Source organism: Nelumbo nucifera, chromosome 4 (genome assembly GCF_055504915.1).
Source record: "Nelumbo nucifera cultivar China Antique chromosome 4, China Antique-T2T, whole genome shotgun sequence".
NCBI lineage: Eukaryota > Viridiplantae > Streptophyta > Magnoliopsida > Proteales > Nelumbonaceae > Nelumbo > Nelumbo nucifera.
Window position 1 is genome coordinate 43,452,357 of NC_142652.1, and position 114,169 is coordinate 43,566,525.

At 37.0% G+C, this 114,169-nt stretch overlaps 3 protein-coding genes and 3 pseudogenes across 5 annotated transcripts; 4 read left to right on the forward strand and 2 right to left on the reverse strand.

The window, feature by feature from the left end:
* Positions 1-796: 796 nt before the first annotated feature.
* Positions 797-18,007, reverse strand: LOC104606955 (proline-rich receptor-like protein kinase PERK15). The gene is made up of 8 exons (XM_010272410.3): positions 17,264-18,007; positions 8,737-9,267; positions 8,564-8,650; positions 8,407-8,477; positions 4,264-4,340; positions 2,782-2,929; positions 1,927-2,088; positions 797-1,025 (listed from the first exon to the last, which is right to left on the reverse strand). The coding sequence occupies exons 1-8, from the start codon at positions 17,859-17,861 to the stop codon at positions 951-953; spliced, it is 1,749 nt and encodes a 582-aa protein (XP_010270712.2). The 5' UTR covers positions 17,862-18,007; the 3' UTR covers positions 797-950.
* Positions 18,008-30,137: 12,130 nt separating this feature from the next.
* On the reverse strand, positions 30,138-42,542 carry LOC104606956 (proline-rich receptor-like protein kinase PERK15). The gene is made up of 8 exons (XM_010272411.2): positions 41,949-42,542; positions 33,387-33,914; positions 33,221-33,307; positions 33,054-33,124; positions 32,755-32,831; positions 31,644-31,791; positions 31,283-31,441; positions 30,138-30,403 (listed from the first exon to the last, which is right to left on the reverse strand). Exons 1-8 carry the CDS (start codon positions 42,499-42,501, stop codon positions 30,341-30,343), a joined length of 1,686 nt encoding a protein of 561 aa, XP_010270713.1. The 5' UTR covers positions 42,502-42,542; the 3' UTR covers positions 30,138-30,340.
* A 24,883-nt stretch (positions 42,543-67,425) lies between these two features.
* LOC104606957 (cocosin 1-like) lies at positions 67,426-74,092 on the forward strand. Its single transcript, XM_010272415.3, has 3 exons — positions 67,426-67,879; positions 72,705-73,428; positions 73,758-74,092. Exons 1-3 carry the CDS (start codon positions 67,684-67,686, stop codon positions 73,909-73,911), a joined length of 1,074 nt encoding a protein of 357 aa, XP_010270717.1. The 5' UTR covers positions 67,426-67,683; the 3' UTR covers positions 73,912-74,092.
* Positions 74,093-75,461: 1,369 nt separating this feature from the next.
* Positions 75,462-77,842, forward strand: LOC148792235 (pentatricopeptide repeat-containing protein At4g02750 pseudogene; annotated as a pseudogene). The gene is made up of 2 exons (XR_016085925.1): positions 75,462-75,952; positions 76,540-77,842. The product of XR_016085925.1 is annotated as a pentatricopeptide repeat-containing protein At4g02750 pseudogene (transcript).
* On the forward strand, positions 76,434-77,203 carry LOC104607020 (pentatricopeptide repeat-containing protein At3g24000, mitochondrial pseudogene; annotated as a pseudogene).
* A 17,274-nt stretch (positions 77,843-95,116) lies between the features above and the next one.
* On the forward strand, positions 95,117-99,856 carry LOC104607021 (cocosin 1-like; annotated as a pseudogene). Its single transcript, XR_016068550.1, has 3 exons — positions 95,117-95,312; positions 97,418-98,141; positions 99,624-99,856. The product of XR_016068550.1 is annotated as a cocosin 1-like (transcript).
* The last annotated feature ends 14,313 nt before the right edge of the window (positions 99,857-114,169 follow it).

The following is a 114,169-nucleotide window of genomic DNA, read 5'->3' on the forward strand; positions in this document are numbered from 1 at the left end:
AGATTCTCTGCAACTTCTTCTTCTTCTTCTTCTTCTTCCACAGATCTGAGTTTGTGTGTTTCTCTACTACGTCTTTATACTATGAATCATTGTCCGAGTCAAACAAGTCGACGGTTTGACCACTCAGGTCAGCGATTTTCTGACAAAATCAACGATTTTTTACCCAAGATTGGATTAGGGGTAAAATGGAAACGATTGTTTGGATGGTTTTCGGGCCGAACGATCCGATCATCTGGGTCAATGATAGTTCAAAAACATTGACTCAGCGTTTCTCTATGAACCACCTCTTTGCTAATTCCAATGCTGATTAAGCTAGTTGTCCAGATGATAAATGCTCATAGGATGGTTATATATTGCATTTTTTGTGGCACTAATTTGGCTTCTCATGTGAATATATATTAAAGTCTTGCGAACTTCTTTGGGTTCAACCTCAACTAAAAGAGTTGCATTCCTCTTCTCAACCCCATCTAGTTTTTGATCTGACTACATTAGTGCAACTTTATTCCATATAGTCTCACCAAGTAATTAATGATCAATTGGCTAACATCACGACCAGACTCTCCATTTCTCATTTTGGTTTTTCTTGTGGCAACTTGAACGTGGTTGCCTCACTCTACTTATTGTTGGGGGTGTCAAGGGAGACTGTATTGTTAACATAATATTCTTCGTTTCTTAGAAGAGATATTCTGTCATATTTATATTTCAACTTTAATACCGCAGGAGTGTTTGAATAGAAATGAATGGTACTCCATCTTAACATTTTACTCCACAAAGATGTTATTAATACAAATAGGCATTATTATGAAATATTTATTATAAGTGATAAATATAATAATATTAAAGTAGTCAATGCCATTGATAAGGATAAATAGAGAAGTCTCTAGTTTCAAATCTCAATCAGATAATGCAGTATGAAGTGATAGTGTAAAGTTTAATTGCAAGTTCCATTATTAGTTGCTTTCAGCAATTTGATGAACGACGTGCAGTTCTGCAACACCCTTGAGTCCCTCCAAGACATGGACAATCTGCTAGGTCAATTTTAAGAGAATCAGTGCCAATAGGATGGACATAAAATCTCAACATAGGTCATCAGTACCCACAGATATATCCAATATTGATTTTCAAACCAATCAGAAAGGAACTGCCTTAACTAACATTCAGGTGGCACCTCAATGGCTCACTCATGCATAAAACGCATGAATCCATAAATGTCATAAATTAAATAATGTAAATATACAAACAGATAAATATATTAAATTATAAAAAATGCAAAGAAAATGAAATACATTTCAAATATTTTATATTTATTATATTAAATAAAAGTATTTATGATAAATGATGATCAACATTGTTAATGATTAAAATGACTCGAAACTTAAAATGACAGCAGAAAAAGAAAGAATAAATATCTAACTCATAACCCACTACCAGGTCAAAAATACAGTGGTTCCATGGCTGGGTGACAGGTCCGATGGTCGGCCAGTAAGGGTGTCAATGGACCGGTTTTGGATTTGGCCCCATGCAATCCAAAATCAATTTAGACGGATTGGACAGTTCAACAAGACATATTGGATGGACCATTTTGGATTGGACTTGGTCCATCCGTAATAAATTTATATTGGATTAGGTTGGATTAAGCCAATATCGAATACGTTAATATATGATAATAAGAATATAGATGTCAATGGACGGATTTAGATTACAATTAACCAATCTAAGTTAAAATGAATTTGAACATATTGGACCATCCAAACATTTAATTGGACTGATCCAAAATAATCTAAAATATTTATTGGATTGGATTGGACCTGATCCATTTATAATGAATTCACATTAAACTAGATCAAATTCAACCAAATCCAGTCCAATCGACCGCCCAGCCCACCAGTTTGACCATAATCAAAACATCGTTTACAAAATACTTACCATGCTCATGAGTGGTCGATCTTTGGGTTCAACACGGAGACAAGCATTTGCACAAGCAACCATGCGTTCCATCTCAGTGGCATTGTAATCCTTCTGCAACCGTGGATCAACAACGGCATCATAGTTGCCATTTTCTATAGCTTGTGTGAGCTTAGGTCTCACCTACAATTTCAAAATATTAAGATCCTGTAATGCAAATTGTACACAATAAAAGACAGCTTGTTCAAACAATTAATCTTACCATAATAGTAAAGACCCAAGTGTACTTAAATTCTATTAAATTGAGATAAATTGTTCTAGTTTTTCATGCATGCTACTATAATTAATGGAATGGCAGCATCTTTGAAAGATTTAGAGATTTAGCGTCTGCCGTTGCTTCAGAAAATGGTGATACATTAGTGTCACGTTGGAAAAAACGGTGCTCCAAAAATGTCTATTTGTTTGGAATCGTTTTTATAAAAAACTGTGCTCTAAATCACACATTGGAAATTGAGAAAGCATGGTTTGGAGCAACGTCGAATTTGACATTTCTTAGAGCTGCAATTTATTGCTGTCAACAGAAACATGAGGTGGCAGTGACAGAGACATGATGTGGCACTAGATAATAGGTACCACTGTATCGATGCTGAAAACGTTTCCTAAAGCATTGGTATCAAACAGAAAACACTATTGCTCCAAAAAATGTCCTACCTGACATCAATGTTTCCAAACAAAAAAAGACACCATTTTTTCAGAAAACGTACTTCTAACCCTCACATCAACAACACTGTCTTCTGAGAAAATGATGATATATCTGCATTATCAATGCCAAACATATACTTAGATGTAAGGAAAATAAAACGTTGACATACTCACCGAGTCTACAAAACCAACATTTATGTCGAACCGAGATTCATGAAGTGGGGAGTATCCGGTAATTAAGTCCAGCAATGTGACCCCAAATGAATAGACATCTGATTTTATTGTTACTTTCCCAGATGATGCATACTCTGGAGCAAGATACCTATGTAAAGTCAAAAGTTGTTAATTTTATGAAAAAATGAAAAGAATTAGAGCAGAATAATAATCATAGCAAACCTTAATAACTAAAATCATTTCATGACATTTTTTTTCATTGGTAGATTACCATGACGAAGTTGAAGTAAATAAAAGAATCATACACATAAGCTATTAAATAAGGCCACATTTATGCCCTTAAAAAAAGAAAAAGAAAAGGTAACCTAAGGCTACATGTTGTAGTTGAAATTCCATAAATGAGCGTGCAACTTTTATTTTTTCTATTTAGCCATTTTCATTTGTAAAAAAGTAAAATGATGTGGTACTTTTAGTGGTATAAATTGGGCCATATCGCTTTCGACCCAGCACACCTTGACACGAGCCATGTTAGGCATGGCACAATGGGATGGGTCATGTTGGACTTGGGTTTTTCGGCCCATGGGCCAGTATGGCAAGGCTTAACTAAGTGGACCAGTATGACCCATATATAATATATATAATAATTATATAATTATAAACATATATGTATATAGTTACATGGAGATGATTCTCCACGTAACTATTATTCTCTCCACGGAGCTGTTAAATCTCCCGTTTTTTCTCCATTATTGTAATCCATTAAATTTTCAGTTGAAAGTGAAATGAAACACTTTTACATTTCAATATATCTGAATTTGAAGGTCTGGGTTTCCTCGAACTAACCCGTTATGTATAACTTAGGCAAAATAGGGAAGAAGAAAGAGGTTTTTCCCCCACCGACGGTGGTAACCAGCCCAGCCCATCTTCAAATATCAAAAAACCAATCACGAGGTCTACAGTCGCACATGAAGAATGTTCCCGATGTCTTGATGGAAGGCTGATTGGAAGCATTTTTTAGTAGAAGAAGCAGAAGCAGATCTAGAGTTGTTTATATGGGAGTAGACAAACAGTGTATAAGGGACAATTATATTGGTTGGAAGGTGGTTCAAAATTTTGCATCACATTTATAGATGTAAAGTTTTGTATTACGAGTTACTGCAAATGAAACAACTAGTGAAAAATCTTTACCAAAGTATAAGTGCAAACCATAGTCCCAATGCAAAACTAAAACAGGTGCAAAATTTGTATTTGCTTCAGATCTGTACAGCAAAATATATAGCAAGGTACAACGATAATGGACAGAAGTCACAAAACCATTCCATTAGAATTAATTTCTTTTGTTCATCCCCTTCATTTTTCTTTTTGTAAATTACCATGGCAGTGTTGAAATCGATAAAAAAATCAACCTAAACCGTTCGATCTATTAATATGAATAAAAGCACAAAAAGAATGAACCAAATTAATTAAAGCAATGGCCCTTACCCTAAAGTTCCCATTATTCGGGTTAAAACGTGAGTTTCAGTATCAGGAAAGAATTTTGCTAACCCAAAATCTGCAACCTGAGAAAAAAATCCTAGTTAGGTACCAAATTATAGAAGTGGGATCCCAAATTCAGGTTAGATCACGTCCAAAAACACCTTGCTACATATGTTTCTAGTTGATTTTCTTATAGAGGTGCAACTTGGGCGGGCCCAACCTGAAATTTTACACGGGCTGGGCTTGGGCCCAAGAAGATAGGTTTTTTTATTTTTTGGGCTGGGCCTGGGCCTAGTCCTTAGGGTAGTCCAAAGCTGGCCTGAGCCCAGCACAAGTATACACATACATACATATGTATATATATGTAATTTTTGCTTATATATATATATATTTATAATTTTAGAGTGGGTTCATTGGCCAACCTGAGCACGGCCTGGGCCAAAGCCCAACTTGAGTGCATCAAATTACAATACAGGTTGAGAAGATCTTGCTTGACCATGAGGTCGATTCGGGCTCAGGCCTTAAACCCAAATTTTAGGGCCAGGCCTAGGTTGACCATATACTTGGCCCAACCCACCCAACTTGCACCCCTATCTATATACATATAATAGAAAGATGAAAGAGGGGAGGTGAGGAGTCATCTCACCACAAAAACTCACATGTGCCTCTTACTCTCCTTTCTCTTACATGTGTATATTTATTTTTTAAATTAAATCATTAAAAATATAACACAACAAAATTAAAGCCCTGATGGGTTTTCATTGTTTCTTGTAAATTCCATATTTACTCTCTAACAACACCATTATTCTCTCTTTCACCTTAATAATCAATGTTTGTAACATCTCTTCTCCCCATTAAATATCCATTTTCCTCTTAAATCTCTCTTAATCTCTTTTGACTCGTAAATATGAACTCTATCTTTGACCAAAACTAATATCAATACCCAAGTTTGATATTCTTGTATACAAGTCTAAAGAAACCATTTTCTCCTTTTCCATGGACTAGTAATTAAGCACAGTAATTATTTGAATTTTAAATATATCATAGTTAAGGTAGAAATTGAAAATTAACAAAAGTAATAATATGATTAAAAATAAACTTAAATATTTGTTATTTAATTATGACATCATGGGTTTATTGGTAAAGTTTTTTTTGAAGGCAATGACTAAATTCATTAATAATGCTCAAAAATTCAAATACAATCCATGAGAGTACAAGCACCAAACAAAAAAAGATAAACCCAAACAGATTGCAACAAATCCTGAGCACCAGGAGAAATTCTTGTAAACCCAAACTGAGCACTAGGATCATTGACCCACCATATAAGAAAATAACATTGCTTTTGGATTAGTTTTAAATTAGGGAAAAGTATAGTCAAAGCTAACTGTACATTTAAAATTAGGCTACAAGTTGGTCCACAAACCAACATAACTCTGGCAATCGGCTCTACATTTCAAATTATAAAAATGCTCGCCATGTCACCAGAGGCTTATGTGGCTATTGCCAATATGAGACTCTTAATCCATGTTGGACACAACAAAAAGCTTAAACTGAAATTGCCCTTTAATGTTGGGTGATTAGGAAATAAAAAAAGGGTTTTTAGTCTCTCTCTCTCTCTCACAATCTCCCTTACACCATCTCACTCACAGTCATCTTTATCTGCTCAATGACTATGTGATTTGAAAATAAATAAAAATGGTTTTTGGTTTCTGTATTTACGTTTTCTATATCAATTTCTCTCATTCTCTCTCTCTCTCTCTACCTATAGTTCTCCTTCAATCTCTCTCATTCTCTTTATTGGTTGATCTTTTCTTCTCCCTTAATTTTTATCGTTCTCCTTCAGTTTTCTCCCGCTCCCTCTCTCTTTTGTTTTTATTTTCTTACACACTTATATGGTATTAATTAGATCGTATAAAAGAGCATGAGACCAATTTGATATGGTTAAAAAATTATTACACCAATTTAATAAAATTCACAAGAAACTCTTGGCTATAAAATTTACAGCAACTGGAGAACGATAGAGATTGATGGAGAAGAAGATATTGACCAAGAGGGAAAGTGAGGGAGAAGAATGAAAAAGATTGAGGGAGAACAATAAAGAGAGAGATAGGTTTTGATTTAACTATAGACCGAAGCTGAGAGTGGGGGAAACAAAAAGATTGGGAGATTGAGAGATGATTGTGAGAGTTAGAGAGAAGGGAGGGAGATTGAGAGACAAAGGGAGTGGGAGAGAAACTGAAAACCTATTTTCGGTATAGGTTTTTTGTTGTGTCCAATATGGACTAAAAGTCCCATGTTGGCAACAACCACATAAGCCTCCGATAACATGGTAGAGGTTTTTATAATTTGAAATGTAGAGTTTTGTTGGTTTCTAAACCAACTTGCAACCTAATTTTAAATGTACAATCGACTTTGACTATAATTTTCCCTATAAATTATATATTTCATTTACATTATATAAAATGTTTTTTACTTTCCACACTTAATTTTTGTTTGTCTATGGTATCATTTGACTCAAACCACTAACCCACCATCTAAAAATAAAAATTGTTTGATTTCTAGGTTGACATTAAATTTTGTATTACATTTCTATTATTGATAAAATTTTTTCTTATGTATAAAACTTATTTTTGTTTAATATAATGAATGCACAATATTAGAGATGTATCCAATATCTTATTTTTTTATAACTATATAACATTAGATATGTGCCTAAAATTTTCTCTATCTTTTTTTGTGATTCTTTGTACTTTCTATTATTAAAAATTTTATTATTTTACTATGACATCATTTAATTTCTCGATATATTTTGGATTTGACATTCCATTTTTATCATTAATAAAAATACTTCTTACATTTCATAGTTATTTATTTTAAATTTTTATTATTTAATTATGACATTATTTATTAATCCATTTGACCCCAAATGGTCAAATTGCTTGCCTACCACCGGGAGTGAAGAAAATGTTTTTATTTTCAAATTACTTTTCAAAATATTTATTTTTATACTATTAAAATTAATATTGCAGATTTAATTACAAGAATTTAATGATGAGAAAAACATATCTTAAATATAGGACTTAATGAGAGAGAATAGGAAAATATTTTTATTTCCAATTGGTTTTAAATTTTACATTCCATTTTCATCATTAATAAAAATATTTCTTATTTATCATACTTATTATGTTTAATATGTATGTTAAAAATGTTTCCAATTTTTTTCATTTTATCTATTTTTAATTTTATTATTTAGTCATGGAAACATGGATTAACCCATTTCACCCAAAATGATTTAATTTCTTACCACCACTTCTAAATGAAAATACTATTTTTGCTTGGTAGATTTTAAAAGTATAAGCTTTTATGTTATTGAAATTATTAATTTATTAAGTATAGATTTAATTAATATAACTTAATAATGAGAATAAACAAAAATAGCTTAAATATATGATTCAATGAACATGAATGCAAGTTAGTAACTTAAATGTTGTGTTTAATGAGAGAGAATTGAATATCTTTAAATTACCTCTTTTCAACTCATTTAATATCAAGAACCAATTGCTCTATTTGCCCTCATTTTTTATCAATAAATTTAAATCTAGAGGGGTAAATTATGCCCTTAGAAAATTCCAGAAATATTCTTGAGGCCATTCGTGCCTCAAGACATGAGCCTTTGGTTATCTTATTAATTTAATGTAGATTTGTTTTTCTCTATTATTTAATTTAAAGTAGTATAGATTATTGGGTTTTTCTCTATTATTTTATTAATTTAATGTAGATTTGTTTCATGGGTTTTTCTGTTCCAACAATAAATAAAATCACTTGACATGAGCCATTGGTTATCTTTGTTAGTTCAATTTTGAAATTGTTTTTAAATTGGTTATTAATTTCATGTTAAGCACATTTTTTGGCTATATAAAAAGGGATAAATTTGAAGCTCAATAATTAAAATGGAAAAGAAAATTATTTTTCTACTATTTTATACGTAAAGAAATATAAATATATAAAAACTTTAGTGAATCAATATTACTTCAGTTTTTTTTTCTCTTAAAAATTTATCTTTGAAAAACAGCCCGTGCAGTGTTCACTATAAAATCTTAATGGGTTTTTGAATTCTGTGTAGCCAGGGAAGAGAGAGGGAGATCTTACCTTTGCCTCAAATTTAGAGTCAAGGAGAATGTTTGTAGACTTAATATCACGATGGACAATCTTAGGTTGGCCTGTAGATAAATGCTTAAAGTTAAGTAAGGTTAGAATGAAGAATATATACCTTATGATTCACTAAAAAGTGCTTAATTAAACTCACAGTCCTCGTGCAAATATGCAAGTCCTTTTGCAGTTCCAATAGCAATTTTTAGTCTTAAAGCCCAATCCAAAGTTGATTGATCTTTCTCTGCAAATATGAGAAAAATACTAGCTAGAATTAAGTTGAGAAAACAAATATATGGAAATCAAATTCAGAAATAAGTTAACGCATACCGTGTAAGTGAAAGTCCAAGGTCTTGTTTGGAACAAATTCGTACACAACCATTCTTTCACACATTTTAATGCAATACCCGACCAATGATACCAGATGCTTGTGATTTATACGGCTAATAATCTCAAGCTCAGCAAGAAATTCACGGTCGCCCTGTTTACTTCCTGCTTTTAGGCACTTGACTGCTACTTCTTTCCCATCAGGAAGGATCCCTTTGTAGACATACCCAAAACCACCCACTCCTAGAAGATTGGCTTCTGAGAAGCCATTGGTCGCTGCTGCTAATTCTTCAAATGTGAATGTTTTCGTTGAGAAGGATTGCTTAAATTGATTACCCAACACTGAACGCACAGACCCAGAACCTCCACTGCTGCTGGAAATCTGAGTTGGAGACACTGAATTGTAGGATGGTGAAAGCAGCTGTGGTGATTCAGCTTCCAATGGTGGTGACGACTTTTGTAGCATTGGTACCTCATAACCCTGCGATGATGCTTTGAGTTCCCATTGTTGTAGCTGAGAATTCTGACGATTATCTGATTATATTCGCCACCATCATGAATATGATCCAGTTAACAAATTTCAGGAGTAACATCGTCAATGAGTGTGCAGGAAATTTGTTCAATAGTTTAATAAGAAAACCCTAATTGTTGCAACTTGCAGGCAACCATTTGCTTCAATCATCATTTCTAACAGGTCACCAGTTGATGCTCAGCCTAGAACAAAAGTCGTTTGGTAATTATCATTAGCTAATAATAATTTATTAACTTTTAAAAATTATATTGGATTGGATTAGATTTGGATATTCAACATCCTTTATTGGATTCGGATCCAAATCAATATTTTTGAGATCTAATCAGACTTTTAGTTCATCATATCATATTCGGATATACTCTGATTCAAATCCGATCTAATTCTTTTGCATTTCTATATTAAATGACCAAAATGAATCAAACTCTATTCACACAATTAGACCTATTTACTGGGTGGGCTTTGTACTTAGCTTTACACTGTTTTGAATTCAGGTTCAAGATCGGGCTTATTCTAAATTAGCCAAAAGATAAGCCCGAGTCCCGCCCATATAAACAAGTAAACTCTGAATTAATGTAATTTGGATAAACTGAATGTGACGCTGTCTAATGGGCTATGGAATCAAAAATAAAGCTCCATACCAATTATAAATAATTCTAAGTCAAGATTAAGCTATTTGATCCATATGCATTTAATAACAAATAAAGATTAGCTGAACCCGATGGCTGTTTATCAAGCTCTTGTGGAACAAGTGACAGGGTCTATGCCAGAAATAAGATACATGGGATCCACACCTTTTACAATGAGGCCCATGAATATATTACCATAACCTTATCATTGATTCCACAATCCACTCCTTTTACAGTGAGGCCCATGAATTTATTACCACAATCCACTGAATAGCCATTTTACTCAGCTAAACTGAGTTCTATAATTAATCACTGGTGTGGGATTTTATCATTGGTTCTACCTCATTCACAGTGTTGCTCTCAACTAATCATACTTGAGATTAGTCTGATCTAGGGGTATTCATTGGATTGGATTTAGTCCAATCTGATCTAGTGTAATGTGAGTTCATTACAAATGGATAAGGTCCAATCCAATCCAATAAATAATTTGGATCATTTTGGGTTGGTTCAATTCGTTCAAATTTATTTTAATTTAGATTGGTTTCAACCCAAATCAGGTCCATTGACACTTATATTCTTATCGAATATGGGTATTGGCTTAATCCAACCAAATCCAATACAAATTTGTTACGGTTCGTCCATCCATCTAATCCAATAAATATTTTAGACTAAATTAATTCAATCCACTATATCTTTTTGGTCCATCCAATTCATCCGAATTGCTTTTGGAAGGGACGGCATCCAGTCCAAAACCAGTCCATTAAGACCCTTAGTCTGATCCACCTGAGGCTATATCCTAATTCCTAAGCAATCCTAACCCTGCTCAGAATCCAAACAGCCGGCCCATTCTGACAAAAAAATAAAAAAATCTAAATAAATTAAAAAACAGTCAAAATCATTCAAATGATTAACCGGCTGATTCAGCATTTACTGACCAAAATCAACAATTTTGAGGGAAAAAGCAATTATAGAGAAAAACAGAACCAATGACCTCATTCCCAGTTTTTCCAATCTGACCGTCTGATGAATCTGATTTTGAAAAGAGTGATCGCTACCTTAGAACAGTTTAAAAGACGGAGTTCTACAAATAATGACAGCATCGGATTGTTAAAATTCATCATATTGTCTTGAATGTTGGGATCAATGCTTTTGGTAGGACCCTGTCGAGTAGGGGTGCAATTGAACCTAGCGAAGTTGAGCTTCAACGACATGCCTTGCCTCGGTTCAATTTAAATACTCTGATATTAAGTTTGATTTGACTAAAAAAACTCAACAAACTAATATACTTTTATATTTTTATATATAACAAGCTGTGAAGCCAAAAAATTTATTATATTAGTTGAATTTGGGTTCAAATAGCCAATCGAGCTTATACTGAGATTCGAATTTGATTAATATCAACTTGAATTGGGATTAATCAAACTGAAGGCCAAATTATTCTAATAAAGCTCAATTTAATTGTACCCCTACTGTCAAGGGTGGGTTTTAATTGTTCAAATGTTAAATAGAGGTGGCAAGTTATAGGGGCCTACACTCATCTGTCCTATATCCTTAGACCCAAGACATTCCCTTTCGCTTGATTGTTGATCTAGACTCTTTTGTAGTCTGTGATCACAACAAGAGCTACCTATAGAGGTTACCTCTAATTGTCATGTTTATAACACATACACAGAATGGCCTCTAGGTTTCCATGGTTCAAATTATAGGTAAGGCTAAGAGTACAACTTATTCCATAAAATTCTGGAACATAAATCAGTCTTCTCAGTGGCAGACAAGGGAACCTACTCAACAACCATGTATAGTTATTTAATTAAGAACTAGACCAGAAATATAACCAAGTACCCTCAGCTCCAAAGCTCATATCAATTTTGTTGAGAGGCTGGATTCTAGATCACATAAAATTAAGAAAACAAATAATTTTCTTAACAAAATCATATTCAAAAGGAAAATAAGGGGAAGGGGATGGGATTGAGAAGCATTTGATTTTTGTCAGATATGATGATCATTTTCCTATGTATATAAATTTCAATAGTGTTATTGCTCATTTTTGTAAACCATTAATTTCCTTGGCTATTTTATGCATTACTAGAAACTATAATTTGTTCAACTTGATGGAATTAGGCAGGGGTCCTAAGTTAGGCAAGAAGGAAGGGGTGAGGGAGACATAGGCGAGGAAAAAGTCCAAATTAGATTATTTTTATCTTCTTTTTTTCCAATTTTTTATTAAAAATAATTTTCGATAGTTTCCAAAAATCTATATACTATTATAAAAGTATGAATGAGGTATTGGGTTTTTGGAATTGTTTTTACTAAAAGAACACTCTTGAGTCTGGTTCATCTTCACCGAGAGTTCAGTGAATGTAATTAAAAAGTGTTAATTACATTCAATCACCTCATGCATTTAAGGCTTTAAATAAATCTCATTCTCTCATTGAATCCAACATTTATACTTTTTTTTCATTATTAAATTCCACTAATAAATTCACACAATAATGAAATTTTATATTTTAAAAATAAAACCATTTTTTCCATCTAAGTGGTGGCTAAGTAGTTCAACCATTTTGGTCAAATGGATAATTCCATGATGTCAAGACAAAATAATATAAATTAAGAAATGGACAAATTAAAAAGTACATAAAATAAGGAAATTTTGAAAAAATGGACACAATTCTATTTTTGTATATTTGTCATATTAAAAAAAGATAAGTATGATAGAATGGACATAATTGTATTAATGATGGACTTATAAATAAGCTTTTACCTGTGTCAAAGAGTTAAGGTAAGCTTTGTATAAAGCATTTTAATACATTTCTAGTGTCATATATTCATCATATTAAACAAAAATAAATGTGAAGATAAAATTACTTTTATTAATGATGAAAATAGAATACAAGATTTAAAATCAATTGAAAAATCAAAATGGTGTTTTCATCCAAGTGGTGGATTAATGGTTCAAATGGATCAAAACATGATATTATAATTAAAAATAAAATACATAAAGTTCTAGAAAATATAGAAATTTGTAGATAAATTTGGGCACATTCTATAATATTAAATATTATTTATATAAAAAGGGTAAATTGATGAAACCTCCCATGAATTTTCTAACTATTACTAAAACCCCCCATAGTTTGGTACTTGCAATTACCTCTCTGAACTCTTTGACACAATTGCAAGCAGTCCCCCTCCATTATAATCCTCAACCATGAGGCACAAAAATGTTCAAAATACCTTTTAATTACTATTGAGATTTGTTTCTACAAAAAAAAAAGAAGAAATACAAACTTTATAAATAACAAAACAATAAAGAATTTAATGTTGTTGCTTTACCTTAGAGCAATTTATATCAAGGGAAGATTTGGAAAAAAATCAAATTTAGAAAAGAGATTGGAAGGGCTTGGGTTAAAAATTCATATGAAAAGAAAATTTGTAAAATAAACACTTCAATCAAAAGCAAATGCATGGACATTTTGGTCACTTTTATACCTCTTTTAAGAGGATTCTGATAAAGGGGGTCTAATTGCAACTATGTCAAAAGGTTTAAGGGAGGTGATTGCAATTACCAAACTTTAGGGGAAGTTTCATCAATTCACCCTATAAAAAGTGTTATAAATGAAAACCATTTTCATTAATGATGGAAATGGGATAAAAATTAAGAGAAGAAAAAATAAAGAATATTAATGTCTAACACATGACCCCATTAATCATGTCAAATGGATCAATGATTTAATTAGCTAGGTCCCCACTAACAAGTGGTTCAGTGGCAAATGGACCTAAAATCTTGAATTAGGTGGTGGATCAATCAATCTAATCAATTGATTTGACCACAATATTAAAAAACAATATATTAGAATTTCATTTTCTCCTAGTAAATAAGTAGCCTTTATTATATCATAAATTAAATAATAAAAAAGTATAGAATTAATTTTTTATAAAATTTATAGAACAAATTGAATATTCATTAATATTATATATTATTCATATTAAACAAAATTATATTTGAAAAAAATGAAAATTATTGTTAGTAAAAATAGAAATGGCTAAAAATACAAAAAAAAAAGAATTAATGTCTCCATTAGCCTATTGGCTTGGTTAAATAGGTTGATAGTTCAATTAGTAATGTCATTTGGTTGTTGACTAAGTCAATGATCCTTTTTTTTTCAATAAAGTGGTTTAGGTTAAAACAAACTCAAAAAGTATGTCCAAATAACAACCTTATAAATTGAATTCTATGGTTCAATCATATGTTGAAAATATCGATAGAAACTATAAAAACATTTGAAGTTAGGTGTTTGAATTGAAAGACAACACATCTGCCAATACACCATGCTTTGGTCAATTTTCTTTTTTTCTATAAATTTTAATAAAAATACGAAAATATTATTACTGCCATCATCATTTAAAACTGCTATGTGCAACACACATGCAAGTCTACTAATCAGTTATATGCAAATCAATGTATATTAACATTTTTGTACGTAAGACATAATTGTCATTACAAGTTGCACCAATTTTAGAATTGTCAATGGGTTGTTCTGATTTGGGACAGACTGTACAGTCTCATACCAATTATCAATCGGTTCCATAAGATAGGCCAACAACCTTCCTCTTTTACGGATTTGATCTGATTATTATACTTGAGATCAATGATTACTTTTATATAACAACTTAATTGCTTTTTTTATAGTATAACCTTATAAAAATTATTGTAACATCGTAACAGTTTATATCTTTAACATAAAATCGATACTTGCATTTAGGGATAGTAATTTTCTTCGTTTTCTTGATATTTGTGGGGATCCATCCTGAATGAGGCAAGGATGGGGATGATTTTCTCCTATGGGGATGGGGATAGAGAAATTTTCATTCCCGTTAGCGGGGACAGGGCAGGGACAGGGAGAGCACTCGCTGACCCACAGGGACCTCGATCCCCATTTCATGTGATCCCCACTAATATATATGTGTATATGTATGCATATATTATACATGTAAATATGTAAACATATACCTATATATTAATATTTTTTAAAAATATGGTTGAACATTTTCTAATAAGATTATAAATGTTAATTATTTTATTTTTATATTTTTAAATAAAATAAAAAAAAACAAAACGGTTAGCATTATAAAGAATTACGGAGAATAGGGATCCCCACAAGGATCCCCGTGGGGATGGGGATGGGGATAACATTGTCCCCATTAGCAGGATTGGGGATAGGGATGGGGAGAGGCTCCCTGTCCCTGCCTTGCGCCGTTGCCATTCCTACTTTTGCATTGGGTTTTCATCATATTATAAAATTCAAATTCTTTATCTTTTACATAGGGGTTGCAATGAGCCAGGCTTCTCACGAGCTGCTCGAGCTCGACTCATGAAAAGCTCAACTTAAACTGAGCTCAAGCCCAATTTAGTGGCTCGATTATTAAATGAGCCGAGCTTGAACCTACTAGAGATCAGCTTGTGAAAATTATAAAAAATAATATATATAATAAAAATATTATAATTCTTAAATTTTTAAATATAAAATAAAAATTTTTTTATATATAATTTTTTCTTTTATAAAATATAAAACGAGCTGAGCCGAGCCGAGCTCGAGCTCAAGGTTTTGGCTCAAACCGAGCTTGAGCCTTGTATTATTTGGCTCGGCTCGGCTCGAATCCACCCCTACTTTTACATAATGTAAGGAATATATTCTATGCCCTTACACTAATATTGATAAAATAAGTATTTTTAACTAAATTATTTTATACAATGTTTTAAAAAACGACCCAGAAATGGAACCGTTTTGGTCACCGGTTTCTAGGTCAATGATTCGACCGTCTGATTTGAACGGATAACTCATTCTAATAGGAAAGTTTAAAAATAAAAAATAATTAAAAAATAAAAAATGGTCAAGAATTGTTGAATGGGCCAACGATTCAACGGTTCAACCACCCGGATCAAAATTCTATTGACATTTTGAATGGTTTTTGACCAGATTCCAGGTTTATGCAAAAATAAAACCGATTGCCTAAACGGTTCCTAGCCCGAACGGTATGACTATGCGGGTCAATGATGGTTAAAAAACACTAATTTTATATAATCTACATGTAAAATTTACCTTTGTAGATATAAAACATAAAAATATAATCAGAAGGCCTTTATATTATTAATTATATGAAAAGGTTTGGGTTTAAATTGATTAACAATAAGAGGTCATTGACCGATCGGTTGAGTGGTCAGTATCAATTGAATATATAGACCCGACCCATTGACTGATCTTGCACTCTGCACCACCTATTTAAAGTTAAACGCACGCCAACTGGAAGGTTGCAATTCTTTATCTACCAAGTCAACAACTATTATTGAGTCTCATGGGCGTACATCAGATCTAATTGATTTCAACGGACCCAATCTTCAATGCACAATATTATGTTAGATGCATGTACCCAATTCCAGCTGGTTTGAAGGGTGAACTCGAACCAACTGCTCATTGACTCATCTATGTATGTCTTGCGATTACAAATTTTAGCATGTTAATTAAAGTAGTGCCCGTTTGGCGTGTTTTTTGGTTATTTATAAATAGGGTAGACCAATTCTATTCTCATTTGATTTGTGGGAAATTTAGTCAGTAAAAGTTTGAACGTAAAAAAAAAGGAAAAAATCTTGTTTTGAGCTGATTTTGGATGTATGTTTCATGTTTTATTATCGTGTCGGAAGATATGGAAAAATGCACTCGAACCAACTGCTCATTGCTCAAATCTTCATGTAAAAGGTCCATTAATACATCTTTTAATTATCAGAACTACCAAAAAATCTTTTCAAAAATACACGCCATATAGATCCATAGTTAACCACTTAACGTAACCCATGAATCTGTGTTAGAGAATGATAGATAAATTAAATATATATTCTACTTAATTGATTTTCAACATGGTTGATGTGGGTAATTCCATATATCTTGAGCGGTATGGGTGGATTGAAGTATAGATTGAGCTGGTTTAACCAAAGCAACTTTAATTTAATGAAGCTACATACACATATAAACAAGAACATGTTTAATTTTTATGTTTTATTTAAAAAATTATTTGTTTTGAAACCAATTCGTTTTATTTTGTTTTTGGAATCGCCAAACAAGAAAAACAATTACTTTACATCGAAGAACACCTCTTTGTTTAGTGAATAATATCAAGTCTGAGTTGCCTGCAGTATTTCTCTATGTATTTTATGGGTTCTGGTTGTCCTCTTGAATGGGAAACTATGGTCGATCATCCTCATGGGACTCTTAATAAAATAAGACTATTATCTTAGGCTGTAATAAATTTGCAATAGCAATGTATAAATTATAAATAAAAAGGTAAAAGACAAAAAAAAAAGGAATGGAGAAACTCTAACCTCTATTTGTATTTGGAGCCTCCGGGTCTGAGGTTTTTATGTTTGAATTTCCCGATGCGTTATCTCCTGATCCACGTTTCTTCTTATGCCAAACAAATAGTATGACGCCAACTACAGCAAGCATCGCCATGACTCCACCAACAGATAATCCGGCTACGACTCCAGTGGATTTGCCACTAGGAGAAGGCTCAGAACCATGTGGTGATGACCCAGGCAACGGAGGTGAAGGCAGAGTCGGCGGTGACTCTGAAGGTGATGGAGGTGAAGGCAGAGTCGGCGGTGACTCTGAAGGTGATGGAGGTGAAGGCAGAGTCGGCGGTGACTCTGAAGGTGATGGAGGTGAAGGTGGTGATGTTGGTGGTGGAGGATCTACAGTTGATGGTGACTCTGAAGGTGGTGATGGTGGTGGTGGAAGATCTACAGTTGGTGGATCACTGGGAGAAGTTGCCAGCCGCCCAAATGCATAAAAGAATGATGATGGTGGAAAAGCAATCAGAAGATTGGGATTCACAAGACGAAAACTTGAAGATTTGGCTTCTGGAGGGAATGGTGATAGAAGCCCAAGTGATGGAGATGATCTCGGAGAAATTGTAGGCATGGCTATTTCTCTTTCTGCTCTTAAGGCTTGGGAAGGAAGAAGAGTAGAGACATGGGAGGGGGATTTGGGGCATCTAGGTGGGGGTGGAAGGGAAATCTATCTATACAACTTATAAAAGTGTGAACATTTAAGTTATTAGATAAATCGCATTAATCCAACATTTACACTTTTCTTTATCATCACTAAAATCCATTAATAAATTCATACAAAATAAGTATTAATAAAATAAAATTTTATATTTTTAAAATAAAGATAAAAATGAAATCATATTTTTCATCTACATGGTGGGTAAATAGTTCAACCATTTGGATCAAATTGATAATTTTCATGATATTATAAATAAATAATCCAAATTTAAAAATATAAAACACTTTTGTTTATCATGATTAAATTCTGCTAATAAATACATATACAATAATTATTAATAGAATAAAATTTTATATATTTTAAAATAAACCTAGAAATGAAATCATATTTTCCGTCTAAGCCGTGGATAAGTACTTCAATCATTTGAGTCAAATCGATAATTTCATGATGTCATAAATATAAAAATACAAAAGAATATAAAAATTTTGAAAAAAAATTGGACATTTTCCATTGTTATATATTTGTCATATTAAAAGATAACATGATAAAATAGATATAATTCTATTAGGGATGGACATCAAATATACAACACAAAACCAACAAAAAATTAAGGCATTTTTTTATTTAAGGGGTGAGTTAGTAGTTCAACCGTTGAGGTCAAATAGGTTAACCCATTATAAATAATTAAAAGTAATTTTTTACAATAAAATAATATAAAAAACACAAAACAATTTTGGGCACATCTATAATATTATATACTAATAATATAAATAAAAATAAATATAATAAACAATAATTATTTTACCAAAGATATAAATGAAATCCAAAATGTAAAACCAATTTGAAAATGAAACCATTTCCATATCTTGATGGTAGGTAGGTCAATGATCTAACTTTTCAGGACAAGTCTATCCCAGCTCGCAAGCTGAGAGAACCAGCTCGCTCCAATACTTAGGCAAGAAGACTGCCCCAAAAAGGCAACCTCAGGCAGAATCACCTTGGGACACATCTAGGAGCACCCTACAAGGTAGCTCGCTATGGGATAGCTCGCTACAGGGCAACGAGCTATGGGATAGCTCGCTACAAAGCGCTCGCTATTAAGTGACGCGGAGTTTTCAGGAAGCTTCTTACTTGACAAGACCATACCTGTGACTGCATCACGTCTCCTCGCTGATGGCGTAGTCCCTACCAACCCAGCAGAGTGCACCCACATCCCTCGACAGGTGGTGGCGTGTCTATCCCTTCCGGGTATGTGTCTCCCAATCGATTGGGCAGTACCTTGCTACAGTTACCTGCGCAGCCCTGGCAAATAATGGCTACAACAGAGAGCCAGTGGCAGTTACGCCCGTTTTATCAAGAACACCTGCATTTATAGTGCCCAGGGGTCGAAGGGGCGAAGGGATCTGAGAACTGGCATCTTGTATCTTGAATTAATCTCGAACTTTGATTGATCTAGCGCTACCTGCACTCTTAGCTTTCTCTACATTCCTTACCGCTTTCTCAGGTGTTCTAACTTAAGCATCGAAGTATTCCCACCGGGCAAGTCCCCCGGGAATCCTTCACCGTCTTCTTCTCAGGTATCGTTCATCGCTAGTTAGGAGCCACTTGACTACCAGCTAGGAGTGCCCAGATTGCGCAGCATCATTTGGCGTCGTTTGTGGGAATGCTTCAAAAAGCCTTCCTCTAATCTCCACAACTCCCTCTAAAAAAGTTAGCATTCATGGTTTTCTCTAGTAATGCCGGACGTGGTGGCGACCAGAATGCTCCTGGGGAACAATCTCAGCTCCCCACTGTCTGCATCGGACAGTTCACCGTCCCCCTCTCCGCAGACGGAATTCCCAGCATGAACGTGCCTCACATAGTGGCACCTGTGAACGCTCCACTCCCTTCTGCGGTTGTAGCAACCTTTACTGAACCTTCTGTTGTTCCCCCAGCGAGCAACCAAAACCAGCTTGAAGATCTGGTGCAGTGCATGCGAGCCATGCAGGGTCAAATGCAACAATTCCAGCAATTTCAACTCTACCAACAGCAAGTGTTACATCAAGTTTCTCAGTACCAGTACCAACAGCAGTTCCCTTCACTGCCTCAAGCCCAATAGCCGCTTCCCCCTCGGCATCCGGCCTTGAAGCAGGCCAAGCCCTCCCATCGGAGCGAACGTCCTCACCGGGGAGAGGCCTCTCAAACCCAGAATCCTTCCAAAAGCCAAGCATTGTCCCACGGCAGGAAGGAGAGACCAGTCACCCCCGCCTCGCAGCCCGCGGGCAGGTCGGGGGCTTCCCAACCGATCAAGCCCGCTTCACCTTAGCACTCTCAGTTTGAGCTCTCGCTCGCAGAAAACCAGTTCGAGGTCCTAGCCATAGATTACAAGCAAGGCCCTTCGGTCCACAACTATCATCAGTAGTCCGAGCCCATCGAGCTCAGTAATACTGAAGCTAGCAGCACCAACGCCGAGCCGGCGAAGCAGCAGCGGAGGCGTCAACGAGCTCGCCGAATCACTACCCACGTCCTACCCGAGCTCAAGGGTAAGAAGGAGGTAAGCTCAAATGAAGTAAAAGCTACTCCTCTCTTGTCGGTCCCTTCCCCTCTGTCATTAGAACTTCTTGCAGTCCCTATGCCAAAGGATTTCAAGCTCCCTCCCCTAGATAAGTACGACGGATCCTTCGATCCGAACAACCATGTGGATGCCTTCCAGTCCCAGATGCACCTGGCAAGGGCTAGTGAATCCTGTATGTGTGTGGCCTTCTCCACCACCTTTAAAGGTGTGGCCCGCACATGGTACTGAAACCTTGCACCCGGACCGATAAGAAGCTGGGAGCAGTTCGTGCATGTCTTCACCTCCCACTTTGTCACCATCAAGATGTGCCCAAGAACTCAAGAGAGCCTCCTTGGCCTAGTCCAAAAGGAAGGGGAATCCATTCGGAGTTATATCAAACGGTTCAATGACGCTTGTTTACAAATACCCGATCTGGACCCCGTAGTTCGTCTCACCGCGGCCAAGTGAGGCATCACTCATAAAGAATTCAAGTGGCACATGGTAATTAACCAGCCCAAGACTGTGACCGAGTTCCTCAAGCTTGCGGATCAGTTTATAGGGACCGAGGAGGAAATCAACCAAAAGAACGCAAGTGCGCCCGGAAAGAGAAAAAGGGAAGGCGAGTCCTCGATTCAAGGGGACGGTAAGAAGAAAAAAGACCCAACTCGGGGGGTAAGGCCGAGTCAGCCTTTCCGAGCTCCAGTAGTCGAAAGAACGGACTATACGCCCCTGAATGTGAAGCGGGCTGAGATCCTTATGGCGATCAAGGGCGCCCCGTATGTGAAGTAGTCACCTCGGCTGAAGGCCGATCCTAGTGTAGGGAATAAAAATTTGTATTGTAGCTTCTATAAAGATCATGGTCATAGCACCGAAAATTGTAAAACCCTCCGCGATGAGATAGAGGAGCTCATTCGTCGCGGATACTTGAGAAATTTTGTACAAAATAATAATAATAATAATAATAATTAATAATAATAATAATAATAATAATAATAATAATAATAATAATAATAATAATAATAAAGCAGGTCGACAGGGGGAAATGAATAGAGAGGCTCCTGAATCCAGCAGGCAGGCAGAGCAACTGTAGGGGCAGCCCCCGAAGAGGGACTAGTTCAGGGGACTATCTACATCATCGTTGGAGGTTCGATTGTCGCAGGCTGTACCACAGCTACAGCTCGGACATCAGCTCGCGAGGCCACCAGAGAAGAACAGAACCCACCGAAGCAGCCAAGGATGGAAGATCCAATCTTCATCAGGGAGGACGATGCGCGCGGGGTCCACTACCCCCATGATGACGTGCTCGTCATAAAGATAAAGATCAACGACTTTGAAGTCAGGCGTGTCCTTGTCGATTTCGACAGCTTGACGGATATCCTCTTCAAAACAGCATTCGACCAGCTCCAGCTTCTAGAAAGCAACATGAAGCCTGCGAGTACTCCCCTGGTAGGCTTCAACGGAGAGGAAGTCAGGCCCCTGAGAAGGATTACAGTACCTGTGGAAGTCGGCACCTGGCCTAGCATTGTGAGGCTCAACCACGACTTCTTAGTGGTCGCAACCCCCTCCCCGTATGATGCCAAAGTAGGTCGGCCGATCACCCATGCCCTACGTGCAGTGGTCTCCACTTACTACATGGCGATGAAGTTCCCCACGGACTTTGGAATCGAGATAGCGCGAGGTGACCAACTTGAGTCTCGCAAGTGCTACGACGCCGCCCTCAAAGGGAAAGGCAAGGTGGCCGATGATCTCGAGCTGAAGCGACCTACGGAGCAGTGCGAGGAGCGAGCTGCGCCCACAGAAGAGATTATCTCCATCCCGACATCGGTAGAGGATCCAACCCGGACACTTCAGATCGGCGCATCCATAGAGGAGCCCCTGCGATCTCAATTGGTATGCTTCTTACTTAAAAATTTAGATGTTTTTGCATGGTCCGCGGCAGAGATGCCTGACATAGACCCCCGCATCATAACTCACAAGCTTAATATTGATCATGTAGTTAAGCCCGTTAGATAGAAGAAACGCAACTTAGCCCCAGAGCGATGGAGGGCAGTCGACGAGGAGATCGGGAAGCTCCTCGCAGCTGACTTTATCAGGGAAGTCCACTACCTGAGCTGGGTGGCCAACCCCGTTCTGGTAAAAAAGGCTAACGGTAAATGACGCATGTGCGTCGACTACACCGACCTGAATCGAGCTTGCCCAAAGGACTGCTTCCCACTCCCCAGGATCGATCGTCTAGTGGACGCGACCTCTGGGCACGAGTTGTTGAGCTTCCTAGACGCCTATCCAGGCTACAACCAGATCAGGATGGACCCAACTAATGAAGAAAAGACTACCTTTATAACTGAGCTCGGCCTGTATTGTTACAAGGTCATGCCCTTTGGGTTGAAAAATGTTGGGGCAACCTTTCAGCGACTTGTGAATAAATTGTTTGAGTCATTGATTGGTAGAAAAATAGAATGCTATGTAGACGACATGGTTGTCAGATTAGGATGGACCCAACTGATGAAGAAAATACTACCTTTATAACCGAGCTCGACCTGTACTGTTACAAGGTCATGCCCTTTGGGTTGAAAAATGCTGAGGCAACCTTTCAACGACTTGTGAATAAATTGTTTGTGTCATTGATTGGCAGAAAAATAGAATGCTATGTAGACGACATGGTTGTGTTGTCAAGACCCAATTTTCAAATGATTTAATACAAGATTTGCATCTAGTTTTTGAAATTCTGCATAGATTTAACATGAAATTGAACCTGAGTATATGTGTCTTTAGTGTCACCTCGGGTAAATTCCTGGGGTACATCGTTAACCGGCACGGCATTGAGGCTAACCCAGATAAAATAAAGGCCATCTTAGACCTGAGACCACCCCGGAAAATGAAGGAAGTTCAGAGGTTGAATGGCCGAATAGCTGCTCTTAGCCGCTTCATGTCCAAGTTGGCATACCGCTGCCTGCCTTTCTTCAAGGCAATTAAGAACAAAGGTTTTGAGTGGACCAAAGAATGCTAGCTCGCGTTTGACGAGCTCAAAAAGTACCTCGCCAGTATACCGGTCTTAACCCGACCCAAGGAGGGCGATGTTTTAGAGCTGTACCTCTCGGCAAGTGATGAGGTGGTCAGCTCAGTACTAATAAAAGAGGTAGATCGGGTCCAACGACCTATCTACTATGTTAGTAAAGTTGGCCTATGCACTAGTTATTGCAGCCCGGAAGCTCCGTCCGTACTTCTAAGCTCAGATTGTCATCATTCTCACCAACAAACCTTTGAGGCAAGTTCTACTCAAGCCCGAGGTCTCCGGTAGACTAACGAAGTGGGCCGTTGAGCTCAACAAGTACGACCTCCAATACAAGCCGCAAACTGCTATCAAAGCCCAAGCCTTAGCAGACTTCATCGCGGAATGCACTTTCAGCTCTGAAGTCCCCAGGCTGGTCGAGCACGAGGACCCTAGCTCGGGCGAGCCCGAAGCTCCCAGGCCGGTTGAGCTCGAGCACCATGAAGTAGCAACCAGTGCGGCATCTCTCCTAGTTAGGCCAAGCGCGAACTGGGATGAGGATCCCTGGATCCTTCACGTAGATGGCTCCTCAAACCAGTAGGGCAGCGGAGCCGGAATCGTTCTGTACGGCCCAAGCGGCACAAAACTAGAGTATGCACTACGCTTCAAGTTTGCGGCATCCAACAATGAAGCGGAGTATGAGGCGTTAATAGCCGACTAGCTCTAGCCAAAGAAGTGAAAGCCAAGCATATTGTCATCTGCAACGATTCCCAGCTCATGGTCAATCAAGTCACAGGCGAATACAAAGCTCGCGAACCGACTATAATTGCCTACTTAGCCAAAGTAAGAGAGACTCTGCTCAACTTCCAGTCACACTTCATCAAGCAAATCCTGAGATCAGAGAACGCTGAGGCCGACGTCCTGCTCCGGTAAGCCAGCACCAGTGATAATACCATGAGAACCATGTACATAGAGAACCTGCCTCGACGTAGCATTCTTGGGGGGGGCAGAGGAGGTCGCTCCTGTCCTTCAAGCAGAGCCGAGTTGGATCGATCCGCTCGCGAGCTTCCAGCTACACGAGACCCTCCTTGCAGACCGCAATGCCGCCAGAAGGGTAAAGCGTCAGGCGACCAAATACGTCATGATAGACGAGCGGCTGTACCGAAGATCTTACACGCTCTCTTACCTACGCTGCTTGTGAACATCCGAAGCCAAGCTCGTGCTCCGCGACACTCATGGGGGCTTATGTGGCGGACACTTAGGGGGCAGGGCCCTCGCCCAAAAAGCGCTACGACAGGGGTACCATTGGCCAACAATGAAAGTAGATGCGATCCAGCTCGTAAGAAAGTGTGACAAGTGCCAAAAGCATGCCAATATCAACCATCAGCCCATTGTCGACCTCAAGTATCTCACCAGTCAGTGGCCTTTCGCACAATGGGGATTGATATACTCGAGCCGTTTCCACCAGCAACAGGCCAGAGGAGGTTCTTAGTGGTAGCAGTTGATTACTTCACTAAGTGGGTAGAAGCCGAACCTCTCGTAACAATCACAGCTCAGAACGTACAGAACTTCATTTGGAAAAGTATAGTGTGTCATTTCGGGTTACCTCGGGTATTGATCTCTGACAACGGTAAACAATTCAAGGACATTAAATTCCAAAACTGGTGCCAAGACATGGGAATTCGACAGAACTTTACCTCAGTCGCACACCCTCAAGCAAACGGCCAAGAGAAAGTCACGAATAGAGCTATCCTTTGCGGATTGAAGGCATGCCTGAACCGAGCTAAAGGGCTATGGGCAGACGAGCTACCTAGTGTTCTATGGGCTTATCGAACCATAGTGAAGACCGCCACAGGTGAGACTCCCTTCAATCTCACCTATGGTACTAAAGCAGTCATCCCAACCGAGATCGAGGTTCCCTTGCTACGACTAGAAGTGTATGATGACAAGTCATATGAAGACGAGCTACACACCAACCTCGACCTCCTCGACGAAGTACGGGACCTCGCATATATTAGGACCGCAACCTACTAGCAGAGAGTAACTCGGTACTATAACGCCAAGGTCAAGAAGCGGAACTTCTGCGTCGACGACCTGGTCCTTCGCAAAGTTATGGTGCCTGAGCCCGGTGTTGGTAAGCTTAGGCCAAATTGGGAAGGACCCTACCAAGTAAAGCGAGTGCTCGGGGAAGGAACATACGAGCTTGAAAGCCTAGAAGGGAAACAAGTACCTCGGGCATGGAATATTGTCAACTTAAGGCAATATTACCTATAACTACTGAGTAGACCACGAGTCACTCTCAAAGCCTAAGGGCCAAAATGCCGAGCTAACGCAGACCTCGGCGCGATAAGACCCAGTCGCCTCTATGGCATGGGCGAACTACTGAGTAGACCACGAGTCACTCCCAAGACTAAGGGCCAATATCCCGAGCTAACGTAGATCTCGACGCAATAGGACTCGGTCACCTCCATGGCATGGGCGAACTCCAAGAGTGGACTATGAGTCACTCCCTCGGCCTAAGGGCCAAAACGTTGAGCTAACTAAGACCTCGGTCGGCATTGTGAAAGACCTAACTGTTTCATCGACAATGGCTAAGTATTAATACCAAAGGCATAGGAAACTCGGGCATGAGCCCTATGAAGTGCAGATCGCCTCAGTATACTAGTTGAGATAGATAAGGGACAACTCGAGCTCACTATGATAATCACCTCGGGGTATATCATAAAAACTACCTCAAGTATGGAGGAATAGCTCGGAGTAACAACTACCGAAAGATCCTACTCCGTACATGTAGCTCTAATAGCTCGAGTGATAAAATCGATTCGGCAGAAAGTAAAGAGCACACAATACTTAGTAGAAAAAGATAAGACATTTCATTACTAATTTTTATAAACAAAAAACCGGGCTTAACAGCCTGAGAAAAGTTCAACAGAAAACAAATAAAAAGTAGGGTCCAACTACCCAAGAGAGTTCATCAAAAAAAAGAAAAAGAAAAAAAAAAGAGAGATATTTAAAACCGGGTTCTAACACCTGGGAACCACCAGAATCCATTCAGAGAAAAAACTGAAAAGCAGCAACCGGCCTTAGGGATCCACTGCCTCCACATCCTCGTCATCCTCCGGAGAGTCAGGTTCCTCCTCCTCTGCTAGGTCTGCCGTCTCTGGATCCAGACCCTTCATTGTTATGCCATCGAGATTGAGCCCAAATAATTTCTTTCGGACCAGCCAGCGGCAGAGTTTGAATCCAGAACGGTAGGAGCTCGAGCCGTACTCCACCTGGAGGTCGTGGTACTCCTGGGAGTCCTTGAAGTCCCACACTGCCTTAGCTCGCTCAGCCTCCACCATAGTGTCAAAGTTCCGAGTCCGATCCTGAAGTGTGGACTCCATGTCCCGGACTTGCTGGCGAAGAAGCTCCCTCTCCGCTGCCACCCTCGATGACTCCTCAGATAGCCGGGCGATCTGTGCCTCCTGGTCCCGGATGAGCAGTTCATGGGCCTCGCTCCCCTTTTGATCCTGAAGGACTTCACCTCAGGCCCGATCGAGCTCGCCCTAGAGCTTCTGCACCTTTGACCTTTGAGCGAGAGCATCGCCGGAGTGAATGTTGGTCTGGAGGGCCATGGCATGGATGGCGGAGTTCACCTGTCAACAAAAGGCCGAGGTTAAAAAAGAAGAAAGAAGGAGAAGAAGAAAAAAGAAAAAAAAAGTAGTCACTTACCACCATGCAATGAGCGGAGGCTAGCCTGGCGAGCTGCTTGGTGTCCATCCCTCCCCAGCTAGCGACCTCCTCGTGGGAGGCTGCCTTTCGGCTCCTTTGTGAAGCCACGGTGAAGTCAGTGACGCTTTCCCACCCCCCGGTGGGAAACCGCGGGAAAGCGAAAGGGTGGGACTGCTCAGGCGGTGGGAACTGCCTTTGCGCCGGGAGCTCGGGCTTGGGCTCTTCTGTGCCACCTTCTGTGGCTACTCCCTCGAACGAGACCGGTGGGACCTCATGCCTTGGAGAAACGAAGGCTGGATCAGCAGCCTCGAACTCAACGCTCCCGGAAGTGGAAGCTCGGTCAGAGCGCGACCTCTTCACTCTGTGCGTCTGGTTGCTGGACAGAAGGCGGCGTGCGTCTACACCAGACATGATGACTGCCAAAAAATCACAAGGCATTAGTCCAATAAAAAAAAACACTTTTTTTACAAGGCATTGCACGACCTAAAAGGCAACCTACCAGGGTCAGGTCAGCCTGCGCGAGCTTGTCCTCGGTCAAGTAGTCCGACCAATGGAAGCCAACTGCTGCCTAGGATTGCAACGTTTCCCAAACTTTAGGATCCAAGTCAACGCCTGAATCCTAGATGGCGGCCCTCCAATGAGTTGGGAAGGGCCACCCTTCGAGGTTGCGAACTACAAAATAGTCCCGCTTCCAGGCCAGGATCCAGTTTGGCTGCTCGTGCAGGAGCTTGAAGCCGGGATGGGGAGAAAAATAATAGGAACGCCTTTCTGGAGGCGCTCCAGGGGAAGCATTCTTGATGGAGAGGATGGTGGAGAAGATGTCGAGGTCAAGGGGAAGACAATATTCGTAAAATAAAGAGATAGTCCCAACTACATTTTGGATTGAGTTGGGGTGAACTTGGTCGATAGTAACATTGAAGTGGTTCAAAACCTCCACTATCAGAGGATGTAGAGGAAGACGGAGGCCGGCGATGAGCTGTTCCTGGAAGATCACTATCTCGTCGGGACCGTGCTTCCAAGGATAGTCACAGGAAGAGAGACTGTAGACGAGGTCTCTGGGAAGGTCTAACTGAAGAACCAAGGTCCTAAGTCTCTCCATCGACATGGAGGAAGGACTGAAGCTATCTGGCTCCCTACCCCAGGAGGTGGAAGCTGTCTCACCGAAGGCCTCACAAGCCTCCAGGGCCTGGCCCCAAGCTCCCCTTGAGATCGAGTTGGCGTCATCTTGGTCACCACCCCGGGGAAAGTCATTGTACGGGTACCTAGACATACTGACAAAGTGTAAGACTCACTAGGGAAAGCTGAACCGAAAAGACGGAGTGAACGGAAGAAGAGCTCGAGCAGCTAGGTGAAGGCGTGACCTTAGAATCCGAAGGCAAGGCAAGTTGGCGTGAAGGAAATGAGGCCTGGGGTCCTCCTATTTATAGCCACTATGCCCACAAAACCAACAGCCCAGATTAAGGCAAATCTGACGATTCGCAATCAAGCTGACCGCACATCTCCTGAAACCAAAATGTGACTGGCTGCACGTCTTCCATCATTACGGTAATGTTGGCTGCACGACTTCCGAAGGTGAGAGCCGTTTCGGTGCGCTTTTTGGCATTCAAAAGGTCCTAACACCCGCGTATGTATTTAATGCGATTGATCAATCAAGTTTGAATTTCAGGTTAAATCCACTCGTCACACTCCATGAACTCCTCGCGTTAGAGTAGAATCCTTAGCTCGAGGAGTGTGGGGCAATTGATGGAGGATGATTTGACTCGACCTCCTGAGAAAGTGACACGTGGACATGACTCAGCATAAGCAACAGCTCAGCATATCAGCCTGTCTGCGGCTAAGTAACGAGCTCGCAAGACAGCTCGCTACATTACAGCTCACCACAGAATGAACTCGCTACAACGCAAGCTCGAGAACCCCAGTATGCTGAAAGGGAATAATCCAAGACAAGTCAATCCCAACTCGCTCCAATACTTAGGCAAGAAGACTGCCCCAAAAAGGCAACCTCAGGCGGAATCACATCGGGACACATCCAGGAACTCCCTACAAGGTAGTTCGCTATGGGATAGCTCGCTACAAAGCAGCTCGCTGTTAAGCGATGTGGAGTTTTTAGAAGCTTCTTACCTGACAAGACCGTACCCGTCAGACTACATCACGTCTCCTCGTTGACGGCACACTCCCTGCCAACCCAGCAGACTGCACCCACATCCCTCGACAGGTGGTGGCGTGTCTGTCCCTTCCGAGTACGTGTCTCACATCCGATTGGGCAATACCCTGCTATACTTACCTGTGCAGCCTTGGCAAATAACGGCTGCAACAGAGAGCCAGTGGCGGTTATGCCCGTTTTGACAAGAACACCTACATTTATAGGCCCCAGGGGTCGAAGGGGCGAAGGGATCTGAGAACTGGCATCTTGTATCTTGAGTAAATTTCGAACTTTGACTGATCTAGTGCTACCCACACTCTTAGCTTTCTCTACATTCCTTACCGCTTTCTTAGGTGTTCTAACTTAAGCATCAGAGTATTCCCACCGGGCAAGTCCCCCGGGAATCCTTCACCGTCTTCTTCTCAAGTACCGTTTGTCGCCAACTAGGAGCCAGTCGACTGCCAATTAGGAGTGCCCGGATTGCATCAGAATGTATTTGGAGAATCATTGATCGGATTATTAAGAAGCAAATTGACATTTTTGGGGGCATCTAGGAGGAAAGAAACTCTGCGAATGTTTAGGATTGTACCCATATCGTTAGGAATATGTATGAAGGGACCTTCTTCTGTTTTGGTTAGTTCATCCATAACAAATTAAAAAGATATAGACTACTGACAAAAAACTTAACCATCCATTGCTATAATCTCTTTTTAATGATGGAATGTATTTATAGTGACGAAATTTTAAATTCATCATTATAGAGTTATTTATAGTGATGGATATCACTGTACGTCCATCACTAAAATCCATTTTTCTTAGTTAGGGTTCTATCAACAAATAATTCACCAATACAAATAGGAATCATATATTATGAAATACAAAGTATAAATAATAAATATAATAAAATATAGTCAATGTCATCGATATGGATAAAAAAAGAAATCTACAGTTTTAAATCTAGTTCAGAGAGTGGAAGTGTAAAGGTTTTGTTGTATATTTCATTATTTGTTGCTTCAAATTTGATGAACTTCTTTCAGTTCTGCAATAGCTCTGAGTCCCTCCAAGACATGAACAATCTGCTAGGTTCAAATCATAATTAAATTTTTAGGAGAATCCATGCAAAACATAAAATCTAAACATAAATCAGTACAGACAGAATTTTAACCAATGTTTTTAAAACTAGAAAGGAATCACTTCTCATGTGGTGGATCAATGGTTCGACCATGGATCATATGAATGGATATCCATGATGTACATAGCATCAATGAAAAAAAAAAATAGAAAATTATAAAATTATAAAAAAATAAGCACATATGTTTCTAAAATTATATATTCCTCATAATAATAAAATCAATTGCAAAAAATGAGAGTCACCATTATTAGTGATGAAAATTACTAGAAATACAAAAAAAAAAAGAAAACATAACAGTAAGACTCAGTTTGGAAGGAGTACAGATACAAATATATACAGTGCACATGCATGCAAAATAATATAAAATATAAAATTTTGCACTTTACATATTTGTATTTGTACTCCTTCCAAACTGAACTTAAAGAGTAAACATCTAAACAATAACCCACTACCAGGTCCAAAAGTTAAGTAATTCAAAAAGTTGGGCTATTTCATTGATTGAGTCAAATGAGTTCTTGCAGGTGAAGGATGATTTGAGAGTGAAATACACCTGTAAATGAGTAGGGATCTCCTGCAAACAAAACATGTTCAATAACCTACACATTGCACATCTCACTATAAGATTATAAGATTAGGACCCACCATAAAAAAGGGACCCAGCATGTATGAGATGTATGCAATATTAGATCATGTTGGTAGGGTGTTGAAGCATATTTTGTTGGTAGAAGATCCGGACTCCCTATAAATATGACCAGATGACAGTTTGACGGATCGGATTGGCCAGTTTGACTATGGGTCCAAACATTGTATCCAAGATGCTTACCATGCTCATGCAGGGTCGATGCAATGCAAAAACACGCACACAAGCATTTGCACAAGCAACCATGCGTTCCATCTCAGTGGCGTTGTAGTCCTGTAACCGTGGATCAACAAATGCATCATAGTTGCCATTCTCTATAGCTTGTGTGAGCAAAGGCCTCACCTACGATTTCAAAATAGTGAGATCAATCGTGTAAATTTAGCCAGTCTTATGCAAATTGTACAGAATAAGAGAGAGCCCACATTTGTTGAGCAATGCTACCATGCTAGTAAATTGTTCTAGTTCTTCATGCCACAGTTAATGGAATGACAGCATCTTTGAAGGGTTTAGAACTAGGGGTGTTCTGATGCAAGGACATACTCACCGAGTCTACAAAGCTAACATTTAGGTCGAATCGAGATTCATGAAATGGGGAGCATCCGGTAATCAACTCTAACAATGTGACCCCAAACGAATAAACATCTGATTTTACTGTTAGTTTCCCGGTGGATGCATATTCTGGAGCAAGATACCTGTGGAAAGTCAAAAGTTGTTAATTTTAAGAGGAAAAATGAAAAGGATTAGAGTAGAACATAATCACAATAAATGCCGCCGGTGACCGGTAGAGAAGAAGAAAATCACATTTGAGATTCAAAACAGGGTTCCAAGTCCGTCGGAGAAGGAGAAGCCACTTACCGGAGGGTCTTACCGCTTGCCGCTGGTTGCTGCTGGATATGGATATGGTTGAATGATTCACCGCCGGAGGTCAGTGAATCAGTGAGGATGCCGCCGATTTCTGTGTTCTCAAAACTACGTACGGCTCGAGTGACTTGAAAATGGGAGGAGTGGGGGAGAGAGGGAGATGAAACGAAGGGATGGAGGGCTCTCGATTGATTTTGTTTTCGTCCCACCCGGTTTAACCGACGGTTATTTAAGCTAACGGCGATCGAGGTGTCGCGCATGACTCGAAGGGGCAACGTGCACGCCTCCTATTGGAGGGTTCACGGGGGTTCACTGAATCTCGCCTCAATGCCAATGGCCTGAGTGCTAAATTCATTTGACATTTGACTTGGCGTTGCTCATTTGTCAAAAACAGAAATGAGAGTAAAAATGATTTGCACCCCTCCCCCACACTGAAAAGTAGTGATGGGCGAGGGGGAGGAGGACTTTTCATCATTAGGAAGGAAATAAAGTGGGAGGTAGAAGTGCAAATTTTGCTCAAGTGCAAATGATAATTACAAAAAAAAAATTAAATTAACTAATAAAATAGTTGCAAATTTTATATCTGCTTTTTACACAGCAAACAAACATAAGAAGCACCACACTCCCTTTGTTTCTTGGGTAAATTAATTAGCATGCAAGGTTGAAGTAGATAAAATTCACTTATCAATTACCACGGAAAAATAAATTAAATTAATGATAGTCACAAACAAACTTTAGGTGTTTATAACGAGTTGTGAAACTTAAATAGTTTAATTTAAAGAAATGGCCCTTACCCAAAAGTTCCCATTATTCGGGTTGAAACATGGGTATCAGTACCAGTAAAGAATTTTGCCAACCCAAAATCTGCAACCTGAGAAAACAGTCCTAGTTAGTTAACTAAGTTATAGAAATGGGATTCCAAATTCAAGATAGCAAGTAGATAATCATATCACATAATCCAAACAGATGCTAATATATGCGTCTTTTTAAGTTTCCTTAATTATAAAATGTGCAGTTCCGTTCACTACAACAACTTGGTTTTGATTTCTGTGTACACCACTCTTATTGGGCTTTCCATACACACACACAAAACCTTTGCCTCAAATTTAGAGTCAAGGAGAATATTTGTAGCCATAATATCACGATGGACAATCTTAGGATGACCTATAGATATAATTGCTTAAAGTTAAGTAAGGTTAATTAGAATAAAACAATACCTCATGACTTGTCACTAGAAAGTAAGGTTAGAATAAAACTCACAGTCCTCATGCAGATATGCAAGTCCTTTTGCAGTTCCAATGGCGATTTTTAGTCTCGAAGCCCAATCCAAAGTTGGTTGATCTTTCCCTGCAATCATTTTTTCTTCTTTTATTTCTTTGAGAAAAGTTCTAGAAGGTTGATAGGAGAAATATATAGAAAGACATACCATGTAAGTGGAAGTCCAAGGTCTTGTTTGGAACAAATTCATAAACAAGCATTCTTTGATTACCATTAACACAATACCCAAGCAATGAAACCAGATGTTTGTGATGTACACGGCTAATAATTTCAATCTCAGTAAGAAATTCACGGTCGCCCTGTCTACTTTTTTCTTTAAGACACTTAACCGCTACTTCATTCCCATCAGAAAGGATTCCTTTGTAGACATATCCGAAACCACCTGCTCCTATGTCTTCTGAGAATCCATTGGTTGCTTCTGCTAATTCTTCAATTTCGAATGCCTTTGTTGAGAAGGACTGCTTAAGTTGATTCTCTAACACTGAATGCACGGGCCCCCAACCTCCGGTGCTGCTTGAGACCGGAGGTGGAAGCTCTGAATTGTATGATGCTGAAAGCAGCTGCTGTGGTGATTCAGCTGCTAATGGAGGTGAAGACTTTGGTAGCATTGGTACCTCACAACCTTGCGGTGATGCTTTGAGTTCCCATTGTTGGGGCTGAGAATTCTGACGATTATCTGATTGTATTGCCCACCATCATGAATAAGAATAAGAAAATTTCAGGAGTAACATCAATGAGTACAGGAAATTTGTGTAAGAGAATCCTACTAGTTGCAAGCAATCTGTTACGGTTCTAAATGTTAAAAATGCATATTTGTAGAGTGCAAAACTATGTATTTGTACTGTAGATATTTGTTTTTGCATTCCTTCTATATTGAGCCTAACTATATTATTTTGCACTCTTAATTAATGCAAAATTTGTATTTTTTGTCTCATTCACATCAATTGAGTCCTTGAGAGTGCAAAATTTGTATCTTAAAATGCTGATATAAAATTTATACCACTGTACCACTTTCCTTCTCCCCTAGTTCCCTCCCATCCCATAGAAAGTGAGAGTCTGTACTGTTTGATTCCACCATTCAACTCATTAAAGAAAAGTACAAAACAAATTAATTAGAAAAATATAATATCATTCCAGATCATTTTTATAGTATATATGCTTATCACATTGAGAAAAGCATAAAACAATAAATATTTAGTAAAACACGTATTTAAAGTGTGTTTAGAGAATTCGTGCCATACAGCAATTCTTGCAGAATAGAGGCAAAGATAAGAGGAGATTCAAAATTACTCATCAAGCCACCCTCCGAGATATCTACATCAACCACTTCTATCAAACTTCCAGCAGGAGCGGCCTTAATATTCAGTATTCTCATTTTCATAGGAAAGGATAGCCCATTTTCCTCTTTATCAAGAAAAGCCGGTAATGTGAATGGACATGTAGCCATCATTTAACAGGGAGCAATGCCAAAGTCTGCAAGGTTGTCTTTGGTATCAATGTTGTTACTTGTTTCTATATAGAACGTCTTGAGTAGATCAATATATATAAATTGTTTCTCTACCCGAAATGTTTCACCTAGTCTCTTTTTAACAGATTGCTTTGGTCTGAGAATTTCTTTTTTGGTTTGATCTAGTTTTCTAAAATTTAGAAAGATGACCAAAACGTAAAATAGATTAAACCGAATTATTAATAATGTATATAATTATATTGTTTGCATGGATGCTAGGAGTGCTCACGATTCGATTAATTGAACCGTGGGGTGATTTTCTAGACCAAATCGACCTATTCAATTTTTAAATCTAATCAAACTGAAACCGAACCGATATAACCGGTTAACCACGGTTTGATTTTTCGGTTTTTTATGTACTGAAATTTAAAGAAAAAAGGTAAAAAACCTCTTCCCTCTTGCAGATTGAGAGTGAACAGAATTAAGACTGAGATGACATGAGAGATTGAAAGAGATGAGTGACTAAGATTGAGAGAGAAGAGGAAGATGTTGGGGAAGAAGAAGAAGAGTGTGAGAGAGAGAGAACAGAGAGTGAGACAGTTGGTTGCTTGGTCGGACGTCGGTGATGGTGACTCGGTTGTCGGAGGCCATCTATGATTCGGTCAAAAGTCAGAGTGTCGGAGTCTGTCGATCCGTTAGGGAAGAAGAGAACTAAGACTGAGAGTGACAAAGAAAGCTAGAGTCGTAGAGAGAGACTTATTAGGGAAAATGGAAACTAGAAAGGCACGGCGGAGGTAAGGAGGCTTATTAGGGACGAAGAGAGAGACTGCTAGTCTGGCTATCAGTCTGCCGGCCTTTTGAAGAGAAAGACTGAAAGCCTAAAACCTAAGGTCTCAGTTCGGCAGTTTGGTACTCTCAGACTGCCGAACTTTTTTATTTGATTTTCAAAAAATATAAAAAATATAATATTACATAAATATATTATATATTGGTCGGTTTAATTAACCGTTGATTTTTTAAATGATTAACCGAAACTGAGATCTCTAAACCAAACCAAATTGGGTTATGAACACCCCTATCTCTCGTCCCTTTCCTCTTAACTTCCATCCTCAGTCTCTAGCTCAAGGAAATTAGGTACAGCAGTACCTATCCAATAATTAATATATGAGATCATCCTTTAGGAATTTGGCACGGTGGGGACGTAAGTGTTTCCAGGGCTTCTTAGAGAGCTCAAATGATTGTACAACAGATTGGCAATATCCAAGCATTGCCCCCCACCACGGACTCAATTGCAAAAGAAAGGTGTCTTGAAAGGGAATATGCCGATTGACTAGAGAAATTACTAGACCCAATAACTAGAATGTGGGATGAACAGAAACTCTCCAATTTTTTGATGCAGTTGTGGTGAGTGCAATCAAGAGAATACCGTTGTATTTCGACGGGAAGAGCAATAATGATAAACTGGTTTGGATTAAAGTAATCTCCATGTATAAGAAATAAGTAATGGTACAACTTTAACCGTCATCAACTGTGAACAAGATGTGGAGAAGACTGTGGGCTTCCAAAGGCCTACCACCAAGAGTAGTGCAACTCTTTTCATGGCGCTGCTTAGTCGAAGCGGTATGCTTCGTGCCAGCCTAGCTGCCTAGAGTAAGAAAGTAGATTCTGTTGGGAATTTGGATTATTGAAACTTGGAGGAGAAGTTTTGAGGCGCATCTTAAGATATTGTCTTTATTTGCCCCCACTCAGTTCCACTGAATTTGTTGTTGGGTTACAGGCAAATCTATTCTTAGGATATAATAGAGTCTTGAGAGAGAATCTACAACTAATAAAGTTGAAGAGTATCCAAAGAAACCTTTTGTAACACAATAACAGATTGGATTGAGAGAAACAACAATGATTTTTTAAATTGTGTGTAAAAGTTTGATTCGTGCTCCTTAAATAATTTCTAAAGTCATGGAACCGAGAAAAGTGATTGTTCAGAAAAGGCTCATTGAACAATTACAATTTCAAAAATAATGGCTGTTAAAAGTTAGTTAATAATTTATGACCGTTAACTTTGAATGGTGCCTCTTGATCACACTTGATTGAATCGTGACCATTGAAACATCAACAGTCAGCCTCGCAATAAAAGTTAAAGCCATCCTTCACGAGCCATGCAAAGTGCCAGCAAAATACACTTTTAATGCGCCTCATTGTGCCACACACCACGGACACACGTGCATGCGTGTTGCGTGGTAGCAAGCCTCTATACTCTCCTCTTTATATCTAAAGAGTGTAAATAATCTCCTATTTAAAAACCCAAAAAAAGTCTTATAATTTTCCAAGGAACAAGTTAAAAACTTGTTTTAGTAAGAGGAAAAGCTATTTTAAGATATGAGTGCAGGTGCGTTTTTCATGTAATTGATCAATCAAACCCCATTGGATTTAATCTCTAATGAGATTAAAATCCAATAGATCCTAACTGTCCGTTGTGTGGAATTTAGGAGGTCTAAGGCTCAATTTGGAAGGAGTATAAATACAAATATGTAGAGTGTAAAACCATCTAATTTGTATTATTTTGTATGTATTTGTACTCTTTCCAAATTAAGCCTAAGGCTCGATTTGGTAGGAGTATAAATACAAATATGTAGAATGAAAAATCCTGTATTTTGTATTGTTTTATATGTATTTATACCGTACATATTTGTATTTGTACTCCATCCAAACTAAGCCTAAAGTGCAATTTTACGTTAAGACTTTTGCTCAGATTTAATACATTATACCTTTGTAGAATGGATCCATTGGTAGTTTGATCGGGTGGGTCACAAATGGAACATCAAAGTGATGAATGAAATGTTGATCATCGCCTGGCGCATTTGGAATGCTAGATGTGCATTTCTTTTCAAGAATGTTACACCAGATCGAAGGAGAGTTTGGATGCAAGCCGCAAACTTAATTGAGGATTACAAGCATTCCCACAGTAGCTCTTCGATAGAAGAAAATACTGAGGAAGCAAGTATCCATACTCCCTCATCATCCACATGGATGTCAGCTCCACTGGAGTATTTTAGGGTAAATGTGGATAGAGCTTCTTGCATGAAAGAGAGGTGTCGAGAAATGGAGATGTAGTGGGTCATAAATTGGCTTCACAATTCCAGCTTCAAAGAATTATCTTAAAGGAGATTCATCACATATTACATAGTCCTTGTCCCAAGTTTTTTCTATACCTCCTTGGCGAATTAGCTCCATAATTGCCAATTGAAGGGCTCCACAAAGAGGTACACATCACTCACACCCAACGATTGAGAAATAAGGTGGCTCACTTTTTAGCTCAAGTGGCTTTATCTCTAGCAATAGTCCGGATCAGATAGGTAGAACATTGTAAGTATATTGATTTGAGAGGGGGAAAACTGGTCAATGGGATTTTAGTTCTCATTGACCGAGAATTCCATGTTTTTTTTTTCTTTTAGATTTATGTAGGAATCAGGGAAAGTTTATTTTTCTGGGTATCACCCATCTCCTAGGTGGGTAAATAACTTTCGCACCTAGGGAGAAATTTGCCAACACTTGAATGGGACGAAAATGCCATTTTTAATAATAGATTTTTATGGCTAAAATGGTCATTGCCTTATTTACATGAGAAATAAAAGAACATGGGTAAAAGTGCTTCCCCAGGTAAATGTTTTCCAGGAAAAACTTACCCAAGTATTTACCTGGATAAGAAACTTCCTGAAAAGTGAATGGGGCCTAAATATTAAAAACCATTTTTGACAGTGACAGTTGTCCCCTTCTCCTTGCATTCAAAATATTTTCTTAGAGGAGCTAGGGATGTCAATGGGTCGGGTTCGGCACAGGTTTGCCTCAATCCTAACCCGACCATCCGACACTTCAACCAAAACCCAAACAGACCTACATGATTTCTGAACCCGACCGGTCCTATAAGGTTTAACCCGATTCCGACCCGACTTGATCTATATAGTTTTAAATGTATTTCTTAACACATTTTAAAGACCTTAAATAAGGATATTGTTTTATAGATTCTAAGGTGTTATTTTTTCCATTTAAAAAAAAAAACAAAAGAAAATCAACATCAACATATAAATAAATTATAAACTTTAAGGTTTTAAAGTTAGAAGTAAAAAAATTGCAAGAATACAAGGCATATACGCAAGGTATCATGACCCGGCAGGGCGGGTCAGCCAAAACCCGAATCCGACTCGGGTAAAAATAATCAAAACCCTAGCCCGACCCTAAACCAAATAAACTTGACTCTAACCGGACCTTATAAGACAGGGTCAATCTGAATCAATTAACCCAACCCATTGACATCCCTAAGAGGAGTCCTCTTTCAGTGAATTTGGTGTGGGTAATGTCTGAGTTTGCCTACGGCCGGCTAAGGGTGTCAATGAACCAGTTTTGGTTTGGACCCCATCCAGTCCAAAATCATTTTGGATGGATTGGACGGACCAACAAGATATCTTGATTGGACCAATCCAGTCCAAAATATTTATTAATTTGGATTGGACCTAGTTCACTAATATCTGGTCCATTAATATAAGATAAGAATATGTGTGAATGGATTGGACCTGGTCGATTTAAAATGGACTCACATTCGATTGAATCGAATTGTACCAAATCCAGTCAAAAAAACAAAAAATCATTTCATATAGATAGCTAAATGACGGTTTGCTGACTAACAGACATTTAATTATGATCAATGAATATGGGGTCACCATAAATTATTGCCGTAGATTCTACATTTCAGATACCAATACCCGCCACCATTTGATTGGTCCTATCCTGGATCAAAAGCAGTTTGAAAGGAAAGTCTCATAGCCCTCCAATTTTATTGCAATTGATTGATGAATGCGTCAGTAAAGTATTTCAATTAATCTAATCTAAGAGGACACCTATAAATCGGTGGGACGTTCTCAGACCCAATACATCACAACACAGACACAGCTACCAGCACAAGGTAGGTTAGGCATCATCTGACATTGTAAGTATAGATACCTTTAATTATTGTCGTTTTATAAAACTTAATAGAATATACCCTCGGTAGCCAAGCCTAGAAAAAAAAAGAGTATGTATTGGAACAAAACTCAACCTTCTCAACGGTCGACAACAAAGCTCAACAAGCACATAATTGGAACATAATTCAACCTTCTAATAAGTAGCCATGAAACATAACTAAAGGCTGTGTTTGGTTTGAAGAAAAAAAATAAGAAAAGAAAGGAAAAGGTGGAAAAACTTTTATTAATCTTATATAATTTTCCTACTTTTCCCTTTCTTTCCTTTTTTTTTTTCTTCAAATCAAACATAGTTTAAGATGGCATTTCATAGCACTTTCCAACTGTCTAACCTGTAAAAACTTGTTTTTCAAGGTAAGGGGCATTAAAGATTAGCTTATTTTTAACATCTAATAAGAGAAAAATCTTAGAAATGGTAAGATTTGGTCTTATGTCTTATCAGAATCAGACGTGATGAAATGATGTTAATTCCTCATTATTATCACCCATTTAATAAATAATAATAATAATAATAAATGAGGAATATCTTTTTCCTAGGATTATTTCATCTTTTGATGACCTCTATTTTCCCTGGGTATTTTATGTACCACTAGAGAATGTAAAATAATATTTTTTCTATAGCCTATTATTCGAGTGAACCGAATTAGGATTTAGGAAGCAATCCTTAAATCAGAAAACTTAAGGTTGAGGATCATATTTCCCGATTTTGAAACAAATTCCTGTCCTTGACCCCTATTTTCATTGACAATAAAAATGACTCCATTCACGATCTCCAACAGAGACAGGCATTCTATTAAGAACTCAAATATCCAAAATTCTCAAAATTATAAATTATTATTATATATATAATTGGAGTCGGATGGGGCGGGCCGGGGAGGGAGAAAATTAAAATAGGCGAGAAAGACTAAGTCCAAATTAAATGATTTTTTGTCACTTTCTTTCAAATCTTTTGTTAAGAACAAGTAGAGATTAATTAATTCTATACGACCCCAATATTTAAACCAGAAAGCACCAGTTGATGTGATATTTTATACATTTTTCTTTGTAAAACTGGGTGCTCGCATTTTATTGAGGGTCTCCAGTCCAGGCGTAGGTTTCACATTCCATGCACAACAATATATTTGATGTATATGATGCATTTATAGATTGTAGGGTGTTGCTGTGGCTAAAGGTGAATACGCACCAACTGTTCATTGACTTTTTGTTCAAGTTGTAACCCGTCAATATATAATAAAAGAAAGCTATTGATTGGTTTACTAATGCAGATCATGACTCACCACATGATTGGACTGGCTTACTAATAACCTTATCTTAGCTTGTTTTTGCCATTGCTGCATCTACTTATAAATATTTTAGGTTGGTCAATATAAATTTTTTGAGAAATTATCTAATTACGCTACATCAAATAATCACTTGTACTAAAAAAATATAGGGATTTTTGGATGGCACTCTACCTCAGAACTCTGATTTGGACTGTAGACCTATAACAATTTAAATTTATAAATAGCTCCATCTATATGTGAATTGATATTAATTCCGAACTGATACCTACACGGTAAAACTAGGATTTACAGAAATCCCAAATTTGATATTTCCTCAACAAAACAGCAATGGTGTTAAATGTTGTATTGATAAATCAAAGCATTTGTAACTGAAAATTAAAAAAAAAAATATTCTCATAAAATTTGTATAAATGGAAATGGTATCAAATGCAACCTTAGTTTGATGAGAAAAACCGAAAAAACTTAGGTTTTCAGATCCACCGACCCCAAAACAACCTCAGGACAACCGGAGACTCCCCTTAGTCTGACTAGAGTTGCTTGCTTGATCATCATATATGTTCACAACTTCCTCTGTGCTCATAAATTCGATGTTTTTCGGAAATGTAGTCCCTCTAATTCCAACTTCTTAATTAAATAGAGAAGCTAGATCTCAGAGATGTGTCTGTAGTGGGTCAGATTTAGCCATAGTGGTCTTATTAATAAAATGTTAGTTTAGTGATTAATATCAAGATTGGTCATTTCATTTTGTCCTAGATTGCAGTTTTTTCTCTCTATGAATGGTAAGCTATGATCATCCACATGGATATCATTATAAAGAGGATTAATGCGGGACTAACTGTACATATAGGGATGGATATAAGGATATTTCGAGCAAAAAGCTTTTTATCAATGTAGGACAATTATTTTAGGCTGTTGAACCTATCATGCAATGCATAAATTAAAAAAGAAGAAGAAAGAGAAACTCTAACCTCTATTTGGAGCCTCAGGGGCTGAGGTTCGGATGTTTGAACTTCCAGTTCCAGCTGCGTTTTCTCCTCGCTTTTTCTTCTTATACCAAACAAATAATAATAATATAATGCAAACTACACCAATAACCGCCACGATTCCAGCTGCTAGCAATCCTGGTGAGAGTCCAGTGGATTTGCCAATAGAAGGTTGTAGCAACGTAGGCGACGATGGCGGCTCTGAACTTGTAGGCTCTGGCGACAGTGGAGCCGGTGAAATCAGCGGTAGTGACTCTAGAAGTCGTGAAGGTGGCAATGGTGGTGATGGTGGAGAAACTGATACCAGTGGTGGTGGTGGTGTTCCATAAATAGAGGCATATCTTGTAGATAGAAGAGATACTGGCAGCGATGCATGTATGAGGTCATTCAGGTTTGAAAACCATGGCGATGGTGGAGAGGCAAAGAGAAGATTGGGATCCACAGGAGGAGGAGGAGGCAAACTTGAAGATGTGGCTTCTGGAGGCAACGGTGAGAAAAGCCTACGTGATGGTGAAGATCTCCGAAAAATTATGGGCATGACTAATGCTTTTCTGAAAGAGGAATGGAAGCAAAGGAAGGACTGTGGCAAGGGTAGGGATGGATGTCAGTGGGTGGGCTTAAGTGATGAATCCTTATTAAGTAGACTCTATTGGGTTAGGGATCAACTTAATTGGGCTTCCGATTTGGTTTTCAATGGGAGCCAAACCGTTGACATTGTAGGTGACCGGGTTCGTTTACCTATTTTATTTAATCGGGTATGCGGGTTAGAGGCTTTAGAGCTAATTTGGGTTAGGTTCGGGTTGAATTGAAAACGTTTTGATCCCAAACCTCTCTTTTTTTGGGCACTTGTGCTCAAATGATACCAAATAAACTTATGGTTTTGGTCGTCACAGGCTCACAGCCTCTTGCAGCTGTGCATTGGAATATCTCCCTCTGAATGACCAAATGGGAGTTCTCATAAAAGTACTTAGTAATTAAGTGGGTTTTCATCAAAATTTTTGGGGTTTTGATTAGTCAGAGTCTTTTTAGGATTATAGATTTTTTCTTTTTGGATTTAGTCCCATCCAATATTTTCAAAACCGGATTAAACCGGATGATTGGACTGGAAAAACCGGGAACCGCTCACCTGATTGGTTCCGTTTCATCCCAGCCGCTTTTGGCCAAAAGTGGTTTTGGCCATTTTTAATTTTTAATTTATTTTTTTATTTTTTATGTTTTTGTTAGAACGGGCCATCCATTCAGTTTGAATGGTCAGACAGTTCAACTTGGGAATGGGACCCCAGAAAGTTCCCTATTCAATTTGGTTTTAAAAACTTTGGTCCCAACACAAGTCCCAACAGTCAATATTGCAGCCATGCATTCAGAACATCTCCCTTGTCTTTCTGGCAAGATGTTCCTAATGTACATCTTTAATGGATATTGGGACTAGGGCTGTCAATGAGTCAGGTCCTACTTGACGGACCCGATGACCCAAACCAATTGCATGGTTCTAGTTCTAGGAACTAAAACCGAAGGTCAGTTCTGGGTCCTGATATAGTGTTCGAATTAGTATCGGTTCAGAATTGGTTCCACCTAGTCACAAACTGGTTCACCCAACCCATCTAATATATATATATATATATATATATATTTATTTATTTATTACAATCAGGTCCATCAAGTCAGACTCGATTATTCCAAGAACCGATAGATTCGATTTTAGGTCTAAAAGCTGTAGACTCTATTGGATCCGATTTGGTTCTAGGTCCTCAATATTTTCTATGGAATCGACTCCGTTTCTAGTTGGTCCCATCCGAAACTTGAACTGTTGACAGCCCTAGTTGGGACCTTGTATTGGGATCATACCCCACCTAGTTGGGACCCTGTGTTGGGATCACATCCCAACTCTATACTTGGAGGTGTGAGATAAGTGATGGGATCTCTTGTCAAAAAATCTTTCTCAAATGCACATACAGCCTGGATATGCATGAGTATCGGGGAAAAAACTAAGATACTTATAGATACGCTTGGAAATACTATAAATACTTTAGTAAATCATAAAATACATTCACAACACTAAATATAAGACCTCAATGAGGTATATATACATTAAACTAATATATTTTAATGGTTTTATGAAGTAATATATTGTAGTTAATTATAATTTCATTAAAAATCCTATGCTTAAGTATATATACATTGCCACAACTTCTAAGTGAAAAAATAATTAATAATTATTTATTATTTAAATAATTAGTTTTATTATTTATTTTCAAAAAATATAAAAAATAAATAAACATTATATAATATTTTCAAAAAATAGTTATTAAAGAAGAAATTTCAATTGATTTGTGGATATGATAGATCATCCATTGAATTATAATATATTCAATCATTGTGATCAAATGACAAAATATAATTAATTAATTATTTTTTAATTCTATAAATATAAAAATAAAAATTAATAATTATTAAAGAAGAAATTTCAATTGGTGTATGGATATGATAGATCACCCATAGAATTATAATATATTGCTGTGATCAAATGATAAAATATAATTAATTATTATTTATTTTTTAATTCTCAAAATACAAAAAAAATATTAAAGAAGAAATTTCAATTGCTCTATGGATATGATAGAAAAATCCACAAATCTAAAACATATTTAGTCTTTATTGGTAGAGAAAAAAATACATTTTCAAATTTTTTGTTAATTTATATTTTCCACACATATCTTCACGATTTCCATAAATCTAGAGATAACACATAAATAAATGTGATTTTGAATGTAAGTAATGTATATTAACATAAATTTATACATTCAAGAAAAAAGAAATCATAAGATATTATAAAAATTGAAGAAATTTACCTAATTTTACCATATTTTTTCAAAATTTGAAAAATCTTCAAAAAAAATTAACAATTCACACTTGTTTCTTGCAAATTTTTGCAAATTTAACACTCTAGGAATGAGGTTTGGAGTTTTAGTGTCATTTGGGAGAGTGAAAGAAGCTTACTTTTTTCCTTTATTTTTTTTTTTTTAGTTTTTTGCTATATATTTTTTGTTGATACACCTCGATACAGCTCCAGTATGCCCCGATACACCCCCGATACATCTTCGGTACACCCCGATACGTCCCCAATATGCCTCAATTTTCCACATAAAATCGAGGCCCGCCCCAGGGCAGGTTTTCCCCGACCCTAAACAAGGACGGGGCGGGGTATGGGGCAAGGTATCTCGAATTTGGGGCGGGGACGGAGAGGGGGTGCCCCGCCCTATACCCGCCCGTGTGACGGATATAGGACGGATTCATGGAGCCCGTGTGACGGATTCATCGGTCCTGATATAAGTTACTTTTCAATTGTAGTTGTAGCGTGCAAAACATGTTGACTTGACGGATTCATCGAACCCGTGTGATTGTGCAATAGGATTTTCTGCAATCAAAATCTCTACTTTGAAAAAATATAAGCATCCAGCCAAATATTAGAAATATTTTTGACGAATTTAACATACATATACACGGAGATATTCTAAATATGTTGCCCGATGTGATGTATGCAAATTAAAATTTTTGCTTAAATCTAGGCTATTTAACTGCAGGTTTTCTTTGATACAACGTGAATATGTAATAACAAAATGTGTCCTGCTACACTTGTGTCAGGATCCTGACTCAGATTGGCCACATGATGTGTCTGAAATCCACCTATAATTCATGCTACATGTGTTATTTTTAATCCAAATATTAGTTGTACAGCGGTTTCAATTGTTTTTATATTTGATAAACAACCAAATTAGAAAAATATTTTAATATCTTGGCCGGGTATTTTGGTACTTAAACGATTATAATAATTAAGTAGCCAAAGCATAAAAGATTATAAGGTGGTATGGGAAGAGAAAAGTGATATATAATAGAAAATAGTAATAAGGACTGAAGAGAACATGTAGTGCACTTTTGGCCCTCTAAATATATTTCCACTTGAAGGACCTCTAAATATTTTAGATTATTGCTATATTAATAACTTAGTTGTATGCATTGACTTCGGAATCAATGTCTTCCCGTATGGTGTTTAGTCATGCCTCATATATATTGCATTATATTGAACAATGCTTTTAACCCGTTGTTTATCTGGCAGGTTGTTAAGATTTCAGGTCTGGTTTAATTAAGACCTGTTAGATGATTAAAAGCTGTTGATTTGGTCAATAATTATTTGATCTGATCAGTTTGACCGTTGATCCATTCGATTTGGTCATCAGGTTACAGGTTGTGCATTTAATGTATGCAAATTTTTGGAGGTCATAATTTTGTATTCTGATGTTTAATTGAAGTGATTTTTTTTGAGTAATTTTTCGAGACCTATGCATTCCAAGGATCTGTAGGTACCTTGCCCCACTATTTTGGCAAAAAAACTCTTTTTGGTCTCAAATTGCAATTTTTAATATTTTATTTATAAATAAAAGAATTAAAAACTGAATTAAAAAACATATATTAAATATAAAAATATATATAACATACCAAAAATATATTTATGCATTATTTGTTGATAAAATATATATTTATACACATATATGTGTGTGCACGCACAAACACACACACACACACACATATATATATATTATGACATGGCACAGTCTAAACCATTCGACCTAGCCAGTCAAACCAGTGACCCGTGACCTAGAGGCAAAATGGTTCAACCTACAAGTCGGTTTTTATAACATTGATATTGAATGCTTGTATAATTATCATTATTAGAAATATTTTTAATGACCAAAATATCTCTAATCCTTTATTGCAAGGTGGAAACTAGTGGGCTAGTAAGGTTTTTCCTTATTGCAAGGTAATTAACCCCCCCCCCCCCCCTCCTTTTGCATGTGTTTGGAAACATTACATTTATGCATTGACAGATGACAAACCAATGCATATTTATATTAATATTAAGATGCAAATAAAAAGAAGTAAGTTTGCATACAAGTGGGATTGTGATAAAAAAAAAGTATATGCTTTATTGGAATTCATGTTTGCATCTATTATAGCTAAAAGTCTGTTCGGTAAAAAGGTAAATTTGTCAATGCAAAACTAACCAAATTTTGTAATTTATGTGAATCATTTTACACTCTACATATTTACATTCACACTTATTTGCATCATTTCCAAACACAGCCTAAGACTTAGTTTTGGAAGAAGTGGTACAAATACAAATATGTAGAGTGCAAAACCTTGTATTTTGTATTTGTTTTGTACATATTTGTATTTATACTCCTTCCAAACAAAAAATCTTGTTTTAACACTTAATAACAAAAGTATAGCCCAACAAGAAATATGAAGACATAACATAAATGGGCCAAGGCCCATACTATTAAGTCCCACAAGCAAACGTGTGAAAGAAATAGTGGTGCCATCCCAAAAACAACAAGAATTAATTGACATTTTTTATTAGTGCTTGCATTGTCGATTGGTTTGTTGATGTTGAATAAACTCTTATTTGTTTTTGGTTTGAAAACATTTTAGAAAATTATTTCAAAATTTTGATAGAGGTCCAAATGATTGATATAGTGCCTACTATTGTCTTAGCACGTAACAAGAATCCATTAAATGAGAGCTTCTTGTCATCCAAACCTCAACCATGACATGGCGTTGAATTAAGACTAATGTCCCCAACCATAAATTACGCTAGATTTTCGACTGATTTAAGGGTTAGTATTATAATTAAAGAATTCTGGGGATTTCGGTCCCTGCAAGGAACCCATCTCCGTCATGAATTGGGGATGGAGGACAAATTTTATCTAAAATAGGAATCGGGGTTGGGGACAAGGATTTATCTTAAAATCGAGGCTGGGGACAAAGAATATGATCCCCACCACAAACCTACTCTATTGCCATTCATATGAATAAGGGTGCAAGCAGTGGCAGAGTTAGGAATTTTCTCTTTTGGGGGGAGGGGCAGGGGGTGGGAGTCATTAGAGATGGCAATTTTCCTTACCCCCACTAGGAATTCAGCCTCTCCAACCCAATCGGGTCGAATATGAAGATTGCTTTGGCAGGGACAAGGATGAGAAATGAAGTCCTAGCCCTAGTGCTAAACCTAACCTATTTAGACTAATGGTTTTCTTTTTCTTTCTTTGAAGTAAATCTTTTCTTAATCATATATTTTGAATTAAAGAAAAAATGAATTCAAGGATTTGGGTCCCTAATGGATTCATTTTTCTCCCCAATAAGGATGTGGGTTCATTTTTCTCCCCAATAAGGAATAGGTATGGAGATGGGGAGTTACGTGTTTAGAAATTGAGAATGAACATGGGGAGTATGGTCTGTCTCCACCCCAAAACTGTCCCATTGTCATTCCTACAAGTTATAAAATTTTTCTTGACTTATGGCAAGGAAAAAGTTATAATAAGTATATATTCACAATAAAATGCTTGGAAATAAAGAACATCCAAACAATAGAAAGTTTCTTCTAATAATTAAAAGTTATAGTAAGTATATATTCACAATAAAATGCTTGGAAATAAGTAGTGTTGAATTTGATGAAGATATTGCTTGGAAAAGAAAATGGGATAGAAAAATACATTACTTACTTGCTTACAAGTTTGATAATAGATACGTATGTTAATAAATAATTTTATTATATGTATAATGATATTTCTAATTTTCATATGTATAGTAATAGATATTACATATAATATTTTTTACTATATATAGTAATAAATGAATTTTAGCCGAGGCAAATTCCAGCTCAAACCTCTACCTCGAATCAAATTTGAGCTTAATGGAATTTTGATGAGCCAAGCATGAATTGCCAGATATTCAGCTTAAATCGACTCGAATCCATTCCTACTATGTAGCATAGATTAGGTCAGGTTGAGGTCAACCTAACCCAAATCAAGTTATGGAACTGTCAACCATAACTCTAATGCAACCTAAAAATCTTGGAGTTAGGGTCAAATTCAAACTTTTCAACACACACATACAAAGAAATATATGGTATATTATAGTTATAAATTTAGAAAAATTTCCATATTTTCTATAATTTTGATTATAAAAATAAATTAACATTTTATATTTCTTTTTATTCAAATAAGTTATTACTGAAGGAATGATATGATCCATCTAATGGACGTCAAAAGGTTGCGGAATGAGTGGCCGAATTTCAAAAATTTCCTACCTTCCTCCGATTGGGAATCGTATTCCCTAAATTTAGAATATCATATTCAAGGATCTTATTTGAACCATAATCGAACCAGATCTGAACCACAAGGTAAAAGGGAGGATTATACCTGATCCGGAGAAGCAGTATCTCCCAAAGTTGGTGTTCACGCCCAAGGAAGAAACCAAGATCTGCTCTTGCTGAATATGACAGTTGTGGATGGAACGGAACTCGCAGGGTGCGTCCTACACACTGGATCCTTCGCAAGAATCCTCTAGAAACTCTGAACACCGAATCTTCTTCAGTCTTTCTTGCAAGACTGATGTCAAGAACTGATTTCTTGACTTCCTATTGTTGCAAAGATCGAATCTTGCAATAGTGAATGGCGGTGGCAAGAGGAGAACTCCAGGGATGAAGATGACTGAACTGCTTTTCTTCTCTCTGGAGTATGAATGAGATCTAATCTCAATTCGCAGGGAGTTTTCTTTCACCAAAACCCTAGTTCGAATTCTGATGTATTTTCTCTTGTTTTTCTCCTCATTTCTTCTTGATTAAGAAACCTCCTAATTAGGAGTTATCCCAATCCAAATCTGTATTTGGATAGTCCCTCCTACGGGCCTCAGAAGCCCTATCACCCGGATGTTCCGGGGCAGGATTTTTCACCACCTTGTCTATCTTTTCGGAAGTTAGGACCAGCATAAGATTTCTGTACCAATCGGCATAGTTTGGGCCCTTAAGCTTGTTATCGTCTAGCAGCTTTGCAAATTGACTGTTTGCCATTTCCTGATAAAACAACAAAGACATTAGTCCACAACCTTAGTTTGATTCAAGTTACTTACATAGATATGGATTTTAATCTATGTTTCATCCCCATTTGTTCATCTCTGAGATTTCCCTCCTTTCTTAGTGACGGAGACGACGTAATGTCTCTAGAAATGTAGGAAATCACATGGGGTGCGTGAAGCCAACTGTTTCAGCTGCATAACCCCACCACCTTTCTGTGACGGATCATATCCATTCATCAAATGAGTTTCTTTTTTGGCCTCTGTCAGACAAGGTTCAGAGCCGTTTTCAGGTAAACCTTTCTGTCCAGTGAGTGCTTACCCATCATATTCATGTTACGCCAAGGTACCGTGAGAGAGTTCCCATTTTCTGGTGAAGCCCCTCCCACCTCGGTCTATGACGCCCCTATCATCTTATGAAACACTCTGACAGATCCAACAGCAAATGGATAGCCCAATTTTATGGTGCGTTTCCTCATCACTGAAGGACCCATCATTGTGCTAATGATAGAAGGCCTTTAAAGAGTCCATCACATGGATCTCCCTATCGCATGCATTCATATTTGTTGGAGGGAATGAAATTACGCCCTAGTTCTAATTTAGGTCAAACCAGAGTGGCTCCCACTGACTTTCATAAAGTCAGATTTCTGGTGGGCCTTAATCGGCTAGGGGTTCCATACGCATCCCTTTTCAGGGTTGTGGGGCCCACCAAACAAAGAGGGGTCATCTAATGACCTTAAGGAACACCATGGCAATGATGTGCATTCAGCCATGGTGTGCGCAAGAGCCACTAACGAGTCTTCATGGGCCTAGTGCTTATGGCTCATGGTCGCAGCACATCAAACATCCAAACATCGCATGTAAAGGAGGAATTGATCCAATCAATTAACTGTTGTAAAGTCCATCGAATAGCCCATTTAAAAACTAAATCATTAACAATTAATGTTTACTAGGTGTATGGGCTGAATCGCAGTTAGCAGTCCGGCCCATACAGCTTATCTCACAATAATGGGCTTTTGTAGTTTTAACCCTTTTAAAACTAGGCTTTACAGGTGGGCCGAATTAATCCCTGTTATTGAACATCAGATTTGGAACAGCAAGTGTGAAAAATATGGACTAAAAAATCAGTTCCCTTTGAAACCCAGATTCGGTCCAAACAGTTTTGGTCCAATCTAGTCCGAAAAAGGTCAAAAACTGATTTTCAATTCAAGAATTAATTCATGAAAGATCTGAAATTAATAATCTTGAATTTTAAACAAACACAAATCAATTATGGACTGTTCGCACCACCTGCAAAACTGAGGTTAATCTCCAATGTTGTAGTTTCACAAACTGCAAATCGCAGGAAGCGATTTCTCCATCTGCAAATCTCCAGCGCCGCCATCTTCTTCCTTCTTCTTTAATCAAGAAAATAAATAACAGAAATCCTATTTCTATTAATTAATTACATTCTTGATCAAATCCTATACATTCAGTCTAGAAAATAAAAAAAAATTATTTACAGACTGAATTAAATGAAATAAATAAATAGAAAGGAAAAAGGGTGCGCAGACCATCTGTGCCAAATTTGCACTGTGATCTCCAGGTTCGAACAGTCCATTAAATAAAAAAAAATAAAGAACAATTCTAAATAAATTTTGGATTTAACAAAATTAATTTCAGATCAATCGCCCTTAACAAGAAACCATTTCTTGAAAAAAAAAGGAAAGTAATCTGCGCAAATCTTGTAAAAACAATTTCTATCCATCTACACAGGGTCAGATCTGATTTTCTTTTGGTTCAAGATTCGAACCTATGGCTCTGATACCACTGAAGGAATGGTAGGATCCATCTAATGGACGCCAAAAGGTTGCGGAATGGGTGGCCGAATTTCAAAAATTTCCTACCTTCCTTCGATTGGGAATCGTATTCCCTAAATTTAGAATACCATATTCAAGGATCTTATTTGAACCATAATCGAACCAGATCTGAACCACAAGGTAAAAGGGAGGATTATACCTGATCCGGAGAAGCAGTATCTCCCAAAGTTGGTGTTCACGTCCAAAGAAGAAACCAAGATCCGCTCCTGCTGAAGATGACACAGCTGTGGATGGAACGGAACCAGCAGGGTGCGTCCTACACACTGGATCCTTTGCAAGAATCCTCTGGAAACTCTGAACACCGAATCTTCTTCAGTCTTTCTTGCAAGACTGATGTCAAGAACTGATTTCTTGACTTCCTATTGTTGCAAAGATCGAATCTTGCAATAGTGAATGGCGGCGGCAGGAGGAGAACTCCAGGGACGAAGATGGCTGAACTGCTTTTCTTCTCTCTGGAGTATGAATGAGATCTAATCTCAATTCGCAGGGAGTTTTCTTTCACCAAAACCCTAGTTCAAATTCTGATATATTTTCTCTTGTTTTTCTCCTCTTTTCTTCTTGATTAAGAAACCTCCTAATTAGGAGTTATCCTAATCCAAATCTGTATTTGGATAGGCACCCCACACACACCCGGTTAAACCGGCCTCTACTTCACCAATATTCCACGGAAGATTTTAATAATTTTGGGCTTGTAGAAGTAATAAAATATCACACTAATAAAACTATATTATACTAAATTAAACAAGAGAGAAAAACTAACTATGGCCTAATAAATAATAGTCAATAAATGCTAAAAGATGCAAGAGCAATTTAATAATTGATTAGGAAATTCAAACAACAAATTTGAAGTACGAATTCTAAGGTAGAAAGCCATAAATAATAATTTAAAACTAAAAAGAAATGAACAATATGCAAGGACTTCTAATTTGACCTACTACTAATACATGGGATGAAGAGATATTTGCTATTGATTAGATTGTTGCTAGGAAAAAAAAAAGAAAGGACTAACTGAAAAAGGCACTTCTAGCATGCTTAAGGATCTAGAAGTAAAAAGATAAAAAGAAAAAGGTGGACTTTGAAGGCATGGCAATTTCCTATCTTAACGAAAGCTGGTTTATTGATAAAACCAAATGCTTTTGTTAATTCATAAAACTAATTTATTAAATGTAGAACATGATGCAAGAATAATTAAGGGAAAGCCAATGAGATGATCGTATTGACCCAAACAAGCCAAAATACAGAATCATAATTTAACCATATAATACTAACTAAAAGGAAATGCAATCTGAAATGGACCAACCTAACTATCAGTGGAAAACAAAACAGTCTACAATGCAATGAAAAAAACTGAATTGAAAAAATGAAAATTTAAGAGCAAGTATGGTACTAGATGTTCGGACAATAACCTTTGCCTCAAAGAAAACTCCAACCGATTGAAATTGCATTGTCCTCTCCACTGTTGCGTGCTTAGAAGCTTCCCCTTCAACGACAGTTATAAATGGACAGAACACGAACCTCCTCTACACTTTGAAGTCTTTCTTGCCAATAGAATAGATCTCCAATTAATTGCTAAAAACAAAAGACGTGAGTTGTATGGCCACAATGGTGAAGGATGTTGTTGCACGATGGAGACTTATTGCTGCACTTTTAAGATCATTTCATACTTTAGACCATGGATATGGAGGGACACAAGGATGTGGAGAATATCAATAGGGGGTTTATTGGATGTAAAGGGGGTATTCTCTATACTATTGAGTATAGGATTTTTAGGCTTTTTTGTATGTTTAGGATGTAAGAAATGAGTGGTATTTATAGGTTTTTTGAGAAGGAAATGGAGGGCTGAAATGGGAGACAAGGGAGATCAATGGCTAATGTTTAAATGGTTTTTGGAGGGAGATTGATTGAGAGAATGGGTTGTCAAGACAGCTTTGTAAGAGATTCTCTCAATCAATCAAGATAAAGAGTGAAAGATTTCACTAATTTACTTAAATTAGACGTTCCAAGTTTAGGTGATTGGCTTGATTGATTGGAAGCTATAGCTGGTCAAATCTTAGATTTTTAAGATGTTTCTAGAGGTTGAGGAGAAGTTTTGGTCGTGCAATGCCCTATGTTCAAAGTTATTGTGAAGAGGATTCTAAATAGAGGCTCCTGATTGAGTCTAGCATCGATTCTCAAGATGGAGGGGCTAACGGTGTCAAAATTGGACGATTTTGGTACCGTTGGACTCATAATTTCGAGCTCTATCCATCTACAAGGTTGGATTTTAGATTTTCTGGGGATTAAGATTTAAAATCAGAGATGATCCTGATCGGACAACCAGAATCAGTTCTGGCTTCGGGTCTTGAGATGAAGGGCTAAGCGGTGTGGGATTTGGGTGATCTTGGTGTTGTTGGATTTGGATTTTTGGGCTCTACATACCTATGGTCTTAGATTTTGGATTTAGTGTTAAGTGCGGATTATGATCAAAATGATTCCAATCGAACGATCGAAATCAGTTTCGACTTCGGGTCTTACGATGATGGGGTAAACGGTGTGGGACTTGGGTGATTTTGGTGTTATTTGAGTTGGATTTTTGGGATCTACGTACCTATGGTCTTGGATTTTGGATTTGATTTGAAATGAAAATTAGGATCAAAATGACCCCGATCGGACGATTGGAATTGGTTCTGGCTTTAGGTCTTAGGATGATGGGGTAAACGGTGTTGGACTTGGGCGATCTTGGTGTCGTTGGAATCGGATTTTTGGGCTCTATGTTCCTATGGTCTCGGATTTTGGATGTGATGTGAAATGGTGATTAGGATTAAAATGACTCCAATCGGACGATCGGAATCGGTTCCGACTTCAGGTCTCAAGATGAAGGGATAAACGGTGTTGGATTTGGTTGATCTTAGTGTAATTGGGTTAGGTTTCTAGGCTCTACGTACCTATGGTCTTGGATCCTTGAGGCCCCAACTTTTGTAAAATTCCAAAAATACCCCCAAGTCAATTGCAAGATTAGCCGAATCATGCTTGAAGCTCAAAATACTGTAGAAAAGCTAACAGGTGCAAAAATGGGGTGTCACAGGTTTATAAAAACTTGACCTAAGAGTATCCCTACATAGAACTTAAATGGAATTTTACTATAACTTTTTTAAATATATAAATATTTAACCTATTGCCCATTATTTGGATGTATCAATTCAATAATTCAAATGTCCAATTTATTATATTATTACAAACAAAATAACCTTTAAACAATGATTATGAGAAAATGCCCCTATAAAAATGTCTCAAAATGAATATGTTGTAATTTTAATTAGTTAAAATCTTTTAATTGTTCAATATTAAAGATTAAGATTTTGTAACAAATGCCTAATCGCCCATTACTTTAAATAAAGTTTTTGTGATTGTCATTTACCATTTAGTGATGGATGACAATTGTTAGTTACTATATATCAAGATTTTGTGCTTTTACAATGAACATTCAATTGTCTACCACTATAATCCGCCATTTTGTGACTATGATTTAATTATCCGTCACTATAACTTAATATATAGTTGTAGTGCTTAAATTTCCCATCATTTAAGTTTATCAGTTGTGAAGAATGACAATTGTCCATCGCTATATATTAAGATTTTGTGTTTTTGTGACGAACATTCCATTGTCTATCACTATAAATCACAATTTGATGACAAAGTTTTAACCATCTGTTGCTATAACCTCTTTATAATGATGGAAAATCTCTTCATCACTAAATAGTATATTTATAGTGGTGGAATTTTAAATTCATCACTATGGAGTTATTTATAGTGATGGATATCACTATACATTCGTCACTAAAATCCATTTTTGTTGTAGTTAGGGTTTTATCAAAAAATAATTCATCAATACAAATAGGAATCATGTATTATTTATAATTTCAGCAAATTATAAATATGAAATATAATAAAATATAGTTAATGTCATTGATATGGATAAACAATGAAATCTGCAAATTTAAATCTCGTTCAAAGAGTGGAGGGTAAAGGTTTTGTTGTATGTTCCATTATTTGTTGCTTCCAATTTGATGAACTTCTTTCAGTTCTGCAATAGCTCTGAGCCCCTCCAAGATATGAACAATCTACTAGGTTCAAATCATGATTAAATTTTTAAGAGAATCCATGTGAATAAGATGAATATAAAATATAAATATAAAATCAATACACACAGAATTTTAACTAATGTTTTTAAAACTAGAAAGGAATAAGTTCTCACGTGGTGGATTGATGGTTCGACCATGGATCAAATGAATGAATATTCATGATTTTACATAATATCAATGAAAAATAAAAAAATTAAGCATATATGTTTCTAATATTATATATTCCTCATAATAAATAAAATCAATTGTAAAAAACGAGTCATCGTTATTAGTGGTGAAAATTTCTAGAAATACAAAAAAGGATAGCAGTAAAGACTAAATATCTAACCAACGACTATAGTTGTGTCATTTCATTGATTGAGTCAATAAGTTCATGCAGGTGAATGATTTGAGAGTGAAATACACCTGTAAATGAGTTGGGATCTCCTACCAACAAAACATGTTATAACAATCTACACATTGCACGTTTCACCATAAGATTAGGACCCACCATAAAAAAGGGACGCGGCATGCATGAGATGTGCAGTATTAGATTATGTTGGTAGGGTGTTGGAGCATATTTTGTTGATAGGAAATCCATACTCCCCATAAATATGACTAGATGACAGGTTAGCCGATCCGATTGGCCAGTTCGACGATGGGTCCAAACATTGTATCCAACACACTTACCATGCTCATGCAGGGCCGATGCAATTCAGAAACACGTACACAAGCATTTGTACAAGAAACCATGTGTTCCATCTCAGTGGCATTGTAGTCCTTTTGTAACCGTGGGTTAACAATGGCATCATAGTTGCCATTCTCTATAGCTTTTGGGAACAAAGGCCTCACGTACGATTTCAAAATAGTGAGATCCTATAAATTCGGTCTTGTGCAAATTGTACAAAATAGTTAGCTTAAGAGAAAGATAATAATTCTAAAAGAACGGGTCGAATTTCATTAAGTATTGATTTGATTGTGCAAAGGTATTATATACAAAACAAAGGTGAATAAATCTGGAAAATAATTACAAAAATAGCAACATGCAAACAAGGTTATAAGCCTAGCTAAGAAACTTCCTAATGAGAAAGTTTCCTTTTCATTCTAGCTAGTCTCTCCATAGTAACTACTCCATCTTTGGTAGGAGATGCTCTAACTGGTCTCTCTATAGTAACTGCTCCATCTTTGGTAGAGCTCTTTTTAGAGTAACAACTCTCTTTTTGGTAGGAGAATTAGGGTTGGCCGATCCCTCAATGTTCTCAACACACCCCCTCAAGCAAAAATGGGCTAGAAGAACATGAAGCTTGGACCAAAGCAATTCAAACTGTGAAGAAGAGAGAGACTTAGTGAAAATGTTAACAACTTGATCTCGAGTGGGAAGAAGCTGAACCACCAGGAAATTCTTGAGAATAAGGTCACATAAGAAATTAAAATCGACTTCTATATGCTTAGTATGAGCATGAAATATGGGATGATCTGCAAGATATGTAGCTCCAACATTATTACAGTAGATCATATGTAGCGACTTGAGAGTAACACCCATATAAGAGAGAAGAGACTGAAGCCACATTAGTTTTGTAGTTGCATTAGCAAGAGCTCGAAATTCAGCCTCCGCACTAGACCGAGCAAAGTAGATTGCTTTTTAGCACTCCACGAGACTAAGTTAGAACCAAGGAAAATACCATAACCTCCAATAGAGTGTCGGTCATCAGGATAACCTGCCCAGTCAGCATTAGAGTAGGTAGCTAAAGACCCCAATGGCTGAGTCGAGAAATGCAGTCCGTAATCAATAATGCCTTTGAGATACTTCAAGAGTCTTTTAACAGTCACCTAGTGTTCCTTAGTAGGAGCACATAAAAACTAACATGTTTTATTTACAGCAAAAACTTCATTTGGTTGTGTGGGAATAACGTAGTGAAGTGCTCCCACAATACAATATTGACTAGGGTCAAATAGACCCTCCCCATGGAACTTAGAGAGGTGAGATGAGGTAGTCATGGGACTAGAAACTGGTTTAGTTATAACAAGATTAGTCTTCAACAAGAGGTCCAAAATATTGAGAAAGAAACAGCCCTATGGCATCCCAATGGGCTTCAATACCAAGAAAATAATGCAAAAACCCTAAATCTTTGAGAGAACATGATTTAGACAAGTCACCAATGAGATGGAAAACATGAGAGGAGGAGGACCTAGTAACAATAATATCATCAATATAAACCAAGATATATATGGTAATTTGATCCCGAGTGTAAATGAACAATGGGAGATCACACTATGAACCACAAAAACTAAGATCATAAAGCCAATTGCTCAAAAGAGAGAACCAAGCCCAAGGGGCCTGTTTGAGACCATAGAGGGCCTTGTGAAGCTTGTAGACATGATGTAGATAATCACTATTCTCAAAACCTTTGGGTTGGCACATATATATTGTTTTTGTAATGAATCCATTGAGAAACACATTATGAACATCTAATTTCCGATTGTCCCATCCTCGAGATATTTTCAAAGAAAGAAAAATGCGCACAGTAGTGGGTTAGACCACAAGATTGAAGGTGTCTATGAAGTCAACGCCAGGAACCTGAGTGAAGCCTTGAGCAAAAAGATGAGCATTGTAACGATCAATCGAGCCATCGGGGTGATGTTTGATTTTGAAAACCCACTTGGAACTAACACTCAAATACCATTCTGAACTAAGGCATGAAACTCGACGGGCATGGATGAATACCAATGAGTTAGTATAGGAAGATTGTTCAACTTCATGAGTAGCGACATCATGAAGCAATGCAGACAGAAGAGGATGGCGAGTGGCAAGTAGAGCACGAGTCGAATGAGCTTCCATCAACCTTGTTTCCATGGAAAAAGTGTGCATAGGAAGTTGCACCACTGGACTCGTGTCCAAGATCTCTTGAAGAGATTGACTTACCGAACTGGTAAGAGGTCATCACTTATAGAAACTGTGTGTTTTGGGTCAGGAGAAGAAATAGCAGATTCCTCATTAGTAATCTCAATTGAAGGTGGAGTAGAGGAAGATACCTTAGGGGTAGCAAGAATCAGACAAGGAGCAAAGTCAGTGACGCTTAGAGGAGGAATAATGACTTCAGAAGTGTTAGAAGAGCCTGTAGATGGCGATGATTGTAACAGGCCAGGGAAGGAGTGCTCATCAAAGACATGTCGAGCAATAATTTCTCGTCCCACAATAGGATTGTAACAACAACACCCTTTGTGATAGTTACTGTAGTCGGTGAATATACAAGGTGCAAAGCGAAAATCCATCTTGTGTTTGTTGTAGGGCCGAAGAAGAGGATAACACTTACAACCAAACAATTTTAACAAAGAATAATCCTAAGGTTTCTCAAATAATTTTTCATAAGGAGAAAGATTACCAAGGCTCGGATTAGGCAATCGATTGATAAGAAAAACAATGGTTTTAGTAGCATCTGCCCAAAATGATTGAGGGAGAGAGGAGGATGGTAGTAGAGATAATATGGACTCAATGACAATGCAATGTTTGCATTAAACACCACCATTCTATTCATGTGTGTGAGGGCAGCTGGGACAACGAGTGATGCCTACATCATCAAGATAACAAGAAAGACTGCAAAATTCTCAATCCCAATCACTCTGAAACATCGTGATTTCTAGATCTGTTCATGGGCCATGTAGCCCGATGGTTCGGCCTGGCCCGACCCGCACCCTGGTCGGGCTTGGTCATGTAATTAGGCCCGCGGGCCTGACCTCGGGCCTAACACAATAGGCCCGACTATGTTTCGGGTCGGGCTTGGGATTTACCAAAAAAGCCCGACCCGACCCGATTCAACATTATATATTTTATAAAATACATAATGTGTATTTTATATATTATATAAAACATATAAATAATATAGTATTTATTGAAATATATATATTTATAATTTAATATATACATTTTTTATTTTTTTCTTTATAATTTCTCTCTCTCTATTCAACCACTTCAGGAGTAGTAACAGCATGGGCTAAATTTTGGGCTCGGCCCCAGGCCTGAGCATCGGGCTTTTTATGAGGGTCGGGCTCAGGCCCAAGTTATAGGCCCGATGGTCAGGCCGGGCTCGGGCTCGGGCCTTAGAAAAATTTGTTAATATAGAGTGAAAGCCCGGCCCGAGCCCGGCCCATGAACAGGTCTAGTGATTTTGGTAGAAAATTAGGTCTCCACATGACTCTTAAATTTAAAAAAAAAAAAGTGTTAAACACATCCGATTTCTTCTCAAGAGGATAAATCCATGAAAATTTTGAGTATGCATCCATGAATAAAACATAAAAATTATATCTTTTATTAGACAAAGTTAGGGCAGGTCCCCATAGAAAACTAACTCAAGTAGAGAAGAAAATTTTGTATCAGATGAAGGTAAACTTAAATGATGGGCTTTACTCATTTGACACGCCTCACACAAAAAGGTAACTAAGAGATCCTGAATATGGCAAACCAAATTTAGAAATAATATTTTTAACAACTTTTAGAGATACATGACCAATCCATTGATGCCATTCTTCTAAGTAAGCTTTCTCGCCTACAAGAGCTTCTGAGTTGTTTGTCTTGTGTTGAACTGTTTCGAGAAATTGATAGAGTCCATCTCTATTGGACCCTCGGGGTAAAATTCTCCTCATATGGCCCTTCAAGACTAAGGATCAAAGTATTGGTATCGGGTATCGTATCGGACAAGTTGGATATGGATACGAATATGGGTTTTCTTAAAAAGCACATGGATACAGATAAAAAAATATGGAAATGTTTGGATACACTAGGGAAATGAACAACTAATATAGTGAGAAGCATATATATTATGCAATTTTAATGATAGTGCATCAACCAAGAATCTAAGACATATTATATAGATTCTTTTAGAAATTAATACATGCACAAATACATCATTATTTTACTTTCTATTAAAGTCCAAGGCACAAAACATATCTAACTATTCTATTTGAATCTAAATCAATATTTCTATTTTACTATTTTTAACTTTTAACATTAACAAAAAATCAACAAAAAAAATTAATTCTTAAATAAATATATTATTACAAAAAACAAATATGTTATTTTCATTTTTAAAAAATAAATATGTTATTATAAAATGTAAAGTAAAGTATTAATTAATAGTTTATAAAAAATATATAATCTTAACTTAAAATATATCAAACCTATTAAAATTTTGAAGATATATATCATATGAAAATTCATAAATTTTAATTACTAAAATAATTATTCCATTATTAATATTTTTATTTTATAAAATTTCTAAAATACAAAACTATTTTATTTTTATATAAATGTAGATTAGTGGACTTGACCAATTCAATTTATGTTATATTCTCAAATATTTTGTAAATAATATTTTTATTTTTTTAAAATAGTATAACATTATTATTTATGCAAATTAAAATATTAATTAATAATTTATTAAAATTTAAATATGCATATTATGTGCAAATTTATAAATTTTAAGTATTAAAATAATTATTCTATTAATAATAATTTTATTTGTATAAATTTCCTATAATTAAAAATTGATTTTTGGTATATGTGTAGATTTGATAAATTATTTATTCAATTGTTCATAAAATACTAATTTTAAAAATTATTCTTTTTAATTTGTAGTTGAAGTTGTTGAATGGTGAACTACTCAAATCACTCTTATCTGCTCTCAGTTCTCTCCTTCTGCTCTTGTCGCCCAAACCTTAATTCGTTCTCCACTTGTTGATTTATCTTGATCAGTTTTGGTCTCTGACTTTTGCAAGAAAAATCAAATTCAATTCGTTTTCACATCCCTTGCTCGACCCAAGCTATAGGATTATAGTTCTTGCTGAAGGACTGTGTTGCTGAACCGACTTCAATTCAAGTTATGCCATCTTCAGTGGAAGATGGTTTTGGTACCCTCTTTGGGCGTGAACTACCACTTTGGGAACTACACGTGTGGATTCCGTATCAGGTATTTTTCTCCCTTTCTTTTGGTTTGGGATCTGGTCTGATTTCGGTGTAGGAATGATCCTTGAAAAATACGATTTTTCTAAAACGGGAAATACGATTCCCGGAAGGGTAAAAAGAAAATTTTGAAATTTCACCCTACCATCCTGCATGGTTCGGCCATCCATATGATGATTTTTCCTTCCTTTAATTAATTAATAAAAAAGTTAAAAAAATATTTCAAATTAAATTGATGAAAATAACCAAAAGCTCATATTAAATGATTTCTTTGCATTTTATTATTTAATTTGAACAATTCATGAAATAAATATACATTAAGTTAATAAAAAAAAGAGAGAAAAACATGATATACCATGGAAAGGAGCAATGGTTTCTTTAAACATTTATATAACAAGATTGGTACCTCATGTACTGGTAAGAAAATTTGGGTTTTGACATTAATTTGTATCCAAGCTAGGGTTCATATTTAGGTTGGTCCTTAACCCAATTCAACAAATTTACATCCCCTATTTTATTAAAGAGAAGCAAAAGGTTTTAATTATAGAAATTTAGGCTTAGTTTAGGAAGAGTATAAATACAAGCATGCACATATTTGTATTTGTACTCTACCCAAACTAATTAAGTCAGAGGAGATGTTGCAAACATTGACTATTAAGGGGTGGTGTGTGTGTGTGTATGTGTGTGTGCCCATGTGTGTGTGTGTGAGAGAGAGAGAGAGAAAGAGGGATTTAAGAATGGTTTTATTAAAAAGTACATATGGATTTTATGAGAAACTATTAAGACCCATGAGAGCAAGGTTCAAAGTATCGGAAAAGCCAAGTGTATCGGAAAGATGATTTTAAGAGACGTATTGGGATATGCCTTAGATATGCTCGGAAACACTATAAATACTTTAATAAATCATAAAAATACATCAACAACACTAAATATAAGACCTTAATGAGGTGTATATACATTAAATTAATATATTTTAATGGTTTTATGAAGAAATATATTATAATTAGTTATAATTTCATTAAAAATCCTATGCTTAACTATAATTTAGAAATTATAATTCTTAAGTTTTAATGTTTTATGGGATGAGAAAAACCCAACTCTCCTATCCAACCATAATACATGCATGGGCACAACTTCTATGTGAAATATAATTAATAATTATTTAAATATTAAATAATTATTATTTATTGTTCATTTCCATAAATTATAAAAAATAAATAAACATTATATAATATATTAAAATAAATAGTTATTAAAGAAGAAATTTAAATTGTTTTGTGCATATGATAGATCATCTATAGAATTATAATATATTCAATCATTGTAATCAAATAATAAAATATAATTATTTATTTATTTATTTTTTAATTCTAAAAATATAAAAAATAAAAAAATAATTATTAAAGAAGAAATTTCAATTGGTCTGTGGATATGATAGATCATCCATAGAATTATAATATATTCAATTTTTGTGATCAAATGATAAAATATAATTAATTTTTTTCTATATTTTTATTCTAAAAATATAAAAAATCAAAGAAAGATTAAAGAAGAAATTTCTATTGCTCTATGGACATGATAGATAAATCCATAGATCTAAAACATATTTAGTATTTATAGGTAGACAAAAAATTACATTTTCAAATTTTTTGTTAATTTATATTTTCCCCAAATATGTTCATGAAATTTCCATAAATCTACTGATAACACAAAAAAGAATGTGATTTTGAATGTAAGAAATGTAGATCAAAATAAATTTAAACATTCAAGAAAAAAAAGAAATCACAAGATATTATAAAAGATTGAAAATTTGTACCTATTTTTGCCATATTTTTTCAAAATTTCAAAAATCTTAAAAAATTAACGATTCACACTTGTTTCTTGCAAAGTTTTGCAAATATAGTACTCTAGGAATGAAGTTTGGAGGTGAAAAGAAGTTATTTTCCCCCTTTATTTTTTTTTTAGTTTTTGGCCATATATTTTTCATCGATACGCTACCGATATGCCCCGATATGGGTCTGATATGCATGAAAAAAGACAAAACGTCCAATTTCCATGTTACATATATCAATTTTTCAAAGATACAATACGATACGCCCTGTATCGTGTGTATCGTATCAAAATTTTAAACCTTGCACGAGAGTTTTAATTTTTCCTATTATATTTTTAATGATTTAATTTAGGGTAAATTACAAAGATCCCCCTGTACTATGGGGTCTGTGACAAAGACCCCCCTATACTTTGTTTTGCAACAAAGACCCCCCCTATACTATGACCGTGAGACAAAGACCCCCTTCCATTAGCCTTCCGTTCAAAAATGCTGTTACAATATTTTTTAATCCCCACACTACCCTTGTAATAACTAAACAAGAAAAACACTGTTCACCATCCCCAACCTTCCGATACTACCCTTCCGTTCCTTCGCTTTTCTCTCTCTCCCTCTCTCTCCTATCTCTCTCCCCCAATCTCTCTTCTTGCCCTTCCCCTTAACAACATCGGGATTGAACCCATTTAATTCAATCCCAATCTCTCTCTCCATTATTGCTTTCTTCAGATATCGATCTCACTCTCTCTCTCTCCATTTGCTTGCTTCCCTAGTTCAAAACTTTCAACCCGTCCTCAAATGCATCTGGATAGGCAACTTCCGCCCCCATGAAATTGTAGCATGATAGGTTTTGGACATTCCAGGAGCGCCATAACTGTTACGATGAAAGTTCTGGAGGTAGGGATTTGCACTGAGAGCGGCAAATGTCGAATTGAGATCTAACAATCTACTAGAAGTCCTAGCCCTAGCCCTAGAATTGGAATGAGATTTAGAATCAGCCACAATTGATCAATCTAGATCCTCCAATTTCTTCAACAAATGCTGACACAGTTCTGAATGATCTTAGGTTGGTAAGTTCAACTCTTGCTTCTTCTTACTACTTCAATTAGACATTACAAGAATTTCTAGGTGATGTTCTCTATGCTTATGCCGCATTCCATAGCATGAAGACAAGGTTGTGCCTCTGCACAACAGGAGAGTCGAAGAAGCAGAAACTAGAAAAGTAGCAGAAGATCGAGGCTAAATGTGGCAAAATCAAAATAGCTCTCAGGAAGCTAAACAATTGTCGATCCAAATGTGAGGTAGATAAGGAAGCAAGGATGTGGGATGGGATTATTGAGATGCTAAAGATGTATGAACTGCCTGATGACTTTGAGGTTAAGCCAGATTGGGTTGAGATGGGGATGATGTTCCGACGCCTTGTGGAGCCTCTGGACATAGCCAATTTCTATCGGGGAGTACATGAAACGGGCTAGGCCAAAGCATTATAGGTACACATAGAGATAGCTTGAGCATGCTGATAGGAAGGTAGTAGGAGACTATTCTAAGTCCTGTATCTGGGCCAAGGTAGAGGAGCTCTGCCTTGCTGCTATTGGAGGAGAAGCTCCTCAAGAAGTGAAACCCATGGTGGTGGAATTGGAGAAATTAGTTTTAGTTGCAGAAAAAATAAGCAGCTAAGTAAGGATATGTTCTTTGATGAATCTATCCTTGTCATGTGATGGAGAAAACAAGATCCTGAGATCAGGTTGGTGGCTACCATTATTGCAGGACCCGTCGATGGCAAAGGAAGGATTAGCAGTAGTGACAAGGTCTTCCGGTCGGGACATGACGCCGACTCCATCTCCGCAAGTGTTGCAGGGGAGGCGGCTTCAGCTCCGCAAGTGCTGCAGGAGGAGAGTCTCTGACTCTATCAACTACAAGTCCTTCCATCCTTTTTTTTCTCCCTTTGTTGGTTGCCATGGAAGCAGAAGAAGTCAATGATGACGATGAGGAAAAGATGGAAGATGGAGAAGACGGAGATATGGGCAGACATCCGTTGTTGGGCTATCAAGCATTGTAGTTTCCCATGATCACGACATTGTTGGCGATGGCTATAGAGACGGGATTGAAGACGGATAAGAGAAGAAAGGGAAGATGAGAAATGGGTTTCCTCCGTCCTTTCATTTCAGAGAGTTGGGAGAGAGAAAGAATAAGAGAGGACAGTGAGGGAGGGGAAAAGAAGAGAAGAAAGGGAAAACAATAGATTAAATAGGTTTTAAGAGAAAAAAGGCAAAAAACAGAAAATAGAAAAAGTTTAGTGGAGTATTTCGGTAATTTAACGCATTCCATCATCTGACTTAATGGTCAAGGGGGGTCTTTGTCTCATGGTCATAGTACAGGGGGGTCTTTGTCACAAACCCCATAGTACATGGGGTCTTTGTAATTTACCTTTTAATTTAAAAAGAAATATGCACATGTCTAAGAAAGAAGAGGAGGAGGAGATATGTGTGAGCTCTGTGGTGAGAGGACCCCTCCTGAAATTTAATAACTGCAATCACCTCTCCTGAACTTTCTGATATGGTTGCAAATAGAACCAACCATTTAACAATAGCCACAAAAATACCCAAAGTACCCATGCAGTTACTATTACAGATGGTTTCTATGGAAAAAAAATGCTAACATTATGAAAAACAAAAAAAAAAGAATTTAAAGTTGCAGCTTTACCTTGGGATGAAGTTTGTGTTAGGATTAGGGTTGAAAGCATGGTTTTCGAAACCGGATTGGGCCAAACGGTCATACCGGAAAAATCGGGAACCGGTCAGGTGACCGGTTCTGTTTTTCCAAAACTAGATTTTTTTTTCCAAAAACCGTTGATTTTGGTAAGCAAATTTCTGACCTAGGAGGTTAACCGTTCGAACAGTTTTGACCCTTTTTATTTTCTAATTTTTTTTTAAATTATTTTATTTCTTTGTCAGAGTGGGCTAACCATTCGGCCCGAAACCGGACCCTAACCGGTTCGTTCTTTGGGTCTATGTTAAAAACCTTGGTTGAAATGTCTGAACCCGACTTAACTTTGCGTTGGATTAGGGTTGAGGCATTGACCAATTTGACCAAATCCCAAATTGGTTTAACATCGTATTTGTATGTATAAACATTATATAAACATGTATTTATGTATATATGTATGTCTTTACCTATTTAATATATTGTATATAAAAAAATTTGAATTTAAAACAAATTTTTTCTAAAACTTGATAAATATTTTCTTTTACACATAATAATGCTAAAACTAAATTAACCTAAACCCTTGAATATATACAATAAGAATATTTAACGAAAAGGAAATAATGAAAATAGACCAATCCCAACGTAACCCAGAATTTTAGGGTTGGGCTATGGTTATGATTGTAGGTTCAACAGCTTGGATTAGGTCAGGATACCTCAATCCGACCTAACCGGTCTCGACCCGATCAACTTACACCCCCTGGCCCTAAATCATTGAGGTTATTCTTCGGTCGATAGGTTACACCATAAATTGGCGCAACCCGTTACGTGTAGAAGTTTCCATTGCAAAACCATCTTTTTGCTCACCTCTAAAACTTTGAATCTGTATGTGGTTAGTATTCTTCCACATCTAATGGTATACGAGTTCACTTTCGCTACGACACGACACTATCGTAGGTTCATTGCAAATGTGGGTTGTTAAAAGGCATTGCTAAAATTAGAATGGATGAGACATGGTTATCGGATAATCCAGAAAAGAGACCAAAATGTTTTGATAATACAAGCAGTTAGTCATTCACTTCTGATATATATGTCATGTCATCGTTGTTTCAAATTCAGTTATTAATTACTTCGTCTATAAAAATGCCAACCAATGCCATCTCCCTCAATCCTCTTTCCTCGTTCTTTCCTTTGTAAAGGTTTTCTTATATTTTTTGTATGCTTTGTTTTAAATCAAGTACAAGCTAAAGAAAGGAAATACTCTTCCACTAGCCAATTTTATCGTTATTACCAGCTTCTGTTATAAAAAGCTTTTTGGGCATGTCAGCCTTCTTACAGATAGTTGAAGTAAACAGAAGGAAACAAGGCATCCATGGATTATGCTTTATCACCCAAGGTGGCTCAGAAAATCTTTGAAGGGGAGGGTGGATGTTACTACAGCTGGTCAAGTTCCCTGTATCCGATTCTTCAAGAAGCCAAGATCAGTGGTGGGAAGCTTGTCCTTAAGCCTTTAGGCCTAGCTTTACCTCACAATTCTGATTCATCCAAGGCGGGTTATGTTATTCAAGGTAAGTTTCTCTTTCTTTATATCGAGCTGCTGTTTTAAAATACATTTTTTAAAGAAAAATGAAGTAATGGTGATTTACTAAAAATTTTATAAAATAGTAGAAAAGATAATTATTTTCTTTTTAATTATAAAGTATACCTTTATATATAACTTCAATATTATTAGAAGTACATAAATCAACTACTTAGCATGAGAACCAATTGATGGTGGCTTAATTGATAGGTTCTTTGTGGTTTAAGGCCCCCCGTTGTGTAACCCTATAAAGCCAAAAGATATGCTTAGCATGAGATTAATAACCGAGTAAAAAAAAAAACAATTTCAAATTCAAATGATGAAAATAACCAAAAGCTCATATTAAATGATTTCTTTGCATTTTATTATTTAATTCGAACAATTCATGAAACAAATATACACTAATTTAATAAAGAAAAGAGAAAAACATGGTATACCATGGAAAGGAGAAATGATTTCTTTAGAAAATTTGGGTCCAAGCTAGGGTTCATGTTTTGGCCCTTAACCCAATTCAACGAATTTACACTCCCTATTCTATTAGAGAGAACCAAAAGGGTTTAAGAGATATTTAGGCTTAGTTCGAGAAGAGTATAAATATAAATATGCACATTTCTCCTTTTTTTGAATTTTTTATTTTTTTATTCCATGTCGTTTTCAAGACAACCAATGAGATGCACTTTCCTAATAACCTAAATAATCTCTTCTCCTAAAATTTCTCCTAAACTATCTCTCCCACTATCCCCTACTTTCTCCAAAATTATCTCTAATTCATATTTATCTTATAAATTACCTCTAATTCCTATTTATCTCCAAATTTATCTCTAATTTAGTAGAGAATTTCTCTCCTAAATTATCTCTAATTCCCATTTATCCTCTCCCCCACTTTTTATCTATATCTATCTAAAGAAAGTTTAGATTAAAATAATTTAAGAATTATTTAAATATTTTAACAAAATTATATAATAAATTTAAAATATTTATTAAAAACACAAAAAATAATTTTATATTTTTACAAAATATATCACGAAATTATGTACTAACAATTTAAATTATGTTTTTCAGGACTATCAATTTAATTTTTTTAAATATTTAATAATATGTAATAGCTTTAAATAAATAAAATTCAAATAGCAAAATATTTTAAATATTTTATAGATTATTTAAATATTTTAATAATTAAATATTTATCATAACTAGATTTTGAATAGTTAAAATAACGAAATTATGTAATAAATTTAAAAAATTTCTTCAAAGTAAAAAAATATTTATAAAATAATATTTTAATTAATAATAATTTAATATATTAAAATTAATAATGAAATTATGTAATAATAGTATAAATTATGATTTTATGTATAACTAAATTCAATAAATAATTCATATTTTAAAATTTAAATGTTTTACATATTATTTAAGTATTTAAATAAATAAATATTTTAAATAACAAAATATTTCACATAACTAGTTTTTAAATAGTTAAAACAAAGAAATTATGTAATAAATTAAAAAAATATCCTGAAAACTAGAAACATCATTACAACATAATATTGAAACAGATAATAATTTAATATTTTTACATAATATTGTAAATAACTAATTTCACTTATATCAAGTAATAATTTGAGAAAATAACTTTCAAAAGATATTATTTATTTATAATAATTTTAATTTCTTAATCTGTATTTATTATAAAATTATATATACTAAAATTAATATTTATTGTATTTCAGTGATTATTTGTTGTTTTCTGTGATAAATGTATTTTTAATGATTATGTATAAATTTATTTTGTTTTGCTATTTAACAGAAAACTTTTAATAATTATTGGAGATTAAACTACTATTATTGAAATTTTTAAATTTAATTTACTATGCTTATTGTATTTGTTTTTTTTTTTTGGTTATAACTTATTGATTAATTTTTATTCAAGATTATACTATTTATTGACTAAATTAATATATTTTTAGTACTTATTGTATTTTTATAATTATTGCAACTATTGTATTTTTTTATTCTCAATATATTTTCAATAATTATGTATTTTTGCTATAAATTTACAATAAATATTGGAGATTAAACTATTCTTATTTATTAGAGATGAGACTATTAATTTAGCTGAAATTATGAGTGTTCATGAGTTGGTTCGGTTCATCAGTTTGATGAATAAACCAAGCAACTCAAGCAACTCAAGTTGAGTTTATTGGGTTGGTCGATTTCATCAGTTTGATGAATAAACCTAACTGAAATTAATTATTGTTATTTTTGTATTATAAAAAATTTATTAAAAGTAGTATATAAAATATGAATAATTATTAATTATTTAAAAAGTTGAAAATATAAAACAATTGTATATTCTTATGTGTTTCTATTAGGGTCATTTACTAGAGCACACCTTTAGGGATGGCAATTTTCCCCATCCCCGATAGGGACCCGACTTCTCCGACCCGATGGGGTCAGGGATGGGGATTGTTTTGGTGGGGCGGGGATGGGGACGGGGATTAATAGGAATCCCCAGTCGGGGTCGGGGATGGGGATTGAGGTCCCCGGCACGCCCCAACCCGACCCCGATTATATATATATATTAAATGTTATTTATATTAAATATACTATTTTATTATATACATATATATATATATATATATATCAAAACATATTTAAAACATTATTTATAATTTAAAATTTTTATTTATTTTAAATAAATTTATTAAAAAAATACTATTATCTAAAAACATTTTGGGGATTTGGGTCCCCATGGGGAACCCATCCCCATCGGGGATTGGGGATGTGAGTTAATTTCAAAATCAGGGTCGGGGACAGGGAATATGATCCCCACCCCGTTGCCATTCCTACACACCTTATAGTTTTACATATTTACTTAAACCTACCTTATAGTTTTCATTTTACTAAAACATTCCATATATTTTACAACTTATTTACTTAATCAACATTTCATTAAGGAGTGTTTGTTTTGCCATTAGACCCATGATTTTTTATTCCAAAAATACCCTTAACACTTTTTTTGTATAGAAAACGAAATTGACCAAATATAGCCAATAGAGTGGTTGCCCATGTCTTATTAAGGGTAAAAATGGTATTTTCATTTTTATTTTCTTTTGATTAAATTTATTTAAATGAACATTAGGGTCAACACTATCATTTTCCACTGTCATCTAATGAAAGATTGATTAAATCCATTGCAAATTATAAGTGGTGTTTTAGTAAAATGCTAATTATAGGGAAGATTTTAGTAAATCCATGAAACTGTAAGAGGTATTTTAGTAAATGACCCTTTCTATTATTTAACTTTCACTTAATAAATCCCGTGCATTGCACAGGTCCCCGCTAGTTGTTTTATTAAAAAGTAAATATGGATTTTATGAGAAACAATTAAGACCCATGAAATTTTACTTTTGCCTTGTTATATTTTTAATGATTTAATTTTAAAATGCACATGTCTAAGAAATAAGAAGAAGAGATACCTATAAGCTCTATGGTGAGGGGACCTCTCACCTCCCCTCTTTCCTTTTTCAATAAATTGTTGAAACCTCCCCTAAAGTTTAATAATTGCAATCGCCTCCCCTGAACTTTCCGACATGGTTGCAAATAGACCCAATCCTCTAATAAGAGCCATGAAAATGTCCTAAATATCCATGCAATTACTATTAAGGATGATTTCTATGAAAAAAATAATACAAACATTATGTAAAACAGTAAAAGAGAATTTAAACTTGCAGCTTTACCTTTGATTTATTGATATAAAGGGTAAATTTGCAAAAATAAATAAATTTCAGAAAAGAGGTTGGGAGGGTTGGGACTGTGATTCATAAGAAGACAAACCATGGAAAATAAATATTTTTGTCAAAGGTAACTTCATGGGGAGGGGTTGGGGCTGTGATTCATATGAAGAAAAAACTTGGAAAATAAATATTTTTTGTCAAAAGTAATTTCATGGGTATTTTGGACATTTCGGAACACTCTATTACAAGTAATAGAGTTGCCCACATACTATTACTCTCTGATGATTTGATGCAATGAATTGCCTTCAGGTTTCCTTTAAAAAACAGAAAAAAAAGGCCTTACCAAACATGGGCTTTCTAGCATTTAACCAAGTAGGGCCCTAATAAAACTAAGTCCAGATGCATGAGAATAATTTAGGGCCTGTTTGGCACATCTTTTTGAGAAGATCTTCTTGTAGCTTTGACAGTCGAAAGATCCATTGAGCTTTTGATATAAGACTTGAGCAGCCCGAAGATAGTTTGGTAGACGTGTGTTTTTCTGCGTCTGCCTGCGTCTTTCCGTGCGAGATTAAAACTTGAAAGATGTGGGAAGCTTCATTTGAAGCTTCCCAAAGTCAGCCCAAAATGGTCTTCTCGCGTCTTTTCGGTGCACTGTCTTTTGGTGGATAGATCTTCCAAGCCAAATGGGAATAGACCAAAAATCAGTCTTCCTATCTTGTAAACAACCGAAAGACCGCATAAAAAGATATGCCAAACAGGTCCTTTAATTATCATAGGTCTAAATATTTAAAGCCCTAAACGGTGCCTAAAGAACAGGAAACAATGACCACAAGCTTGGCCTGAGCATATTTTCAAATTCCCCGCCCTATAAAAATGGATCACATTATTAAGCGAGTCTGGATCTCCTACCCATGACGACTCTACCCACGCATGGGGAACATCACATGGGCCTCATGGAAGACAGGCCGACCCAATTGAACCATTGCTATTTCTATTGCTTGTTGTTTAAATCGATTATTGGATCATTGCAAAAGGGTTTGTGAGGGTGTTACAAAAATTATTGTAAGTACTTTGCAGGTAGTGGAAGGGTTGGGATGGTGTTATCAAAATCTTCAGATGAAAAGGTGTTGAAGCTCAAGAAAGGCGACGTGATACCTGTACCACTCGGAGCAGTTTCATGGTGGTTCAACGATGGTGAATCTGAACTTGTTGTGGTGTTCTTAGGTGAAACTTCTAAGGCTTACCACTCTGGAGAGTTCACCTATTTCCTCTTAGCTGGAGCTAATGGTATCTTCAAAGGCTTTTCAATGGAGTTCATTAGAAGAGCACTGGGTTTAAATGAAAAGGAAGCAAATGAGCTCGTGAATAGCCAAAATGGTGTTCTAATTGTCAAGCTTAAGGAGGGGAAGAGAATGCCAGAACCTTGCATGGCGAGTACCAAAGAGATGATCTTCAACACTGATGCTGCAACGCCAGACGTTGATATTTTCAAGGGTGGACGTGCTGTGGTTGTAACAGTTGAGAAATTGCCCTTGTTACAACAAGTTGGATTGAGCTCCACTTATATAAAACTTGACTCCAATGCTCTCCACTCTCCAGGATACTCCTCAGACTCGGCATTTGAAGTGATCTACATAGTGAAGGGTGGTGGGCATGTTCAGATCGTAGGTATTAATGGTCAATGTGTCCTGGATACTCATGTGAGCACTGGTCAGTTATTTGTTGTGCCCAAGTTTTTTGCAGTCTCTAAAATTGCAGGCAGTGAAGGAATGGAGTGGTTTTCTATGATCACAACAACACGGTATATATGCAATACTATGATCTCTTTACTCTTAAGGGAGCCTTCTTTTTCTGGATTGTGAGAGGGGAAAGTTGGTCAATAGGATTTTGATTCCTATTGACCAAAAATCTCATGTGCTTTTTTCAGATTTATATAAGAACTAGGAAAAGTTTATTTTCGTGGACATCACTTATCCGGATAAGTGATACCCATTTCACTTTAGAGAAAGTTACCAACACTTGAAAGGAACCTAACTAACTAGTTCTATCAGATGTTATGAGTAATTATATAATTTGTTAGTCAACCTTAAAAGTTACTTACCTTGTTTGTGTTCCATTGATTTTGCTCAGGCCTTCATTTAGTTACTTAACCGGGGAGAGATCAGTGTGGAAGGCATTATCTGCAGAAGTGAAACAAGCCTCTCTGAACGTGAGTCCAGAGATAGAGAAAGTCATTACTTCGAACATGAGCAAGATCGCCGTTTTTGTTCCTCCACCAAATTAAATGGCATGCATGCTACTTTTAAGTGAATAAATTATATCAATGATTGTATTATGTATTTTAAAAAGCTTTGTTGTAGCCTAACAGTGTGTGGCGCTATTATATGTGGTAAAAAATAGAATACTATCTATATCTATATCTATTTTTATTTATTTGATTAAAATACCTTTATTCCTGAATTTAATCCTTCATCCAATTAAATACAATTTTAAATAGGGTACGGAAAGATTTAAACCTCCCCTAAGCTTTATCTATGTACTAAAAGACTTTTCCTATCTTGTGTCTAATGGAATAATTACAAAGACAGATATGAACATACAGGCTTAATGTTGGCTTAGATGGATTTCTATTCAAATTATTAAAAAGAAAACCTCAACTGTTGCTCTTGCTTCTGCAATGAAGAGATGATTCTCCCTCAAATACATTTCCTTTTGTTTGCATTTGGAATAGAACATGTTGATGTAATGCTTTAATTTTTTCTAAATACTAAATTTACCTTTTAACCAACTTCACTCATATGTAAATTTACTAAAATACCTTAAAAAATATTTGCATCCTTTTACTGCACCTCGACCTTTTTAGCTTACTAGTAAATGTGTACGCACTTTGCACGTAGAAATTCTAGATGATAATAATGATAGTAATATTATATCCAACATTTTTTATAAATTTTATATATTTATATTATTATATTATTAATATGATGCATATTGCAAAATCCAAACCTAATTACATAAACACCTTATCCAAATATGTGATAATTGGATCGAGTTGTGAAGTTTCAAGTATCATTGACAAGCCCACCTACTTAAGTAGATTCTTCTTTTTCTAGTGTTTTATCTTTTTGGTATATCTTTTTTATTAATTCATTTATAAATAAATAACATTTAAATAGAGGAAATTGAATGAGGTAAAAAGTAGTAGTTCAATACTTCAATTTACAATTTAAGCCTCACAATTAAATAAGGACTAAATTCAAAATTGATTATGTTAGTCAAAAGAAAATTTCACAATTCATATTTTTAATAGTAGCGTAAATATACAATTCTATAGATGTGTTCAATTTTTTGTATTTTTTGTGTAAAAATAATTTGGATATATCACACTTATTTTTTGTTTAAAATGATAAATATTTAATATTATGCATATTTCTTTTTTTTTAATTTATGTATTTTATCATTTTCACATTTCTATATTTTATTAATTTTTATTATTAATTTATGACATTAAAGTTTAACACATTTAATCTAAAAGTTGAACTTTTTACAATTAGTTTTTATATTCCTTTTTTGGTCGATTCTAAATTATGTATTTCATTTTTATTGTCAATAAAAATAATTCATTTTTATTACATTTATTTTTTAATTTGATTAGTAAAAATATCATGTGTGTCTAATTTTTTGTAATTTTTTATATTTATTTCTATTTTAAAAAGTTTATTATCTAACTAGGACTTCATAGGTTGATCAATTAGTGAAAATATTTCAAAAATATAGAATTTAATAAGAAAAATAAGATTTAATATAGACCTTATAAGACTTAATGAGAGAGAATTAAATGAGGTAGAAAGTAATAAACTAATAATTGAAGTTACAATTTGACAAATAGAAATGGATTAAATACACAACTATAAGCATTTTAGTAGGCATTAAAACTAACATTAAATTTATAATTAAATATTTTATACCCTTTCTCATATAAATAAATAAGGGATAATTTTATAAAAACAGAGTTTCACATTGTCAAAAGAATAAGGGATTTACTCTTTTCATGTAATTCATCAAAATAAATCCGTAAAGGATAAAGTTGAAGATTGCTAACGAATTTGGATCACCCTTAAATGAGACTAAATTCGAAACATTGGGTACCGTTTGCAGAGCTACTGGGTTTGGACTTGGTTTGATCCCTTAGTTAGCTCAAGGCCAGCCCAACCAAATTCCAACACAGAGGTGAGGTAGGAACCCGACTTAAGTTCGAGTTCGTGTATAATTCAAGAGAAGCAGCATGCTCTGCGTCAAGAGTTGTTCATCAAGCGTTTGATAAGGTTAGCTCCAATATGCATTTCAAGCATCATTTGATCCCCAATCTTATTAAATGTTTTAACAACAAACAGAGACTTTCAATCCGAGTGTATCTTAATGATGCGCTTCAGGTCCATATGTAGAAGAAGGTATACAATCCCAAATCCATATCCAAATCATTTTGCTCTTTTACTTCACATCCAACCCTGCGACTCAAATCCCACCATCTCTTCTGTAATATAAGAACTAGTCCAAGCTGGTCATTTTCTTTAAGCCTTGGAACTCTATGCCCACCATTTCAATCATGGTTTCCAGCCTGATAACCAGACCTTCCCCTACATCCTCAAAGCTTCGACCCAACTCGGAGACCCAACCTCTGGATTCATTATCCACAACCATGCCATTAAATTGGGTTATGATTCTAATCTCTTTGTGGGTAATAGTTTACTACTTTTCTATGGCCGATTTGCTTGGCTGGAACCCATGCATTACCTGTTTGAAAATATGCCCCAGAGAAATGTTGTCACTTGGACTGCTGTTATATCGGCATTTAATCAAAACCATCAACCGGACCACGCTGTTCAATTTTTCAATGACATGTTTGTTGCAGGATGTCGACCCAATTCCTTTACCATGGCTACTCTCCTTCCAAGTTTTTCTTGCCGTCAAGGATCATCCCAAATTCACAGCTTCTTGATCAAGTCTGGTTTTGAGTCTGATATCTCTGTTTCGACTGCCATGATTGACGTCTATGCAAAATGTGGGTTTATGCTCTCAGCCCGTCGCGTCTTTGATGAGATACCCGAAAGGAGCCTCATTTCATGGAATTCAATGATGTGGGGCCATGCTCAGAATGGAGATGCAAAAAAATCAATGCAGCTATTTGTAGAGATGCAGATATCTGGAGGGCATCAACCTGATTCATTCTCAGTTGTAACTGCACTTAGATGCTGCGCCAGCTTGGTCTCATTGGGACAAGGGATGGAGATACATGGCTATGTATATAGAAGTGGTTTAGAGAGGATTCTTATTGTTGGTAATGGACTTGTTGATATGTATGGTAAATGTGGGGCTCTAGAGCTTGCAGAGAGGGTCTTTTATCAGATGCAGGAAAAGGATGTAAGCTCATGGACTGCACTCATTATTTTCTATGGATTGAATGGCCAAGGAGCCAAAGCCATTTCTCTCTTTGAAAAAATGAAGAAGGCAAGAACGGTCAGCCCCAACTCTGTAACATTAATAGCTGTCCTCAGCTTGCAGCCGTTCCTTCTTAGTAGAAGAAGGGTTTGGATATTTCAGAGACATGTCTGTTGACTTTGGTATAGAACCCACAATGAAACACTATCTCTGCATGGTAGATATGCTGGGAAGAGCAGGACTTTTTCAAGAAGCTTTGAAGTTCATTAGTGATATGCCTTTCCAAGCAAATGCTCAAATATGGGAAGCATTACTTGGAGCTGCAACAATTCAAGGGGACAGAAAGGTAGCAGAGATGTTTTCAAAACGCCTTGCTGAGTTAGAACCTGAAAATCCTGATCTTCATGTACAGCTAGCAAACATCTATGCAAAAGCAGGTCAGTGGGAAGATATTGCAAAGATCAGAGGAAGGATGAATGCCATGAGGCTTCAGAAGATCACTGGAAAAAGCTTGGTGAAGGTTGTGAAGTTGGAGTAAAGCTCCATGGGGTAGGGTTTTTTGCTTGAAGGACAGGTTTTGGGTGGAACAAATTTTTGTACTCTACAACCCGTATGAGTACAGGTAGGGTTAAATATTAGGCTAAACCCATCTCTCCCTAACCCGCATATTATTGGAAAGTATACAAGTTTTATGTATTAGGTGTTGAATTTAATAATATTTTGAATTTTATGTCAAGGGTAATTGATAGTTTATGTGGTTTTTAAATGTTTTAATCAAATAATTGAAAATTTTGTTGTTTGGTTGTGTTATTTTACTTATTTATTGCTTATATATAACAAAAAATAATAGGAAATTATTAGGTATAGGCTCTAAACCCAACCCACCCCACCCTTGAATGCGAAGAGGGTAGGCTTGGGGGAGGGTTTTGCATTTTCATGTGTGGGGAGAGTTTAGATTCTCAAAATTTTGAGATGGGTACAAGTTAGGAGGTTTAGGGGCGAGTGGGGTCTAAAATTTACAAAACCCTCCCCGAACTCACCTCATTGCCATCCCTATATTTGAACGATTTTTGATTTGATCAATTTTCTAAATACAATATTGAAGTCCTCTTGATTACTTTAATAGATCCTAGATGGCAAACTTATTCATGAGCTGCAATTAGCTCAAATAAAATAGTGAATAAACAACATATTACTTCTCTAAGATGGTGTAATAAATGCAAAGAAGAATTTTCTTGCTGGAATTTTTTTTTTCTCCGATAATGGCATAACAGAGATATTTATTAGTGAGACAGTGGAAGTATTTTCTGACGAGAACTAATGGAGGTGCAACTATGGAGGTATTTTTGGGTTAGGGTTTAAACGAAAATGGGTGAGGAAAAAAATAATGTGGGTATTTTGATAATTTAACACCTTCCATCTACCAACTTAACAAATACGGGTATTTTGGGGTTAGGGTTTAAGAGAAAATGGAGAGGAAAAGAAAAATGAAAGTTTTAAGGACAAGGGTATCTATATCTATATATTAAAATGCAATGTGCCAAGTTGGCACTTTCTTGCTCTACGGTTTATTCTCAAAGCCACTTATCTCTTTTTTGGTTTCTTCTCAAAGGCACCTATCTTTTTTTCTATTTTTTCAATCTTCTAATTATAAAATTGAGCAAAATAACTCAAATGACCAATCATTTTTAAGAGTTTTAACACTTCTCATTAAAATACCATTCTCTCTCTCTCTCTCTCTCTCTCACGTTCAACTTTGGTTAGTGCAATGGCCGTTCAAACAACCTTTATAGCTTTGCATTGGGGATATCTCTGTACTTATGTGATTTATTTCATGGGTAAATATTCCCAATGCAAGATTGCAAGAGGCTATTCGAACAGTGTGAACATGGGCTTGCACTAACCAAAGTCTCTCTCTCTCTCACGTTCAACTTTGGTTAGTGCAATGGCCGTTCAAACAGCCTTTATAGCTTTGCATTGGGGATATCTCTGTACTTATGTGATTTATTTCATGGGTAAATATTCCCAATGCAAGATTGCAAGAGGCTATTCGAACAGTGTGAACACGGGCTTGCACTAACCAAAGTCTCTCTCTCTCTCTCTCTCTCCCTTTTCCCATTAACTTAATAATCTCCTCTCTCCTTCAATAACTCATGCCTCTAATTCTCTCTTATCTCCCTTACTTCATTAACTTTACCTATATATCAATTTCAATTTAACTATATATATATATATAAATATAATAGATATATTTGCATCAAACTATAATTATCAGTACAAATATATTCAATGATATATTATTGCACTAAATAATCTACTTCCATTTAAAATTATAATCCATTTATATTCCATTTGAAAATAAGAAAAATTAATTAACCATCATAAAAATAATTTAGTAAGTTACTTAAATAAAATAAAAATAATTATTAATTTTTATTATTGACAAAAATATTATTATTAAAAATAATTTAATTAATAAATGGAATATGATAAATTAAAAATGAATACCGGTTTAAAATTAATATAAAACTAATACAAAATTATCTAACAATTATTAATTTTATAATTAGATTTTATTAATTTAAAACCAACTTAAGTTCCACTAAAAAGTAAAAATTCATAAGAAATTTAAATTAGAAAAACTAAATATACTTAAATAAATTGAATTTTTACTAATTTCAAAAATTAATAAAAATAGTGGTTTTAAACATAGTTTAATTATTTGAAAATCAACTTAAATTTCATTTAGAAATAAGGAAAATTATATAAACCCCCTTGGGTTATATTACAATCCTATGAAACTCCCTAGCGTTTTGACCTTAACAAAAACCTCCCCTATAGATTATGGGGAGGGATTTGTTAGGTTCGAAACACAAAAGTGGTTTATAGGATTGTTATAAACGAATAAAATTAAAAAAAATTACAAAAAAAATAATAAAAATTAATATTCAGATACAAAAAAATACAAATTTATTACTTCTCTAAGTGGTTTATAGATCCTAGATGGCAAACTTATTCATGAGATACAATTAGCTCCAAATAAAATAGTGAATAGACAACATATTACTTCTCTAAGATGGTGTAATAAATGCAAAGAAGAATTTTCTTGCCAATTTTTTTTTCTTCTCCGATGATGACATAACAGAGAGATATTTATTGGTGAGACGGTGGAAGTATTTTTTGATGAGAACTAATGGAGGTGCAACTATGGAGGCATTTTTGGGTTAGGGTTTACGAGAAAATGAGTGAGGAAAATAATAATGTGGGTTGAATTTAGCACCTTCCATCAACCAACTTAAGAAATAGGGGCTTTGGGTTAGGGTTTAAGAGAAAATGGGCGAGGAAAAGAAAAGTGAGTTTTAAGGATAGGGGTATCTATATGTATATATTAAAATGCAATGTGCCAAGTTGACACTTTCTTGTTCTATGGTTTATTCTCAAAGCCACTTATCTCTTTTTTGGTTTCTTCTCAAAGGCACCTATCTTTTTTACAGTTTTTTTTTTTAATTTCTAATTTTAAAATTGAACAAAATAACTCAAATGACCAATAATTTTTAAGAGTTTGAACCCTCCTCATTAAAATACCATTCTCTCTCTCTCTCTCTCTCTCTCTCTCTCTCTCTCTCTCTCCCTTTTCCCATTAACTTAATTTCAATTTAACTATATATATATATATATATATATATAGAGAGAGAGAGAGAGAGAGAGAGAGAGAGATATTTGCATCAAACTATAATTATCAGTAAAAATTAATTCTATTGAAATTGATATATTCAAGGATATATTATTGCGCTAAGTAATCTACTTCCATTTAAAATTATAATCCTTTTATATTCCATTTGAAAATAAGAAAATTTGATTAACCATAATGAAAATAATTCAGTAAGTTACTTAAATAAAATAAAAATAATTATTATTTTTTATTGTTGAGAAAAATATTATTATTAATAAAAAGAATTTAATTAATAAAAGGAATAAGATAAATTAAAAATGAATACCGGTTTAAAATTAATATAAAACTAATACAAAATTATCAAACAATTATTAATTTTATAATTAGATTTTATTAATTTAAAACCAACTTAAGTTCCACTAAGAAGTAAAAATTCATATAGTTAATTAAATTTCATAAGGAATTTAAATTAAAAAAAAACTTAATATACTTAAATAAATTAAATTTTAATAATTTCAAAAATTAATAAAAAAAGTAGTTCTAAACATAGTTTTATTAGTTTAAAATCAACAAAATTTCATTTAAAAATAAGGAAAATTATATAAACCCCCTTGTGTTTTCTAATAATCCTACGAAACTCCCTAATGTTTTGACTTTAACAAAAACCTCCCCTATAGATTATTGGGATGGCTTTGCTGGGTTGGAAACATAGAAGTGGTTTATAGAATTGTTATAAACAAATAAAATTAAAAAAAAAATTGACAAAAAAATTAATATTAAGATACAAAAAAGTACAAATTTATCTAAAGAGTAGGAAATTGGTCACTCTCACTAAAACGCAACTTAGATTGTAATCAGATAATCTATATTTTAACCCCCAAAAGTAATTAATACATGAATTGAACTTAGATGGACACCATTTAATTGGAAATGTCATAGAACTCCGTCTTCAATTTTTCTGATAAACAAAGTCTCTGTGTCGCATGGGTCCTGACTAGTTTGTTAGAAAATATGAAAGTTTAAGGGTCTATTGCAAATGATAGTTCAAGGATAATTATTTCTAACCCATAGTACCCATATTATAAGGGGTATTTGTAATTTACCATTAAATTAGGATACATAGCTTGAGTGTTCATTAATTAAATTAAATATACCCTGTGTTTTTCGAAAGGACTTAAAAATACAATGTTTACCCTTCATTTCCTTTCGAATTTTCAAAAAGAACCAGAAAGATTATAAATCTGAATATGAATGAAGGTAACATAGAATACCACTTTTTCCCCCTCCAACCATTACTGAGAATAGTAACAAAAGCTTTAACATGGATCTTGAGATTGATTGATAAGCACTACCCAATTCAAGCTGAATTTTGTCTATATAGAATCTGATTATTGATTTTTTACCAAGAGTAAATATTGGCAATACCAATACGAATCCAGAAGAAGATTTGAAATGAAAAGTCTATTTAGAAATAAGGATTGAGAAGCAAATGCATCTTCAAAAGAACTAGATTTAATAATTGAAAGGTTTTGTTCCTATATGAGCCATAATGCTTAAAGAGCACCTACATCGACATAAGAAAAATGGAATTGTTTATGCAAAGAGACTTTCTGACTAGTTCCTCCAATTGATGCCATACAATGCAAGGGATATTCATTGGTTAACAGTTAAGCATATGTGTGCACCATTTGTAACACTTATTTTCTAGGCAAATTGTTGACCATCAATTTTTCAAATAAAAGAGTGAAGGCCATCCTTATTATTCAAATAATAGAATAGTTAAACAATAACAAGGTTCATCTATTAAAGGGAAAAATAAGATTTAAATGAATTTACATATAGGCCTCGTTTGCTTTTCGGGAAGTGGGGGTGGATATGTTGGAAGGTCCCATGGAAAAGAAATAAACATGTGTTTATTTTTTGGTATTAGTGGGTCTGATGGAAAAGAATGATTCCCAAGCAATTCATTTACTTAGGGAAGTAATACTCTCCTCAAACTTAGGTAAATTATTAACCCATGTGCACCAAAAATCCCTAATAATGTCACTTTTTGAATAAATTGATTATTATACACATTTACTTGGGGAATAAAAGAACATTGGTAAGTGCTCTCATTTGAATAATGGAAGGAAATGCTTACCCAAATAAATGAATTTATCCAGGTAGGTCATTTACTAGACGCGAACTAGGCCATAGTGTTTCGTTGATGGAGAGTATGCTTTAAGGGTCCATTTAATTTTTAGCAATAGGTGCCTAGAATCAAAATAGAAATGACCCATTCTGATTCCTACCGTTTGTTTGGTAGGAATGGGATTCCAATTGCCCTTCTTACGGGAAGGTCTTCCCCCATATGGGGGAATGGCCATTCTAGCCCACCACACTAGGGAATGGGATTCCCATTCCAAAGTATGTCAAGAAGTAAAGAACTCATGAAAGCCCCCTAAACCCTAATATTAATAAAATAATAAAAATATTATTAAATTAATAATAAGCAAATAACAATAACAAATAATAATGTATTAATAATAAAATATTAATAAATTAATAATATGGAGCAAAGATATTAATTATTAAATATAATAATAAAGTATAAATAAAATATTAATACAATATAATTAAAGTAATAATAAAATATTATGAAAGTAAAAATAAGATAATAATAATAGTAACAATAAAAGGAAAATATATTATTTATTCAAAAATAATAAATTAATTTTAAAATAATAAATTATTAATAAAATATAATAATATTATTATTAAAGTAATGATAATGTAATGATATATTAATAAAATATTAATAAATTAATAATAAAATGTTAATAAAGTATTAATAAAATAATAAATAAACTAATACAAAATTGAAAATTTTCAGTTGATTCCGATTACAATTCCTAATGAATTATATCACACCAAGCGGAATTCAATTTTGATTCTTGATTGAACCAAATAGACGCCAAGAATAGGTGATTCTAATTCCAATTCCAATCCTATCCACAAACCAAATGGACCCTAAGTTCAATCCTATCCACAAACCAAATGGACCCTAAGTCCAATCGGTTAGGTCTACAACATATAAGTCATTTTGAGAGACTTAATTAACTAATTAACTAACTCTTCCCTTACTGCTTACACATTATCTTAAAGTACCCTTAAGTTTTCTAACAATTGAATAATTACTCCCCTACCATTAGGGTTTTCTTACAATCCGCTCACATGCCACATAGATGATTGTTATATTTTGGAAAAAACAGCTTTCTCCAAAATTAGAGAAAAATGGCACCACCGTTCGACTGGTGGTCCAAGCAGAGCAACCAAGGAACGCCGATGGCTGTCAAGATGCAATGCTAGAGAGATATTGTTCATTAGAAGTAGTGGTATTACAAGGAATAAGGAAAAGTATCACCAGAATGGGAGGTGAATGATGGTGGATGGGGTGGAGAACGAGAGCCAGACAACTAGACGGAGAAACTCTTAGGGGTGGAACTATTACTATTGCCATTCACTCTTTCCTTCAATCACCCTCTCTTTTTAAATTATCTTTTGTTACTGTCATTGTGATTGTAGAGCTCGTAATCAAAACTATTAGTATTAGAGTCTTGGGCCCATGTGCATTTTAGGCACATGGCCCACTTGTAGTTTAGCCGATTGTTGGGTTTTTACACCACAACCGACCAACTATGTTGTAATTATAAATATTGCCATATCAGAATAAGAAAGAATAGATTTTTTTTCATTCTTGATACCTCCTTACATGGTATCAGAGCGGAAAAAGGATGGGTGATGAGAAAGGTTAATTGCACCCTATGAGCATGCGATGAAGGAAAGGGATTTGCGATGAGGACTGGCTCTGATGTTGCCTTACGCGTTGTTCGGTATGTCAAATGCACTCTATTGCACGGCATATCTCTTCCGAGCAATAGTAGCCTTGTTCTCAATGGATACTTTGATTCTGAATGGGCTAGTTGCCCTGTCACCCGACGATCAATCATTGGCTACATCACCTTACTCGGCTTGTCTCCTCTATCTTGGAAAACCAAGAAGTAGCCAACTGTCTCTCGCTCCTCGGCAGAAGCAGAATACCAAGCAGTGGCCTCTATCACAGCCGAATTAATTTGGCTTCAATGTCTCTTAGCTAATCTCACCATTCAACTTTCGTCACCTATGCAACTGCATTGCGACAGCAAGGCAGCACTTCACATAGCAGCCAATCTGGTTTTTCACGAAAGAATGAAACACATTGAAATTAACGATCATTTTGTTCGTGAACAAGTGCAAAATGGCTCCTTATAGGCTCATCACTTATTGAGCTATTCTTAGCCAGCTGATCTCCTCATAAAGGCTCTTCCCATAGAAAAATTTCATCATCTCTGTTCCAAGTTGGGCGTCTTGATGTCTTTATGCTCCAACTTGAAGGAGGTGTTAGGATTAGAGTCTTGGGCCCATGTGCAGTTTAGCCACATGGCCCACTTGTAGTTTAGTAAGTTGTTACACCACAACCAACCAACTTTGTTGTAATTATAAATACTGCCATATCAGAATAAGAAAGAACAAATTTTCCTCACTTCCGATACCTCCTTAAAAGAAACTATGTGGAACCTTGATCATCTTGGAGGGATCACCATCTTGGACGATGATGAGATGGTAAGGTTGGAAAAAGGGTCTCCACATCTTGAGAAAATTGAGGTTTCAGAAGGTGCGTATTACGATATCGAACTCATCCTTCAACAGGGGAGTGGGAGCCAGTGTAGCTTTTTCCATTAGAGAGGTAGAGGAGAGATGGGGGGATCTGATCCGAACTTCTAAAGCAGCAAAAAGCAGAGAATAGAAACGTTAGAGGGAACAGAGAGAATATGGTCGGCACATTCTCAATTGGGTCAAATCCAAAAGAGACGATGAAGGTGGGAACAAGAATTATTGATATTTGCCTCAGATTCTATTTTGCTCTATATGTCCATCTCTGGATTTAGTGGCATCTAGTTGATTCCCAGTTTGATGCTGATCGAAATTACATGGCCAGGTGACAAAGAGGGTGGGTATAGATGCTAGAGTTTAAAGGAGTTGAAGAGGGCTATCGATTTTGGGTAGGTGATGCTGGGATATTGATTGAGCTCGTGTGACTTCTCGGTGGGCCGCCGTCTCTATGTCCATTGATTGATACTAGCACCAGGAACCAAGGTTCAAAGTATCGACACGTATCCGTTTGTATTGACTAATACGTATCATTCCGGCACCTCTCCGATACGCCCCTATAGTGGGTGTATCATGGTCTGACTGGTTTAGGGGATGAAGGAGACCTAAACCGGCCCCCTAAACCGGTTGAAAAAAAAATGTATAAAAAAAGGGTATCAATTCGCCCAATACGCCCATATCGGTATATTGGGCATATCGATATTTTGAACCTTGCCAGGAACCATTGTGGCAGGACAGAGCACTGGCACTAGAAGTAATAGAAGCCACCATGGAAGAGGACTTGCACCCAGGCTTGAATCCCTAGAGTAACTAGCGGAGGCTCTAGCTCCGAATGAGGTGAAGTAGGCACCATTCAGAAGCAAGTCTCCCTCAGATCTCTAGTTCCAATTTTTCCAAACTTTGGAATTTGTACCCACTAGTAGATTTGTCCTTTGGTCCTCTAATCCCAACACTTGTTTTGCAAGATGCTCTAAGACTATTGCAGCACACAAAAAAGTTTTCTAGTGATATACATTTCAAGGGATTTGTGTAGTTAGATTGTAGCGACCATGAAGAAGGCCTTTTGGATCAAACTGTTAGAGACCTCAAGAGAGAGAGGTGAACAATAAAGTTCTGAAGGTTCCTACCTAGCAAATTTTGTACAGGCTACTTGGATTTATCATGAATACCAAGCTGATTGTGTTTCTTGAGGTAGCAAATTATAGTACTTTGAGTATCTACTTTTACTTCAATGTGTCACTTGGGAGCTATAAAAATGGATGTGTCACTTGAGAGCTATAAAAATGGATTTGTTTGACACAACTTGTCTGAGAACAACTTCATCTACCCTGCACATGGGCAGAAATACGTTCTCAATGATTTAGAGCTTCTTGAAGCTTCTTCAAGCTTTAGATGTCCAGAAAAATTGTCCCCAACCTCTAAAAGCCACTGGAAATAAATAAACCAACCGTTGAATACAACATCTAGTAGTTTTTTGACGGGTGCGGAGCAAATTATGTTTCCTTTAAGCTGTGTTTGGTTTAACGCTATGTTTGGTTAAAAGGAAAAAGTAGGGAACAGAAAGGAAAAGTAGGGAAATCTTTATAAATCTTGTACGAGTTTTCTTACCTTTCCCTTATTTTCCTTACTTTTTCCTTCAAACCAAATATAGCCTTAAGATTTTATTTTGAAAATTTAATAATTAATGAAGGGTAAATTTGATATTTAGGCTTAGTTTGGAAGGAGTACAAATGCAAATATATAGTGCAAAACCTTGTCTTTTGTATGTATTTGCACTATACATATTTGTATTTGTACTCCTTCCAAACTAAGTCTTACCTTTTTCTATTAGGCCACGTTTATTTGGAGTGTAAATCTAAATTTACACCAAGGATTATTACACCGATGGGTTCATGAGAGTGTAAAATGGGAATCAGATGTTGGTCCCATTTAACACTCTTTGCGTTTGGTCAAGAGAAAATGGGAACTGGATTATTGCACCAATACATTTGTAGGGCCAGCCAAGAAAAAATGACTTTACCCACTGTATTATTTAACATTCTCTGTTTCAATTTTCAGCAACAACAACCACTTTACCCACTGTATTTGGAGAATCAGAGCAACTAGTTCCCATTCTCACCCTCCAATATTTCTAACTGAGAGATTGTAGTCCTTACTAGCCAGCCAAGAGAAAATGGAGCACTGTCTGTTTCAATTTCTAGCAACAACCACCACCTTAACCACTGTATTTGGAGAATCTGATCAGCCAGTTTCCATTCTCACTCGCCAAAATTGGAAGCTCTTTCTTCTCCTTCGCTTCCCCACCGCCAGAAGATTATTGATGAGTATGGAACATCTTCAGAGTTAATACCCTCGGACTACTCTCCCAACAGTTGTCTCAACCGTCTTTGCTACATAAGCCATCGCGAGCTAGTGCTTGCACAACAACGCAGTTGTCTCCAACCATCTCAACGATGACGATTCTATGCCAACGGAGGGCTTGGAAGACCAAAGTGTCGATGGCATCAGTGGCATTTGGTGGTAAGCATCCTCTGTTATCGGGATTTAATAATGCTAAATGGCAATGCTGTTAGGTTATGGAATAGTGATAGGTGGAGAAGCCATGTGACTGAATATTGTCGGAAAAAAGATTTCTCCTTTCTTCATTCTCTGCCCTTGAAACCCGACCGAATGAAAATTCATCTTTCATCCTCTGTCCTTGATAGTTGGAGTGGTGGGAGGGAGATGAAAATAGAGATGTTACGAGTGGAGAGCGGTGGGAGGAGTTTTACATTGAAAAACTGGATATATTTTTTACATATATTATCGATGTAAAAGTCTTTCGAAATGGAGTTTTACATCGATCTTCAATATTATTTTACAGTTCATACAAACAGCGGCAAAACTGGACCAGAATGTAATATTACACCGGTCCAATATTTACACTCCAAACAAACGCGGCCTTAGTCAAAACAAAAGATAAACTACAATGACCAGCGACAAAGACCCTCCTATTTTATTTGCAACAAAGACCCTTTAAACTTTAGCCATTAGACCTTTGGTATTGCCCCCATTCCATCTCTAGTGTCATACACCACGGCGGTTCTAGCCACTTAGACGTATCTAGTCGGATATCTGACCCAAGCATGCTTTTTAAAACCGAACCAATGACCAAATCGGTCAGGGGTCTGGTTACCAGTTCGGATGGTCTAACCGTTTGACCCAAATAGTCGGCCCATTTTGACAAAAAATTAAAAAATTAAAAAATGGTCAAAACCATTCGAACGGTTCGAATGGTTAACTGGCTGGTTCAGTAGGTTGTTGACCAAAATCAACGGATTTGGGGTAAAAAGCGATTTTGGGGAAAAACAGAATCGGTCAGGTTCCAATTTTTCCAGTCCGACTGTCCAATCCGATCCAGTTTGAAAACAATGCACCCAAGTTCCAGGCTCCAACCTCAACGTCTCTGCTGTCCACTCCAGCGTAATTCAACTCCGCATTGGCTCCCCTACATTCGACTAGCCTGCACCTTGATTCCACCCACGCCCATTGCCCATTTGTCACAGAAACCAATATGTTAGTTACTTCTGCATCCTGGTGTATTGACTCCAAGGCTTCTACTCATGCATGTAATACATTGCAGGGGTTCAAGACAAACAAAAGGCTGTGTGACAGAGAATTAATACTTTACTTGGGGACTTCTACAACAGTTGCAACTACAACTATAGGAACTGTAGAGTTGATTTTCAGAGAATGAATAATTGTACTTAAAGATTGTCTTTATGTACCAACATTAAGAAGAAATTTGATTTTAGTTTCAAAGTTGTGCAAGGATGGTTATTCTATTCTATTTAGTAATGCGATTATAATTAAATTGAATAACAAATTCCTCGCTTATAGAGAACTTGAGAATGGTTTCTATGTCCATCTTTCTCTGAAAATAAATATAACTGAAACTACGTCGGAAATAATCCAAAAAAAAAGAACTCGTGATACAGTTAATGCCACAACCGACTTGGCCACATTAACATAGATCGCATCACTAGGTTGGTAAATGATGGTCCTTTGGATTTTCTAACTCTAGAAGATCTTCCAACTTGTGAACCTTGCCTTCAAGGTAAGATGATGAAACGACCATTTACAGGTAAGCCTGAAAGATATGTAGGAACAGTAGACCTGATACATACTGATGTATGTGGTCCCATGAATGTTAAGACACATAACCAGCATGTTTATTTTATAACATTTACCGATGACTTCTCACAGTATGATTATGTGTACTTAATGAGACACAAGTCTGAATCCTTTGAAAAGTTCAAAGAGTTCAAATAAGAGGTCGAAAAGTAGTTGGGGAGACAAATCAAATCCCTTCGATCAGATCGAGGAGGTGAATATCACTCCGACAAATTCAGGGACTACTTAAAGAAAAACGGGATTGTATCACAACTAACCCCTCCTATTACACCATAACTAAATGATGTATCGGAGAGGAGAAATCAAACTCTATTAGATATGGTCCATTCACTTCTCGTCCACTCAGAATTACCTATATCCTTTTGGGGTTATGTATTAGAAAACTGTGATTTACGTGTTGAATCGAGTTTCAACCAAATCCGTTCCTAAAACTCCATATGAGCTATGCACCGGTAAGAAAACAAGTGTAAGACACTTGAAGATTTTGGGTTTTCCAGCACATGTTAAAAAAACAAGTGCTGACAAATTGGAATCCAAGACCAGTCGTTGCCTATTTGTAGGTTACCCCAAAAGCCCTATAGGTTATTTATTCTATGACCCAAAGGAGCAAAAGGTGTTTTGCAGTCGAAATGCCTATTTCTTGGAAGAAGACTACATCCTGGACAATCATCGTTAGAAAATAGTTCTTGATGAGGAGAGCCCAGGGGTAGTGGAAGATGTCCCACATTCTCCAGATACTAACCAACCTAGAAGGTCTACCCTAGTATCTAGGCCTCTAGTTCGTTACAACTATGATCAAGAAAGTTACTTGATGGGAGCAACAATCAATGAGGAGGATCCCATGACTTATACAGAAGCTATATTGGACATAAATTCCTTGAAGTGGGTAGATGCCATGAAAGTCGAGATGAACTCGATGGAAACCAACAAGGTCTGGACTCTTGTAGACCCACCCCTTGGGGTGAAAGCAATTTGTTGCAAATGAATTTACAAGAGCAAGAAGGGCCCTGATGGTAAGATTGAGACCTATAAAGGTCGTCTTATGGCGAAAGGGTACATTCAGAAAGAGGGAATCAATTATGAGGAAACATTTTCGCTAGTGGCCATGCTCAAGTCCATTAGGATCTTGCTAGTAGTAGCAACACACTATGACTATGAGATTTTGCAAATGGATGTCAAAACCGCATTTCTGAATGGAGATCTTACTGAAGATATCTACATGTAGCAACCGCAAGAATTCATTGTTGCAAGTCAGAAACACATGGTGTTTAAACTTAACCGATCTATATATGAACTTAAGCAAGTTTTTAGGAGCTAGAACATCTAGTTTGAATCTATCGTAAAACAGTTTGACTTTAAGCAAAATCTGGAAGAGTCCTGTGTTTATAGGAAGACAATGGGAGATAAGGTTATATTCTTGGTTTTATATGTAGATGACATCTTACTCATTGGGAATGATGTAGAGATGTTAAATACGGTGAAAGTGTGACTTTCACAACAATTCTCCATGAAAGATCTTGGAGAAGCCTCCTACATCTTGGGTCTTTGACTTTATAGAGATAGATCAAAGAGGACAATAGGATTATCCCAGTCTACTTATATTAACAAGGTTGTCAAAAGATACAGTATGGAGAACTCCAAGAAAGCAAATGTTCGTTTCAGGCACGGAGTCACTCTCTCCAAGGGTATGTCTCCCAAGACTCCCGAGGAGATTGAGGGCATGAGTGAGGTTCCCTATGCCTCAACCGTAGGGAGCGTCATGTATGCCATGATGTGCACTCAGCCTAACATTGCTCAGGTAGTGAGTGTGGTAAGTAATATCAATCTAACCCAGGACAAGAACACTGGACAACTGTGAAAAGCATACTGAAATACATTCGAAGGACAAAAGAGTTTTGTCTGGTATTCGGTGGTAGTTCACTATAAATCCTAGGGTACACCGATGCCGACTTCTAGTCAGATCCAGATGATAGAAAGTCTACATCTGGTTACATCTTCACGATGGGATCCTATGCGGTTAGTTGGAAAAGCAACAAACAGGAGTCCACTACAAATTCCACAACTGAGGCCAAGTACATTGCCGTAAATGAAACTGCCAAGGAAGCCATTTGGATGAAAAAGTTCATTCAAGAATTAGGAGTAGTTCCATCCAACACATCACCCATTCCACCGTTGTGTGACAACACTAGAGCCATTGCTCAGGCTAAGGAGTCGAAGCACATTGAGAAGTACCACGTACTATAGAAGATTGTTAATAGAGGGGACGTCCAGATTCAGAAGGTAACATCAATGGAGAATGTGGCAGACCCATTGACTAAGCCACTCACACAGAAAGTGTTTGAGAAACACGTAGAAAGTATGGGCCTCCGGCTTGTACCAGATTGGACCTAAATGCAAGTGGGAGTTGCTAGACAGTTATGCCCTTAGCTCCAATCAAATTGATGTACTTATTGACATTTATTGTAAATGAAGAAAGTGCATAATTGATTCATGTTATTATGGTGTGTTTCTATATAATACTCTTAAACTGGACATTATGAGACTCGTGTTAGTTTAGAATCTTCACAACCGTTAGACCTGGGGAGGTTTATCCTACCAAGGCTGACACTAATGTGCTGCCAAGAAGGTTGGAGTGGCTTGTCTCAGCTACTAGGGTGGGACTTGAGGCACATGTAGTGTGGGTTTGATTAAAACTCTAAACCGGACCATTTTTCAGTTATGCCCTGGACCTTGGAGACAGATGGGCAAAACTGAAAATTTACACCTAACCCTTAGACTTGATTATGATAATGCACTAGGTGTTGGATTGGGTTGTCTTTGATATACCAACCAGTGAGATCCTTAGCGGGGGTCAAAACCTGAGTATATTGGGGCAATCTAAGAATTCACCTGAGTGGGTGATCATAGTAACAAAATCAGCCCCTTTGTCGGACAAAGTGAATAATCGGTGAATGCACTCTCTCTGATGGAAACCTAAACTGCCAGCAATTGATTTTAAATTTGTTGAGATTTTTTTTTTGCAAAATATATTTATATAGGGATATACATATATATTATGGTTTCACAAAATGTTTGCATAAATGTTTTAATTCCCAGGATCCATGTGAGTAGAGAGTGCAGCACTATACCTTGCAGTCGAGGGAATGGTCATCTCTTGTCGAGCAGTGTTTGATCATTATGGGCTAAGAGGTTAAGTGTAAGGCCATTTAGGGTTTTTACCTGATTGGCTAATCTCACATAAGTCCATAGTCCTTGGGCCTTCATAAGGTGGTTGGACCCAATGACCATTTAGTGTAAATGTTGGGCCTGCTAAGAGCCTATACTGATGGGCTCAAGGGTTCACTGTCTTCAGTAGTGAATTCGGCCAAGCCTTGTAACAAAAGCTGGACTGAACTCATATGGCTTTTGTGGATATCAATGCTACGGTCCCACGCCATACAAAGAGAGCCAAACTAGCTAGTATTTAAAGGGAAAGTGAGTTATATGACTTAATGGGCCTAAAGCCCATTTCGAACTAGGCTTAAGTGATTTAATTAAATGGGGCGAATCTGGTTTGTAATCTGATTAGGATCAACCGTAGGATAAGATAAGTCTTATCTAATTAAGAGTCCAGATCCAAATATTAAATTTGGATCAAGAAATTCCTTCCTAATTGGATTAGGAAGCTGATTCAAAGAAGGTTATAAATAAGGGGGTGAATTCCTCAGTAGGTGAATTCTTCTTCTGTAGTTTTCTCCCTCAGCTCTTGCCACCCCTACCCAGTTTGATCTCCATTCTTGGAATTGATCAAGATTAGATCTTGATATTGTTTCTTCTAGCAAGAAACAATCTGAAGTCGTGCTCATAACCCCTTGCTTGATTCTTGTTGAAGAATTAGGGTTCTTGCTAAAGAACCTCCTTGCTGATCTTGCCTCACCATAAGCCGTGTCATTTTCAGTGGATGTGGGTTTTGGTGACCTCTTTGGGCGTGAATACATACGTTGAGAGTTATTTACATTGATTCCGTATCAAGTATATCCCTCTCCCTCTTTTGATTTCAGATCTGGTCCAGTTTGTTTCAAGAACAAACCTTGAAAAATGCAGTTTTTCTAAATCAGAGAATAGGGTTCCCGGAAGGGAGAAAGAAATTTTTTAAATTTTGCCCAACCACCCTGCATGGTTCGGTTATTCATATGATGGATTTTCCATCTCTTCATTTACCCGGGTAAGCATTTCTTAGGAAAAACTTACCCAAGTAATTGCATTTACCCAAATAAATAACTTACCTAAAAACAAATGGGGCCTTAGTATAACCTACAAGGCTTAGCACATTATAGCGTCAGAGAACCCATGTAATAGCATCATTGCCTTGAAGTTCTCAATATGGTCTCTTGAGTCAGTCATGCCATCATTGATTTCCATGTTGGGTTGGATTGAAGTTCAGGTTAGGGTTAGAGCTGAAATTTATGAACCCTAATTAACTTTTGGATTAGGTTATAATTGAGGCATTAACCGATCTGACCCAATCCGAAATTGTCCTAACTTCATAGTATAGGCATTATTAAACATGTATCTATGTATATAAATATTTGTATTTATGTATGTATCTATGTCAAAAATTTTGAGTTTAAGAAAAATTTTTTCTATAACTTGATAAATAAGTTTTTACACATGATAATGTTAAAATTGAATAGTCTAGGAAATAAGAATATTTAACAAAAGGAAATAGTGAAATGCGACAAACCCAAATCCAACTCGATCTCAACCTAACAACTTGAATTAGGTCCGGATTAACCTCAACCTTGCCTAACACGGCCTAACCCGATCAACTTGTACTATGTGGTTAGCTTTCTTCCACATGACCACATGTCTAATGATAAACGCGTTCAGTTTTGCTACCACACGACACTCTCGTACGCTCGTACAGATGTGGTTTGTTAAATGGATGGCTAAGGGAAATACTCTTCCACACGATACTCTCGTCCGCTATGGCTGTTCATAACAATGCCCAATCCGACCAAATCGACCAACCCGGACCGATCCAACCCGAGTTGGTTGGGTTTTCATCAGTACCGGTCGATTTCGGGTTGGGCAAATATATAAACTGATATATCGGGTCAGTTTCGGTTTTCTTGTGTGAAAACCAAAATCAAGTTCCTAGTTTGAGTAGTTTCCTACTTAACTATAACTAGTCTTCTACTAGAACTAGAAGGCCCATTAGGCAATTACAATTAGAATAGGCAATCTATCATAGTTTCTAACTTTCTATAATCTTTTACACCAAATAAACAATCCATTAGGCAATTACAATTAGAATTCAATTAGGAGTCCTTTTGTACAGGAGCAAAACCGAAACCGACCCAACCCGACTCAAACCGACCAGGTCGGTTTGACCTATCAGTGGGTTGGTTTCGGTTTCCACCTCAGGTAACCCGATCAGGTTGGGTCGGTTGGGAAAACCCCAATAAACCAACCCAACCCAACCTGTGAACACATGGATTTTGATTTCTATATTTTGGAAGGAAGCGAAGGACTCATGGATTTTGATTTATCCCCCAAGGTGGCTTAGAAAATCTTTCAAGGGGAGGGTGGAAGTTACTATAGCTGGTCAGCTTCTCGGTATCCCATTCTTCAAGAAGCCAAGGTCGGTGGTGGGAAGCTTGTCCTTGAGCCTTTAGGCTTTGCTTTACCTTACTATGCTGATTCATCCAAGGTTGGCTATGTTATTCAAGGTAAATTAATTTTGCTTTCCTCCTCTTTATTAGAATTCTCTAATAAGAGTAATAAAAATGTTCAAAATATTCATATATCATTTTCTCAGAAAATGATGTCTTTATTTTTGTTTGGAATCGTTGCTGTCAGGCAGCACGTTTCCTGGAGGCAACAGCAACTTTTTTCTGTTTGGTACCCAAGAAACATTTTCAGCACTGGTACCCATTATCCAGTTTCACATCAGTGCCACATCACTGCCCTGTTGGCAGCAACAAGTTGCAGCTCCAGGAAATGCCAAATTTGGCGTTGCTCCAAGCCATGGTTTCCCAATTTTCGAGGCATGGCTTGGAATGGTTCCAAACAAATGCTCGTTTCCTGGAGTACCGTTTTTTCCAATGTGGCACTGATGTGGCACCGTTGCTCCAGAAAACGACAACAATGCCAAACAGCCCCATTGTTATTATTAGGGATGATTATTTGAAAAAAAATTATATAAACATTATGATTATTTTTCCAATGTGGCACTGATGTGGCACCGTTGCTCTAGGAAATGGCAACAATGCCAAACAACCCCATTGTTTATTAGGGATGATTATTTGAAAAAAAATAATATAAACATTATGAAAAGTAAAAAAGAGAATTTAAAATTTCAGTTTTACTTTTGATTTATTGATATGAAGGGTAAATTTGAAAAATAAATCAATTTTAGAAAAGAAATTAGAAGGATTTGAGGCAATGATTCATATGAAAAAGAATTTGGAAAATAAATATTTTTTTCAAAAGTAACTGCATAGGTATTTTGGACATTTTCATGCTTCTACCAGATGGGGTCTATTACAAACACTCTAGCGAAGTTTCACCTGGTTATCACCGATTGCAGGGAACACTCTATTACAAGTAATAGAGTTGCTCACACTAGCGAAGTTTGGTTTCATTGCAAGTCAGACCACTTATTGGTTTCTCTCTCCTGAACTCCTTATACTTGTATTGGTTGACGATTTGAAGTAATGAATTGCCTGCAGGTTTCTTTAAAAAAAAAAGTAAACATGGGCTTTATGGCATTGAACCAATGGCCATGTTTGGGAGTGGTTATTGAATAAGTTCTTAAAAGCAAGTGTTTATTAGAATAAGCACTTATTTGCATTTGGCACCCAACTTTTTCAAGTGCTCATTTTAAAAAATAAGCACTTATTTCATATTGGGTGTGTTTAGTAGTCTTTTCTCCAATAATCACTTAAATAAGCATTTGTGACTATTTTTTCTTTCATTTTCTTTCAAATTTTCAAAATATACCTTATGAATGTACTTTTATTAAATTACTTTTATAAAAACACTTTTATGAAAGCATTTTTATGAAAGTACTTTTATGAAAACACTTACGAAAGTACTTTTATGAAAACACTTTAATAAAGATACTTTTATGAAAGCACTTTGGTAAAAATACTTTTACGGAAGCACTTTTATGAAAGTACTTTTATGATAGCACTTTTATGAAAGTACTTTTATGATAGCACTTTTATAAAAGGACTTTTACAAAAGTACTTTTATAAAATTCAACTAGGGATAATTTTGAAAAATACTTTTACGGAAGCACTTTAAAAAAGATGAGTTTAGGCTTAAAAAATAAGCCTTTATTTTTAAAATAAGCACTTATTTCTCAAACACCAATAAGTGCTTAATAATATAGTCCCGGCCCAAATAAGTACTTATTTTGAATAAACACTTATTTAAGCACTCCCAAACATAGCCAACGTCCATATGCATGGGAATAATTCAATTATCATAGGTCTAAATATTTAAGCCCCAAACGGTGCGTAAGGAACTGGTATAAGGACCACAAGCTTGGCCTAAGCATGTTTTCAAATTTCCATCCCCAAAAGGCATCATTTAAAATGGATGACATTGTTAAGCACATTGTCAACCCATTAGCCGACAAGCTGGCCCAATTGAACCTTTCCTATTTCTATTTCTGGTTGTTTGAATTGATGGATCATTGCAATACGGGTTGGGGTGGTATTACAAAAACTTTCACACCAGTTCAACTTTTATCACTCCAGTTCTAGAAATTATTATAAAAATTACCCCAACCCGTCATGATTTGGTTTACAAGTACTTCAATTCGCAGGTAGTGGAAGGGCTGGGATGGTGTTATCAAAATCTTCAGATGAAAAGGTGTTGAAGCTCAAGAAAGGCGACGTGATACCTGTACCACTCGGAGCAGTTTCATGGTGGTTCAACGATGGTGAATCGGAACTTGTTGTGGTGTTCTTAGGTGAAACTTCTAAGGCTTACCACTCTGGAGACTTCACCTATTTCCTCTTAGCTGGAGCTAATGGTATCTTCAAAGGCTTCTCAATGGAATTCATTAGAAGAGCACTGGGTTTAAATGAAAAGGAAGCAAATGAGCTCGTGAATAGCTAAACTGGTGTTCTAATTGTCAAGCTTAAGGAGGGGAAGAGAATGCCAGAGCCTTGCATGGCGAGCACCAAAGAGATGATCTTCAACACTGATGCTGCAACGCCAGACGTTGATATTTTGAAGGGTGGACGTACTGTGGTTGTAACAGTTGAGAAATTGTCCTTGTTACAACAAGTTGGATTGAGCTCCACTTATATAAAGCTTGACTCCAATGCTCTCCACTCTCCAGGATACTCCTCAGACTCGGCATTTGAAGTGATCTACATTGTGAAGGGTGGTGGGCATGTTCAGATCGTAGGTATTAATGGTCAATGTGTCCTGGATACCCATGTGAGCACTGGTCAGTTATTTGTTGTGCCCAAGTTTTTTGCAGTCTCTAAAATTGCAGGCAGTGAAGGAATGGAGTGGCTTTCTATGATCACAACAACACGGTATATATGCAATACTATCATCTCTTAATTACGTTAGTAGATATATAATTTACTCTTGAGTGATGAGCTTTCAATAATGAACTATAAATCTAATTATTACATTGTTTCTATAAGTTTATTATCACATTTAGGGGTGAGCAAAAAACTGAAAAACTGAATCGACCGAAACCGAACTGATTGGTTAACCATTTAAAAATCCAGCAGTTAACTGAACGGATCGATATATATACAGTAATATATATTTATATAATAATATATATTATATTTTTTATTTTTATTTTTGAAATTCGAATAAAAAAGTTTGGCAATCTCTCAGTCTCTTCGAAAATCAAAGCCTTTCAGCCTTTGTCTGTTTGTCTCTTCGAAACCTAAACCTAATACCTTCTTTCAGTTCTTTGTTTCTCACTCTCTCAGTTTATCTTACTCTTCGTATTCCCCAGATGGCCAGACCAAAATCCCAAGTGGCCAGTTCGGCAGTCAGCGCCGGATTTCCCCTTGCTTTCCTCTAGTGCCGGTCGTCCTTCGACTGACGGCCTCTCCGACTCTCTCCTAGTGTCTCTGTCTCTGTCTCTCTATTCTCTGTGAGTGTTTGAGTGAGTATCTCTCTCTTCTCGCCTGTCATCTCTACCACGCAGCCCATGCCAACCACCAGCACCAAGCGGCAACGCCGGTCGCCGCCTCGTCAACAAGCAAGCACCAATGCCATCTCTGTATCTCTCTTCTCTCTCTCTCATCTCTCCTCTCTATGGCTCCGACAGGCGCCACCTCTCAAGCTCTCACTTCATGCGACAACCGATAGCAACCGCCGGCATAAACCAGTTTGGCGCCGGCAAATCACCACCGATAGCAACCACCGATAGTTTTAGGTATTTTTTTTTTATTTTAAGTACATAAAAAACTAAAAAACCAAACCACGATTAACCAGTGATAACCGGTTGAATCGATTCGATTTCAGCTTGAATATTTAAAATACCGATCAGGTCAATTACGTTTCAAAAAATACCCACGGTTCGGTTAACTGAACCGAACCGTGAGCTCCCCTACGAATATTCACATCAATAGATCATTGGCCCAGTAGTCTGCATTGTCATGAGAGAATTTATTGAATGTTAGAAAAGCAGATTTAATTCAACTCTACTGGACCAATGAAATTAAAATTTCTGATAATATTTCTAATATTATCGATTTTCAACAATGATTCACAATTAGTAGTAATTCTCAAAAAGTTTCAGAGAATTCAATTAGCTAGTGACTTTTTTTTATTTGATGGGGATGACCTAACCTGAGATACTGTAGTGGAACATAATAGCTAGAATGTAGAAAAAGATTCATGGTAGTTTCAGAGAGAAGAATATACTGATCTTCTGATATCAATTTTCTGATAATGAACCTAGCTAGTTCTATCAGACGTTATAAGTAATTATATAATTTGTCAACCTTAAAAGTTACTTACCTTGTTTGTGTTCCATTGCTTTTGCTCAGGCCTTCATTTAGTTATTTAACTGGGAAGAGATCAGTGTGGATGGCATTATCTCCAGAAGTGAAACAAGCCTCTCTGAACGTGAGTCCAGAGCTTGAGAAAGTTATTACTTCAAACATGAGCAAGATCGCCATTTTTGTTCCTCCACCAAATTAAATGGCATGCATGCTACTTTTAAGTGAACTAGTAAATGTATACGTGCGTTGCACGTGCTAATTTCAAATAATAATAATAATAATAAAATCATGATGTATTAGTTTATTTGTTATCTTAGTTATATGAGCTATTACATTCTTAGTTGTAGTTTATATTAGTGTTTTCAACTTGTGGTTTATTGGACAATCAAACTGGTCGCCCTATCACCATACAAATTTATAAGTAATGATTTAACATAATGATTTAACCCAACCCATTGACTTAGATATGACCTTATTGGTTTAATGAGGTCAATCGGGGCATGGGCAAGATATTAATTCTCTTTTTCTTTTTCTTTTATATTTTTAGCCATTTCCATCATTAGTAATAATAATTCTCATTTTCAAATATACGTTTGTTAGATAAGATGAATATGTATTGTTAAAGGCATCCTTGAATTTTCTGTAAATTTTATAAGTTTTTCTATTTGTATTTTGTTATTTAATAACACCATAATAAGTTGACTTATTAGATCTAGAAGGAAATGCCATTCCAATTGATTTTTAGAACATCAGTTATTTGTAATTTGACATATTCCTTCCCTAGCTCCACTATTGTTATTGTTGATGCTCAGTTTGGCCAAGGGTAACAAGGCAATTTCACTCCCAAGCTTCGAAGGAGGGCCGAAGGCTTTGAGGGTTTGGAGGAGATGAGCCAAGACCGAGGACTGGAGGCCAAGGCAAATCATTCCTTCAGATGCTGTAGAAGCCGAGGGCTGGTACTGAAAAGAGTGTCCAAGGGAGGACAAGATGTTGTTCCCGCTGTAGTATGTCTGCGAGGGAGAAGGTGTAAGAGGCCTCGGGTGACTACCCGAGGCGAGGACTCTGACGATCAAGTCAGTATGCACAACAGGTAAGTGATGAGTTTGGAACCGAGGGGTCCTGACGAGGTCTCAAATAGCGCTAGGTCCTTAGAGGAGAGAGCACTAGAGATCCAAAAGTTTCGAATCCTTTACCTTGAGGGGGGTGCCTTGCATTTATAGCCGGAGCTGCCAGGGGGTAGTTGGGCCCGGATGGTCTAGATGCGAGCCGTATGAGGGCCTGGTGAGATGTTCTGCTAGTGCCATGTGGTGCCCTGCGACTAGGTCCGCCTGGTCCGCGTTAGGTAACCCTAAGCATCCTCATGGTAAGCCTATGCGAGCGTCCTCCATTTGACACGCGTTAGCCTTGTACAGGCCAGCCGAATGCATCTACATCGCTTGCCCCCCACTCCCGAGGCCGAGGTGGGGGTTTGAAAGGGACCTCGGCTTCGACTGAAGGGAGTGTCGATATTAGTAAGTGCCATCGGGTTTGTTCAGCGGAGTGTACCCTACAGTGGCGTCGCCTTCATGTCGCTTTTGCTTTGGCCTGATTTCAATTCGCGGAAGAGGAGTGAAGCTGTGGATGCCTCGGCTTTGGCTGGGGAGCTTGAGGTGGAAGGGGGCCCAGCTAAGCTGAGCCTGTGCCTTGTACTCATGCGATGATGGTCTGGGGGCCGTGCGTAGGGGGACGGGTGCTCTAGGCGAACCAATCTATGCGCCAATCGTGTCTGTGTATCCAAACCGGTGTGTTATGACAAACGAGCCCGTCAGTTTGCCCGATGTCATTTCGTCTTCCCGAGGCTGAGCAAGAATTCACTAGGCATCGTTTTGTTTCCCCGAGGCTAGGCATGCACTGCTTTACTAGGCATCATTTCGTTTCCCCAAGGTTGGGCGTTGAGTGTCATACTGCGGATGGTCAACGAAGGCGAAGGCTTCACGACCGTTGGATCTAACGGGATCTGAGCCGTTCATTTTTCTATAAATAGGGGCCTTAGTGGCAATTTTTCTTCGTCATTTATCTCTAGGAGCCCTTGCTATCGAGTGAACACCGCTCCCAAACCTTCAACTTTTCGACACACCTCATCTTCACTCTTCTTTCCTTCACCTTTTTAGGTAACTATTTTTGTTTCTATTCCAGTCATGTCTTTCTCAAATTCTGGCCTTGAGTGCTATGAAATTCCGAATGGTTCGGAAGGGAGCTCTCCTCAGACTCCATCACCCTTTCCTCCCTTATGCCAATTGGTCATCGTTCCCTTTCAGCAAGAGGTGATGGTGCTTAGGTTATGGGTAGCCTCCGGTGGTGTCAAGGGCAACCGCCGAGGCAATGATCCTCCCTATGAGAGCACCGCATCCATGACACCAAGGGAGGCCGAGGGGTCCCCCCAAGCCAAGGGGAGCAGATCTCGGAGGTTGTCCCGAGGATGATGATCGAAAGCCCTGCCTGAAGGGTGGCAATGGCTGATCTTCTGCATTCAGAGTTCGATAGTACTCTGGACGTGGACCAAGTAAAGGCCCTAGCTAGGAGGTTTCACATGCCTCGGTCTTACCAACTTAGGGTTCCTGACCGTGATCGGCCATGGACCCCTGAAGAGGGGGAAATTTGTATATACCAACATTTTTTAGAGTTCAGCCTTAGGTTCCCTCTCCACCCTTTGATTTTTTAGCTGCTAGAGAGGTATGGCATAACTATTAGTCAGCTCGTTCCCAAGTTCATTAGGAACCTTGTAGTTATACTAGTATAGGCTTGGCTTCGGGATGTAGAGTTGACCCCGAAGATCTTCCGTGTCATGTTTGTGCCAAGGAAGTACTCTTCCACGGCCAGCATGTATTACTTACATCCACGGAGGGGGAAAATGGTTGATAACCTCGCATCTGTCCACAACTGGAAAGGAAAATTTTTCTTCATCTCCTGTCCCGAAGATTGGTCGTTCAAGTCAAAGTGGGGAGATGCCTGTACGACGGTGGAGAATTGTCCCCCTCCACTTCGAGATGAGGAGGCCACTGTCGTGGCATACCTGATCGTGTTGGGGATGGTCAAGGCCAAGCCCTTGGTGGAGGATGAGCTCCCCTTGGTATTTGCGGGGCTCAGCCCTGCCCTCCCTTGGTAGGAGAGGTTCCTTAGCTTTTCTACATGTTCCCCTCATCCTTGTCTGGTATACTAATTCATATTCTTTCTTTTGCAAAGGTATCAATATACGCCAAGAAGCTCCTGCTCGAAAGTGCCCACGCCAAGCAGAGGGCCCAAGCAGAGAAGCAGAGAATCGGAGAAGAAGGCAGGAGGGCAGACGCCAAGGAGGCCTGCCGAGAATGAGCCTACAAGGGGCAAGAGGGCATCAGTTCCCCCAAGGAGGTTACCCACCAACAAGTCCCCTCCAAGGGGGCAACTCAACAAGTCACTGCCAAGGGGAAGAGGCCGGCCAAGGGAGCCCAGAAGCCGACTGAGACGTCAAAGAAGCCCGAAGAGGGGGCTGAGGCAGGTAAGAAGAGGCCTACCGATGGGGCCTTGAGAGAGCAACCACCGAAGAAGGTGGCCCACGTCGAGCGTCCAACTGGGGACGCTGCGAAGAAGCCTCCCCCTAAGGGGCATCCAACGGGGTCCTCATCCACCCCCTCGTCAGCATAGGAGCTCGCCGAAGGAGTCGAGGGGTTTGCTAAGGTCTTCCGCCCCTAGTGGTCGATTCGCGAGGGGTATTCAATAAATGAGGAAGGGGTCAACCAAAACCGGGTGAGTGGGGTGATCCTCTCGAGGGATCACTTCTGCATGATGTAGAGCGAGCCAAGAGCCATCTACGACAAGGGGTTGTACCACTTGGTCGAGGTAATTTTTGTTTTCATACTTTGTCATGTGGTTATTTCTTTGTTGTAGTCTTTACTGATAACTCTTGTTGCAGGCCTGTCTTCACTTCGTCGGTCTGGGAGACTGAATGAGCCTTATTTTGTCACGCTTGGAGAAGCACGAGAAGGAGAAGGAAAAGCTCCAGGCAGCTATCGCGGCTGCCGAGGATAAGAGGGAAACCTTTAAGAAGGCTCACAAGGATGAGCAAATGCTCCGAACGAAGATGGAGGCTGACCTGAAGGAAACATGGACCCACTTTGTCAAAGAGCAAGAGGAGAGGGTTCACCTCGAGAGCATCGTCACGAAGGAGAAGCAGTGGGCAACCCAAGCCGAAGGGCGGGCTACCGAGGCTGAGAAAAGGGTAGCTGAGGCGGAGAAGAGGGCTGCGGAGGCTGCAGTAGGGATGGAGGAACGAGCGGCTAAGGTGGAGGCTGAGGCAATGGAGGCTTTCAAGAAGTCCACCGAGTACCAACGGGCCCTTGCGGAGTGTGCATCCACATCCTACTTGGATGGAATTGAGGACACCGAAAAGGCCCTCCTATAAGTGATGCCCAACTTCCATTACGAGAGGCTATAGGTGATTCCTGACTCCCCTAACGAGACTCAAGCTGCTGATGGCTCTACCCTTCCCCCGGTTTGTGGCGAGGCTTGACGTGGTTCTCCCTATGTTTTTTCTTTCTCTTTCATTTTTTTTTGAGATGTAAATGGACTCGGCCTCCGAGGTTGTAAATTTTCTTTTGTAAACGCTTTATACTGAAGTGAAATGAAAAACACAAGCATTTTTTGTATGATGTGTTCTCCCCTTTTTCTCTCTTTTGCTTTCTCCTTTTTTTTTAACGAGAGGTCTCTGCCCCTCCCAACGAAGAGATCACAGTTCAAAAGATGTCTCGTAATGACTCACTTTAGGTATACGCTCTCTTTAGATTGTTAAGGGGTCGAGGCCAAGGCAAAGGTATGCAACCAAGGTGCAACTTGCCTGGCTCGTTTTTTACCCAAGTGTTCAATTAGGCTAGACCGAGGTTGTCTTCTGAAGTATGGGAGGGAGGTCGAGGCCGAGGTGTAGCTCACCTGGCAGCCTGGCTGGTCTCTTTCCCAAGTGGTTACTTTGGTGAGGCCGAGGTGGCATCTAAGGAGGTCAGGGTCTCGGGCCGAGGCGAACCGTCGAGTTGGTTGGGGTTAACATTTACTTAATCGCGCTAAGTGTATACAACTAAGAGGCCATCCACCATCGAGGCGGGTGGCGACGCATGCGATGCCTCGGCCGTACTGATGTGTTTTAGTTTGGCGAGGCGTTAAGTTAGGGAGTTCGCCACTAGCCATGTGCCCTAGTGATGGTCTGGCTCGAGCACATGGTCCTCGGAAGAGGCTGCATGCTTCGGCCAATCACGAAGCTGAGGGGTCCTAGGAACTTAGTGAGAACACGTGCTAAACATTGAACCAAAGAGGAACTTTGCATTTCATTCATCAAAGTTTGCGTTTACTAGTAATACATCCGGAGGTTCTTCAAGTTCCACATCCATGGAATGGGTCTTCCATCTAAATGTTCCAAATGAAAGGTGTCGGGGCCAACGATTTGCTTGATTCCATAGATGCCTTCCCAGTTGGGGTCCAGCTTTCCTACACTGGATTCGGAGACCATGGCCTTCCTGAGGATGAGGTCTCCCTCTCGGTAGCGTTTTTCTTTCACTTTTGGGTTGTAGTAGTGGGCCACTCACTGCTAGTAGGCAGTTACTCTAATCTGTGCCTGCTCCCGAGCTTCTTTCAATAGATCTTAATTTGCTCTAAGTGTTTCACTGTTCTCAGCTTCGCTATACGCTTCAGTTTGGAGCATCGACTAGCCGATCTCTGCTGGGATAACTGCTTTTGTACTGTAGGTCAGGCCAAAAGGGGTCTCTCCCGTGGCTGTCTGAGGTGTGGTTTGGAATGCCCAGGGGGCACTTCTTAGCTCATTAGCCCATAGGCCTTTGGCTCGGTTTAGTCTGGTCTTCAGTCCGTCCAGTATAGTTTTGTTGGTGACCTTGGCTAGGCCATTTGTTTCAGGGTAGCCCACCGAGGTGTACTATTGCTTGATGTCGAGGGAGGCACACTACTCCCAGAACTTGGCATCGTCAAATTGCTTCCCATTGTCATAGTATGTACGGGAGGCCGAAGTGGCAAATAACGTTCTTCCAGAAGAAGCTCTGAACTACTCTAGCTGTAATGGTAGCCAAGGGTTCGACTTTTACTCACTTGGTGAAGTAGTACACAATGACGACGAGGTATTTCCTACCCCCCGTTGCCTGACGAAAGGGGCTGAGGAGGTCCATCCCCCATTTGGCGAAAGGCTAGGGGCTGCTGAGAGTCGAGAGGGTTGTGGCTGGCTAATGGCATAAATTGGCATGTCTCTGGCATTGGCCACACTTCCGCACCAGCTCGACTGCGGCTTTGTGAAGGGTCAGCCAAAAGTACCCCTGTCTTGGTGTTTATTGGGCTAGGGCTCAACCGCCAAAGTGGTTAACGCAAATGACTTCGTGAATTTCTCAAAGCACATACTCACCCTCTCCCTAACAGAGGCATCAGAGGTAAGGCAAGGTGAAGGATCTTTTGTACAATTTTCCCTCCAGCAAGGTGTAGTGGGTTGCCTGACGTCGGAGTTGCCTAGCTTCGTTCCTGCTGTCAGGCAGTCATTCTGTTAGCAAGAAGTTGATGATGGGGCCATCCATGATGGTTCGGCCTCTATTGGAAGTACTTGGGCTTTTTCTATAGAAGGCCACGGTAGTTTCTCCACACGGACAGTGCGGTCAAGGTGCTTGCCAACTTAGAAAGGGTGTTGGCTCTTGCGTTCTCAGCTCGCAGAACTTGCTATAGGGAGAAGTGATGGAAGTGGTGGGCTAGTTCTTGAATTTTGGCAAGATACTTGGGCATGCTTTGCTCTTTGGCCTTGTACTCTCTGTTGACTTGATTCACCACCAGTTGCGAATCGTTGAAGGCTTCGACATGTAAGGAGTTGAGGTTCTTGGCAACCTGCAAACCAGCGAGGAGGGCCTCGTACTTGGCTTCGTTATTGGATGTAGAGAAGTCGAACCTTAGCACATACTCTATGACTGTGTTGTCTGGGGTGAGGAGGATGAGGCTTACTCTGCTTCCTTTGGCGTTGGATGAACCGTCAACAAAGAGTGTCCACTTGGGGTGAGTCCCATCGGCCGGGTGATCCCCTTCAGCATCTTCGAGGGCTCGGCGGAAGGCTCGGATGAAAGTGCATTCTACTACGAAGTCTGCTAGGGATTATAGTTTGATAGATGGCCTCAACTGGTACTGTATGTCAAATTTAGTCAGCTCCATGGCCCATTTGGTCAAATGCCTCGAGGTCTTAGGTTTGGTGAGGACAGCCCTAAGGGGCTAGTTTGTTAGGACCGTTATAATGTGAGCTTGAAAGTAAGGCCTGAGCTTTCTAGCCGAGACCACGAGGGCAGAGGCCAATTTCTCCACCTCGGGATATTTGGTTTCGGCATTGTAGAGGACCTTGCTAATATAGTATATCAGCTTCTGCATTCCGTCTTCTTTTATCAGCACTGAGCTGACTACCTCATCCCCAACCGATAGGTATAGATATAGGGTCTCTCCTGGGGCTGGCTGAGCGAGGAGGTGAGGTGAGGCAAGGTAGACCTTTAACTCGTCAAAGGCGCACTGGCATTCCTCTGTCCACTAAAAATCCTTCAACTTTTTGACGGCGCGGAAGAAGGGAAGGTAGCCAACCGACTTCGACATGAAACGGTTGAGAGCAACTATCCGGCCAATGAGTCTCTAGGTCTGCTTCACCGATCGAGGGGGTGCCATGTCCAGTATGGCTAGTATCTTGTCAAGGTTGGCCTCAATGCCTCTTTGAGTAATGACAAAGCTTAAGAACTTGCCTGAGGTGACACCGAAGGCACACTTGTTGGGATTAAGCTTCATGTTGAACTTCCGCAAGGTGTCAAAGGTCTCAGCTAGGTTCGAGGTGTGCATCTCAACTTTCAGGCTCTTTACCACCATATCATCCACGTAGGTGTCGACGTTCCTCCCCATTTGATTTTTTAACACCTTGTTGATGAGGCATTGGTAGGTGGCCCCTGCATTCTTGAGGGCGAAGGGCATAACTTTGTAACAATAAGTGGCGTGCTCGGTGATGAATGAGGTCTTCTCCTTGTCCTCTGGGTGCATCTTTATTTGGTTGTATTCGGAAAAGGCATCCATGAAGCTGAGTAGCTCATACCCTGCAGTGGTGACGACGAGGTGGTTTATACTCGGCAAAGGAAAACTATCCTTAGGACAGGCTCGGTTAATGTTTATGAAGTCAATACAGATCCGCCATTTCCCATTAGCTTTCTTTACCAAAACCACATTTGAAAACCATTTAGGGTAGTATACCTTTCTAATGAAGCCGGCGAGTAGCTTACCAACTTCCTCTCCTATGGCCTTCCAATGCTACGGTGCAAAGTTCCTCTTCTTTTGCCAAACTGGCCTAGAGCTCAGGTCCACGCTCAGCTTGTGAGTAATGATCGAGGGGTCAATTTCGGGCATGTCAGTGGTGGACCAAGCAAAGACATCGGCATTAGTTTTGAGGGGAAGGTTGGACCCGACACGAACTGTCTTCTCGGGCTCGGCCTCGTCTAGGGGAACCGAGACAAGGTCCTCGGCCAGTTGGAAGTGAGATCCTCTTTTTCTTCAATCCACCTTCATTTTGCAGTCATCAGCTTAACAATGTTGTTCACTTGTCTCCTTTGCACGGTTGCTTGGTGGAAGTATTTTGTATTTCGACCTCCTAACTGCAAGTGGTTAAATCTAGATTTTTGAAACCATAACGCTTCTTCATTTCTAAGGACCTTTTGCAGCTCTTTTTTCTTTTGGAGTAACTCATTATTGTCCCGACTCCATCTCAATGCTTGGAGTGAATTGATTTGTGATTTCAATTGTTTCTCCTCAAAAACATTCCCAAAAATTCTCTAATTTAAACCTTCATCTCCTAAGCTATCTCCTCTGATTTTTGTTTGAAGTCTAATATCATGGTCGGTCTGCCTCTCTTGATCCAAGCTTGGTTAAAAATATGATTGCACTCTAGATGATTTAACCACATAATTTAAAACCTGAAGGGCACCTTCCTTCTAAATCTTCATTTCTACAATGTGAGAATGATTGTACAGTGGTTTAATTCCATTGCTGCTTCATGAAATACTTTCGCTTTTGGGAAGAGAGAGTTCCATATCAGGTTATAGACTGCCCTGTCAAGTCTCCCCACCACATTTTGGTCTCCTTGTCTATTATTACTCCAAGTGAAGCCCGGTTCCCAATATCCCAAATTTGTTAGGCCACACGTCTCTAGAGCCAACCTAAAACTTGCCATTTGAGCCTAACTAGGTTTCTTCCACCTCTCTTCTCCCTCCGGCTTAAGATGTCATTGAAATCTCCAATAACTAGCCAGGTCCCACTAATGCGGGCCCCTAAGTTTGCTAATTCTTGCAGAGTAAAGCTCATGTTACTCTGTTATGGCGCCCCATAGATAAAGGATGTTGTGAACTTGTCTTTAGAAGGCAGTTCTACCTTCATTGTAATTGGGCTATTGGAAGAAGATATGATGTTTAAAAATATATCTTCCGTGCACATGACTATTAAACCCCCCCAAAAGACCCCGAGGAGGCACTGAGAAACTGGAGAGGTAACCCAGTCACCTACTAATCTTTCCCATGGCTTCTGGGTTGGTTTTCGTTTCCATTAGAAAGATAAGACTAGGGTGATAGGTCTGAGCAATTTAAGAAAGGTATTGGACTGTCAGGGGTTTGTGTCAACATTTACTATAAACCTCTGCTTTTTTGATGGTTTGGATTCCTCGATGTTGAGCTTTTATAGAGCCTCCTCCATCTCCCTTCCTCTTTTTAACGAAGTTCTAGTTCCTTCAAGTTTTTCTATTCTCTTCATTCCCACCCTGAATTTCCTTTCCACCAACTTTTGGTTTGCCAGATATCACTAGTGTAGTCTCAATAGACACAACCTCTTTTGTTTGTTTTCCTAGCATGTCTCCTCCCACTTTTTAGTTTGTCATGCTTTTCTTAGTAGAGAATTCCTTGATGATGATATCTTTTGATCTATCGTAGAGAATATTTTCGTATGCCCCACCTTTTTCATAATCCCCTGTATGGGTCATTTTCAAATTCTTTTTCCAAGTAGTCTGCAACGACTAGCCCAAAATATTCAAATCACCTCTTTTGATTGTTGGTTGGGTGCTTGGCTCCTCTCCCTCCTGATTGTTGTTGCTCCTAGGACTCCTTCGATCACCCCCCACCAGTGACCTCCTCATGTGTGTGTTGCTCAAAGCCAAGGTCCATATCTCCTAGACGAGATCTCCTCATCTGAGTCGTCATCATCCACCACTTTCCCATGTAAACTCAACAGGTGCCCCAATCTCCCACACTGGTAGCAATAATTCGGGACTCATTCATATCTGAACTCCACCCATTATCTAGATTGATTATCTTTGGTGTTGATCCATTTTCCTGTCTTCAAGGGCTTTCCGAAATCAATGGTAATTAGGATTCTCATGTAACCATTGACGAAGTTCTACTCTAAGTTATCCATGTCCACCCTTATAACTTCTCCGTCATGTTCTGCGATACACCTAGCATTCTTCTCATTGGTGGCTTGCATTGGGATTTGGTGGATTTGCATCCACAAACAACATGAGTTGAATCAGACATTATTGCTAATAATCGCAAAATGTAGATGCTCCTTTATTGCTAAGGATTCAACTCGTTGAGCTGACATAGAATTTTGCAAGAACCACACCAACCAGCCATCCACATTTGTGTTTCTACGACATCTTAACTTTACATTTTCCATGTATTTTTTTTTGAAAATGTCCATTAATTAACAAGCACATTTTGTAGTTTTTGGTTGTTTATGTGTTCAGAAGAGGCTAGAGATAGAGAGGTTGACATCCTAGAAAGAAATAAGTTTTTTCAATTTGACGTTTTAAGAAATCCCTCTTTTCTCAAATCCCCAGATTAATCATTGCAAAAATGTTTTTTTAAGAAACAGACTATCAAAGTGCAGTTCTTTTATTGATTCCATTTTTTCCCTGATGTGGCACTAAATCCACATCAGTAGGATTGAATCTCTCATGAAACACCTCAGTCCCAAGCACCTAAAAAAAAGAACCATAAGGTGGAAAACCCATTAATCGGATATACAAAAAATGAAATCCAACCCAACCCAATCTGATATTTGCTTGGAAATTGTACCTAAATATACTAAAACTACAGAGAAGTACATTGCAACCCACTGTAGGATTCTAAAATTACAGCCCCACATAGTCTACTAGTAGCCCCCTATAAACCACATCATGCCTGTGGTTTTTGGCATCAATCCACGGTCAGGATTCATCTCACTTGTACGGTGGGGATAAGAATTATGAGGTGGGCTGAACAGTCATTCTCCCCTAAAACTATACCATATGATGGCGTGAACGGAGCCTTTAATGGGTTGCATGACCTAAATTTGTCAATGTGACAACTCTAAGTAACTATTTGCCTACTTGGGACCACGCCTATAGGTTTGAACAAAGAATAAATAATCCATGTCTACTGCGTAGATGTCATTTGATCAAATCAAATAATGATGTTATTAAACACTTTAGGGATTTTTAGACTGCACTCCACCTCAGAATTCTGATTTGAACTGCAGGCCTACAACAATTCAAAATTATAAACAGTTCCACCTATAACATCCATACCCGCTCATGAATTGGCATCAATTCCAAGCTGACACCTAACCCCAAACTGTACGGTAGAGCTAGGATTTTTGGAGTGGACTGAACAGTAAAAACCCCTTAACTTTATTCATGTGCTTCTTTCAGTATTTCATGCTTTATTTATTTTGTAAAATATGGATCCAATGGACCCAATTGGGCCTTTCAAGCTGCAGGATGTTGCAAGAAAATCTGGGTTTAACTTCTAAGATGATGGGCACAACTCTAGCCAAGATGGGACTTGGGTTTTTTAAGTTTTGCGTTGCTTGAATGCAACCCAAATCAACCAATTTGACTAGATAGACCGGTTTTCAAATAATAGTACCTATAATAGTAGCGGTACAGTACTACACTCTAGTATTGGGCCTGGCACAGCCCGCGGATCATCATGCCGGGCCATGGGTGGCACGGCCAATGGGAAATAGGTTAACTCATGATGTATAATTAAAAATAAATTTTTTAAAATAGAATAATACAAAAAAAACATGAAACAATTTTGGGCACATCTATAATATTATATACTAATAATATAAACAAAAAAATATAATAAATAATAATTATTTTATCAATGATGTAAATGAAATGCAAAATTTAAAACCAGTTGTAGGTCAATGATCTAACATTCTGGGTCAAATGGATAAATCTATGATGTCATAACTAAGTAACGAATATGAAATAAATACATACGTACATACATATATATATATATATATATATATACTCAAAGAAAAATATAAGCTTTGTATAAAGCATTTTGATACAATTCTATTGTTATATATTCACCATATTAAACAAATATAAACATGAAAATAAGAATTACTTTTATCGATGACGAAAATGGAATACATGATTTTCCATCCAAGTGGTGGGTTAGTGGTTAAACTATCCATGTCAAATGGATGTTAGTATTAAATAATAAAATACATAAAATTCTAGAAAATGTAGAAATTTGTCTACAATTTTGGGAACATTCTATAATATTATATATTCAATGATTCATCACATAAAAAGTGTGATTAATGAGAATTATTTTCATTAATGATAGAAATGGGATAAAAATTAGGATAAAAAATAAAGAGCATTAATGTCTAACACATGGCCCGACTAACCATGTCTAATGGTTCAATAATTTAATTAACTAGTTCATCATAGGCAAGTGGTTTGGTAGGGATGCAAACAGATCAGATCAAATTTAAATTAAGGTATATTCAAATCTAATATGATCCAAAGATTTGAGCGAATCTCATAAATATTGATTTGAATCCGAACCCGATCAAGATGTTAGATATTTGAATTTGAAACGATCTAATTTAATTTTTTGAAAAAGTTTTTTTCAACTACTTCCATCATATAAAAAGTTTATAAAAATTCAATATAAATAACATATTTATAAATAAATAATAAATAACATATATATTATATATAAATAATATATATACTATATATATAAATAATTGATTTGACCATAATATTAAAAACCAATGTTCAAATAATATATTGGAATTACATTTCCTCTTGGTAAATAAGTAATTTTTATTATCTCATAAATTAAATATAAAAATATAAATATAGAATTTTTTATAAATTGTATAGAAAAATTTGAACATACATTAATATTATATATTCTTCATACTAAACAAAAATATGTTTGAAAATAAGAATTATTGTTAGTAAATATAGAAATGGCTAAAATACAAAGAAAAAAATGAATTAATGTCTTAATCATAGTCCATTTTCTTGATTAAATAGTTAATGTTTCAACCAGTAAGATCATTTGGTTGCTGACTAGCTATTATCATTATCATCATTTGATATTGCCACGTGCAACGCACGTTCTCTTTTACTTGTTATAGAATTATAGATTATAGATTAATTCTATTAATGATTGTATTATGTATTTTTCAAAGCTTTAATTGTCTGTTTGTTGCTATATTTGTCCTTACTCCAGATTTGTTGTAGCCTAACAATGTGGTGCTATTAAATGTGGTAAAAAATAATATATTATCTATATCTATATTTATTTTTATTTATTTGATTAAAATACCCTTATTCTTGAATTTAGTCCTTCATCCAATTAAATACAATTTTAACTAGGGTATGAAAAGATTTAAACCTCCCTTAAGGTTTATCCTACATAATATTAAAGACTTTTCCTATCCTTTTAAAATGAACTAATGCCTCCCATGGTAGACATTTTAGTTGTTGTGTCTAATGGAATACTTACAAGGACAAATATGCCCATACAGGCTTAATGTTGGCTTAGATGGATTTCTATTCAAATTATTAAAAAGAAAACCTCAACTGTTGCTCTTGCTTCTGCAATGAAGGGACGATTCTTTCTCCAATTTTTGCACAAAAAAAAAAAAGAAAACTCAGCTCATGGATACCAATTGTTTTTGGAATAAAAAATGTGCAAATACATTTCCATTCGTTAGCATTTGGAATAGAAAATGTTGATGCAATGCTTTAATTTTTTTAAATACCAAATTTACCTTTAACCAACTTCACTCATACATAAATTTACTAAAATACCTTAAAAAATATTTGCATCCTTTTACTACACCGCAACCTTTTTAGCTTACTAGTAAATGTGCACATGCTTTGCACGTGACAATTCTAGATGATAATAATGATAGTAATATTATATCCAAAATTTTTATAAATTTCATATATTTTTTATAAATTTTATATTTTTATATTTTTATATTATTAGTCTGATGCGGATTGCAAAATCCAAGTTTGATTACATAAACACCTCATCCAAATATGTGATAATTGGATTAAGTTGTGACGTTTCAAGTATCGTTGACAAGCCCGCCTACTTAGGTAGACTCTTCTTTTTCTAGTGTTTTATCTTTTTGGTGTATCCTTTTTTTAATTCATTTATAAAAAAACAACATTTAAATAGAGGAAATTGAATGAGGTGAAAAGTACTTGTTCAATACTTCAATTTACAATTTAA

Bases quoted from the DNA above. Each gene is read 5' to 3' on its own strand.
- LOC104606955 (XM_010272410.3), bottom strand. From the start codon at position 17,861: ATGCCTACAATTTCTCCGAGATCATCTCCATCACTTGGGCTTCTATCA. The intron at 8,478-8,563 runs GTGAGTTTAATT...ATTTATCTACAG, and splicing joins TGCATATTTGCACGAGGACT to GCCAACCTAAGATTGTCCAT. The intron at 1,026-1,926 runs GTAAGTATTTTG...TTGACCTAGCAG, and splicing joins ATCGACCACTCATGAGCATG to ATTGTCCATGTCTTGGAGGG.
- LOC104606956 (XM_010272411.2), bottom strand. From the start codon at position 42,501: ATGCCCATAATTTTTCGGAGATCTTCACCATCACGTAGGCTTTTCTCA. The intron at 33,915-41,948 runs GTTAGAGTTTCT...CAATACAATCAG, and splicing joins CCCTGAGGCTCCAAATAGAG to ATAATCGTCAGAATTCTCAG. The intron at 33,125-33,220 runs GTGAGTTTTATT...TTATATCTATAG, and splicing joins TGCATATCTGCATGAGGACT to GTCATCCTAAGATTGTCCAT.
- LOC104606957 (XM_010272415.3), top strand. From the start codon at position 67,684: ATGGATTATGCTTTATCACCCAAGGTGGCTCAGAAAATCTTTGAAGGG. The intron at 67,880-72,704 runs GTAAGTTTCTCT...AGTACTTTGCAG, and splicing joins GGCGGGTTATGTTATTCAAG to GTAGTGGAAGGGTTGGGATG. The intron at 73,429-73,757 runs GTATATATGCAA...GATTTTGCTCAG, and splicing joins TCTATGATCACAACAACACG to GCCTTCATTTAGTTACTTAA.